We start from the raw sequence: 144,179 nt of genomic DNA on the forward strand, positions 1-144,179 counted from the left end.
TACAAATAGTGGAAAAAACACTTAAGAAGAAGAAAAAAAAGAGACGTTTGGACATGTAAGAAACCACACATTTTAACTTACTGCCAAACTACTCATCTATTAGAGGGTTTCATTTACTCTGACAATTAAAGCAATGTAAGTGCTACATCAACACCCGTTCTCTTTCTAACACACACAGGCCATGTGGTGATAAACATTAGTGAGCTTGAGGAAAACCGACCCTATGTAGATTTGTTTTGATGTTTTACAGTTTTTTTCGATTGCTCAACGACAGTGGGCACAACTGGAGTCACATGTGCAAAACTCAAACTACAGTCTGCACTACCTACAGTCACCTGAGCTAAACAGTTCACATCACCTGCAAAACTCATTCAAAGCAACACAACTCTTAACACACGTCTCAAACACTATGCACAGGCCTCACTGAGATAACACACACTGTCACTCAGAACACACTGAGGGTAAAAACACTAGCATCAAACACCAATACAGAAATTACAAACTTTCTCATCTTTACAGTATGAACAATTTGAGTGACTTGACACTACTCAACAGTTTATTTAAGGAAAATATATAGATTGTATAGCATACCAATTTTTACATAAGGTAAACAAGTAGGAATGAAAATCAGCAGTTTTCTTCAATAAAGTATTTTGTCTCTAGTAATTTATGGAATTACTGGGAAAAAAACAAACTAAAGGTACATAACAGTACCAACGAATAGTGTGACTAATCCTGCCTCTCTCCAGCATCATGTGGCAGGTTTTCTTCATCACATTGGATGTCTGCATCATCTCTAAATACTAATGAATGTGGTGTTTCTATTGCTTTCACCTCCATTACTTTCTGAAAAACAGTATGAATGCAGTTTTACTATTGTAAAGATATAGTGTTTTTCACTTTTTTTTTTTATAGCTGTGTACATAACCTCAGACATCTTACCTGGACATGTTGGTATCTTTGCTCTTTTACCCGTTTCTCTCAAACAGTACAGTGTAGAATTGTTTCATTCTTATTTGGTGTTTGTATAAAAAAGACTTTGAGCTTTCTCTGTATAAATACCATATATGTTCTAACTAGTCTAAAATAAGACACTTGCTTAGGCTTTCAGCTAAAATTGCAATCAGCAGTGTTTGATAGGCATCAGACTGAAATCTATTCTGTTTTGAATGTGTGGTTTACAGTTTTGACAGCAGTGTGTTAGCATTTGAACAAAGTGCTGTAAATCTCCAGTGTTGTGCACGTTGTGGTTAAAGTCATGGGATAAGTGTGTAGAGTTTTGAAAACTGTGTTCAAGCAATGAAAAATGAACTAGAGTTTGGTCCACATGAACTGCTGCTGTGGAGACTGGAGTTAGAGTTTTGCACATGTGACTCCAGTTGTGCCCACTGTCGTTTAGCAATCGAAAAAAAACTGTAAGAAGACACTGTGAGCTTAACTTAACTTTACACATTAATGGTAATTTTAAGTCGATAACTGCAATAAGTAGTTGTCACACAGACAGTCCGTGAAATGCTGTACGGAGCAACTGCTCTTTATCTCAGATTTACAAGTCATGTTTCCTAACTGCTACTTAAATGTATCACACACACTCGCTTTCCTTTTCATATGTGATATTTTTTATTCCTCTACTGCTTTTTAAAACCCCAAAACACAAGAGCAAAATTGTAACGAACGGATTCAACAATGTGTTCTCCTCTAACGTAAGCTGCATGTTAGCATGTGCAGCTAACTGACCCACTACTTACAGTTGTAACGCTAACATAGTGGTATTTCCAAAGCCAAGGAGAGCATCATTAGCAGATATGTCCTGTTCTTTACTGATTTTGGGGAAGTTCATACTCAAGCAGCCCCAACATGTGACTATTAGCCAAAATAACATTTCACCATCACCTCAAATCTTTTTCTATTGTAAAAGTAAAAAACAATGAAGCATAAATCTTTTTCTTTAGTAAGCTAAGAAATTGTGTGTTGTGTGAAATTATGTTTTTCTAACTGAATTATATTGTTTCAAAGATATATCAATGTTCCATGAACTGATCAGTCTTAGAAATCTGAGTGATCCCACTCAAGGGTCTCCACTCCAAGGTTTAGGACTCATACTGTCTAATCATTTCAACTATACAATCAAATAACATACTGTTATAACATGCACTTTATATATTACAGTATATTAGGATAATATTACAGTAGATTAGTGAATTCTGGATGTGTCTGTTTGCAGGAGGATGCAAAATCGGAAACATGAAATCAGGAAATCGTGATACGCGTGCACATCTGCTGTTAGTTCATGCTTTCCGTTGAATCGAATGAGTAAATAATCCTGTTTTACTTTGTGTTTGTGTGAGTGGGCGGATGAGTGTACCTTTGTGTGGGAACGAGAGAGAAGAAGAAAGCATGTGTGTATGCTTTCAGTGTTTTGTCTGTGGTTTGAGTGCCCAGACTATTCTCTCATCCTGTCTTTGTGCGTGTGCGTGTGTGTGTGTGTGTGTGTGTGTGTGTGTGTGTGTGTGTGTGTGTGTGTGTGTGTGTGTGTGTGTGTGCGTATGTGTCAGCGTAATACCTCAGAGAGTGTCTGTGTATGAACTGAATAATGCATCAGGAGATTCCCTTCCCCTCTCTCTTATCTCATTTCGTATCCAAGTCTCCTTCCCTCATCTTCACTTCCAATCCCCCAATCATTTGCTTGTTTTTCTAATATTCACCTAGTTAACATGACCTTTGTTCTGCGTCTCATCCACCGCCATCAATCTACATCATCCCCCTCTGCCACTCTATCACTCAGCCCCTCCCAAGCCTACTCATGCGTAAGGTAGTGGGGTGAAAATGCTATGCTCTCATTGCAGCCTCTGCACGCAATAGTGCAGGGATCGTGTGAGAAGGCCGGCAGACATGATGCATCCCCACACGGCTGTGGCATGGAGCCACGGAAGAGAGGATTGGTGCACAGGGGAGGGGTGTAAAAATCCCCGCTGTCCCTGTTAGCCACGACAAGGGGTCTCAGCTCGGCCGAAACCATGGCAACGTTTCACACTGATGAGGGACTTTTTTTTTTTTTTTTCACTGCCATCGTCAGGGTCAATCAGGCAGGTCAAGGTGGAATGGCTGCCACTCACGCAATGCCACTCTTAAAGGTGTGGGAGGAGGGGGATGGAAAGCCGAGTGACAGAACGCACCACGAAAAGCAAACAAAGCTGGGCGACTTTCCATTCATTTAGGAGGGCTCCTAATGAAATCTGTAGCGCAGAAATCCCTAGGTAATATTTCTTTTAAACACATGGATTTAAGTGGTGATTACTGCCAAGGCTGAGGGAGGAGGAGTGGGTTCAAATCACAGCCATCACTCATTCTCTTTTGATTTTCAGGCCTCAGTCCTCAAAGGCCGGCCAGCCGGCTTCCCCCTTTCCCCTCGGGTCCCCCCGCAGCCGCGCTCTCTACACACCTCTGCCGACGCTGGTCTCATTTCAGGGGCAGGTCATAATGAAGCCCTCGCCCTCTGATGTATGTTCCTCCGGGGCAGCCGGCCGTGTGGGCCAGGCCGCTGAGCAAGCGAAGGCCTCTCCATTACAGACAGGTTAACGTCTTGTGTCAAGCTCTGGCCGCCATGGCTGCAGTTGTGATAACAACGTAATGACTTTTTACCTCTGATTACCAAAGAGTCAGAAACATGCAGGATCAAAGAAAATAAAACAGAGTAGCACCTTCGGCTAGAATAATAAACCCCCTCAGAAGTGGTGCATGCTGGGAGGATTACTCATATTTTTTCATCTAATTAGGACAATACATCATTTACATTTCACATGGTGGAATGGGGCCAAATGGAGAGGCCCAGGTTACTCAACATGGGGCAAGGTAAAGCTCATTAGGAGCCAAAGAAAATGAATCAAATACATGAAATATACAGAGTATGTTCAATTATTTTAACAAAAACATGGCCATTTTTCCATTAATGGATGTAATTCTAGTTGTGGCTTACATCTTGAGTATTATAAGACAGGAAACCAGTCAAGATCTATTGCAGTTTCTTCTTTAAATAGACAACTGAATAGGGAGTGTGTCATTCTGTTCGGGTATAGGGTTCTATATGTGTGTGTGTGTGTGTGTGTGTGTGTGTGTGTGTCTCTCTCTCTCTCTGAGGGTGCAGGTGTCTGTGTGTGTGTGGTCTTATAGCGGAGGTGCTGGCGGTATGGGGGGGGCAGGGGGGTGCTTTGAGTGTGGAGGCCTCTTGGAGAACCATCACTCGCAGGGTTAATATCTGTTTCCCATCTTATCCAAGGGCCTCTTGAGGAACTGCGGGTTTCCCCCATTACATTTTCAAAAAGGGGGAAAAGAGGAAAAGAAAGCCCACTCTTATGAAATTAGAAGTACTTGAAAAGATCTAATGTGGTCTTAATTGTCTCGCTACATTTGACAATGGTTGTGGAGGGAAGCCATGGGGTTGTGGGGGGGGGGGGGGGGGGGGGTCTCAAGTATGTTTCAAATTACAATAGGGAGTTCTACAGAAAATGGGCTTGGCTGCGTTGTGTGGCTTTGTTGTCTTGAACAGGATAAGGAGGTGCAAGGCTGGAGTGAGGCGCTTTTTTTTTTCAGAAAAGAAATGCCTTGAATGACAAGCTTGAATCTGGAGTCGAATTTGGGCTGATCACACAGTGTCACTCTGCAAGTGTGATGAGTGAAAGGATATTTTCCTGCTGCACAGGCTGAAAACATCTGAGGTTGTCTGCACAAGAAAATCGAACACTTGTCTTTTAAAGGCCTATTTGATAACACTATACTATTTATATATATATAATATATATATATATATATATATATATATATATATATATATATATATATCTCGGCATCTGGATTGACGAAAAGCTCTCATTCAAATTTCACACTGATAATCTTGTGTGCCGACTCAGGCAAAAAGTTGGCTATTTTTACTGAAATAAAAAACACATTTCCCATGTTTTGTAGGAAAAGGGTTGATGAGGCAGTTTCCATAGCAGGTCTGGACCATGGTGATGTGATTTACAGACACGCATCCTCTTCAACTCTAAAATCTCTAGACTTGGTCTATCACCCTGCCTTGAGATTTATAACCGGTATGTGACGGTCTTTAGTACACATCGTTGTATTTAACATAACAGGGTTGGATGGTCTTCTCTCCAAAAAAGACGTGATACTCACTAGTACCTTTTTATCTATAATGCCTTTGTTAGTAAACTGCCATCTTACCTTGCAGAACTACTTTGTCACTCAGAAGGACATTGTCAAACTTGCTCAGCTGACGGGCTTTTACTTCATGTTCCACAAGCTCGGTCTGAACTTGGAAAAACTGCTTTTAGTTTTAGTGCGCCTGACTCATGGAACAAAATATAACGCTTTCTTAAAATCCATTCACTTGTGCCTTTTGGTCATTTTAGAAATCTGATTTTGGACCCCCGAGACTTTTACTAGAAATTGCTTTACGTATTTTCTTTGCATCGTGGATGTCCTGATCTGTTTATCAAATACTTTTTCCATTTCAGAAAGTTTTGGTGTCCTTCTATGTTCTTTAGATGATGTTGCTTCCTATTCTGTGTTTTCTTTGTAACTCAATGTCATGTCTTAAATGAGTATAAATAAAAGGTTGAATAATTATGGAGCTAAATCGGGGCCAAATGTTTTGTTCATTCGAAAAAAAATATATATAGTTGAAAAAATAAAGCTTGAAATTGAAAATTTAAGTTTTGGTCAAAACTTGGAAAAAATAAAACCATGTATTTGAACTAAAAATAAGTGTACCAATTTTTCTTTCAGTTTGAATAAAATATAGATTCAATTCTGGAATTATTTTGAATAAATTATAAATTTTCATTTTTCACTTTTATATTTGTTTTCAGTTCCACATTTCATGTTTTCAGATTCAAAAGTTATTTTTTTTATGGCTTCAAATCTTTTTTTCACGGCTTCAAATCTTTTTTTTTCAGTTTCAGATCTGTTTTTCACTTTCAGATATTTTTTTTTCGGTTTGAGACTTTTGGTCCTGATTTGGCGTGGGGGGCGTGGCTTCAACTCAGAGGGGCGTGGCATTATGAGTGACAGCCTATCAAAGAAGGCAGAAGACTCCTCTGTCATGTTGACTTCAGGAAATGGTGTTACTGTGAGAACTATGACTGAATGCTTTCTATCCACATATACATGTGATTTTTACTTAAACTGATGCCAGTGACAAAGTTCCATTTAAAAAAATGTTTTGGACAACAAATGGTACCAATTACATTATAAGAGCAATAAACTGTGCCAGATTGTGCAGCTCAGCAGGAACAATGACTTCTCCCACTTCCATGTATGACTTATAGCACCACAGTATTCACTGGCACCAGCCCACAGGTAGGACATGTGAAAGATATTAGCATTTTTGAATAGATACTTAGCGACGTTATCCCCTCAGTGGCATTTTTTTTGTGATTAACACATAAAAGGAAAATAGGTGGACAGCTGGACAAAGCTGGCAATCAAGCATCGCTAGCACTAAAGTTAGCATTAACTAACGTTAGCTTCACACTAGCTGGTGTTTTTACACTAATTTCAGTGTCCAGCTCAAGTTTTTTTTAATTAGCGTGTATTGGTCTTTGTTAACCTCGGTTTGTCAGAATGACCATAACTTGACACTGGCTGCAGTGAAGAAGGTCTCCTTTTATAGAGTAGACAAATATGACTTTACATTAATGCTCTGGCCTGATAAATTACGTTTTACACTATAACGTTACATGTAACAGCATGACAGTTATGCCTTACAAAATATGCCAAGTGGGCAAACTTTGAAGGCTTCTACCACAGCCTAACTTAAGTATCAGAATACACTAACTTGTCTTTTTGTATTTGTATGTCTTACTGTCTGTTTTCTGGACCGTGTGTGTCCGTAATAAAAGCTTTGATTGATTGATTGATTAACAAAGCGGACCAGGACAAGTTATGTTGTTTAAACTAACCATGAAAAGGTAACACTAGCAATGTTAGTTATCTATAATGTTTTACATTTATAAGGCTGTACGGCTGCAGGCAGCCACTGTCGAGTTATGGTCATTCTGACAAACAGAGGTTAACAAAGACCACTACACGTTAAAGTAAAAAAAACTTGAGCTGGACACTAAAATTGGTGTAAAAACACCAGCTAGTGTGAAGCTAACGTTAGTTAATGCTAACTTTTGTGCTAGCGATGCTTCATTTCCAGCTGTCCACCTATTTTCCCTTTATGTGTTAATGACAAAAAAAATGCCACTGCGGGGATAATGTCCCAAAGTATCTATTCAAAAAGGCTAATATCTTTCACATGTCTTACCTGTGGGCTGCGCCAGCAGGTTGCCTTGGCGGAGCGGACGCTATGCTGACTGCCGAGTGAATACTGTGGTGCTACATTCAATGTCATACATGGAAGTGGGAGAAGTCATTGTTCCTGCCGAACTGCACAATCAGTTTATTGCTCTTATAGTGTAATTGGTACCATGTGTTGTCCAATACAATTTTTTAAATGGAACTTTGTCACTTGCATCAGTTTATTAAGTAAACATCACATGTATATAGTGGATAGAAAGCATTCAGTCATAGTTCTCACAGTAACACCATTTCCTGAAGTCAACATGACAGAGGAGTCTTCTGCCTTCGTTGTTAGGCTGTCACTCATAATACCACGCCCCTCTGAGTTGAAGCCACGCCCCCCACGCAAAATCAGGGCCAAAAGTCTGAAACCGAAAAAAATTATCTGAAAGTGAAAACAGATCTGAAAACGAAAAAAAAAAAAGATTTGAAACCGAAAAAAAAAAAGATTTGAAGGCGTAAAAAAATAAGTTTTGAATCTGAAAACATGAAATGTGGAACTGAAAACAAATATTAAAGTGAAAAATGAAAATTTATAATTTATTCAAAATAATTCCAGAATTTAATCTATATTTTATTCAAACTGAAAGAAAAATTGGTACACTTATTTTAAGTTTGAATACATGGTTTTATTTTTTCCAAGTTTTGACCAAAACTTAAATTTTCAATTTCAAGCTTTATTTTTTCAACTATATATATTTTTTTCAAATGAACAAAACATTTGGCCCTGATTTAGCTCCATAAATAATGACGTATGTTACAAAATCGCATAGGGAGAAGGTCCGCGTAAATGTATGGGTCAAAAAAAAGTGTGTGACGTCGACATAAGATAGCATGGTTTTTGTCAAACAGTCAACGCTGGTTTCTTTTAACCATGACTATTATCTTTCCCTAACCTAAATCAAGTGGTCAAACCATGCCAAATTAAATATCTAATCATGGGCTTAAGTTGGCACAAAAACATGTATCGATCAGATCCACTTGAGCCTGTATGTGGGATTTGAGGAGCTTGTGGTTTTCGATTTTAACCAAACATCCTGCAGTTTACGACTTCCCAACTATTTTGGCAAGTGACACCTTAAAAGAACCCTATGTCCATTTGGTTGTGACCCTGGGTCACATGTTGCATTATGTTCATAACCTGTGAGCAGCTCTTCCTTTCTCACACTGTTGAATTTGAATAAATCTTAGTGTCTTAAAAAGGTAATCCCATCCAAAGGTAAAGATATTGAGGAACAAATTAAAAAGAGACCGTGACTAGAAAAATAGTAGTCTGACAAAATTAATAATTTAGAAGAATTTTTTTTTTTTTTTTCCTTCCTTACCTTACAACCCCTCCTGTGACCCCTCAGGGCTTCCATCTGGCTGGGAACCATTACCCAAACTGTCAACATTTGAGGTCTTTCAAAAGACTTTTTTGTAGAATTGTAGATTAATATTGCATATCTGTGTCAAATATGTTTGATTGCCTAACATTAGGCACAAATGAAAATGTAAAAATGAACCAATAGAATCTAAATTGTTTTACGGCTGGTAATCTCTAGGAAAAAAAAGAACAAACTCTTCTTTCCGAAAACGTGCAGATGTTGATATCCTGCACCTCAAACGCCAACAAGTGATTTTTCTCTAGGCGAGCTCGTGGAACCCACAGAAACCAAAACCGAGCCGATCCCTTAAACTGCTGTATGGCCACCCCTGCTGCCAGATTTGTCCTTTGCCAGCTGCTGTAGCCTAATTAGCCATTTCAAGAATCCCCACGCCAGAGGAGATGAGTTTCCATGTACGTGAATTTCCCTCACCAGTCGTTCACTCCAACATGTTTCCCACCCTCCACGACTACAAATCTGCATATGGCGCACATCTGGGTCTTCATTCATGAACATTCAGGGTACCGAGGCGGTTATCTGATGAGAGGAACACGCAAGGAAATCTGGCAGGCCTTTTTGCTTACTGTGTGACCGACTGGATGTTGACAGAGAGACAGTTTGACAAATAAATGTGTCTCAGACCCCACAGGGTTCAAACAGGTTGGTTTACAGTACACGAGTGCTTTCCTGTTTAACTGTGAAAGGTGACTCTATTGCATCTTCTCGCACAAGCTGAAACAATGAGAACAGCTTGATTGTTTTAAAATAAAGTCAAATAACTGCCTTTGGTTAACAAGGGATTTACAGCTCACAAAAATAAAAAGACAGATGCACGCACGCACACACACACACACACACACACACGCACACACACGCAAACAAAATCATCTCTTAATTGGATTAAGGCAGCTCTTTGGGCTGATTCACTGACCATGGAGGCCTTGTCCTCTGATAAGTAGGGATCTAACCAGCGCTGGTTGTCTGTGTACTGACCTCTACAGTCGCTGAGTGTCCACTGACACCTGACACAGCCAGCTTATTCTCCTCACTGGAGCCTAATGTCTGCTGATGGCGGAGACCACCATCCCCTCTTTAGTTTGGGTGCAGTGGGCCGCGTACACATAGGCCAAGCAAGTCTGTCACCCGCCATCCACCCAACTCTCATTAGGACGAGACAACCTGTGTCCGTGCAAATGACTCCTGCTGTATTCTATGCGGGTGGTGGCTCAGGGGTTTCCCACTCACTGTGTCTCCCTGGATGATAGATAATAATTAGGCCCAGGGCTGTGCTAAAATACCCTCAGAGTCTGGTTCGGATTGGATTTATACAAGCATTTAACATTATGTGGCTTTGAGAACAATTTAGAAAAATTATACCCCACTGTTAGTGGTCTTAAGTTGTGGTTTTCCCCATTACGTAGAGCATGTGCACGGCCAGAGCATGTAGCAGCATGAAACCTGCGTGATATTAATAGTATGCACGGCAGCAAATTTGGCAGGGAGGTGGTTAACTCAGAGACCCCACCAACAGCGCTGCAGTTTCCCCATGCTTTATACAGTATACACTCTATAGCCTATAACTGATTTAGTATTAGGGTTTGAACCTGGGTTAACTACAATATGTGTGATTAATTAATTGCTCTTTTTCTTTTAGGGGCTCAGTTGGTTATTTGAGAGAATGGAACAACTATTAGTTGACCGATGAGGCGCCAAAGCTTTCTTGGTTATACAAATGTGAGGACCTTTTTTGTGATGTAATGCATAACAGTGGAACACAATTTATTTCAGTGAACACTAATTGCATTATCTTAAATGTGATTAGATTTTTTGCTGGAGAGCACCGTCTTGTATGTTGCTCCAAAATCTCCCATAGGCGTTCAGCTGATGAGATATGGTGACTGCGAAGGCCACAGCATATCACTCACATCATTTTCATACTCACCATCATTCAGTAACTCCTTGGGCCCTACAGTATATGAAGGTAATCTGCATTTTCGTAATGTTTCTCATCTCATTTACGCAGATTATTTTTTAGCCAGTCTACAGCCAGTGACACGACTGGAGGGCTGGTAATGTTGGTCAGTCCAACACACACACACACACACACACACACACACACACACACACACACACACACACACACACACACACACACACACACACACACACACACACACACACACACACACACACACACAAGTTGGAATTGCTTTTAGATGTATATTTTATGAGGCTTAATGGTTCAATGTCATGACTAGAAATATGAAAACAAATAGGAAATGAATGTTGCGGAGTACAAAGTTAACCAGCAGTAATGTTTATCAGCTGCCTGGTGTTTACCTCACGAGTTGGTACAAATAAAAATTCATCAAATGTAATCAAGTGCAACAAGTTGATAGTATAAAATGCAATGAAAAGTAATCGATTGCAGCTTTGCAAAAGTGTATGGCAGTACAGCACGCCACATTCAAAGCCAGGAACAGGACATCGTCAGCTGGATCAGTGGAAACAAACAACAAATAATGTGGATGCTCAGGCCTACATGTCAACAACCCAACGTCAACTGTATAGAGTAGTTTGTTGTTAGAAAAGGATATTAATCATTTCACCCTTTCTTACTCACACATAGTTCACCAACAAAATGTTAAATGTGATCAATCTCTCGTGTTTTTGCAAATCAAATGCATTTGACAGTCCCATCCAATTATGGTTAGAAAAAGTGGGGGATGATGCTCATTACGATGGGTGGAAAAGCTATCTCCATTCCTCTCCACTTTTTGACAGATGCTATAATTCATAATGTGAGCGGAAGATTGGTGCGTGTTAAATACCAAGCATAGCCTACACTCTCATTCGACTTAGCTGGTGGTCCGTCTGAATTATGGTTAAGGAAACGTTTTGTGCATGTGTGTGTTTTTAACTTTTAAAAGGACAAAAAAGAACCACTTTCGACAAATCTATCCTAAAAGCATCCATTATGTCTTGCCTCATGTGCTGTCTATGAACACCACATGTTGCTGGTCAACAGCAAGAAAATTACGACTTTCTAAATCATTTGTGGCAGGTTTACAGTACACTTCCCTCGCTGCGTGTCTGTCTTGCTCTCTCTGTGTCTGGTCTTGCACAAACACACACAAAAACACACATACAGTACATATGCAGTGGCCAATATGAGACACCATTATTCAAGTATCCAAGGAGATAAAGTGACTGTAGACAGCAGGGGATAACAATGTTGTCTATTTTCTGTGTGATTGGAATCATAAAAGTGATCACAGGCACGCACACACAACTTAAACTGTCCTTACGTCATATTTAAAGCTGACATCTGTCAACAGTGAAATGAACAGCACATTTCTATCACCATTGTGCTCTATAAATTGTTTTCACACTGCATTTCACTACTCTGCAAGTACTATCAAGACTGAAAAACTAAAAAATGGCCGAAAGTAAGAAGTACTCCTAGCCTTTAGAGAAAGGATTTTTTTTTCAAACATATTTCTTATAGTCAACAACATGAAAAACCAACAAGTATTGTCTGAGTAGCCAAAGCCTGATATTCCTCTGTCATAAAGCTCCATTGTTATTCAAACACACTATTAAAAACACACCAAGGCGCTACACAGTCAGTTCCTACATTATGATGAAATATGGGCACTGTAGTTCATTTTGAGTCAATCCCACGTTCACGGACCTGCTGCTGTAAAAACTTACTAAAGCGCAACAAATTCGCGGCTGAAAATAGTCCCCAAAAAGTACACTTACTCATGTTTGAGTAATGTTTTCTTAAAAAAAAAAAAGAAATACAGTGCCCAGTTTTAGAAACCTCTTACAAAAATGATGGTATATATTCTGACCTATTTTTAAAGGGCTTGGGGATGAGTGACACAGACAGGGTAGGGAAGTTGGAAAGCACTAAAAGAGGAACCATCACATTGTAGGTTTTGGTCTTTTAATGAGATTTGTTGACAATAAGAAAAATGTAGAATTCCATCCTCATCTATCAAGTAAGTATGAATACAACAATATTTAAATCCTCCAATACAAGAAAAACTACTGGATTCAAATATGCACTTCAACCTGCAATAACCAATTTTTAAAACACAATGTGAACTCAAAATCGTCAATTTAAAAAGTTGATATGGTGAACTTGTAAGCAAATAGTTTCCCTTTTACACATCCACAGACAAAGAGCAACGTTAGCATTCACATGGAGTTGTGTCCTACTCCTTTTAGCTCTGTTTTGTCCTCCACCAACTCCTGAAGGAAATATGTGGCTCTTTAGCAGCTAAATGCTCCCTTCACTAAGTTTGTCTGCTGAGCGGGCAGTGTACAGTGGTATCAACCAAAACAATGACCAGATTATAGATTAAAATGAAGTGATGTCTTGCTTTTTCCCCCATTTGTGTTGCTTTCTGTGCAAACTAAGGAAATGTACACACCAATGTGCATTACATTGTCCTATTGATGTGGATTTGCTAAAACACAAACTTCAATCAATCAATCAATCTTATTCTTATAGTAACGTATATTGAGTTATAGTTGCAGCTTCCATGATTCCTCCAGCTAAGAGCTTTAGCTGGCTTCACTGATCTTCCCAGAAAAAAAAAAAATCTCTCTTCCTTACAGAATAAGTCAAAATTGTTGTTATGTATGTGACCTCAAAAATGGGAGCCAGCCCTGCTCATTAAAGAAAAGAATAAAAGTTCAGTAAAAAATAACAATTGTTTAGTATATTTTTCCATCTAAACAATGTTTTGAATCAATCATATCAAACACAATATGTAGTAAAAAATCTGTTGGATTGGTCCCAGGTTGACAGAGTCTAAGTCCACTGCTGCCACAGACCAACATGGGATTTAAAACTCTGTGGCCATGTGTTGAAACACTCCCATCAAGAAAATGGACCCAGAAAAGCCAGGCATCTTTGAATCCGGGACAACACTAGTTTACATCAAGAGTTCTGTCTCCAACCAGAGTTTTGTCTGTCGCCAATCATTTTGGACTCTGTTGGTGTTTCTGCCTGGTGCCGTGCTTAGACCCACTCACTGTAGACAAGTCATTTATAATGTAAGAAAAACAAAACAACCTCAGAGCATGCAGGGCCTAGGGTTACAGAAACAAATACTGTCTAAAATCCAAAGCTTATCTAATGCACTGTAAGTTTACAAACTGAACTTGAGACGGGTAATTTACCCCAAAACCGCTGCTGCAGTGCCTCATTATTAATTATTAAAATGGTTGATTTTAGCGGATAATATGCAATATTATTTGCTGGAATGCTGCTTAAATAATACCATATATGCACGAAAGTTAAATTCAAATTTGGGATCATTTCATTGTTGATATTTCATTTAATATGTACAGCAATGGGTAGCAGAAACTGACGACTTGAATTATGACTGAATTAATTGCGTTTTTTAGTCCACATGGGGGTAACAAGCTGTAAACAACACTAATGGGAACAGTACAGTAAGAAGGAACCAAAACAGCAAAAGTCACGTGCCCTAAAACCAAAACAATGAGCGTAAAGACACTAAAACAGTGTGTAAAGTTGAGGGTCCTGCAGTCGAGGGAGGGTTTTCTGTGGGATCATTGCTACGATCAACCCCTTTCACATTACAGATAATCAACCATTGTAATATGGGATTATTAGATTATTATTAGAGCAGCTTCAAGTTTACACTGGTCATTGGGCACTCATTGACACATATCTTAGTCACTGATGGATTACTGATAACAATTAGTCATTAAAAGTAATCATACACATACAGTACAGTAGTCCCACCACACACACGCCTTGCTCAGTGACACTTGCCAATGACCATGAGGAAACCTGCAGTTACTAGCTCACAGCTGAAGTGCACCAGGTTTGACTGATCAGTAAAACAGCTCTAGAAAAAAAGTATTCCCTAGCACAGGGGTCTTCAGCGTTTTTTTAACCAAGCCCCACTTTACTGAAAGAGAGACGAACAGGGACCCCCAACTACATATATTGTATGAAAAAGGTGCATAATAAACTGGGCCTACAATAACGTGTAGAACAGCCTAAAGCCTTTATACATACCTTTTTTTGCCTATAATACCAAGCTTTTAAAATAGCCTAATAATTCTTGGTATGATTTTATAATCACATTTTAATGTTAAACATACATGTGGCACAGTGAATTGTTAGGATTAACTTTATCTGTGGATTGGCTTAGTGACCACCTTACCTATAGGCAAATAAGCAGTGGGGATTTATATTTGCTAATAATATGTTGGATTCATGTTAAGACTTTTTAATTTAGGAAAAAAAAAAAACTTTAATTTTCCTGTTGTTGATCTCTGCCCTAGCAGAATCTAATTAGCAAATTATTCTAATACACAGTTTGACATCACTGCAATAATTTTCCTTGAGCCCAGAAACCGGGCACTAGAGTTTTTTTCTGAGAAAAGATAAACCTCCAAGACTTTTATTATGAAGTACTGACAACTTGGTCAAAATATGTCATACTATGATAACAAATCAATCAGGTTATGAAACAAAGACTAAGTACTGTACATTTTATTATAGGTATGGATGGAGACAAAATGTGCTCATACCAGAAACAATTAATATTTCCATTGCACATGAACTGGAAAATAAAACGAAAGGAAAGAGACAATGTATCCCAGCTGAGTAATGTAAGTGGCAGATGAATTGAAAACAATATCCCATCTACTAGGCTTGCCAAATTCAGTTACGGATTTCAGCTTTAACCTATTGGAACCCTGAAGCTGTTTTGAAGGGAGTGAGCAGGAAAGCAAACAGTATTAATCCTCAAAAAGTTCAAAATATCTTCCTGTCATAACAAAGGATCGAGCCCTTGTTCTGCGTAAAGTCTGCAAAATAATATTAAGTGCAGATGTGAAGGAAGATGGAGGAATAAACACTGGGCCCTGTCTTTTCTAAATGTTTAAAAATGAGCCCTAATGCAGAAGGGCTGTGGGTATTTGCCCAGCTGTTGGATAAATAAGCAGAAAGAATTCAAAGGCTGGATAACCTCCGCCAATGCCCATCAAACCAAACAGATGAGAGAGCAAAGTAATCGGCTCCATTCTCAAATGGGACAACACTGACTCCAATTAGCCCTCAGTCCCAGATCCACAGGGGGAAGCGGGTGGAGAAGTGAAAAAGAAAGGCTTACTTTTTACTGAATGCATTCAAAAGATAAGCAACAGCAACCCGATTTTCCTTTAGGTGGATGTTTTGTTAAAAGTACTAACATTCCTAGCCTTCACGCGGTCATGCGGGAACCTCATAAAGCTTAACTGCACTATCTTGCAATGTAATGCAAGGCTTTCTAACTCTCCACGCAATTAGATCAGTTAATCAAAGTGGGTCAGCTGTTTTCTTTTCAAACACTGATGTCACATCCATCCAATTCAGCTTGCTGCACCATGGAGCACAGCAATAGCACACTCTCCTCGGCTGGCTCTTGGTTAGCAGATGTGCAGAAATAATTGGCAGCAGGTTCCCTCTGGAAACATATAGGACATCTTTCAAGAGATTCGAGAAATGTTTTCACTACTGTTGAGCTCACTGGCGCTCGTTCCGTGCTAGATTGGAGGGGACGGAGTACACAGAGCAGTAATTAAAGCAAGGTGGAAGAAGTGAGCTGACATTCATCAGGGCTGAGGGGGGGAAAGCTGATGCTGAGCTCTGCGCCAAACCATTGCTCTAATTCCTCATCTCTAGTTATTTTCTTGGCCTTTCCTCCCTCTGAAGTTTGTTTTGTCATGGTACGGCCAATTATTTTTTTTTTTGCCCAATCTCATACTTCCACATTTAATCCACACTATTGATTGTACAAATACAATTTTCAAAGTTATTATGTAATTAAATGTATGTTTTGCTGCTGGAAACTTCAAAAGTCCGGCTGTTTCTGAAGACATTGCTTGCCGCTGATGTAATAATTTCCCTGGGATATTTAAAATAAACACATTAGGCCGTAAAGAATTCTAAACTTGTCTCGGACTATCATGCCTGGCCTTTTGATTGGCATGAGGCGTGGAATGCCACTTTTCAGTGGAAACCAATGGTCGCCTTTAACAGCCTGCGTTTCCAAGCTCCCATGCAGTGTAAATTATAGGATAATAGGGTGCAGGCGATTGCAGACTCTGTTTATTCAATCCATTTCTTCACACAAGTTCCCATTGCTTTTTTTTCCCCTTTTCTCTGCCGTGTGTGTGGTGGTCCTCTGATCCTGCTGACCCTCGCCATGTGTTTTCACTTTCAGGCTCTGATCTCAGCTCTGCGACCAGCGGGGAACCAAATACAAATTGAACAGTAACCATTCACAGGCCACTCTTTTTCATACACCGTTAAACCTGCTTTGTCTTCCCCAGGAGGAGCTCAGGGGATAGATGTCCCCGGTTTCGTCCCGGGCCTCCAGTCTTTTCCCCTCGCAGCCAGGTTTTGTTGTAGACATCCAACAACAATGCGGTTTACTACACTTCATAGCACATTTGAAATCTTCTAAAATCACATTATTCCCCTAAAAGAATCAACAGGCCACACAACACAAGCTACAAATGAAAGTCTTGAAATGTGCATTGACTTTTTTTTCGAAGCATCTAGAATGACGAGCCAAGGCCCAGAGAAAGCATTACACAGAGGAACAAATCGGCAGTGTTTGGGTGGTGTGCTTTTTATTATTTCAGTTAAGGTGAAGTTTTCATTAGTCCCATAAGCCCCCCACCCCTTTTGAAAGCGAGCCCTTTTTCTGTGAAACTCGCTGGACAGCAGCCGCTCGCAAGTGGCAGGGTATGTTTGTTCAGCTTTTATTGGGAGATGTGGTTTGAAGAAGTTAAAAAGAACCCTTTTGTTGATCTTGGGGTTCATATTTTCTCTGGAGTTGCTCCACGCGCAGTGTTTGTTCCCCTGACTGAAAATGAAAAAGGGTAAAACCTGAATGTAATAACTCACTTAAAGTGAAGACAAACTCTCACAAGACTCCACGGATAATCTCTCAGATAAGACATAAATCAAGCAGGGTAAAAACGACGAGCTACAGGTTCTCAATGAAGGGGATTGCCAAAATTGGTGTTTAGACAGTTTAACTTCACGCCTGGCTAAGACTTAGCGAACAATTTAGTGAACTAACATAATGTAAGCCCAGGCTTATACCAAAGCCATGATGTTTGATCAAATGCGGTACCGATAACATCTACGGGATATTGCTCCATCGTGGACATACTAATATACTGCAACCACGTGCACTAAACATCCCTACATATGGGTTTGTAATGTGAATTTAAATCATCTTTTCTTCACCAGGATTCTCCCTCGGAGCCTCTTTATTAGAGTTAAAAACACATTCATCACCTGTTTCACATTAAAGTTTCACGCATGCAGCACCAACCCCTTGTATCTTGTAAACTCTGCTTCGTTTACTTAGCCTGGATTTCATTGTGGCCATTTTGCACGGTTTACCTTTGTTTAGTTTATTAACCCAGGGGGTTACTTAACCTAAACATCGCAGCTGAGTGCTTCGGCTTTGGGTTTCAACATTTTTAACACAAGTCTTTTTTATTTTTTTTAAAACACGGTTGAAAGTGACAGCGGGCGGGGATGATGGGGTTTATGATCCACACTGACAAATAGTTATAGCAGGAAAGTGATTAGCGGATTACTTATTTAAGGTTCTTGAAATGTTGCTTTTATTTGAAATCAAACGGCATCAGTACGAGCAAATTTGAGATCAAAGGTATCAGATGTGAAGCACAGATTTCATTTTTAGAACCGGTTTGATTTGACCCTTAATGTCAAATGTCTTGGATACAATTCTACTTATTAAAACTAATTAAAAAACCAATTGTCTCCGTTAACTTGGTCATCAATCCTTGTCTCAGGACTGACAAAACTCTAAAATAATAATCTCCCCATCCCAGGCTGCATCAGTTTCAACAGCACGTCTGAAACTCCCAGAGGACGTTTCTTAAACAAATAAAGGCTCACAGCAGCATTACAGAGAAGGAAAGCTCCCCCCCCAAAAGAAAATCTGTGCAAGCACCGAAAGTTGGGTGAGACTATCCTCATTTGCTAAACCAAAAATATCCCCAGTTTTAGGACCAGCTCCGTGGCTGATGGCTGGCGCTCAGTTCCCATGCTCCAACCTTGTGTCTCTTCCAGCTGCAGCCAGGGAAAATGGGGGAGGCACACTCATGGGTGGTCCGCCCCACATGGTCTCACACTGTGCGGTTTGTGCCCTACATCTGATAGCAGTGGCTCTCAGCTGGGGTGCGCACAGCTCACATTCTCCGTGTGCCATTTTACTGCAACAATCTCGAGCTCCAGGAGGAGGCTGGAACTGTTTACCGTGCAATATCTTCATCAGAGCGGCACACGGCACAGCTGGACTCCCATACACCAACACTCACTTTTCTTCACCAAAGGATGTTGTACAATTCTTCTATGAGTTCGTAAAGGACTTTTTACCATTATTTAGACAGATAATGGTTCTTAGTGATTATCTTTTTATCCACTTAGCCTGCATGCATGCCTTTCAAATATTACTTTTAGTAATTGACACTTTTATCTACTTTTATCATGCTCAGTTAAGTGAGCATTAACTACTTGTGCTGCACCAATAACCATTACTCTGTGCACATTTGGCTTAAAGAGACTCTCACACGCCCTTGCTATGGGGGTAAAATCGATCATTTCTCAGCCAGAAGGTTTTGCAATGTTCACACGCCACACAGTTAAGTTAGTAAGTGAGGGGGCTGTTAGATCAGTTATGTTGAAGTGGATTTATCCTCAAGCCCACAAATACCACATTTTATTGACTTTCATATGCTGGCAATCTGATCTGAAGTACAGGAGCACAATTAGCTTCATAATAACATTTTATGGAAATAATCGATATGGAGCAGAGCAGATGGTTGGGGCTTAGAGTGTGGTCCTCCATGCCCTTCAGACAGCCTACGGTTCTCAACAAAGTTCTCATGAGCAGAGAAGCCAACATGTTGCAATCATCTAACCAAACCACACACACGTGAAGATGGATGTCACAAATTTATAGAAATTGTTGCTTAAGATGGCAGTGAGTATAGGTGACATGTCTTCAGCTATCAATATGACACATTGCCCGACTAAAAGCTCTGTTGTTGCAGTAGGACCCATTTCATCAATTGAGTTCTGGTAAAACACTGACGACCTTAGTTTTATACATTGTAACGACATTTTAATGTTCAGTTTGGATGCAATAATGTGTTGTAAAATGTCAGTGCTGAGTTTATATAGGCCACAATCATGTTAAACTTTTGACACTGATATTTCAAAGTGTTTCTAAATGTATGTTGGTGTGTTATTTTCCAGGTATAAATATGTTATTGATGAATGTGTTGTGTAGTGGGTTAAATCCTGGTCAACTAACATCAAAGTAGGTGCCTAAAAGCTCAGACTAATATTCTCTCATGGGAGAATATGATCTATAGCTATGCTGAAGGGGCTGTAATGCAAAACAATTGAGAAAATCCAGATGCAACTGTGATTTGGCCAAGTGTTTTCCCGTTGAGAGAGAGTGAGCGAGCGAGAGAGAGAGAGAGAGAGAGAGAGAGAGAGTGTGAAGCGGATGGGTGGTTTAAATTCTTCTACTTCAGAAGCTGGTTTTCGAATGTTTTATGCACAACATGTTTGTGAGAGCTCAACAATGAGCTCCAGAAGTGAAAGAGTGATATCATTCATTCTGTACTGCGACAGTAAAGTAGAGAAAGATGTTTCAGAGCCAAAAGGTGACACTGTTGATTATGTTTCCAATGTGTTTGCAACAAGACACACGACTTGTGATTGAGGCCTTGGACAGCTAAAGAGACAACCTATCCTCATGCAGTTTGTCATCACTTAAGGTGAGTTTTTGCATTTGCATGAAGTCTTACAAAAGGTTATGTGCAATTTGTGTGTCATCCTACGAATGTCCAGCAACACAAGCGATCAGTGCGCCTGTTTAAGCCTCTGCACTGCAGAACCTGTTGAGGCTGCACTCGATATTCAGAAGAAAAAAGTAGTCTAGGATTGCCGCCACGTGGCAATCACGGTATGTATACATAGCAAATAGTTGTTCACTGCTATATTAATGTTCTGAATATCACATACAGCCCAAATAGACTGATTAGGGTTAAAATAAGTATGTTTGTAACGTTACTTACATATGTGACGTTAGTCAAGTGCACGTTATGCAACAAAGGTCAGTTAAAATAAGTCTACGTTGACTTTTGCTTTCACACGGGACACCAACAGCGTGTTTGATCCATCCACGTCGACCACTAACTTTGTTTCTCTTTATACCTCATCACCTGACTTCCTCCTGGAGGCGTAAAGAGAGAGAGAGACAGCTCTGCAGATCCTGGCTCTTGTGTGGGTTATATAAAAATTCAAAAGTGCATTACTTTTCATACTGTAGGTACAAGTGCAAAAAGTGAATGACAGACAGATACTGTGTGAATCCGCGGGTCCAAACCCTCTCATGTCTTCAGCTGTCCTATAAAACTAAAGGCCTAAAATGCCCAAAAAATCAAATAAATAAATAACCAATGTGGATGGGGGCTTTAATAACCTGTTGTGCAACAAGTTGTACCAATACCTTGAGCCCAACAGCAGCTGCTGTTTTAAAAAAAAAAAAAAAACTTCAAGCGGGACCATCAAGAATCCAGTGAACCAACAGAAACCAGAGACATGTGTTGTCAAGCAACACAACAGGGCTACATGTCTCCCCATGAGGACAATGAAAGCATCATCACGATTGGTAATTGAATCAGCAGACACCATTCATTCTGATGTAAAGGCTAATTGTAAAAAGCAGCAGTAATCCCAGCCTTACACAAACATATGAAATACACACAAATGTGAAGCATTATGTTAAGAACCAGGGTAATATCAATTGGTCAGAAGAGTCAAACAAAATACCAAGTTCTTAATATTTTTACCAGAGTCTGTCACTGTTTTGACAAGAATATACCATGTAGTTCAATAAGGTCTGCAACATAAGGATGTAATTGTTCCATATAATAAAAGCATCCACACATATGCACATGGTGAATCATGGTGCTAGAACAATATGTACAGTCTGAAATAAATCAAGGGATTTTATTAATGGTTAACATTTTGTAAACCCATTGCTATTCCTCCTACAGCTTCATCTGTAGTGTAACTCTGAACCGATCACTACAAAGAAAACCATAAATTAAAAAGGGATATGTTGAAAGTACTTCTTAAACGAGTCAATAATAAGGCAGCAGTGAAAGAAGGCCACACACTTGCTGACAGCATAGAAATATCTTCAGCCGTGAAAGACGAAATGTTGGCATTGATAGGGGCAGATTTCCTACAATACTGCTGGGATTAAATTTCACTGCCTCCACCTCAACTCATCACTGGTAGTGCAATACAATAAAACACAAACTCCTAGACTCATTGTCATAGTAACATTTGTAAAATTTTGGTTCAAAAAGGGCCCCTTTGCGCTTTTATTATTGTATTGTAGTATTGGTTGACAATGTGTTAAAACTTAAGACTGCAGCTTCTACACCTGATAATGATCAGCATTCTTCCAAAAATTGCTATTCAGCATTTGGGAATAGAACTCTTCATTTCCTTGTGCTGTCTGGACACCATGAGATCTCTGAAGAGTATCAGTTTCCTTTGTATTTTTCATGTCTTATCATAATTGAACTCTCAGCAGTGATTTCTACGACAGACTAAGTCATTTTAAGTCAAACTGTAAGATGTTGCAGCTTTCGAAGGGAAAGTGGCAACTAGCTCCTCTTTCATCCTGAAAGATTCCTGCACTTATCACTTAAATCTGTCTTTAATTCACTGCCAAAAGCACACAAGATCTTCACATGTGGGTTCAGTGGGTTTATGACATGGTCAGAGTCTATCACAGTGTAAGTTCACCTTGTGAACTCTTGATTTTCCAGTTCAATTTCCATTGTTTCTTTCAATTTTGAAAAAAAATGACACTTTATAGCAACATCACACGTGCAGCATATTCTATGCCTGCTATTCCCAAACTCTGTGACCAAGGGATGAGGACTGCTGTAGACAATTTCAGACATTTTACCCATGCAATACGAAGGGATCTGATTTCCAAATTATGAATAACAATATTTATTTACTGACAAACGCAACCACTAATATTACTAAAAACAGAGAATGGAAACAATTCCCTATTGGTGAAAGTAAGATTGTGTAAATTAAGGCCAGGGGGAACTACAATCAAACATAATAGAAAGGACACTGGGTGAAATAAAAGCTGCTAGTCAGGCAGGAGGGTCGCTGACTACCAAGCTGGGGAAATTTAGTGGAAGATCCACTCTGGGCTAATGCAAAAGGTAGTTTAAATTACACACAAAATTAAAAAATAAAAGTGCAAGGTGCAAACAAAGCAAACAATACTTAACCATGCAATAAAAGGAGTAGTCACTCTACCTATTAGGCTCCAGCATAAACAGGCTTCCGACCCCCCCTTATTTGTAAAAGTTCCAGCCTAAAACACGGATGGGTAGATGGGAGATTGGACACTAAGTACTAAAAGACCCTCTGGTAAACTAACACAGAATTAAAATACATAAAAATGACACCTAGGCAAAACAGTAGTATTGGCATTTTAAACTTTGGTTTATTTATGAGGACTATGGTTAATCTTTTGACAGATATCTGCAGGGTAAATCCAGACAGCTAGCTAGACTATCTGTCCGATCGGAGTTTTCTGTTGCAGGACTAAAACAACCTTTGAACATATGTTCCACCAAAACAAGACCCTCCTCCGCAGCGCTGTGGAGGAAGGTCTGGCAATGCGAGACTAAGCTTACACTAATAGACAAAATAATGGCATTGAACTCCTGGTCAGTCACCACAACCCAGGGATTGTGCTGGCAGTCGAGAAAAGAAAATCGGTCCTAAAAGATCAACACAATCACTAAAACCTCTCCATGTGCAAAAGAAGAAAAAAAACAGCTTGAATAAATTCTTCCAATGAACTCACCACATTGCCTTTGCAACCTGAGGGTTCTTCTTCTTCTTTACTTTTATTGGCAGCTGCAAAACAACGTTTAACATGCATGCCGCCACCTACTGTAACAGTGAGTAATATCATGCCTTTAAACAACCATCACACAGAAAGAAAAAACAGGATAAGAAATTATATTGGATATGAAACCTGTTTCATTTAAATAATAAAAAAACTATGTTTAACCTGTACTTGTTTATCCCCTGTGTCTAACAGTTCGTTGATGCCCTTTCCATACCTACCACCCTGTCCTTTAATCTTTTTCTTCCTACAATAAACTTCCTATAACATATTAGCACATGATCAACAGTTTCCCTACAATTACAAATCTCACATGCATCTGTCTACCTGAGGGATTGCCTGGCCTATTATAGGAGGAGCATGGATGAGCTACACCTGGTGCCCATTGGAACCTGATCAGGCTTACTTAAGGTGGACCAACCTTTAAGGTGCACCAGCTAACCCTATTGCACTACATTACAGACAATGAACGAAAAACCCAAGATGACATGCATTATGTTATCGTATTTTTTACTGTGATGTTGGTAAACCAGAAAAAAATGTGCCAAAAGTCTGTCACATCAGTAGCTGCAAATTTGGAAAGATAAATTTAGATTTGACAATGCAGAGTTTTTAGTTAATACAACTACACTAAGAGTTTGCCGCTCTCTGAAGCTGTACTTAGTAAACAGCGGTGCTTTGAGATAAATGCTAAAGTCAGCATGATACATGCAACATGCTCACAATGACAATGCTAACATGCTGATCTTTAACAGGTATGATATTTACCATGTTCATCATTTTAGATTTAGAGTGTTGCCATGCTTACATTTGCTAAGTAGCGCTAAACACAAAGTACAGCTGAAGAGAGAAGGTCAGTTTTGCAGGTATTTGATCAGAGGATCACCAACGTTTTAGAAAACACCCTGAGGGGGGAGACCAATCTCTGTACCAAATTTCATGGCAATTCATCCAATAGCTGACGAGACATTTCACTCAAAACCACAAATGTGAACCTTATGGTGTCACTAAAAGTAAGGGACTCACATTATTAGGATTAATCTGGAAACCATAAATGTCTGTTCAAAATTTCATGGCAATCCATCTGGTAGTTGTTGAGATATTTGAGTCTGACCAACAGCCTGATAGGCCAACAAGCCCTGTTGGCAAGAAGGGCCAAAAAGTGACTAAAAATAAACTCTAGAAAATGAAAAAAAACAAAACATGAATTAATGTCTCTAATATCTGCTGTGTCAACATGTATCTAAGCATATGTGCATGTATATTTGTGTAAATGTGTATGTATGTATGCATGTATGTATGTATGTATGTATGTATGAATGTGTGTTAGGTGGTTGGGGCAGATGTCAGTTATGTGTGTTTGTCAGAGAAAGCTTTGTTTCTGGGCGTGTGTTTGATTTCAAAGCACTGCAAATGAAACCTAAAACTCTGAAAAAGCTGACAAAACATAGCGATCCCAGGTGGTTAATGGGCTGGGAGAAATGACCAGTTGACCAGCATCATAGGCGACCCCATTCGTATGTGTGCCCTCTCCGCCAGCCGACCCCCATCTGCTAGATATTACGCATGGAAACTCTTCTGTTCTGTTTGTCCAACATATTTAACAGGTGGGTGGTCTTGTGATAACTCAGAACGGGGCCTGCCGTGTCGCTGAATAACATCTTACCTCGTGTTTTCTCTTCCTCACCATTACAACAAGTCTTAAAGATGGGGAGGCTTACCATCAAGTGTGGCAAGTATGATGTCAGGCAGGAGATGACAACCTGCTCCTTACTTCATGATGACACTTTGATGCCAGTCGCTGGAAGGATCTTTTTATCTTCTTTCAAACTTCCACTGCGACTCTTTAATCACCCCGTCTTGCCCTGGAAGACACAAAAAGAAGAGCATGTCTGATTGAGAAAGAAATCTGCGCTCAGTGAGCCGACGTGAGAAAGTTCCAGGTGTCAGGGGTGAGAGGTTGAAGGTCCCGGTAGTGTGGGTGGTTCTGATGAAGCCCTGTTGGCAGTTAATGGGGGCTGAACAGACACACTGATCACCCCTTGTAATTTGCAGGGGGCTAATCGCTGAATATTCCCTTTGACAAGAGAGATTACACGCAGAGCCTGAGGTTGGACAATGGAGATTTGCCATGTAATGTCTCCACTATAGACTCAGCACACAAAAAAAGGGTGGATCAGACCATAGGAGAGAGGATTTAGAGGAGGGGAAAGCAGGAGGGGGGGGGACACACCAACCAAGAGGTACCACCTTTGTGACAATGTGAAGACGGGAAGGGGGTGGGGCAGGGAGACATAGCAGCACAAAGCTCAGCATCACATGGGTCTGCACCATGAGTGCGGGATATTATCATTGGCTCAATTGAAATACGAATGCTCCGTTTACTTTTAGTTCCACAGGGAATTATCACCCACCTCTGTAGCTCATAGCTCTACAGACACTATTTTAAATTGTTGTTTTTCCCGGCCCACAACTTGTTGTTTTGCTCCGTTCACACCGCTCACATCAGCATCGTCAGGCAGCTGTTTTCAGCAGAAAAGCTCAAAAAAGCCCACGTGTTACTGGAGACCAAAAACAGAGGTAAAAGGTGTGTGAATATTTGACTTACATTCACTAGATTGCCACAAACACAACTCCAAATGAATGCTAATGTTACTTCCAATATGCTGGGTGTGTAAATAGGCAGCTGATTGCTAACATGTAGCAACTTAATAGGGTGATATGTCGGAGTTTTGTTTATGGCTTCTTCGGGTTTTTTCTGCCCCAAGTGCCCAAAAAAATCTGTCAATACAGCTTTAAGATTAAAAGAATGAAGCTTTTCAGGATTTTTCACATTTTCACAAAATAATCTGTTGCTTTTTAAGTGTCTATCAAACATTTGCTCCACAAATGTCATTTTGGCTCTGTAAGGAAAATCCTGAGGGGAGGATTGAGGTCTCAATGCATCAAGCACATGGAGGCAGAACTCGCTTTATTGGTTTTCAGTGACATAGATGACTTTTACAGAGGCAAAATGATTCCACACAAAAGAAGCATACTCTGTGAATGTACCATATACTTACTTCGGTGGTCCATGTAATGTACATTACATTAGTCTATATATTATAATGTGACCAAATGTAGTATGAGATTTGGGAATGTCATGATGATCAGCTTTAGATTCAGCCGTTAAATCACATATGACCTAACACTGCTGTCTTTCTTGTATTCCTAAGAAAGGCTCATTGATTTGAACATTTTATATATTTGCCATATTGAGATAGCAGAAAATGTTCTTATTAGTAGGCTACTGTGATGATTTCAACCATATTGTGCACATTAAGGCCAGGTCACACCAGAAAGACACACAGCAAAATGTATTTTTGCAAGTTTTTGCTTTATCGCCTTGCTAGAGGCTTGGTGATGTAGTGAGTACTTACAGGTAGGCTATGTTTAGTGAAGTACTGTAGCTAGTGAGCTAATGGCTAACACGCTAGCATTTTTCTATTTTCTCTTTAGGCTACTGTGCCATTTTATTCCCCCCGGCATTTCTTTTTCAGAATTGTACGTCATTTTACTCAATAAAGACGAAGAGGATAACACTAGCGGACATGCTAACTGTCAGTTAGCAAGCTAATTAGCTCAGTCATTTATGAGACAATAAATTCACACAATTTATTAAATTATGGGACATATTTATACCATTGACTTTGGTCTAAATACCTTGTCTCTTTTATAGTGCAGGTTGTACTATAACAGAGGTGGGTTAAATAAAAGTGCATGTGCTAACATGTTACGATAGCTTCCTACATTTTTGATTCCCTGCCTCTCCATTCCTAAAAGGCCAGCCCTCTCAAGACGGCATGCTATTATGGTGCAAAGTTAATCTTGACGCAAAGAATGTGTATGGATGAGAGAATTTCATTGAAATTTCACCACAAAATGTAGCTGTTTTAAATGCTGGTTGGATCAGGCCTTGAAGATGTATGAACAGTCTCAGCAGGGAGCATTTTCCAGGAAAGACATGTAACAGGTCAGGTTGAAGGAGGTTAAGCCAGACTCCATATCCTTATGAATCAGAGGAAATGGAAATGCAAACCACTAACTTTAGTTGTCTCTTGTTCTGTGTTCTTTTATTTACCGTTACTTGTTGTCTAATCTTTTGTTTTCTTCTTCCTCTTCACTTCCCTCGTGTCAGTCACATTTGAGGCGTGTGGCTTCTTGTTTTGCCAAAACATCCTTTGGCTTCGGCATGGATGTTGAAACCAAAGGATGCATGCAACATGTTGTTCAAGTCTGCGAAAACGGACAGGGATTTTTCTTTCTCTTTTTTCCCCCCCTTTGCCGTCCTCTGGAAGCCTGCGAGGACCACCAAAGATGTTGTGCTTCAAACTCAAAATAATTACAATCTCGAGGATGATCCAATCCATCTCGCACCGACTGCGTGTTTCTGTTCCTCCATTCACGTGTGTGTGCACTTCCTCTCAAGCACTATTTCACATATCTTCACATGCGTTTAAAAAAGAGCTTGAATCCCAAAGGCTCAGTGACAGTCATGGGAATCTGAGGCTGCACATCGAACGTAAACTCCCAGTGGCAGTCTGGTGAGAGTCCTCCGGCTGTGAACATGTACGGTATAATTTGTAAAGTTGTGGGCCGTGTCAATTCAGAGGAAATGTTCTCACGCACAGTTTCAGGGTAGAAACAGGTACCCTGAAACATGAGGTGCTGGGATGCAGAAGAGGGGGTACATATACTAAAGACATAAGGTGAAGATCCTGAGCCTTGATTTAACAGCTGAAGTTTTGAAAGCCCAGCGCATATAAAAGCCTGCCATCAACACATATAATCTCTTAGCTGAGCCCATTGAAAGCTGGGTCCCAGGGGTTAATTCTCCCATCACTCCATGTTTGAATCAACTCCTGACTCGCATTGAGATGAAAGCCACAGAGTCCCAGGACCGAGCCTGGACTCCGAAGGCCCGCTGATTCTGGACGACTGGAGCGGATTATTGCATGTTCGTCTCGACGGACCTCCATCGGGACAGGGAAACTGAAAAGAAAAACAATAATTAGAGATAATTGCTTGTGTCCAAACACGGGCGTTAAAGCCCTCCTGCCTCCCATCCCCTTTCGTAGTATGTGAGGTGGAATGAAAGGGACACCCCCCTGTTTTGACAGCTGGGCAGGCGAACATAATTTGTGACAGCTGAACTGAAACGTCTTTAACCGCAGGGACGGACACAGAGAGAGAGAGAGAGAGAGAGAGAGAGAGAGAGAGAGAGAGAGAGAGAGAGAGAGAGCAAGATTTGGGCTGACTGAGAGAGAAATGGTGAGAGAAAGGAAAGGAAGATCAGAAGGATAGGTCCTGCCAAAATGAAAGGAAGAAGATGTCAAAGAAAAAGAGACAGAGGAGAATTGGGCGAAAGTGATTGCCATGTTGACGGGTGGGATTTCAGCATAAAGGGACAAGGGAGGTTTAAAGGGGGGAAATTAGTCACACACCATAAATTTTGAAGAGAGGTAGAATTTAAAATAACCCACGAAAACGACTGGACAAGAGACAGCTTAACATGAAATGCATGCAAGTGGAAATGAGGAGAATATTTAAACAACAGAGCTCGGCTGAACATGGTGTCATGCCAGGTTTGACACATTGGGTTAATTTGCTGCTCCCTGCAGGTGACCCTTGAACTTTGGGGACACGGGGTCAAATTGAACTCAAAGTGAGACAGCCAAAATCATGTTAGTCTGAGGAGCGGGGTCATGGGTCAGCTCTGAGATTCTCAGTATATAGGCCAAAACAAGGACCATATGTGGACGGAAACACATTTGAAACAAAAATAAGTCATGATTTTCCGCCGTCCTCACTTTTCTTCTTTTTTTTCTCCCTCTAGTCGCCTCTCCTCTCGCCCCGATACATTTCGACCCACCGCAGACTTTCTGCCCTAATTCAATAAAGTCGCAAATACTACCGTTAACAGCAAATTGACATAATGTTGGCCGCATGCCCTTTAAATTGTCAGTGACAGAAGTATTCCCAGAGGTGAAATATTAATACAAACACAGGATTTCTTTTCCCAAAATACCCAGCTCCCAAATTCTCCCGTGTTTACTTTTCTCCATGCTCCTAATTTCTGGGAGTGTGAAATGTTATACTTACTGTTGCATTCACCGACAGCGGAGGAATGGAAACCTGGGAGCTGGGAAGGTAATCCTTATGGGGCATCGCTCAGCCATATAAGTAAGTCTCTGTCCTTTCAGTTTCACTTCATAGAAGCCGGAAAGCTCCTTTAACCATCTGGGGAGTTTGAGTAAATCACTGATTAATCACCACTCAGACAGTAAATAAACCGACCATTAATAATTGCTCACTATTTGCTCTGTATTGCCGTTTCTTTCACTGCAGCATCAAATAGAAATGACTGAGATGTGATTTTTTTCCCCAAAAAAAATACATTCAAATATATTCAATATCACATTATTATATTAAAACAATCTTTGCAGTGTGTCAGGCTGAGAACAAGGGTACCCACTCAGTAATTAGTGAGAAAACATGAGCACAAGGTTCATGTAAGAAGGAGGTCGTGAGGATTAATGCTGTCCATTTTGTAATTTGGTCCGCAGGTTCAACATTTTAAGTCTTATTACATTTGATACAACACATTTGTTTCTTATAAATGGGTCTGCTATGAATTGTTTTATTGTGATGTTTATTTCAATATTTATATTATTAATGTATCTATTGCAATATAAGTTCAAATAAGACTTTAATTGATCCCTGGGGGGAATTCAATTGTTACAACAACATACAGTAGTGACAAGCTAAGAGACAATACATAATAAAAGAAAATATAATAAAGGAAAGATTACATAAAAAAAAAAGATGTACCTATAAATATTGACATTGCTATAGTTTTGACTATAAAAGTGGTAGCCTAGTTTTTCCATTTGAAAAACAGGGCTGAAAAGCAGGGCTGGCCCTAGACTTTTGGCGGCCCTAAGCAGGATTTGGTTTGGGGACTCTCCACATTGTAACATGTTGCCACTGCACTTGGCACTAAACCAGCTTGTGTATTGTAAATATTAATTTAAGCACTCATAATGTACACATACGCATGTAAAGACTAGTGTGAGACCTATAGCAGCAACGCTATCTTTAAATAGACCGGCTGTGTTATGAGCTCTATTGTAGGACATTTCAAGCGCTCTTGGGGGCCGTCTGGTAGCAACAGGGCCCCAAGCAGCCGCTTATGGCGCTTTTCCATTACATGGTACCTACTCGCCTCGCCTCGACTCTACTCGCCTTTTTTGGTTTTCCATTACGAAAAAAAGTACCTGGTACCTGCTAACCGGTACTTTTTTTAGTACCTGCTCAGTCGAGGTTCCAAGCGAGCTGAGGCGAGCCGAGAAGGTGACGTGAAACCCTGCAGGCTGCTGATTGGTCGGAAAGAAGCGTCACTGATCACTGCATTGCTAGCGAGAGACTGCATTTTTAAATAGTTTAGCCAGCGGTGTTTTTTTGCTGCCGGAGGCTCCACGCAGAGCTTTCTCCGTAGCATACAAGTGGCCTGATGGTTATACTGGTGCGCTGGTGTGTGCATGTGTGATGTGTGTGTGTCGAGTCGCCGTATGTGTGTGTGTGGGGAGCTAGTGAGCGAGGGAGAAGTGAGAGAGTGACGGCGATTATCTCCCAGCTTAGTAGCGACTCTAGAGTCATATATATGTGAGAGAAACAAAGCGAGTAGCGACTCTAGAGTCATATATATGTGACCACGTTGGGAAATCTGGAGCAGTAAACGTTAACTATCTCTTTGATATCATGTTGTTTACGGAGACGGAGAACCAGGAAATGCGTCGGGGATATGTCAATGGGAAAGCAAGCTACTAAGCCACGCCCACGGCAGTCGCTATGACGACCAGCCACGCTGAGGCGATACTAAAATCTGCAATGGAAAACGGACGCACAGCGAGTCGAGGCGAGTAGAGTCGAGTAGAGTCGAGGCGAGTCGAGCAGGTACCATGTAATGGAAAATTTGTTCGCTTATGGGTCGGGCCGGCTCTGCGTGAAAGCTCACTGTGTGATTCAAACATATTTTTGACACACGAGAACTTGTGTCTGCAATGAATCTACTATATGATATCCCACATTTTAAGCCTTGTTCTTGTTAAAGTAATATAACATTCTGATGAGAACTAAAGCCCCTTATCATATACAAAATGAAACTCTTTTTCCACATTACACGTCCTCCTGCGGTGTGACAAAGCACTGACCCTTACAGAAGACACATGTCATTGCACTCAGAATACAGTTAAATCCACTGTGGTTGCCCTCATAACACACAGGCCCACTATGTGGTTATTTCCAATAACGCGGCAGATGAAGCTGACCTTGCTGTGCTCTCCATGAATGAGCTGAACACCTGCTCCTTGAGGGGCAGCCTGAGGTGAGATACGGGGGTGGCCGGGTTAGCTCTGTTGGTAGAGCAGGCGCACATACAGTATATAGAGGTGTATGCCTCGACGCAGAAGGTCCAGGTAAGGGTTTGAGTCCGACCTGTGACAATTTCCTGCATGCCTTTCCCCTCTCTCTTCCCCTTTCATGTCTACCTGTCCTATCCATTAAAGGCGGAAATGCCCAAAAAAAATATGTACGGGTAAAGTTATCAGAGAGGGGAGGGATGACTTTATTATACAGTTGTTGGCTTACAGTCAATATAAAGAAAATAAGTTAATTGTAGCTGATAGCCACATTAGCTCTGGAAAACAGGGAGAGTCATCTCAGCCTCTATCTGAAACAGTGTGTGAGCGTGTGAGTGTGAGAGACTGTGTGTTTGGGTGTTTTCCACGCAAGTGAGCGGATATTTGCATATGTGAGCTGTCTCCAAGTAACTACACATACCTGTGAGTTTGCTTGTGCATATGGTGTGTGTTAGAGAGAAGTGGAATTGTGTTTTTCCGTGTGTGTGTGTGTGTGTGTGTGTGTGAAGTGTTCCATGTGAGGATGAGTATGTAAATGGGTTATTATGCTAAGGAGGTCTGCAAATCATTTCCTGTGGGCTGACTATTTATCCGATCCCCTTGAGGTTTAGACATTGCAAACTTGTCTGCTTGTGTGTGTGTGTGTGTGTGTGTGTGTGTGTGTGTGTGTGTGTGTGTGTGTGTGTGTGTGTGTGTGTGTGTGTGTGTGTAAGCTAGAAGAAGGGAGACAAAAAGGCAAAATTGAACCTGCATTTTAAGCATACAAAAGCTGACAATTTGCATTTTTCACCGCAAGAAGTTGCACAATAACAAAATGTGAGGACTTTAATCTGAAAGTGACCAGTCCAATCAATTTCAAAGTGTCTGTACAAAAACAGTGAAAACACTGAATGCGTGTGTGTGTGTGTGTGTGTGTGTGTGTGTGTGTGTGTGTGTGTGTGCAGTGTGAGTGCGTTCTGGGTGCATGTGAGTTCACACTCCATGCGCGTCTGCGACCAGTAAACTATACCTTTCATGCACCGGGCTCGCTGGGTGGTGACACTGCTGGCGAGCGAACTAAAAACTGCAAACGACAAAAGCTGGAACAACAGGAAGATAATTCAGATTTGATTGGTTTCACGTGTTCTTCATAAACAACAAAGTTTCCCTGCGCCTCCAGCGTGTTTTCCTGCAAACATGGAATCCATTTGTCCCCCGTCTTCATGCCCTGTAGTTGCACAGGCGCTTACGTCGCAACGCACGCACGCACACACACACACACACACACACACACACACACACACACACACACACACACACACACACACACACACAGTGAAATGAAAGCAGGCACACAGAGCGAGCCCACCACTGTGGCACTGGGATCTTTTGATATACGGTCAGGAACATATTTTCAGCTGCTAAAAATAATCCCGAGGGACTCGGAGAGGGATATGTGAATGAGGCTCGCCAGGTCTGCCTCTCCCGTCAAAATAATGTCCTGACAGAAGCCTGCGTCCTTCGATGTCATTTCAGTGGAGAGTTTTCCTCAGCTACTGCCAATTCCACGCGTGCATGTGACATTTAAAGGGTTGATCCACTCAAATACAAGAAAACACGTTCTTTTCTATAGCTTTTTTAGATATTTGTCTCTGAGAGTAAATTAAGCCTTGTTTGTGGTACTATCATTCATAAAAAAGAAGAATTTTAAACAAAAAAAATGTTTAGAGCAGTTTTTTTGGGGGGGAGTAATACACAGTTTGTCAAGTTTTCCACAGAGACGTTTTCCTTTAAGAAGTGGTTGTCAACCATGGGGTGGGGACCCCTACGAAGGGTCACGAGATGTGATCATACCAGCTACAACATAAAAAAAAAGTTTATTTTCCATACTTTTCTGCAGTCTTTGCTTCTTCTTTTTTTTTTTAAGTTTTACCTCTTTAATCCTCTTACAAATCTTCAAAAAAAAAAAAATCTGAAAAGAGATATTGATTTAGACAGAACTGCTCACAAATAAAGACTATACATGCCACCTGTGACAAGATGTCACATGCACTTTTTTAGTATGATGGGGTCTAAAGTAAAACCTGGTTGGGAACCACTGCCTGAGTGAGTAGTGAGTAAAAACATGTCTTTTTGTAATTAAGGTAAACTAACCATTTAGCGTAAGCTTACATAATGCAACATTTAAAAAAACAAAATGCATAGCTTGGTGCTGATAATTGACTAAATAAAGCAGTAGGTTCATTAGCAATTATAAAAGTTTAAAACTCTCCTGTTCAGCTTCTTAACAGAGAACAGGACACATAACTAAACAGAAGCCTGCTAGTGGAGCAGTCATTTAAAACTAATGCTCTGCAGCCAAACATGGAACAAACTTTTCTTTCATTTTTAGCTGAGAAAGTTTCAAGATTTTGTGGAAATGTGAATAACAGATTTGCATACAATATTTTTCTTATTTCTTTTTCTTTTTGTTGTTGTTGTGTTTTGTTTATTTTCTTTATTATTATTATTATTATTATTATTATTATTATTATTATTATTATTATTATTATTATTATTATTGCAGTTCAACATGGACATGACAGGTTGTTCATTTCAAGGAGACGTTCTTACAATGGACATATTGACACCACTAACAAACACTGACACAAGAAAAAAAAAAAAGGATAACGATGATTAAAAAAAAAGACAAATATACAAAAATCACACACAAAGGGGAAGGGAAGGGAGTGACCACTGTCTACAGAACCATCACTGCAGTATGGTTAACACTACTGCCTCATACATAACGGAACTTCCATACATATCCACAAATGAAGGGGAAAAATATATATATATATATTTATATATATATATATATATATATATATATATATATATATATATATATATATATATATATATATATAAAGCATGTCTCTGCTCATTCTACTGGGAGCCAGGCAATGTGATTTGTTCCCTTACATGATCTAAGAAAGGTCCCCATGCATTTCTCTTCAAAGCAACAGTGCAGGCATAAAGAATCATGGAGTATTTGGAATTTCCCTCAGTGTGAAGAAGATGATCAGTCAGACAGCGTGACATAAATGAGACGATTTGATGCACCTTGAAGCCAAGTGAGATGGAACCAAAGGTGAAAGAGTGCATGTTAAAAGGTTAAATGAATACTTCTGTGTGTGTTAATTAAAAGGGTGGACTGCTGCTGCTGCTGCAACAAAACTGACTCTAAAACCTTTTTCTTTGTCAGTTTTTCTACACTGTCATAACGTGTTGTATCTTTGTGTCATGTCCAAACAAAGCCCTTTGTTGAGTGCAGTGTTACAACAGAATATCCTGACACAATGAGCTCAAGTTGCAGTTTAAACACCAACTTCAGCTGTCTGTGAGTTGTAGGCTATAGAGAGCAAGCCTTTTCGGTCTTATTAGCATGCAGCATATGGGAGGAAGGTGGTGTAACAATGCAAACGCAGTAGGCTCGGTCCACTCACTGCCAGCACAAGGTCAGCGCTAATTACTCTATAGTCTAATCGTGATTTCCAGGGATTATCTGACCCCTTTGGTATTTTTGATTTCAAAAGGAAAATGCCATCTCAGATGTAAAGTAGTTTCCAAATCCGTCCACAAATGTTTAGCTGGGAGCACATGTGGTTCAGTGAGAGGGCCCCCACCTCAGGCCCTCCTGCACAATCAAACCACTTTAGTGGCCTCACAATGCACGCTCATCGTGGAAAAACACGTGACAAAAAAAACACAGACTGAGAGAGAAAGACTCGGTCCAGTCCAGCAGAGATGCAGAAAGATAGAAGGAACACCTGTTGCCCTCACAGAGAGCTTTAATATATTAATATAAATAGAGTCAACTTTATGAACTCTGTTTTTCATTTGCAGTATAGGCCTAAAGAGTTTATTATAGAACGCAGCATCATGTATCAGGATATATTGTAGGCTTCCAAATATAATTTCAACATTTCTTTTGTACATAATTGTAAATAATGCATTGTTGTTGTTTTTCTTTAAAGGATCTCCAGCTGGAAATAATAACGTTTTTTTTCCCCCCTATTATTATTAACCGCATAATTACTGCTAATAACCTATCTTCATAACCTTAAAACTCATATCAGGACTCACGTTCTCGTGGGACTTTGTGGGCAACTAGTTCCACTTTTTCTCCCGCTCTCTTTTTATTTCGGAGTTGTTATCGTTCAACATGTTCCGTAATACTTTCATAAATCGTCTCCAATGCTCCAGAATGGGGAAATAATGGGCCCTGCTGTCGGCCACCCGCATTTTACTGTGCTGTAAAAATAATGAAAGTCATATTGCGCTGCGGTTTCAGATCTGCAGTCTAACGGAGCAAGTTTGAAGGAGGTCCTGAGATGTTTTCTAAATTGCTATGGATTTTCAATTTTTGGAAAGTTGTTTGGGAGTGCGCATGCTTTTTGGAGCAAAGCCGGCAGTTAATTTAGGGGGATTTGAGCAAGTGTTGGGGGGAAAAATATAGGCTATATATTCATATATATATATATATATATATATATATATTTAAAGTTATGGAGCTGTGTACAGTGACATGTCTCTCCAAATAAAAAATAAGTTCATTAACTCGGTTAAAACATGTTTTCCTGCTGTTGATGTGCAGTTTTTTATTCGGGAAGCACCGATTTTTTTTTATTTTTTATACAAAATATCAAATGTCAAATGTCAAAGATATATTCGCGTCTGTTGTAAATATTTGTTGTTCTACATCAATGCCCGTTTTTTCATGTTTTTTATTTATTTAATGTATGTAGAGAAACATTTGACACCAAACATTTTGTTTTTCGCTTCACCCCCCCCCCCCCACCCCACCCTCCACATACTTCCTTTGCAAATAATAATTATATAGGAAAAAGAGAAGAACATTTATTTATTTTTTGCCACTAGAAAAAGTTTTAACCAAATAAATAAACTCCCAAAAAAAAAAAAAGCTCCTGATTCGATCACAATTAAATCAGCAAACAATTTTAATTTAACAAAAAATCAAAAAGTTGTGATTGTGTTTCAGGGTTATTATTTGTGTTCGTGTGTTGTCTGTTAATCGTCATTCGGCGTTGAACACCAAAGCTGCATGCAGACGAAACGAAGACTTTTGAATTAGTTCATTCATTATTAACAAAGTTAGTTAACAAAGAGTTTATTCGTGTGGCAACTTTTTAACAAAAAAGAGTCCATTTATATTTGTTCTGTGAGACAAAAGACATATAAATAGGATTATAAAAAGTAAAAAAAAAATTCAAAGAAAAGTAGTAAGATAAAGTTGATTAAACTGGGGGAATAAAAGTTACGAAGTTACGAATGATCAATGCCAAATGTAACGTAATAACCGGCAGTGATGAACAGGAGAGTTTTAAACCCTGATTTAAAAGAATTTAAAAGAATTTAAAAGAAAACTGCTTTATTCATTGTAAACGACACATATTTTGTAAATATTATAATCACTATTGTTCTTCTTATTATTATTATTATTATGCATTTTTATCCCGTACCTGACCTGACCCTGAGAGAAGGTGTGTTGATTTCCTCAGTGTTTCTGCCCCCGTGTGGTGCAGTGACACTTGTGTTTGTCCTGCAAACACAACCGACAGTAAACGCCTCACTAAACTATTAGAGTTGAAGGATCCTGCAGGGAAAAGGGGGAATAAACACGACATTCTTCTTAATCCGAGTGGATTACTGGCCCAATTATGACCAGTGACCTGTTGTTATTAGCATCACCATTAATAGTAAAGATATATAATGTAATAATGACATATTGCGATTGGTTTATGCTGTTTAGGCGGTCATCCTTTGACGTTTAATGTCGCTTTTAACGCCACACACACAAATGTGAGAAAAGCTGCCAACATGCTAACAATTAGCCTACAATTAAATGATTTTTAAAGTTAATGTTTCTCCTTTTCTTAAAGTATCTCTTCTAAAGTGTCCCCCATGTTTGTTTCAGGCTGTCCACATTCCCTCTGCTAACATTTAATTGGCATGTACTGTAGAGTGGTTTCTGCAGCTGAGAGACAACAAGCACTGGATGTGTGTGTGTGTGTGTGTGTGTGTGTGTGTGTGTGTGTGTGTGTGTGTGTGTGTGTGTGTGTGTGTGTGTGTGTGTGGTGGGGGGGGGGGTAATGCTGAGAATATAAATGTGTTATATCTCTAAGTTTCCAGAACCTTAGAGCCCTCAGATAGAGCCGAGTTTGTCCATAAATCTCCATTTAAAATGAGGTTTTCTTCCAAGGGAGCCTCATTTTTAGTGGATTTTATGACTTCATACATAATTATGATGGTAACTGTACATGATAACAGCTGTGAGAGGAAAGTCAAAACTACAAGCGAAGTTTGCTGCGGGAATGAAACGCACGGGGGAAATGGAAGTTGTTGTTCCGCAGGACCATTTTTATCGTTTAACATTTTAGCAAGATAAGAGGAAGAGTTAGAGGAGGAGGAGGAGGAGCTCAGAAAGACACGACATTCTGAGAGCTAAGTGTCAGATTGTGTTATTGTGCTAAATGAAGGGTGGATGTCTCCACATGCAGGTGGAGGTGAACAGGTAGCATCGGCCTTGTCATCCTCTGTCTCCTCTGTCGCTTATATATGAGGAATTAATGAACATATCTCAGGCAGGCTGGATGCAACCCAGCTAACGATGTATGGTTCCCAGAACGTTCTGGGAACGTTAGTTGTTAGTTGATTTGGTTGCGGGAAAGTTCCCTGAAGAGAAGAGCTATAATGGCTCGTATCCATGTGTTTACAGGCCCAATTGGTTATGCTTAAAAAGCGCACGTTAGGAAGCCGATTGCCCTTAAAAAGAAAACAACGAGGCTGAGCAATTTCTCCCTTGATCGTTCCTGTATTTGGCATTAACCCGTGGAAACAGACTGAAACAGGTCAGAAGTTGTGACAACATAAGTGAGAGCTGGTGAGCGGAGCATATTGTTCATATGACCAGGGCAGCAGTTTATAGTTATCCTAGGTTAAACTGTATTATTCCTGCTGTCTGCTTTTATTAAAGTGAAATATTTTCCTAGAAACGTGCTGGGAGTAATCGTCTCGAAACAATAAAAGAAAGTGAAAACTTGTAACTTTCCACTAATGGGATGCAGCTTTGGGTTTAGCAGAAACCTTGTCTGTCCAAGGATATTTGATTGGATTTATATATATTTTTTTTATAAATTGGATCGTGCAATTAGTGGAAATAAACCTTTCTTTTGCGATAATACACAATGTTATGTTTCCCCCTCCAAACTTGGTTTAAGAACAGGTGTGAAAATATGATACTAAAAAAAAATCACGCTTTTTCTTCTGCATAGCATATATACACTGTCAAATGTTATGTATGACGTCATACCGTTGATTCAGCACAGCGCAGGCCACATGTTGAATATACCCCTGAGCTAGAAAGACTGCAGTGAATGTCAACACAGCTAAGGGGGATTAAATGAGAAGTTGGGAAGTTATTTTGGTCTCAGTTGTTCTCATTTTATTGACAAAAGGCTAATTTGATTTTATGAAAAGCCTATGAGAGTGTTACACTGATTATCTCTTGTCAACATTCCCCCCTTTACAGTAACTAAAAAGTTTTAGTTTGTTACTTTTTCAAAGTGACCAGAACTAATACGGTTTGTGACACATTGTAAAGTTTTAGTCATTTACCTGAATCGATATCAGCGTGTTGACTGTTACAGAGAGATTCATTGCTCCATAATTGGCTAAGAGAGTATTGAGCCAAGCAGAAAATGATCTTGTGGCTAATAAGAAATTAACTCTGGCCCACTCTAATGAGCACTGTGAGAAGCTGTGAGTTTTAAACGCAGTTAAATCTGACTGAAGATTGAAGATTAACCCTCTACCTCTGCTCATGTGTCGGCATGTTGCATGAAGACCTGTGCATGTGCCGGTCCTGTCAAACCACAAGTTCATCAGCAACAACAGCACCGAGGACCCCAGCAGGAATAAGTTTAGTTTCTTAAAGGTTTGTGCTTCCTTCAAAGTTGAAGCAATGCCTGTCATGCAAGCACTGTTCTCTACCTGCTTCTTCTGTGGTGTGCTTCTGTAGATTTCTTTATTTTTATTTTTTAGATTTCTTTATTTAAAAGGGACAACGCACATTAAGCAACATGAGCACAGTGATGTGCTCATGTGATGTGATGGACAATGAGTCCAACATGTAAATGTGCCAGATTTAGCCATGCAGGCATCTGCAGTCCATAGCAGGTGAACAGCTTAAAACAACAGATAGGCTACACTGTATGTGTATTTGTATGTGTATGTGTATTTGTTGTATTGCTGTAGCGGTTACAGCAATACAACAAATACACATAAAAGAAGAAAGACATAGGCATAGACAAGTAAAATGACACAACCACTATTCCAGATTATGACAACTGGCAGGTTGATGGCATGAGAAAAACATAACCCAAGTATCATACACAGTAGACACAGGTAAAAGTGCATAGACACACATTTGAATGCATCAACAACACATAAGCACACACAGAGACACTACTGTAGCGATAAGGACAAACACATTATTCTGGATTATGGCAGCATATTTGATTAGTCAATAACCAATGTTTTATGGATTTAGAGAAGGCTGGAACTCAATGGCATGGCGTACGTCCTGGGTTATGAGGTTATATTGCGGTGGAATAAATAGCATTGCTGTGGCATTATGTACCACGACTGGTTGATTTATGCCGCTTAACGTAAAAGAATGTCCCATTGAGGTGTGCTCCATCACATGCACTTCCCCCTCCCACCGTTGGCAGGTCCAGCAGGAGATGATCCCAAACTTACAGACACTGGTGAGCATGAAAGAGCCTCTGACGGAGATCATGATGGGGCCCAGCATTTGGGTGCAATCAAAGTTGGTGGTGGCTTGGTAGTGATGCCGGCCCATGATTGTGAAAGTGACCCACACACGGGTTAGGAACACTCCTGAGAACAGCAGGACGGCTCCAGTCTTCTCACCGTCCAGCAATCTGTGTGATTGACATGGGACGTGGGGTCGGGTCATCAGGTGGCCCGCTCAGGGCTGCTGTAGGATTTCTGTTGGTGTCCCTTACAGGTCTTTGCACCACCAGGTCAGCCCAGAATCCTTGGTCCATGAGTCCCATGGGTGTCAAATTCCAAATGAGCCTCTCACAGTGAAGTCGAATCAACACTCAGTAACTTGGACGCCCAGGTAGCTGCACGTCATTCCCCCCTCTCTCCCCTTTAATTACTTCAGTTGTCCTAAAAATGACCAAATAATAATCTTAAAAAAACAAAAAAAACATTCAGTAACTATAAAGACACTTACCGGCCAGGAGGACATCTTGTTAACCTATCTATCTATCTATCAGTTAACCTGACTGCACTTGAATTATGTCGGCAGGGGATAAGAACATTGTGAACCTGAAACCAATAAAAAATAATTGAATGATAAGAACATTGTGTACCAGTATCATTCTCCATTTTCAAATGGCAACTCTTTTTTTTTAGCATGTTTGCATGAACTCATGTGGACAACTGTTGAATAATGGCTGCATGCACAAAGGAGTGTGGGTTGGTGAATTATCGCAGAAAGGCTTGTTTGAACAAATTATGGAACAATAGTAATGTAATTAACATACGCCTACACAATAAAACATAAGAATGCCGTCAAATGATGGCACTATACAATAAACTCCCCATACGGTTCATATTTGAGATAGGTATGAGACATGTCAGCAGTCCCCAGTGAACACAATGTGAGTATTAACACCATGAGAGAAGATTTGGTAGAGGCAGAAAAATAAAAAGAAAGGGAGATTCCTGCACGCATGGAACGTGATCCGAAATCCACCTTGTCACATGTCATTTCACACACACGTCACCCATCTGCGCTGCTATGCATAACTTATCAGCGACAGCTCATGCTGCGATAGCTGAACAGATCAGTCTAGCATGTTAAGTGGAGGGGCTTAAAAACACATCACGCTATACGTGTTACAGTCAGAGGCTAAACGAGCTGCACACAAGGTGAAACCCACACGTAACACGCAGCTGAAAGAGCCTTTTATTTCACACAGGGTGTCTGCTAAAGCTGCCTGTTCTTTCAGTGTATGGCAAGCCATTCTCTGTATTAGTTTAACTCTCCTTTTATGGTTGTGTGACAAAGCTGAATTTCTATTAGACTTGCTAATCTAATATTCTCATGTATTAGTAGCCTACTTAGTGTGTCTCCTGCATAGGCCGCAGCAGAGCAAACAGCTAGACATGTGTGTGCGCTACAGTAAAAAAAAAAAAAAAAAAAAAAACTATGTTCATGAATTATTAATTCCGAATGCAAACACTGTGACATGCAAACATGTTTTCAGTTGAATTTCATAGCAGTCTGCTCTTCTCCCAGCGGACAGCTTGCATTTGCCTACATAAAAGCACATCCGCACTGTATTGCGTGTAACAAGCATGCCAATGCGGAAAGCAGCATCATATGCCGCTTATGGCAAAGCAAAACAAAAGGTCTTCAGAGGGAAACAAGCGAGTATCAAACACACAACGCCAGTGGCTGATCAAACCTAACCTGTGTTTCTGTGTCTTTGAATGTATGTGTGTGTGTGTGTGTGTGTGTGTGTGTGTGTGTGTGTGTGTGTGTGTGCGCGTGTGTGTGTGTGTCTGTATGTCTGTCTGTATGGCTGTCTGTCTGTCTGTCTGTCTGTCTTTATGTTTACCATAGCCTCAGCTCATTTCACTTGGCACTAATGAACAAAGGGACAGATAACTATACAAAGAATCCATACAAGTGCAGTGTTTAAAGAATCCCCCAGAATTTTAGCTGCACAGATTCTTTCAATTAGCCAACTCCAAATATTTACGGACTGAACATTTCCTCTCTGGAAAGAAGGAAAGTTCTGTTTGTGTGTGTGTGTTCTTGTTTAACTATATTTGTGGGGTCCAAAGACCGGGAGTCCAATATACTTGTGGGGTCCCGACAGCTTTGTGGGGCCAAAATGCTGGACCCCACGAGTTTAAAGGGCTGTTTGAGGGTTAAGACTTGGTTTTAAGATTAGGGTTAGAATTAGGTTATGGTTAGGGTGAGGGTAAGGGTTAAGGTTAGGCATTTAGTTGTGATGGTTAAGGTTAGGGTAAGGGGCTAGGGAATGCATTATATCAATGACGGGTCCCCACAAAGATAGTGAAACACCACTATGTGTGTGTGTGTGTGTGTGTGTGTGTCTCTCCTGTTGACACACACTGGGGTGTATTGATCCCCTGGGCTTATGCTTGTTTCACTTCTCTGCCACCACCGTTTAACCCTTGTGTTGTCTTCCCGTCAACCTTGAAACGACGTTTGTTTTTGCTTTTTCCAACATTTTAAATTGTTAAATTTTTCTTCCACACATTTTCAGCGCTTATATATACGTCCCATATTTTATGATATACAACAAAAATTGAAAACGGGTCAATGTGACCCGAAGTCAACACAAGGGTTAATAGCACATCTGTCCAACATCTATACAGCCTACAGTCGCTTCACAGATGTCACCCTTTAAAGGATGTGATTTGGAGAATCCTAACTCCTAACACATCCCTCCATATCCTTCATGCACCAAAGCTGCACATTGGGCCACCCTTCTTTTCACCTGGTGGTGCTTGAAGATCGACTGTTGGCGACAGAGCTGGACACACCACAAAAACCACGGCGACGGACACTCACCGCCAACGGTCTCCCTGGTGTGTCAGGGCCTTTAGGTGTGTAGAAACCAAGGCTTGTCTTCTCTCTCCCTCCCTCTGTATGAATAAGAGATAAAGGGCACTGTTCACCCCATTCCCTCTGTATAAATGGTGCCCTTGACTCTTCTCCTTCTGTGTGAACGGTGTCCTGGTCATTTCACCATCTGTTTAAAAAGCGTCCTTGTCTCTTTTCCCTTTGTTTAAATGTTGTTCTTGTCTCTCTCCTTCTGTTTGAACCAGTGTTGTATTCAAGGCCACCTAAACCGAGACCAAGTCATCACCAAGACCAATGTGTATCGAGACCGAGACAAGACCAAGACTTTTTTGGGGTTGAGACCGAGTCAAGACCAAGACCCAACCATTGCGTTAGAGTCCCACGCTGCATGACACGATAAAATGTGGAAAATGCTAAACATAGGCCCATTAAAAAAAACGTCAACAGAAAACAACTTAAGATTTTTCCTCATTCACCTCTTTGATTGCCATTTGTGTATCATGAGAAATGCCTCTTTGTCTGAGACCGAGTAAAAATGCCGTAGATTCCGAGACTAGACCAGGACCTTGACAAAGTGGTCTCGAGAGTTGAAATGTTGTCCTCGTCTCTCTCCTTTTGTGTGAACACTGTCAGTCTCGTTCTGTTAATTTAATCAATTTAATCATTCTGATTTCCCTCTATCATTATTTGCTGAGAAGCATTACAGTTGCAATTGCAATAAAGGAGGGCCAAAGGATCACTGTAGGAATTAGGATGTGACCATTTCTCAGTGATCCCCTCCCCCACACACAAACACACACACACACACACACATGCTTACCATGACAAATAGCCTGTGACGTGCCTCTGTGAACATGGCACGAAAGGGTCCACTCCCTCTCCCCAGGGCTGAAAATGCAGTGGGGTCTGCCAGCTGATGGGACTGTGAATGTCTCCTCACTGGATCTGAATTTCACTTCCAGTGAATCCTTTCACCTTTCTAGCAGTGGTCAGGAAACATTGAAATCACAACAGTTGTATTTCTGTCCATGTCTGTTTGCAGTTGCCGTGTATCAGCAGTACAATTATTGCAGTTCACCATCTTTACCTAACCCCAGGCTTTACAGTACATCTCAGCTGACTCAGTGTCTTGAATGTGCAAAAGAAGCAGAGGGGTGAAGGTATATACAACTGGTAGCTGTGAAACCAACCAAACAGAATGTACGGTTTAATTATTTCCAGATACAAGTGAAGTCCGGGTCATGTAGACAGTGATGAAAACAGGAAGACCCTCTATTTAAAGGATGGAGACAGAGATAGAGACAGAGACATTTCTTGCTCCAGGGGACACTGAAAGACTAAATTCAGGCATTTTCCACAAACCTAGGCTAGATTACTGTAAATGTGCTTTCTGGTTTATCAACTAATACAGTAAGTCAGTGAAAATGTATCACACCAGCCGTAGTCTCGCTTTGCCAGACCATCCACACGCTGTGGAGCGGAGGAGGGTCTGGCTAGTCCACGCAGCATTCCGGGATGGGAGAAAAACGTGCTCTGGTTTATTGGCATTTCTTTAAACCAATCACAATCGTCATGGCCCGCGCTGAGATCTGCACGGAGCCGCTGTAAAATAGTGTTTATAGGTGTTTTTTTGCCCCCAATGGCATTAGGATTAGGCACTGGTTAGGTTTGGGTTAGGGTTAGGTGCCTTGAAGTCAACGGTCGCAGCACTGCCTTGACGTCAATTAGGCAATGGTTATGGTTATGGTTAGGGTTAGGGTTAGGGTTAGGTGCCTTGAAGGCAGCGGTCGCAGCGCTGCCTGGAAGGAGCCGTTGGGGGCAAAAAACACCATTGAGCCAAAATAGTCGTGAGAGAGAAAACTCAGATTGGACAGATAGTCTAGCTAGCTGTCTGGATTTAACCTGCAGAGCAGTTAACCATAGTCCTCATAAATCCACCGGCAAAAATACATGCATCCAGCGGAATTTCCTGCGGAATGAAAGTGGAACACCAGCTGCAACACCAAATCGGGCTAGAGGTGTTAAGTGGGAGGGGGGATGGGGGGTTAGGGTTAATGGTTCATTTTGATCTCATCTACACACCTGTAAAGTTTCCTGACTGCATCTTGCTACCGCGGTAACAAAACTGTTCACAGACAGACAGAAATATAACTACCTGGCAAAGTAGGCTACTCAAAACTGTCACTGTGGTAGTTTCCGCTACAGTATTTTCTTCTATACAATAGCTCACTTGTATTTCATTAAGATTTATTTAGATTGCTAGATTAATTAGATTGCTTAGATTTATTCTCAGATTGGCCCTTCAGATATGTTCAGGATATATTTCATAGATAAAAGCCAAGATGTCGACCACAAATGGTCTTCTCCTTAGGCTGAGGGTAAAGGTAGGAAACACACCTACCTATATAAACGAGAAAACAGTGTGCAAGTTATTATTATTTTTCAACATTGTGCAAGTGTTTTTGACCAGATTATTGTTACCCAGCATCTGTTTCCATGTCTATACTCTACTATCACGATCAAATAAAGGCAAAAATCCCCCAAAATGAATCTGTTAAAACACATAGGTTTTGTAGGCTGTATGATTGATTGATTGATTGATTGTAAAACTGGCTGAAGTCCTTCTGTCGTGATAAATTCTCTGTCAGGTTTGTGAATTGTGTTCATGTATTATTGCCAGAAGGAAACAGTTGACAGAGTTCTGCTTGCTGAGTGGAAAATGTGACAGATGCGTTTGGATGTGAGTCTGACATGTTCCGTGTTTGAGTTATTCTAAAGAGGTCGTCTCGGTTGTGGAGTGAGCAGGAGTATCGGGGGAAAAGAATCCATATTAATGCAATAAACTTACACCATCCATGTTTGTTCAGATGGTTTTCCTCGTGGTGAAGAGGGAGATCAAATGGGCACATCAATTGTAAATTGTCCATAAATGTTACTGATGTGGGGCTCGCTCTCTGTATTGTAGAATAACTCAACTCTATGGCTCCAGTGAGCCTTTGGACAAACATCACTGTGATGGTGGACAACAAAGACTAAATGCTCCCTCTGCTCCGACTGTTTCACGGAGTTGATTCTGACGTTCAGACTCTCTCAATCGATACCAGACACAGGTGGCTCGGCCATCCCAGAACCCAGAATTCCCAGTTTTTAAATAATAGTTTGACATTTTGGAAAACACTCTTATTTGCTTTCTTGTCAAGAGTTAGCTTAGCATGAAGACTAGAAACAAGGGGAAACTGCTAGCCTGTCCAAAGGTAACAAAGTCTGCCTACCAGCACCTCTAAAGCTGACTGATTACCACAGTATATTGTGTTTGTACAAAAACAACACTTTGGTTTTTGGACAGATTAAACAAATGAGAAATAACGTGTTAATTAGGTGCTGATAGATGGATTTTGTTACCACTGGACAGGCTAACTTTTTCCTCCAGTTTTTATGGTAAGCTAATCTAACCGGCTGCTAGCCGTTGTTTCATGTTCAGCATACAAATATAAGAGTGGTATCAATCTTCAAATTAAACTCCCAAAATGTTAATATTTTTAAAACTTATAAGGGAAATCTGGATTTACTGTGAGGTTGCCAGCCAACCAGTTGAGACACGCTGCACCCAGCCAAAACATAGTCCCACCCATAGGCTAACCCCATGTAAAATCATGTCATTTTTACACTAAAAATGTTCCTATAAAACGGGTTATAATGTGTAAATTAGTTAGCTTTAGTGGTGCTGGTAGGCAGATTTAATGGTCAGAGCCAGGCTAACATAAGATGTTTTCCACTGTCTCCAGTCTTTGCTAAGCTAAGCTAACCAGCTGCTGGCTGTATAGTTACCGTACAAACATGAGGCCGATATCAATCTTGTTATCTAACTCTCGACAAAAAAGCGAATAAGCGTATTTACAGTACAATAGGTCTGTTACATAACCCCTCGTAAGACAGAGACTTGTTCATACACTTCGATTTTTGTATGAAACACTGTTCATTGGTGAGATTTAGAGGTGGCGGTAAGCAGATAACCTAAGAATTGAGCCAGGCCAGCTTAGCTCTATCGAAATTTGAGAGTGGTATCAATCTTCTCATCTAACTCTTGGCAAGAAAGCCAATAATGTCAAAGTATTCATTTATATTCCCTTAATCTCATTTCTCTTTATTAGCCGGCTACCTGTACAACTCACACACTCAAATTCACAGATCCTGTCAAGTTGTATAAAATGCCTGGCCACACACAAGAGTCTGCATATGGACTAACAGTTTTTGGATATGACTTCAGCTCACATATCTCACTTTGGCCTGTCAGAGAATAACATCATACCCAGGAGACCTTAAGATCTCTTTGTCTTCTTCTGACTCCGGCGGACGGAGAAAAGTGATGGCTCCCACATGTGGCTGTGAAAAGGCAGCTCTGACGGTGTATTTCAAACAGCATGGAGGAGGTCTTCAGGCAGAGGGACACAAGGCATGACTGAGTGTGTAAACAAGGCGTTGATGTAGTGCGTACATCCTCCTAAGCAAAGCACTGTACGAGGCTCTCCCAGTGCAAACAGCACATTAGTAACGTGTGTGGTGGTGTCTACAAGCTTTGTTCCCATGCCCTATCCTCCTGCATATGGACCATGGTCATTTAAAAAAATAAATAAAAAAATCTCTTTTGTACTCTTGCAACTTCTGACTTTTCAGCCTACAATATTTTATCATAAAATCTGTATGTTTTGGTGCTATTTAGATGCCCCCCTCCCCCATCTATCACTGAGTGCTACGTATATCTGTCAATTCAGGTCAATTCAGTGTGGTTCAAATGTTTAAATCTTTCCACTGAATTTCTACTAAAGAACACCAGCCACATGAAAGAGTGTTCACACAAGCTTTGTAGATTAAAGTGAGGGGTCGTTTTTTGTACTGTTGAGTCTTTAAAATGACATTTCAGTTGCTTTGAGATACACTGTACTGTAGTGAACTCAATACAATCATTAATACAGTCATCACCATGATGACCCGAAAATGCAGAGAAGAAACTCAGGTGGACATCGTGGCCTCTGCAAGAGTAAAACTGCTCTCCTATTTTCAGATTCACGATTCTAAGCTCAAGCATCGGCATTTTTGCTCATTTTAAAAACAGCTTTCCCTTTCTTAAATTCTCTTTAACTCATGCTCTAGCAGTATGCGGCATTGCTACCTTCTTTGTATCTACTCAACAACACTAACGTCACAGTTAAAAGTTTAGCAGTTTTAATGTTAACCACGTTCACCATCGTAGTTTAGCGCGTTAGCATGCTAACATTAGCTAATTAGCACCTCAGATGAGATATCCACGACGTCCCACTTCCGGGATTGCTCCGGTGCCGCAGGAAATTCCGCCGGCTGCATGTCTTTTCGGCAGATGTCGGTTTCCATCTGCTTTCTTTGTGTTGGAATTTTAAACTCCGGTGGATTCATGAGGACTATGGTTAACCTTTTCTCAGATCTCTGCAGGGTAAATCCAGACAGCTAGCTAGACTATCTGTCCAATCGGAGTTTTATCTCGCAAGACTAAAACAACTTTTGAACGTACACACATTCCACCAAAACAAGTTCCTTCTGAAGCTATTTTGCAGCGGCCCCGTGGCTCTGTGCGGAGCTTAGTGCCGCCCATGACGATTGCGATGGGTTTAAAGAAATGCCAATAAACCAGAACACGTTTTTCTCCCATCCCGGAATGCTTTGTGGACTAGCCAGACCCTCCTCCGCAGCGCTGTAGAGGAAGGTCTGGCAAAGCGAGACTAGATGAGATACAACTGAGGCCCATGGGAATGTCATCAGTTTTGAAGGTATTTGGTCATAAAATTTTAACTATAAAATTATTGGACAAAATTTTGAACTGCTGGTGGTGTTAGATAAAAAGCTAAGATATCCCTAAAGTCATCTGGGTACAATGACTTGGAACCATGAATGTCTGTACAAAAATGTGGGCTGATCGAAACACGTTGGTAGCTGAGCACATGCCACATCATCGCAACCTCACTAGTTCGACACCAACCTACGACTTTGTAGTCTACCGCCCCCGTCTACCTCTTAACTGTCAAAAATAAAGAAAACTGTCAAACAAAGGCAGAAATACCCAAAAAATAATCTTGATGGAAGCTCTTACTATATCTGCATGATGAGGCTAAAAGAAACTACACAGAACACTCTTAGTCTTTTTTAATATATTTGTATATATTCATATATTACACATTTAATACAGGCACAATGAGAAATCATAAAAGTCGAGACACAAAGTGGCTGAGATATTGGTAAAAATGTACAATTTATGAGAATCATTTACACAATTTTTCTCTCTTTAAACTCTGTTCAATACAACATACTGTATAAAGAAAGATGGCATGGGTGAAAGTGACGAAAAAAAGGAGCCTTGTAAGTTTATTTTGTACGTTTTGTTGGGACAGCAAGAACCAGCTTGCTAATACTGAACACAATTACAGAATGTGTGTTCTTGCTTTTTTAATGCATTTGGCTCATCGGACCAAAACCGCTGATATAATTAAGAAAAAACACAGAGCGACATGTTCTCACTGTACAAATTTCTGGTGCTACAATCTGAGGATTTTATGTAAACTCATTCATTTAAAACATTTGGCTGATTAAAGTCCAGAGTGAGATACAAAATTTAAGTTCAACAGACACAATTTAAATGTATATTGCATCATCCATTTAAGATGAATGTCTGCCTCTAGATTATTATCAAAGGCTTACAAAACATTAAAAATGTTTTTAAAAAAAATGGTGATAATCACCCTGGCCAGATATGATGAAATCAAATAAATGATCAAGTGAGACATCGGATGAATCAAGTATGGATATGAGTTTAAATCTCCTACAAACCAGTCAGTTAAAAAGCAGAGAGTAAAAAATAAGCCTGGTGTTTAAAGATATTTCCTAAAATCTTATCTAAGAGGTCAGTTGGCCACATGATGCACAGTGTATGAAACCCCTGCCCTAAAAAGTTTCATCAATTTTCAATCACAGCTTCCAGGCAACTAACTAATCGCGTCTCCACACGTCACATACCAGCACATTTACCAATTTTAGGATCATTACATGGTTGAGGTCAATGTAAAACATAGAAATACTCCATTAAGGAGCACAACAGCCTCTACAGCAGCAGCCTTCATTAGTAAAAGAGTGAAGAATGAAGCACCAAGAGGACATTTTCCATCCATCCATCCATCCGTCCGTCCATTTTCCATACCCACTTGTGCTGTTTATAGTTGCAAAAGTTTTATCCCAGCATGCACTGGGTGAGAGGCAGGACAGGCCAGTAATGTTTCAAAGGGCAATGGCAGTACTGTGCCACAATATCTAACCCCAATTAACAACACTGGATTATTGAGTGTCGAGTAGTTGTGAGAAGGCATTACGATCATTAATTTGGCCTTATTGTGCTAATGCTACTCACTTACATCATCTACTGCACAGTGATTGTGTGAGGGGCTAAGTTCAACTGACGAGCGTTAGAAACTATTAGAAAAAGGCAAGATATAAAAGGGCTTGATGATTAAACTCAATCACAGAAGGCAAACATGACCCCTTTGTTTTTGGAAGACAGTCGGGTTGTAAAAAGAGGAGACATTTTCCCTTCAACATCCAAATAAAAGGAGTAAAAATAAAAAAACAACTGGCACAATGTTGGTGCTATTCTCATTGACTGTGCTGTAATATACAAAAAAGATTAGAGAAAATTTCGATTCAGGCACATTTCTCCATTTATGGGGCACAGAAGTGTGATAAAAAAAGCCAGTTTAAAAAACAAGGCTGCAAGTGAAATTTGGGGCAATGTCCCTTGATTCTTTGTTTTTAAAGCATCTACCATTTATGTTTTACAGTCAAGATTGCTGAGAATTGTTTCATAAAGTATATATCTTTTTTAAATACAAGCCATGACTGGAAGGGGAATTTACAAGGGAAAAAAAGTTCAATTCTAAAAAAAAGACCACACTGATCACAGACCCCATTAGTGATTGTTTAAAAAAAAATCTCCATGCATTTTATCACAGAGAAATGTAGCTTAAATCTGGAAACCCAAATTTGGGTAAAACATTGACACACTTCTGATGCCTGTTGATCTGCAGTATAAGAGGAGGCACTGAGGTCAGATTCTTTTTTGCATTAGTTTGAAAGCACTTCAATGTTAGTTTAAGAGATCAAGCTTGTGCATTAGTGCGTGAGTACTGTTTAAGACAGATTCGACCTTCATTGATTCAATGCACGTGACGAAAAGAAGACAAATCATGAGGAGGAAAAGTAGAAAGATCAGTAAACAAAGCTGATTTGAGCGTTGAGTCAGAGCTGGTCGAGCAGAATAATCCGTGTTAATATTTACAGTTCAGAGGCCAAGAGGGAGAAACCTTTTCTTCTCTTCCACGCAGACATGGTTTTGTTTTATATTCCTTATAGGCTCTTGGAAAAAATGAATATAAGAGGAAGAAGAGCATCTGATAAATTGTTAGTGCACCTTTTTTATGATTTAAAATACAATATAGATTTATATCTAATCCATAAATTGTTTCTGACTATACAAAAGTGAATTGATCAGAAAGCATCATTAGACTTCATATCTACACATTTCCTGAAAGCTCATCTTAGTCTTCTTTAATTCTTTTTTTTTTTTTTTTTTTTTTTTTTTTTTTAGTTTTTTTTAAACAGTGTTCAATACTCAGTGCTGTTTTTTTTTTTATTGTAGTGAGATTCTCGCCTCCCGGGCAAAAGCTCAGATGGATTCAGAGGTTCAGGAAGCCTCGCAAAGTTGCCAACTTTTGTGTCAAACAAGATTTTATTTCATCAGAACCAGAGTGGCGGGTCACCTCAGCAATCTGCCATATAACGTCCTACAGAAAAAGAAAGAAAGGTGAGCCGTTTGAGTCACTGATGCATTAAATATACCAGCATCAGGTACGTATGGCTAATCCCCATGCACAGCATACCTGTGGCAAATCTCTTCTTGTTGAGGGAAAGTCTGTATCCAGACCCCTGCAGCTCCATGTCCACTCCTGACAGGGTGCTCCCCTCACTCATAAACTGCACTGCCAGAGTGGAGGGGTTCGATGGCCCATCTGACAGTTCAAACTTGGCCCTCAGGGACCCGGCGCCTGGGAGTCAAACACAAAGAAATACGCTCACTTTCCAGCAAATGGTCCAGTTCTCTTCCTATCCGGACACATCCTCTACAGGTGGGATTTTGTACAAGCTGCCTCTAAAGCGGGATTTATGCTTCTGCGTTGAATCTACGCCGTGGCTACGTACGTAGGTACGTGGAGACACGGACCCTACGCTGGACCCTATGCCGGAGCCTGACGTGCACCTCTCAAAAAATGTAACTACACGTCGCGGCGACGCACGCCGCTTGGCCGTGGCTTGGTAGCGTTGCCGTTCCCCTGACTCATTTCCTGGTTCTCCTTCTCCATAAACAACGTGAAATCAAGGAGAGGGTTAACTTTTCCTGCTACAGATCTCCCACCGTAGTCAGAAAACACAGGGGAGACACTTTGTTTCTCTCACTATGACTCTAGAGTCGGTACTCGCGCCGAAGCTAATCACCATCACTCTCTCACTCTCTCTACCACACACACACACACATGCTGGCCCTGCTGTTCTCTTAAAGAGATTGACGCACACACCAATGCACAAGTATAAACTTCAGGTCACTTAAATAGCAGGGTTATTATAAGGTTTAGGTGCAGCACCTTAGCCGTTTTGGGCACCACCTAACTGAATGAATACCACTAAAAGAGTTTTCTCAGATCTAATGACTGTAGTTGGACTTCTTTAGCAAGTTTTGTCTTTAAGCCTTTTGAGTGTTATTTATTTAGGATCTGCTCTAGCTTTTCCAACTCTACTGTAAGTCTTCCAAAAAGCGAGGGAAAACACTGCATAGGCTACGGTGAAAGTTCTGCGTGGAGCCTCCGCAGAACCATAAATCACACTTAATTCCAAACAAAGAAAAAGACGATTTACCTTCATTTTCAGACTTTTCTGAGATTTCACTGAGCTTCCATAGACACTTATTCTGCTCTGGATTCCTACAATAAGAGAAAGAAATGAGCTGTTTCTGTTTGACTAAGATAGAATATGTTTTCAGCATTTTACATGCACCACTTCTTACCAGATGGAGTTAGGCAGAGAATGCATGTTGGTGACTCCTCCGTCAACAGGCACTAAGATCTGTACGTTGGAGAGTGGACCGGGGGAGGCCATGGACTCCGGGTTGTAGCGGTAGTCTACCCGCAGGTCTGATGTACTCGGTGTACACTTCCAGTATATGGCCAGGTTGAGAGGAGTGGAATGGATCCCATCAGACTGCACCTGAACACAGCAGGTATGAACAAAGCTGCTTTAAGTTCAAGGCAATTAGAGTGATGTTCCCATTACATCAGCTGCACTGAGACTACATGAAACCACGTTTGAAGTCTGAATCTCAACTTAGAAGGTCAATTTCAACGTTAAAGTTCTGACACAAACACATGTAGCTGGTTTGGTGTGCTGAAAGTCCAAATGTATGCTAAAAACAAAACTAATGTTCCTCCAAAGCTTCCAGAAACCAGGACAAAGACAAATTCTTCTATCAGAAATCAGTGTTAAGCTGACTGAGCCAATTCATGGATTGTTTGTTTTACACCTAGATGAGCTTATATTTCATTATATTCTTAGATTTCTTTATGACCCACTACGCTAAACTCCAAAAAAAAAAAAAAAAAAAGCGGGGCCTGATTATGGGGTGGCAGGATGGCCTCCAACTGGAGGGCCAAAGCTCGATGACAGTGTGGCCAAACCAGCTGAAGAATCACTTAACTAAATATTGAAATCCTACCTGCTCGAGGGCTAGAGGCATTTGTTGACCGAAAAATGACAAATTTCAGATTATGGATCAATCATAAATAAATATCATCAATCAGTTTTTGATCTTCTGATAAAATATATACTGATATAAAGATATACTGATTAAATAGTAGAACATTACTAGAATCGCAATTTCAAAAACAGTTCTTGCAACAAAAAGGTCTTAGTGACAGGATAAAAAACTCCTGACTGAGGCAAAAAAAAAAAAAACAACCTGCACACTGTACTCACTTAATTAACGTTTGGCTTCCTCAGGCAAAGTTCACACAGGCAAACAGCACCATACAAATCTAGATTCTAGCCTCTCAGCTGGGAAAAACTTTCCAATTAGAGGACACCAGGAATACTTTCCAGTATGCATACAACTTAAGGGAAAATTAGCTCTTCAATAATAAAAACAAACTTCCAATTGTAAACAGTAAATTAGCCAATATTATAGAAAATAGGTTAACATCACAATAAGGCCCCATATTACACAATGTAGCCAACAGTAGAAAGGAAGAGGAAAAAACACGAGGCAATCTTATAGTTACAGTGCTTCAAAATCACGAGTTTGGAGTATTGTGATTATTATGTTTTTTTCCCATACATTATATGTATGGTGCTGACAACTTGGATTTTATAGGTTAAGCTTTTACAATACCATCTTTTATGTCCAAGGACATAACATATAAACTAATATTATAATGTAAAGCCAGTTTGAACATGTCTATTTAAAGATGATGTCATCCAGCGGTGGCATTGCGCGTGTGAGGCTACAGGATTTTAGGACCAGGCCTACAGTATATGGCTGAGGTTTACACCAGACTATATAACACGGTTTTAGAGGAGTGCATTTAATTATGAAGCCAGTAAGTGACCACAAATGAATTCAATTCCTATAAGTGGTCCAGAAAAACTATGAGGTTAAAACTATTTTAATATTCTAAGAATATTATAGACTAGAGCTGCCTATGGCAGGAAGATCAAATAGACAGCCCTGTGATAATACTGTGAGATCATTTCTCTTTAACTTTGGAACATGGCTTCCAAAATATTTCACATTAAAAAATTAATTCTGCACTGTCTGTATTTCCGCCCTGCTCCCTCCTCTAACCTCATCTAGTTTTGTTGCTTCTTTCTCAGACATGTTTAGAGGGCGAAGCACTTAGGGAAATATGTTTTTACAGGGCATTCTTAACTACAATTATTTTATCTGGATCATGTTTAAGGCTCAGCGTTGGCAGACTGACCTGGTATTTTAGGATGTCCACATTATAGTAGGAAGCTGTAGGGTTTTGCTCTGAGGCTTTTCTGAGGTAGGACGTCAGCGCTTGCATGTTGAACCAGAAGTCCCTGGAATTTGAGTCACTTTGGGAAGGATCACTAGATAAAAAGACAAACAGTCAGAAATATATGTACACACAGACACACACACTGATGCACAAGGAATAATCGGAGGCTCAATTATTCATTGCTCTTCCTGGCTTTGTGTGCAAAGCTCTAATAGCTTGGAAAAAGTGACCCTGTTATATCCAAGCAGCTACTAAATCATGAATTCCATCGGATTCAATTACTCCAACCATTAGGTCTTGGGATAACTGAGAGGGAGAAGAAGTGCGAAAAGCATTAAATGTTGTCATGATGTCATTTCCATTTACTTTTTAAGAAAGGATATGAACTTCACGTCACATAACATTTGTTTTAAAAAAAGTGCAATTTTAAAAATGGAACCAAAAACAAATTGCGGCATACTGAAACGTGCACTGCGTGTGAGGCGAAACATACGTTAAACACCTTTGACGGAGACTAAAGAGGTGAGAGGTAAAATAGTGTATGATAAATGAAGCAGCTGTTCTATGAAGTTTGCTGTTCTTTGCCATTTCAGGCTGTGAAGTATTTCAGAAGAGACATGGGCTGTTGAGAACCTGGCTGTTAAAGTCTGGTGGAAAATACTTCCCCGACAGCTTAATGATAGGTTCATGTCAGATTACTAATTGAATTTCCTCTCACTGACGCAGACTACATTTCCTCGATTCTCACTCGAATCATCGCGTCCAAATCCCCTCTTTCACTTAACCACGACTCTGACAAGTTAGCAACCCGTCGGCTCTCCAAAACTCTTCACTTGCCACACCGGCCCCTTTGGGTGTAACTCTTCTGGACGGCTCACCTGTATAGTAGCTGCTGGTTGGGTAGGATCTGCTCCAACCTGCTGGTGTTCTTCAGTTTGAAGGTGAGCACGGCCGGGGAGGGGTTGGTGGTGAACACCTTGATGATGCCCATGGGGAACGACAAAGTCATGTCTCCTGTGATCTTCACAATGCACCTGTGGGATGTAGCCACGCCAATATGAATTATGTCATACATGGTATCTGTGGGTTTTTTTCTTTCAATGAACTGATAATTGTTTAGGTTATCGAATATCAGAAAGATTTCACAATTTCCCAGCGTGCCTAAGTTGACACCTTTTAACTTGTTAGGTCTGACCAACAGTCTAAAACCCAAATATATTCTTTTTTATTCAATAGGTAATGATAAACAATAGAGGAAAGTATAAAATAATTGAATAATTTGAGAAGCTGGAATTAGAGGATGTTTGGCATTTTTGCTTGAAAAATATCTGAAACTATTTAATTCTAAATTATGGATCGTACTTTAGCCTATAAATCCGCTTAAAAAAAAAAAAAAAAATATATATATATATATATCTATATATAAAGATCTAACAAAGGCCCATTTTAAAAGTGGACATTGAACACATTGGCTTTAGGTCACAGGTGTAACACATCTCCACTTTTCTTAGAACACTTCTGCATGCATCTATAGTCTAATATAAATCCAGTTTCTTCCTTCCGTTGGGGCTAGGCTGGGGTGGAATCGGCCCACAGCGAGTCTCAACCTCGCACCGTGTCTCCGCTGCATTGCTTATGAAATGTTCCATTCACTAATCCCTGCAAAAATAAGCCTTTTGCACAGCAGCAATTTAACAGCAGTTAACCAATAAATGGCTGTATGTTTTCACTGCCCCAGACTATAATCTGCCTCATGTAGGTTATCCACTCTGAAAGAATGGTGTCAGACTAATGCAAAACATTCCACACATGCAGAGCGAGAGGGAGCTACACACACAACCAAAGATCTGAGTGTAGTTTGGGCTAGGGACCAGGCAGTACATCACTGTACTGTAGAACGCATAACATCATATGTGTTGGAGTTCAAGTTCTAATATGGACAAAAATGGGTATGCGTGCAGGTCCATGTCGGGGCCTTTGAGCGGCGGGAGGTCATGTGAGACTCACTTAGTGGGATCAGCTCCTTTGAAGTAAGCATTAACCGATTCTGTGAAGGCCACGGCAATGGGCAAAGCATCTTGGGATGCCAGGGTCACAGGGCTGGGACCGCGAGACGTCCCTGAGAATGAGAAAGGCACAGAGTTTGAGGTCTGTTGACTCAGCTGCAGATCAGACTTTTACAACAGCGGGGTCCAAAGCTCACATCGGAATTAGGAAGGCTTGATCGTGCAAAGATGCATTATATAATTTAGAATATTTGTTTTATTGCATTTCATGAAGTCAGTCAGTCATTCATGCATTGCAAATCAGTACATTGTTATTTTTCAAATAAAGAAAAATAAGGTACATTTTTAGAGTAGATCGTGCTCCAGCTGCTTTAGTTCATAGAATTCAGACACGATTACATTAGACAGCATATTAAACTAAAGTCAACAAAAGATGTACCAGTCAATCATTCATTACTTCATTATTTTAACAATCAAATCTTTATAATGTTAGGAGCAGATGCTGTTGCCAGAAAGACAAATGTGAGAAATGGGCTGAAAAGAGGAATCTGGAGAGCACACAAGACAGAAATGCAATCATTGCAAAGCAAGTAGACAATATCCAGTTGTCCATCCAGCCTATCAAACAGACTGGTGTTAGTTTTAGTTAAATACAGAAGAGTCTTCTTGTATGAACCATACCTGCTGGTGTTTCACACCGCTTCTCAAAGGTAGGCAGCTTCGCTATGAACACATCGTCCTCTTTACGCCAAATTAAAAGGCATAAAAGAGAAAGGAAGGAGATAAACAAACCCAAAAGCACAAATGCTGAAAATGATGAGAAGAGATGATGCTGAGCACAGTTGTAAGTCCTGAATGTGTGATTGTGGCAGGTGAGCCCTAAGCTGACGGATATGATCATTGCACAGAGATGAACAAAGAGCTAACAGGCCCTAATGATGACAGTATTAGCATCAGTGAAATGTATGCAGAGTAGAGTAAATGATGATTGTAGCCACTACGGAAAGGAGTGTCTCTTAGGGAGACAGAAGTTTGGAAAGGCAGACTCACTTTGGCTTTGGACAAAGAAAGGAGCGGGGGAGAGCAGCTCTGGCTCTGGGGAGGAGAGGGGCAGAGCAAAGGTGTGCTCGGCTCCTGTAAGGAGAGGAGTCAAGGAAGGAGGAGTGAGAGAAGAGGACAACAGCGCATTGTGTTGCAGAGACAAAAGGTATGTGGCAGGTTGGCGAGGAGCTGAAGAAAAGGAGAAGAAATAGTTCCAAGGAAAAGTAGATTCTCTATACACTGAGGAGGCTTACCAACAGTGGGGGTGTTGGCGGCGCTGAGTGAGGCATTTGAGGACAAGGAGGAGGAGCTCTCTGCCCGGGCGAGTGGTGCAGCAGGAGGAGGGCTGGCGTTCGATGTCTTGTGTGGGCTGAACGGCCGTACCTGAGTGAAGGGAGTCCATCAATTAGAATGGTAGTACAATGTCAGACTGTCATTTTAACAGCAATCAATGTTGTGTTGCACGTATAATCTAGGGATGTTGGGGTTACTCACAATCTCGTTGATTCCTGTGAGTTTTCCTGTGGGGAGTTTGGGCCTGGAGGAGGGTCGTGGTGGGGGTACCAGGGCTCCGGCGGTCAGCGGGGTCGTTGGCCGGTTTGGTACTGGCACTACACCGAGAAACACATGGAAGTTTGACTGGTTAGGGGCAGTTACACAGCAAAGGGCTTCGGGTACAAACAGACAACAATGTATACACTGTGCTTCATTCACGTAGACGCAAAACCATCATGCAACAAGACTTCTAGTTAAAAAAAATAAAAATAAAAAAAGAACATAATAGCAACCATAATGAAAAGCATAACAGGTAACAACATAGAAGTAAAACACATTCCAAAATGAATGAAAAAGAACCTCAAAGACAAACATGTTGCAAACCAGTCAGTGAGTTAGATAAGCATATCTCTGAAACATAAATAAATAAATAATAATAAAAAATAATGCAAATTGTCAACTTCAAATATAAAAGAAATGCACAGTATGAAAACATACAGTTAAAATAAAAAAATGCAAAACTAAAACTCCAAACCTCAGGCATTAGACACGTCTCTAGCATCAGCAATAATGTTACCAGTGAATGTTTTGCCTGATGGAGCTGCTGCCATCGCCCTATCTGTAATCCCAGAGAAGACATCAGAGAAACCGGGGTTGCCGTCTTCTCCGCTGCCCGCCGCTTTGCAGTAGGCGTCAGCAGAGTCATCGGAGAGGAAGCGACTTGACCTGCCAGAGCCGGAGCCGGCCTGAGGCCTCTGGAGCTCCTTCACAGACGACCCCGAGCCCTGACGGCGAGCTGGAGTGAAATTATCACTGAAGGCGATCCACTGGCTCTGGGACCACGACACGGAGGAGAAGGCGTCAACGCTCTTCGGAGGGCTGGCCGCAGCCGGGCTTTTGATGGGGTCAATTGGCTCGGTGGGCAGGGTGATGGGGGCGCTCTGGGCCCTCGCTGGTATGGGCTTGAGTGCTTGGAAAGGGTTTTCTGGCGAGTCCCAGGGAGAGGATGTGGATGAGGAGAAAGAGGAGACATCTTTGGATTGTTGGCTCTCTGCCAGGGGAGGGGAGCACTCCCGCTGTGTCACCGCCTCAGCTGGAGGGGGGCGATGTGATTGACAGAGGCGATAAACATGACAAATGCAAAGCAAAGAGATACTGTATATAGAGGGTAAACCAACCAGACATTTAGTAACACCAGCTAATTACAAAAGTGACTCCTCAGCAGTTAGCAGCACCAGAATAGCAAACACGTGAGCTTTATTGCGATTACCTCGAACTAGGGCTGAACGATTAATCGTTTTCAAATCAAAATCGAGATTTGAAAGAATGCGATTAGCTAATCGAATGAGCAATATTCAGTTGAATGTTTGGTTTAACATATTGTATTCCTCTTTTCATTATTATATGTACTGTTTTTTCATAAATGCTGGAATGATGTTACATATCACATATTGTTTACAGAAATGTCCTATTTTCAGTGGATTTTTCATTTATTTTTCATTACGTTATTCAACATGATCGTAGAAGGTGCAATATGTAGATGCCGCTATTGAACTGAGGCATTTTTTATTGTAATTGTTTTTTGTTATTATAACTTTAGCTTTTGTGATAAATGTTCTGTGTTTGACTGTTCAATGTCCCATGCTTATTAAAAGAAAAAACACTTATCTCTGGCAATTCATATCAATGGGCCTCATTCACCAACCGTTCTTACAAAGAAATGTGTTCTTAAACCCTTCTTACGAACTTTTTACGAAGATTCTGGCATTCACTAATGTTTTCTTAACTTGGATTTGTTCTTAGCTAAGAACAAAATCTACCAACACTGAAAAGCACTCTTACGCACATTTGAGTGATGGCAGCGCGACTCGATAGACTCTACTATCGATTTACGCTACGGTAGCATTTTTCGACAAGGCAGCATAGATCGTCAGAACACCGGCTCCGGTGCGCCAGAGCCCGGGCGCAGCGCCACTGACCCTCGGTAATACAGCCTCCGGTAAAAGTGAAAATGAAAACATTTGTTTTTATTATTCCCGTTTTTAAATCATAGTTGCTATATCTATTTCTCTCCACAGCATCGTTTACTCCTCCGCCAGGCTGCGTAAGACGCGTTCATATCTTATTTATTTGGCTGGACTCTTCACATCTCCCCATTTGCGCTGCTTCACACACTTTATTTGCTTACTTGCATGGTTAAAGAAAATATAACGGTCTTAAAATACATCCATGAATAAAACCAACCGCATTCCGATTCTAACAACACATTTCCGTTTTATGCTGGTTACGATAGGAACTTTAAAAAAAAAAGCCAGGCCTTGTTTGTGGTAGTGGACACCTTATACTTTTACTAAAGTAAATATGTCTCTTGTTATTTGTACTTTTATTTAAGTACTGAGATTCAGTACTTCCTCAACCAAGGCTCCGACAATCTCCGAAAACCTGTCTCCCAGGAGGTGCACAGGAAGTGTCATGTCCTTATATGGGAATTTGCGGGGCGTTTTTTTATGCTAATTAGGAACAACTGGCACGCGCTTTCAGTTACGAAGACGTGGGATTCATCAATCCTAAGAACACAGATGCGAACAAATCTGGTGTTTAAGAACACGTCATGAATCCGGCGTAAACTTTTCTTAGAAACCTTCTTAAGAACATATTTAAGAGAAAACTTAGGAAGATATTGGTGAATGAGGCCCAATGTTCCCATTCTTACATAAGAATATAGAGCAGTTTTGATGGTGTCTCATGTTATATTGGTCCATGACATGTTTTATCTGTTACACAGTGAATATTGAACTTTAGCTAAACTTTTAAGAAAACAAAATCGCAAATCAAATCGTAATCACAATATCTGGCAGAAAAAAATCCACCCCCCCCTCCAAATCGTTCAGCCCTACCTCGAACATGAAAACATGCTTTTCTACCAGTATTTGTTTGATAGAAATTGTAGAATTGTATGGTCTTGTCTGTTGCTGGCATTCAACTAAATATGAAACACCTCCGTGGTACTGAGTAATGGTAGTGTTTATGTCTTTTCTAGGCGTTTACATTATGTTGTTTTTTCCCTTTAATTGTGTCACACAGTATACAAATATGGACTTTGGACTACTTTACTGCTACTACTTTGGCAAAGTTAAACCTATATACACATTATTAAATCTTTAGTCAGCGGCTGTTCATTTTCTACAATTACTACATATTTTTCTTGTAACATGAAAATAGACTCATGGAGTATGTGTATCCACTGTAGCTCAAAATGGGCTTATAACACATGCAAATGCTTTGAAACCATAGTTTTGGTATCATATCTTATAAGAAATATGATGCATATCTTAAACCAAAATCTATCCTCCTATCAGCCATAAATGTGCAAAGCGATGACCCTTGTTTTAGACACACGTCCTGATAATTATCAGTTTGACTCTCACACATGTTCACACGCATTTGAAGTAAAGAATACTTAAAGGTTTACATAAAGAGAAACAAAAATTGAACATAAATACTATGCATAACAGTCATTGATGATAGCTTGATCAAACAAGTTTTCGTTTAGATCACTGTCTGATAAACGGGGCACACACATTTTACCTGAGGCCTCTGGCAGAAAGACGTCTGAGTCATTCATCAGAAAAGATGGAGATGGAGGGATTGAAAGGAAGATAGAGGCAAGGTCTAACAAGAAAAGTTCATAAATAAATAAATAAAACCAATAAAACATCAAGTAATTTGAACTCAATTACATTGTAATCAAAACAAAATGCAAAGTAAAAAAAAAATATATATGTAAAACAGATGGAAATGTACAATCATATCAATAAACACAACATATGACAATACATTTTTTTTTTTTTTTTTTTTACAATCTCTTCCTTATTCAGTGAAAGTTTAATGTGTCATGTGTGCATTTGGAGTGGGTAACAATGCTACACTGTACACAGAGAGAATTAACAGGCTGTAAGCGGGGACTTAATTCCCATCACTGAATCTTAATCAGGGCACTCTACGATGCTCTTTTGACTTCTAAGCCGAGACCTTTGACAGTAACGAGACAATGTTTGACAACATACGTGCCAGTGGGCTTTATAGCCAACCCTCTGACCTCAACTAGGTGCCAATTAACTGTGGATTACGCTTAGCCTAGGCAATGGGTCAGCGCTAATGTCACTTTGTTTAAACACTGGTGTCATGCACGTAAAGCGACGAGAATCCCTCCATCAACACTCAAAAGTAAAGTAAAACTAACATTCAAATGTCTATCGTAAAAGTATTAATGTAGAGACTTTAAGAAGATTTAGACGAAACAGGAGGAGAACAAAGATGATGTGAAATGATTGAAAAGACAAACTGCAGACTGGGATAAAAAAAACAAAAAAAAACTGCCGTTTTAAGTTGAATAATCTGTTGACCTCAGAGGTCAGTTCCTCCATGTGGGACTGCCCTGAGAGGAGACACTTCCAACGGAGTAGCTCAGAAAAAGAAAAAGAGGGAAGCGGACACTACATAGTGCATAGAGAGAAGATGAGATCAAAAACAGAAAGGGCAAAAGGACTGGATCAAACGAGACCGAATGCTAGTGTGGTTGCTCCTTAAAGTTACAACAGGAAATCAAACCCCATTTTTGATACTATCTACAGTCTGCATTGTTTCCGTAATAGCCATTCAATGCATTTAGATTCTATAATTACATAATTACCTCTCTATAATGTTGTTTTTTTATTGGTACTGGCAGAGTCTGCCATTCCCGCACTCAATTCAGACAGACCTAACAACGAGATTGACAGAAAATGATGCATACATGTAATCTAGTGCATTTTTATCTCATGAATATCAGCCTCACTGTTTACTGTTCACTGCCGTTACACTGTGTCAGAGCCATTTTAAGTTACTGCTAATGCAAAGCCAACATTGTTCTTCACTTCTCAGCAAGATAACCAACTCCTTCTCTACTTAGTGAGAAATTCTTGCACCGTGTGCAGCATGAAATCAGATCACCGTTGCAGTTATTATTGACTGACTTCTTTATTAAATAATAAGTTGGTTTTGCTGCACTGTAAACGGTTACAGCAGTTCTGCTGTATTTCTGACATTATACCTAATGATCATATATGACACTACTGTTTCCTTATTATTGGCCATCTTGGCCATTTAGCGGTTCTAATCTATTGACGAACATATGCATGTGTTGTTGTTGTTTTTGTTTTTTGTATTTTTTTGCTTTTTGTATGTACGTTGTCATATTGCTAATTGTATTTTTCATTTTCTGTCACTCCTCTGTTGTCATGTAATGATTTTGTTTTATGTTGGGACCCCCTCGAAAATGAGATGATACATCTCAAGGGGTTTATCCTAATAAACTAATTTGAATATATATGCTGTTACCACCTGTAACCACGGTTGTCGCCAAATCAACCAGGACTAAAATGGTTTTTCAAGATTCTTTTTTTTGTTATTTTTAGGCCTTTATTTTGAAAGGACAGCATACACATGAAAGGGGGGAGAGAGAGGGGGAATGACATGCAGCAAAGGGCCGCAGGATTACAACTTTAAAGGAATTACAGTAACCCTTACATTGTTGCTACGCACCGTCGAGGGTTACTGTAGATAACGGTAAAATCTGATGTTGTGGAGAAATATATGCGCGCACAGAGGCTTTGGGATTACCTGTTGATGAGGACACCGAGGAAGAGGAGCCTGCTGCCAGAGTTGGGCCGAACGGGTCCAGAGACAGAAGGTCGTTGTGCGTCAGTCTGCCGGAGGAGAGACAGACAGACAGACAGACAGACAGAGAGAGAGAGAGAGAGAGAGAGAATAAAGCAATTTGAATTGCATTTAACTGAAATTGAAATTGAGAGAGGGGGTCAAGTCAAACCTACAGTAAGATTTCAAGCAATTTGCTTCCGAGAAAAATCATGCACACAACGCATACAAAACAAGATACTGTGAACATGATGAAAATGGTGGCAGTCATGAGCACTTTCATACATACTCATATGGTGTTGGCACTCTGGGTTTTGCCAGCTCATCACCTGCAGAGAGAGAAAAACAAACAGAAAATTAAGACCCACAGACCTGCAGAGCGATGACAGCAAATTCACTTTCACAGCGACTAAAAAATAAAAACCCAACACAGGAGGTTTTCACCGGAGACTATTCAAAGACATTTGCCATGTTTAAACTACATCCCACCTTAGACCAGAAATATAAACTGAGGTTCTGACTGAACAAATGAGAACCACCATCTGCTATGAAAAGGCATGAAAGTATATTTGCAGTAAGATTTAGGTTGGATACGATATTCTTCTTATTTCTGCTTTGCACAGTAAAACCTTAAAATCTTACCCAAATACTGCAAATTGTTAACTTAAAATGTGTTTTTTTTTAATTTGATGGTAACACTTTACAATAGGGGATGAAGTGATTTGGCAACTAAATATAAAACCAGGCATTGCTTTGTTAATTATGTGCCCCTTTCCAAAGTGTTACAATGCATTGAAAAGATCCATATAAGCAACCTGAAGCAGCACATAAGCACCAGAGGTAAGAGGAGACAATTGAGAGAACCCAAATATAAAACCATACGGGTATGTCAATTCTTAAAAATAAAGTGAAGCTTTGCAGTGAGAGAACACAGTGTCAGTGGTGTTAGCTTGTGTCAGCTGGCTGCAGGGGACAGAGATAAGGGGTGTGCTATTTTGAGGGGAGTGGGAGGCTAACTACTGTAGTGAAAACATACTCACCACGGCCCTGAGCAATAGCGCTTAATGTCGATACTCCTGTGATCAATGAGCGTATGTATAGTACATCTATCAATGCAATACCTTGTGTAAATTGATCTCTATCACTGTTTCAGCTGCAGAATGGGAATATTATTACCATATAGTTATGTACAAACACAGTGTGTGAAAGCACCTTTTGAAATGAAGATGAACTTTAACTTTTAACTCATAAAAAAAAAGACCTTCTGGATTCATATTCAATGCTTTCTCAAACCTGCATCAAAACCTCATGGAGGAGGATAGATGACATATTGGTGGATATATTCTTAAAGGTCCCATGGCATGAAAATGTCACTTTATGAGGTTTTTTAACATTAATATGAGTTCCCCCAGCCTGCCTATGGTCCCCTAGTGGCTAGAAATGGTGATAGGTGTAAACCGAGCCCTGGGTATCCTGCTCTGCCTTTGAGAAAATGAAAGCTCAGATGGGCCGATCTGGAATCTTCTCCTTATGAGGTCATAAGGAGCAAGGTTACCTCCCCTTTCTCTGCTTTACCTGCCCAGAGAATTCGGCCGGAGAGACCATGAGAAAGAGAGACATCATGGCTTTCAAACGAGCAAAGTGGCAGTTGGTCAAGGCCACACCCCCCCCATCCCTCATCTTCTCCTCAATAGCTACAGACACAGAAATGGCACATACTAAGGAAAGCTCATTGTGGGACTGGCTCTAGTGGCTGTAATTCTGCACCAAGGCTGAATTTGGGGAAAGAGACTTCAGATACAGTATTAGGGGACCACTAAGGTCTATATAAAAGCATCCAAAGAGAACCATGTCATGGGACCTTTAAAGCATTACTCAAGCACTTGGGGAAGACATGAAACACACAAACCTTCTCCAAACTGCGCCAGCTTGCAGAATGGAACAGATCATTTCTGACATGTCAAAATATAAACAGCTAATAAGCAATTTATCTTATTTGTACCATGGGGGGGAAATATCCCTCAAGCTCACATTTACAGAAAAGAACACTTATTTACTTTTTCTCGGGATATGTTGGTTTTGGCTAAAGTTTCTGGATTTTCCTTTTTAAAAGACAACCTCTTTAAAAACAACTCGTGCCAAGAAAAATGTAGTTGAGAAGTCGTACAGTCGACCCCCTTCACAGTCACCCAGCAACACGCAGATACAGAGAGGTCAGACAAAGAAAATACTTACTAGACTGGTTCCTCCGCATCTGTCCCTGAAAACAAAAACAGACATTAATTAACCGAAGACGCATGCGACCCACCACGAATTTGCAACCGTTACCTGCCAGAAGTTTGTTAGAAATAAAATCCCAAGTAAGACAAAACTGACACGACAGAAATGATCGCTCTCCATACAGGAGACATAAAACAGATCAACATGCTTTATACAAAGTAAAACGACGTGTTTTAAGGGTCATCGTGTTTTTCTCTGCTTCGTTACAACACGTGCAACTTAAGAAGCTCAAACCAATACATGCCTTTTTATTATGTCAAATAGTGTGGAACCATAAGCCTTTGACAGTGTTTGTGTAACGATATATACGTTTTCAAAAATATATATAAAACATGATGAAAAAAGTGAAAACGCTTTTAAGTTTTTTTTTTCCACTACAGAGTTTAAGACAGTAAATCACAGGGCTACTCTCCACTCACACATACCAGACGTTAAACCTAGGGTGAAATATTCAGCAGCACAAAACCATGCATCTAAGCCCATACAACGATCAGGGACAACAGAGAGCGTGGCCCCCCCCTCCCCGACACGTCACCAACTTCCTTTACGGAGCTTTTTTTCTGGACATAAATCTGCCGTGTCATGCTGCGTAAAACAAGATATGCAAGATTTGTTCTTGAGGGTCACCAAACCAATGGAAACTTAGAGCATCAATTTCAATAAAGAATTTATTCGCACAAGGAGAAAGGTGGTGGTGGTGGTGGTGGGGGGTTGTCAAGGGAGGAGAGGAGAAAAAGAAACAAAATGGGTTTAAGGAACATAGCAAAAGCGTTTAACCACCGTAGAGCTGTGAGGCCAGGGTTTAGTCCCACAGGCGCTAAGCGGCAAATGGGTTCAATTACGGCTCTTGCTGGCCACACACACACATGACTTCCATTGCTATTTCAATAAAGGGAACACCGCAGAGGGGGAACCAAACAGGAGGAGAAATGAAAAAGACAGAAAAAATGAGCACTGAGGGGGAAAAAAAGAAAAGAAAATCTCTCAATAATTCACACCAGATGATGCAACGTTCGTCATCACCTTGAATGTATGTTTCAACTTTAATCTAGAACGGAGCGGTAAATGCAAAGTAGGAAAAGGGTGTGAAACTGAAACCTAAACAGACAGAGAGTAAGGCAAACATAATCAAATGACTATTCTGATATTTAAATGCAAATCAGAGTCAACGCACACAAACAGCGGCCTGTTTTTTTTTTTTGTACTTTCAGGATGAGAAAGTAATTGTGGGTTTAAGTCTCGACAACAACCGAAACTAAACTGCAATGAACAAAGTCAAAAGGTTTTAAAGAGACCATCTTTCCTCCTGAATCTTGTTACATTAACTAGAAAATATATCCTCTATAAACTTTATCATTAATTCCTAGTGTGGAAAAAACAAACAAAAAAACATTTGTACAAACTACGCAACTAACCCCATAAAGTATTCATAAATAACCACAACAGAGTCCTGTCTAGAAGAAGTGGGCTCCAGTAAAACCAAAAGAGTGAAAGCAAACAAAGAAAGGAGGAAAAAAAGAGTGAGGTGCAACACAAGCAGGGAGGAGAAACAGTGGTCAAAGCAGAGGGAGTGTCTGAGGGAGAGAGCCAGAGCCGTGAAGAAGATGTCCCGACGTTCGTTTAATGTGCAGCCGGGGAGTGCAGCGGCTGGAACCCACTAGACCCCCTTTGCGCCACTGAGCGTGCCCTTTTCAGACTCTCCACAACAACATTAACAACAACAACAACAGCCCAGTGCACACACCGTGCAAGTTTGCACACAAGCAGTAGTGGTTTTAAATTTTAATGACAGCGGCTATTTTCACAGAGCAGCGGAGAGGGAGTCAGAGATTGAGGGGAGGTGAGGGACAAGGAGCTGAATGAAGGGCTCTGTGTGTGTGTGTGTGTGTGTGTGTGTGTGTGTGTGTGTGTGTGTGTGTGTGTGTGTGTGTGTCGCAAAGCATTCCTACAAGGACGGCAGTGTGCATGTGTGTGACTCTGCAGTAAAATCCAACCACATCAGAACTCAGATATGATTGTTTCTGAGTTGTGTGTATATATATTTTTTTTTTTTTTGTTGAAAAAAAGAAATATGCCAAGGTTGTTTGATATGAAACTGAATTCAAAGTAAAGAAAAATAATAAAATGTGTGCAAACTGGAACCTCACTGAATCAGAGGCCAATCCGGCAAATACACGTTTTAAATGTAATACGGATGCATTTACAATTTAAATGAAAATAAGTTTCAAGAAAGAGCGACTAACGGCATGTACAAGAAGGATGGGACGGTTCCCATCAACCCAGACAGAGGTTACATATTCTCCTGTTGCCCTCTAGTGTTGCAGAGGCAGAGCAGGACAGCAGCAGGTTTGTTTTGGGGGATTTCTAGTATTTGGTGTGGTTTTGGTGCGTCATGAAGCCATACCGAGGTCGAGGGTGACAGGATGATGTTTCCAATGGAGGCTTTAAGCTCGTCGATGGTGGCTCGGTTCTGATGCGGGCCGTTGTTTGGCTGAACGGGCTTGATTTCTACGTGGAACTTCCTGGGTTCATCTTCATCCTCTGAGTCACTGGACGAATAGAAGGAATTCTCTTTGGCATGTGAGCAAAGAAAAAAGTTAAGGAGACGACAACAGGCACAGAAGAGAATAAAAGAGAGAGAGAGAGAGAGAGAGAGAGAGAGAGAGAGAGAGAGAGAGAGAGAGAGAGAGAGAGAGAGAGAGAGAGAGAGATCATCTACAGTTTTTTATCCAGCCCTGGCCTCAGGCTGCAGGCGTGTGTGAACAGAAAAACAAATAGTCACAGATCCTTAATGTCTAATCAGCTGGACTGAGCTTTAGAGTGTGAACAGCATCAAGACAAATAAAAAGGATATCGTTTTCATTTCCTTCCGGTCTGATACAGAAGCCCTCTTCATCAACTTGGGGAATATTCTACACAATAAAAATCGAAAAAAAAAAGTCAAGTAAAAAAACTCTTCAATTAAGACAAACCAAAAATAAATGCGTTGTATGTGTATTGTCAAATAACATTGAAATTTACATTTTCAATCAAATAGGAAATCAATTCTTTAAATAAGCCGGTACATGTAATGTATGTATACCACTCGACCTAGGACAAACAATGAACTGTTGAATAGTACCTGTTCATTGTTTGTTTTTTGCATATTCATCTCTCTCTACACTAAATCTTAACTCAAGTCAAAACTTTAAAACTTTAAGTTTTTATTTTTATTTTGATCTAAATTTCAAGTGTAAATGATGTAGTTTATTAATAGATGGAAAGTTCATCTTTCATTAATGGCATTCTGTTTCTAAGGCAAATGTAATATACATAGTAATACAGGACAGTGAAAATAAGAAAATAATAAAGTACCCCTGTTTTAAAATATGTATTATGAAATGTATTCAGTTCTTGTGATTTACCAAAAAACAAAACAGAAGGTCTGGATAGAAGATTTACTCTGTGTGTGTGTGTGTGTGTGTGTGTGTGTGTGTGTGTGTGTGTGTGTGTGTGTGTGTGTGTGTGTGTGTGTGTGTGTGTGTGTGTGTGTGTGTGTGCGTATTAGCTTGCTTACAGCATTCTGGATGTCTATGGCCCCATAGTATCCAGGGGGCGCGCCATTGGCAGTGTTCTACATGCACAAACAGAGAAATGAATGAATGAATGTATGAATGAGCAAATCTACAAAAACAAACAGGAGGGAGGGAACAGAGAGAGTGAGAGAGAATAAAATGAACAAGGATCTTTTCCACCTCCTCCTGTTGCTGCTGAAATATCCACTGTAGTATCAACTCTAAGAATAAATGGTTGTTTTGGTTAAAATCATACTCACAGCAGCTTCGACTTCTGTAGACTCCCTGAAAGACAAAATCACATCATGATGAGAAAGTCGTAAAATTTTTACCCAAGGGAAAGAAAAAAGAAAAATAGTCGTTGGACTAAATATGCACAAGTCTTCACTCACGTGGAATCTGTGTCCTTGTCTTTCCTACGACCGGGGATGCCAAATGGCTTCCTCTTTCTGGGTTTGGCACCTTAACACATAAACAAAGCATTTTTCAAACATATATTTAAAAAAATGACATTAAATCTGCTCTGCTTTAAACATGCAATGCTTCAGTGAAACACAACTTGCAGTTGTTTGTTGAAATCTTCCTTACCTTTAATTTTGTTATTAGACATACCTTCAGTTGCAATACTGGCATTGCACTCCTCAAACTCAATGGGTCCTAATGAGACAAAAAAAAAATCTTTTGGGTTCATTTGGCACGGAAAGGGTCAGTGACCCACTGCTGTGAATGCTGTGAATGTACATCACGCAATAATCTCACTCACACACAGACACACACACAGACACACACACACAGAGAGAATCTGGCGTGCCATACAGAGTGTGTATACAAACAGGGCTGGTCTGGTCCCAGAGAACAGACAGGGTCAATAGCAAAGTCAACTGTGTGTCTGGTGGACCTCACAGAGATGTGACACTCCCTCTTGGGGATGCTAAGCACTACTCTACAGCAAAGAGTCTTCCTCACATGGACTTAAAAAAAAAAAATTTAAAAAAATCACACAATCATAAACCAATTCCATATACCACAGGAGCCTTGGTGCTCACAGCAAACAGCAGGTATGATGACTAGGGCTGGGTAACATTAAAACAAATATGTCGATACCGGTACCGATATCAATACCGTGACTTTGATACTGGTTCCTAAACTATACAAATTTTATTAAAAAAATATATTTAAACATCACAGGTTACAGCACAAATCTTTTCATTTATTTTTTAGCTCCTGCGTAACATTGAGGTTTTCCTGCGTGTCTCCACGACCTGTAACATTAGACAGCCAATCACAAACATTATTAGATCTTGGTTGAAGCATGCTGCATGCTTATTGGCTCACTGACGCTGATGAGATTTATTCCTTCAGTATTGAAATTGGGTATTTAATGAGGAGGCATTTTTCAATACTCAATACTTTAAAAAGTCAATTCAGGTCAGACACCCAAAGTCACTAACCCTATTACAATAAGACAAACAACTCCGAGATTATATGCAGTGAAGTGTTTAAAACCACACGGACAAATCTGCTCTCGGGCTTAAGAGATGCCCTTCTCTCCTTCTCTCTCTGGCATGCAAGAAATGGCCAGAAAAAAAAAAAAGAACAGACGATATGAAGCAAACGTAATCAAGCACACCCAAACATTCTAAGCCACTGAAATAATCATGGCAACCCTGATAAATAGATTGAACTAACAAATTGTCGTATCTATTCCAGCCAGCAGCCATAATATCACTTGGAGCACAACCAGCCGTGGATTAATCTTAAGAAAAAATAACATTGCTTTTGGTCATTCAGATGATCATTCAAATGATGAGAAAACAGCGAGGAACAACAAAGTTCACACTTAATTTGATGCTCATCAATTATACACATTTGCCTCCGAGGCCCGGCACTTGGACTGTCACGCTTTAAGTGTGCCTCCAGAAACATTTATGGAGGCTTTTCCAAAGGGAAGGCACTTTAACATACACATGCGTGCGCACACACACACACACACACACACACACACACACACACACACACACACACACACACACACACACACACACACACACACACACACACACACACACACACACACACACACACACACACACACACACACACACACACACACACACACACACACACACACACACACTCTCTCTCTAACAGCAGTAGGAAAACCAGATGCAGGGCAGGCAATGAGTTTGCATGTCAATCAGGGAAATCCGGGAGGTTGGGCTGTTATTGTGTGATGTTATCACCTATTAAAAAGACACCTTAAATACACAACAAAACAAACTGAAATAATTTACATTAGTCTGATATCTGCATAAGCCTACGTAATCCATGTTTAACTATGAATTTAAACACACCTTACAGTGCATTTGATTGTTACACTCGCTTGTAGTTGTGTGACTTGAACTGGCTGCTTAACAGAAAACAACACATCTGTGCACAAATGCCATCTTAAGTATTTTAAAGTATTTTTGTCTTAAAGTGCATGACCTGGAAGACATCCAGTCTGTGTTTGCTATTAGACCAGATAGACAGAGAGAGAGTGAGAGAGAGAGATGGGCCAGGACCCTCTGGCAATACTTCCGATACACTAACATGCCTTGACCTGAAAACAACAAAGCTAATGATATTTTAACTCAAAATGTATACAGTAGCAGCAGTCCAACGCGCTCTCCCCAGAGGATGCCAGTCACGAGCAGAATTGACGCATTGTTTGGCGTGTGCAAGGCTGAGTGAAGCGCAGGGAAGCAGCGAGTCACGAGAGGCACGCATCACGCCAAGTGAAGTGGATAAAGTACACCAATGACCGATCTACTCTACTGTGCAATATCAGGCCTCTTCACCGCCGGCAAATACACATTGACAGCACGAACGACTGTTTTTGTGTGCGAGCGAGTTTCATGCCAATCCAAACTAAATTGGCATGCTCATTCAAGAACTTTCTCTCAAGGGAGGAAATGAGAGAGATGGTATTGCCATCGTCCTCCATTCGGTCACTGCTCTGACATAAAACAGGTGAGAATATTTTAACTCAGGAGGTGTACCTTATCCTGGAGAGGAAGCTCATACTCATTAACTCATTTGACATCATCTTTCATTAAATGCATCAGTTGAAGCAATCGTCAAACAAAAGAAATAAAAAAGGACCCAGAAAGGGGGAAATTACTGGTACACATTGCGTTCTTAATTCGAGTTTTGGGATGCTAAACAAATGCTGATGAGCTACGTAAGGCCCAGGCAGAGCAGGAACTCTTTGCCGCTAGCATCCTGCGATTGCATCTGACAATATTTATGCACACCAACTGCAGGAAAAGTCTAAACACCAGACACATGAATATTACCTAAATCTGGGCAGACATTAGGAACTGTTTAAACATCTCCTAAACAGACAGACGACTTTGTTTATACAGGGGAAGATGTTTCTTTTCTTTCTACTCTCTGTGAGGGAAGCATGCAGTCACGCATGAGCGGAGAATGGTTTTTTTAAATTGCATATGCTTCACATGGCACTGGGAGTGGTAGAGGGGTGGAGGGGGTTTGCGTGTCTGGCCCACCGCCAGTTGACAGCTCAGCTGGATATCGTTGAACACTCCGAACCCCCCTGCCTCGCAGCGTGTCACTTTGGGATTGTTTCCGCAATAGAAAGTTTATTCAACCTCTCTCTCTCTAAAGGCACTGGACCGGCCATCCGTTCAGCTATTTAATCAGGGGACGGACAGGTTATTTTTCTGACAGGGCCGGGGCTGCTGCGCAATCCCTAATGAACAGCTTGATACAAGAGGAATTTTCTGACCGTTTTTTTAGCCTCAATTAATTCTGCTGTCCAAACAAATGAAGGCCACCCCTCCTTGGACCAACGTCTGGACACAGGGGTCACCATTTGTGTACACACAAACACAGCAGAGGTGAACCCTTTGTGTCTGCGACCTGACGTAATGTAGTACGGGACAGGGACTAGTGAAGTAATTGAATACTTATGACAGGGATTTAAACTGTTTACATGCAGATTCAGTTTTACACACTGATTAATATCAGTAAAACTAAAATAGTTGGGGAAAAAAAAACCAACAACATTAATCTATCACTATCAATGAATAAGCTGTGAGCTGTGTGTGTGTGTGTGTGTGTGTGTGTGTGTGTGTGTGTGTGTGTATGCGCGTGTGCGTGTGAAAAAGAGGGAGGAGAGTGGGTAGAGCCAAAGGAGTCTGAGGAGTATTCCCTTGATTATTGTGGCATGGCAAAGTTTACACAAGAGTCATTGTTGAGCTCTGACCTCCTGAAAAGGTTGGTTCTGCCTGCTTAGTCTGCAAGCACAGCAAAGCCCCTGTGTGTCACATGCTTACTGGAATGCCAAGCCTGCCTACCTTTACAGCAGATTACTATGATTGACTCTGATGGCCTTCTCTTACTTCTAATTGCCCCTCTCTATACACCCCTACGCTCCCCAAAACGCAGGAACAGACAGAAGTCCCGTTCCCCCTGAACACTCATTGATGTACGCGCAACACAGACACTGACAAACATTTATAATTTGAATAAAACATACAGGACTCTGGTGGCTTACCTGGTCGCTCCTTGCCCGTTCCTTTGCTCTCCGCCAGTTTTTGTATTAAGCTCTCCTCTGAGGTGTTCTCAATGTTCCTCACAAATTCATTTTGGACCTACAAGACCCAAAACAATAAATCATATTTACTGACAGTTGCCTTCACTTGGTATTTAAGAGGCTTTTTCAAGAAAGCACATTGGGAAACATGTCCAACTGTAGCTGAATCTGGTGAATTTTTGATTTCATTTGGTGATGGAGTTAAGAATATACACAGTGAATTGTTTGTTTTATTCATCATCTATATTCACTGCAATTAATTAATGAAAAAGTGTATTTTGGGCCATTTACTGGGGTTTTTTAATCTCTTACAGAAAAATGGAATGATTGCTAGTACTCAACACTTGACAGAGGTGTTTAACCAAGTGAGATTAACTACATATCCCAGTACTGGCAGCACAGCCACTTTCAAACTCATCAGCAGAGATGGAACAACACATAGTAAATATTGTACTGCAGTTTGCCGAGACGTTTTCATTTGTTAGTGAGTTGGAGCCATGTTGGTGAGGTTTCAAAACTGCGATATAATGTGTTTATGGACAATTTAAAGCTGCACTAAGTGAATCCGGTAATCCTGTACACACCAATTGATTTGTTTTTTTTGGTGAACTAGTGAACACTTTCTCTTCGTAACTGATATATAAGTATATCAATTATATAAAATCCCAACACCAGCTGGTGGAATTGTAGTTCAGTGTTCAGTAAGCCGACATTAAACTTATTGTTCGGTTATCGTTGTTGACTTTTATGTTTTCAGTCATGTCGTACTGTTTGGTGTGACTTGTTTTATGATATAGATGAAGGGGGACAAATGCCGTCTGTCGCTGTTAGTTCTCCCTGTAACTCACGCTACTTTGATTGTAGTTGATGTTCATAACATTTATTTTGTAATGGCCTGTGGAGACAAACTGTAAGTTACTGTGATTCTATTGTGTCAGGTTGAATCATTGTTGTTGGCACTGTGGTCTGTTGATGCCCTTTGGGCAATATCAGAGGAAGGATAGTGTTTGTTTGCTTGTTTGTTTTTGGATGTGCATGTGTGCTTGTGTGTTTACTGAGGGGGAAGTGAAAGCGATGTATATGGGGATGAAGAACAGCGGCTGACTGAGCCACCTCAACAAACCATTTAGATGTGCGTGATACTGTAAGCACAGAGTGGCTCCACTATCAAACAAACACACACGCAAACACACACATATGTGTCTGCCCCCCAGGCCCCTGTGGCGAGGTGGAGTGCATTAGCCTTCTGTGCCCTGGCAGGAGAGGATGTAGGGGGGGGGAGGGAGGGAGGTTGCCGTGGTGAGGAAGTATGCTCAGTGCAGCACACGCGATCTGTCAGGTGCTGCTGCCATGGCAGAGGGCTGTAATGTCATCAACCTGCGTGCCCTGCTCGCCCTAACACACACACACACACACACACACACACACACACACACACACACACACACACACACACACACACACACACACACACACACACACACACACACACACACACACACACACACACACACACACACACACACACACACACACACACAACTTGCCCCACAGAGACTTTTGACCACATGCTTGGAACATGGGTCTGCCTTCAAGGGATCCCCACACACCTATACTCACTTACAAATACAAACACAGCACGCAAACCTAACACACACACACACACACACACACACACACACACACACACACACACACACACACACACACACACACACACACACACACACACACACACACACACCTGCCCTATGTAAGTTTAAAGCTCTCTGAACTACACTCTGCACTTCTTTCCACTCATATTTGTACTTAATATATCTATATATGGTGTTTTTCCTTTCTTTACACTGCTCACTTTCTCCCTTGCATCCTTTCTAACCCTCTTATCCTTCATGCCCACTGAGCTGATACAGGATGAGCCTTGTCTGAAAATACCTGTAAGGTTGACATGATTACTTCTTGATTTTAGTGACACCTTCAGTCTCATGCACTGCAATCACTTGTCTCTGGTAGTTTAATACCCCTGGACTGACAGCAGCCCCAACACCGGTCCCTACTATTTGGAAAGCAATTCCCTTGTACAACAGTCAAAGTCACTACTAACTCCACTGTTGACCTGGTGGGAGTGTAGACGGCTATGTCTCCTCTGATAAAGTGATCCACGTGGAGTCCTCAACTGTTACTATCCGCCTGCCAGCGAGGAGCTTCACTAGGGGGGGTAACACACACAGCGCTTCATGCTATCCCAGCCCAGATGTGCAGGCCCCTTTGCAGGCGCTATGACCATCCTTTAAAAGTTGCTAATGCAGCTACAGTACAAGGACTTTTTCACATATGCAGCAGTACATCACAAGACCTGTAAACAGACCTTGACCGACTGTAAATAAAAGTGGAGTTTCCCTTTAAGTGCTATCAAGGCTACCGGTTATTTTTTTCCAGGATCTTACAGTAAGTCATTACTGGCAAGAATAAATAATATAATTTTGTATATTCATTTTGTGAATTTGTTGGAACATTTGGGATTAAGCTTAATTAAATCACTCAAGCCAGTGCATATTGCAATGTCAAGAGTGTGATAATAGTTCAGTGACCTCCTTTGATAAAAAAAAATTGTAATGTACTTGTTTACTTTCAGCTTATCTGCACTCCCTTAGCACACATATCGTATACAAACATTGAAAGCCTCATAAGGGTAGTAAATTGTATTTTGAAGATTAATATTGACACTGTAACTTGCTCAAGAAATAAAGGCTTAAATAAAAAGGTAGCACAAACGTTAATAAACTGACTCCAAACCACACAGCAGAAGGGCTGTATGTCATCAGTGTGTGTGCACGTGTCTAGCTAAAAAAAAAAACAGCACTCACAATATTCCATATTTTAAATGCAAGTATGTGCAAATAAATGATTCTGTCTGTGTGTTTGCTTGTCAGCACGAATGCCTGTGGCTTCAGTGACTAAGCACAATGTTGCAGAGATGGTCCCAACCTCCTTCGCCCTGCTCTCTCCCTCCTCCCTCCTGCCTCAGCCTTGTGTGATATTAAAATTCCTAAGGTCCCTCACAACCTGGTTTGAAGAGCATGTATCACCAAATCACTATTTTCTTAGTCTACTCTGGTTTTTCTTGTCTGGAAAGACTGACCACTTAAGGCAGTATTTTAACTTGGCTCAGCAACAGGCAGCAGCACTGCCCATCTCCTGCTAAGGAGCAGGAACTGTGGGGCTGAATAACCTGCGGTAGCCTGTCGCTCCACGTTCTTTCCAACTTGCTGCACAAGCTGGACTGGGATACTCTTGGTGGAGCTGTGTCGCCCTCTATAGGCAATAAGACAACCGCAGCAGCATCGGTACAGAGCAGCTTCAGATTAATGAGAACAGAGCAGCAGATTGTAGTTAGTCATGAGTTATGCTGTGTGGAGCTGGTAAGTATGATTGCTGAATAAATAAATGAAAAGAAATCTCCGGTTAACATTAAATACTGATTAATATAATTGTGAACAATGTTTGAAAGCCTTCACAATTGGATTTGATCGAACTTGATGCCATTTTCTCAAACCTAAACACACTCTTCCAGGAACAAACAAGACTGTGTAGCACTTCTAACTATCAGACACGGTATTTGGCAAATGTTTGGACTTCTGGAGGTGTTTTAGATAGGCTGAGAGGGAGTTTTGATCAGTTTTTAATTGCTTGGCATAAAAGGCTGAATGGACCATTTCCTGGTTCTCAGTTAAACGATTAGCGAGATCAAAGACGACACTAATTGACATGACACACAGTGAACCCAGTGAGCAGAGCTTCAGGTCAACAAGACACCTACTCCACCCAAAGGAATTTTTGAGAGTATGTACGTGTGTGTGTGTTTATGCGTACACACTCACCTCTCCTATTTGAATGTGTGTTTCGTCGACAGACTGCGAGTATGACCGAATGATCTCCTTCAAGTGGAGAATGTGGTTTTCTTCAATGTCTTGGAATTTCTGTAACAGAGGGCGAGGGTAGTTATGGCACAGCGATGCAACAAATCACTTGAGATTAACTGCATGCAAATACAAATCTGCGTCGTGGAGACAGTATCATTAAACAGACATGAAAACAAAAATAAGTTAAAAAGGACAAAATGTAGCCTAGGAAACTCCACTTCCTTATTCTGCCCCAGCCACTTCCTGTGTGTCTGTTTGGGTGATCTATGGCTCTGGCACGCACACGCACACACAAGTGGTGTAGATCACATCTTTAAATGCTAGTATTTACTTCCATTTAAGTCTGACTCTGGGCTTCTGGGGTTAACCAAGGAGAATGGGTATAAATAATCATGAACTGTAAAATCAAAGTGAGGATGCAGAGGAAGATCTAACCACAAACACACAGATAAAAGAGCCACTCACTCCTGCATCTACACTACAGAGACATGGACACAAATAAGACTGTACTTTTGTCATTCACCACGATAACGGCTAGCATATGCTCACACACAGACACACCCACCCACCCACAGACACACTCGGACAAAGAGAACACACATGTAGGAGCCCCAATGATGTCAGAGAGCACATGTGTTCAGTGTTTATAACTCATGTCCACATGTGCTGCGTTTGAGATGAGCCGTAGACTGTGATCCCGGGGAAGCAGGGCTGCACCTCTGCTTTTTCTAGGGGGAAAACAAAAACGCTAGGCTAACTGGAACCATTTCTGGTGGCGGAGCTGCTGTGGTGCAGGAGGAAAAGGAGGCCAAGTTCTGTTGATCTGATTTTAATTTGGAGTTTATCTAATCAGTCCTTCAGATGGATCCAATCAGGGCTTTCCACAACGATTCCGTTACAGAGGAAAAAACACAATCTGGAGATGATACAGAGCTAGAAACGTGGAACGAACACACACACACACACACACACACACACACACACACACACACACACACACACACACACACACACACACACACACACACACGGGACTAACAGATTACACAATGAAAGTGTTGCATAACACAGAGACAGACACTAGACAGAGTCTGTGAGCACATATTTCATTAAAGCACATCCACACAGAAGAGAGAAAGAGTTATTACAGAGTTATTAAAAATACCTGTGCAGTTTCTGTCATCTTCTGTTCAAACTCTGACTTAGCTGCGGCATATTTCTCCACATATGACTTGTAGGTCTCTGTGGCTTTTTTGGCTTTCACTCCAGCCTGCAAAAATATAAACAGACAGATACATTGCTATCATCAGTTTATGTGCTATACACAATTGGCCTCTGTTTTCTCAGACCAATTGACAAATCAGCATGGAAACCGAGCTCCACTTAACATCTGAAGCCAAGAAGCTTTTGGGGTTAACGTTTCTGTATAGACAGCAGTGTTAAGGCACTTCATCATGCCTTATTACCATACCATGACTATGTGGGTGTGCGTATGTGCGAATGTGACCTCCCACCTTGTCCACATCTCTCTGGGTGGCCCCCTCTTTGCGGAGGCGCTCCTGCTCCACAGTTTTGGCATTGTAGATCTCCTTGGACTTCTGCAGAGCCTGAGAGGTGGTCTGGATGTTCTGTACGGCCTCCAGGGTGGACGCCACCTCTTCTTTTGTCTAACAACACACAAATTACTGGTAAAGTAACGCAGCTAACAACTGGCGGAATAATTTGTCCAAGTGTCACCCATTGCTCTAATATTTAACTATGGAGTTGATTCTGGTATAGATAAAAACTGACATAATACACAGTCAACACTTGTCTTGGGATCCCCTTGTTTATTATGACTTAATGATGAAATAACAGACATAATTTCCATGTAGACAAAGTTCCTTTATTGCTCTAGTAAAACTCTATTGCAGTCCATCAGTTTCATTCTCCAGCATGTGACACAGAACTGTTGCACAGTACAGCAGGGAGCAGTTTAAGCTATACAGTGGCTGTTAAACATGTATAAGGCTCTGCATTGGTTCTTAATAGACCACATTTGTTCCATCTGTATAGCTCTCCACATTAACTTAATTGAAGTACATAAAAAAAAGAAATATAATTTAGGGGTAATGAAAGTGGCCACACAGTAAGCTGAGCGTTTGTTTTACTCGTCATCATCACTGAACCTGAACTTTGTTACTCATTGTTGACACATTTATGGTATACTGTAAACATCAGTGGAGTAAGCAAAAGAAATTAAGTACACATTCTGAGCACCCACTCAAAGACGGGTGTTTATTTTGGGTTATTCACACCGCTTAACTACAGTATGCATTGTATCTGCAAGTAAGCCAAGAAACACAAAGCAGAGAGAAACGGGGAGTGCAGGGAAGTGACCGAGAGAAACTGTGACAGCCTTTTTGTCATGCTGAAAGCACAAACACAGCTCCACTGATTCTGACCTCCTATTTTACTTTGGGTTCCGTGGCTTCATGCATGAGATATGAGCTGATGGTGTGTCTCAGCAGAGGAGAGATAGAGGAGTGAGGTGTAAAAATAAATGCTTCATAGAATAACACTGCACGCTACATTTTCTCAGGATGGGATCAACTATTAAACTATTTCCTTTTCTTGTGGAGGGTTGACTTCAAGTCCATACAATCAACTTATTTTACTCTAGGGACAATAACTACATTGTAAAACAACTCTTAACAGGAAAAAATAGAAGAATAGGTATTTATTTAAACTGTATATTATCTTCAATAAAGATAAACTTGTGGCAAAACTGGAGCAAGGAGTTTAAGAAAAAACGTTCAAGGGAAGGCATGACAGACAGAGTAGGGCTGCGCGATATGATGATATGTGCCGTCAAAAGGATACAAAAATGTCTGTTGTATGTATTTTTCTATATTAATACTATTGTGATGGTAAAAAAACAGTAGCCGAACTGTGTTGAGGCAATATTTATGTCATTTGGATGATGCTTTACGTTCTGATCCTTGCACGTTATGTTCATTTTCCACTGAAGTTCTTAATAAAATTAGAAAATACTCCGTACCTTTCATTTGTCAAGTATTTATTTCACACGAGTAAAAAAACTAGGCTTTAGCATATGGTTGTCTCATATAGAGTATGTATTTCTTGAATGACCAGATATCAGGTTATATCGTGATATATCGTTATTGACATATAAAAATGCCCAATATTGGGATCGAAGATTTTGACCATATCACCCAGCCCTAACTCAGAGTATACGTTTTTTGGTATCTGACAGCAATGTGTGTTGAGCACAAAATACGAAAACTGGCGTAAATCCTTGAAAAATGTTTGCGCGGCTGATTTTGTTGAGACAAGATTTAACATTTGAGAACTTGAATGTTACAATTTCCTTATTTTCCATCTCCATACCTTTTTGTGTGCTTTGGCCTGCTCTTCCACATACTTCTGAACATCTTTTATAAGTTCCTGTAGTTTCCTCACTAGCTCCATGTGACAGCTGGCAAGCTTTTCAGTTGAGGTCTTGAACACATCCCAAACTGGAGCAAAAGTCCTGGGATAAAAGATGACACTTTAGAGCCTAGAACACAGGAAGACCCTCTTACATTCATTCATACTGGTCTTTACTGCAGAGAACTTAGAAAGCGGTTTACACTCACCCAAGCTGAGAAAAGTTGCCAGCTGACTTGGCAAGTTTGGTCATAGACCTGGCATAGGCCTCTTCAATAGTACTCCTAGGACACAGCAAAAATATACACACAGAGATTACTTGTTAAATCATTATAAATGATCACAAATAGTTTCAATTAACCCCAAGTTAACAGTATCATATGTCAATAATCTCAAGGTTACAATTTTACCTTTAAACCCATTTTAATGTATAGTATCACAAAGTTTTTTCAAAGTATTTGCAACTAGGTTATGGCTCATGTCACTAAACGTAAAGTGAAGAGCCCCACCAAAAACACCCACTTAGAACTTGCAACATAAATGTTTGACCACATGCGCTATGTGTGGGCAAATAAGTGTGGTTTGGCCTGTGATGTTTTCATAAACCTCACGTCGAAGCTGACAGAGTATGAAAGCTAGTGTTTGAATTCACTGCTTCTCTTAAATTCCCTTTTTATTCATTCATTCTGCAGCAAAGTGACAGGAGTACAAAAAAGATTAAAGAAAGAAGAAACCGCTGCAGTGTTATAGTGAAAGCCTGAATTATGCAGGTCTCATTTAGCCAGCTTCTCTCTGCAGTCACGTTACAGGAGAAGGTCGGCCAGGGGGAAACAGGACACACACACACACACACACACACACACACACACACACACACACACACACGTTATGACGATAACAGCTGCTGAATGTCGATACATTTTCAATTAATCGTCCAGCCCTACACACATCCATCATAAACACACACAGGTACACACAGGCAAACAGTGCACAACAACACAGAGGATGGGACAAGCTAAAAATGCATTCAAGGCTACATTCCCTTTTCCACATATCTGTGTGAGCCCAGAATGGAAGTTATACATTAGCATGTTATAAATACTGACAAATGGCAGAAGAAACCTCTGCATTTCAATAGAACCATACAAAAACGTCTTACTGTTGATACTTCTAGACTAGAACTTAAGAAAGAAGAAGTTTAAATTGTGCGTTGTGCACTACAGAGGTATACATATTTTACTGAGAAGTTTATTGTTCTTCTATATTAGTCACACAAACCTTTTAACCTCACATTCAGACATGCACTTCTCACAGTGAACTTTGACTTGCTCCTTGATTCCAGTTTCATGTGTTGGAGGTTGTATTTTATGTTAGTTGCCACATACTGTTCGGGCCTGAATACCGTTACCCCAATGTGACTTAAGGCAGAGAGGATCTAAAGGCCTTTTTATGGTTCTGCGGAGGCTCCACGCAGAGCTTTCGCCATAGCCTACGTAAGTGGCCTGATGTTTATACTTGTGCACTGGTGTGTGGGTTGAGCCGGCATGTGTGTGTGGGGAGTGGGTGATAGAGCGAGGAGAAGTGAGAGAGTGACGGCGATTAGCTTTGGAGCGAGTCCCGACTCTACAGTCATAGTAAGAGAAACAAAGTGTCTCCTCTGTGTTTTCTGACCACGGTGGGAAATCTGTAGCAGGAAAAGTTATGTGGGCTGTTGTCTCCCACAATGCAATGCACAAAAGAAATAGAAAGTATGTGTGCTAGTATGTGAACCTTGAGTTTTTCAACTGGAGTAGGTCATATGTGGCTGAAACATCCATTCACTCACGTCCACCTAGAACACATTGCCAAATTCGGCCCCTCGCAGATTTTGATCCGGCCCGCATATCAATTTAGGTTCACAATAAATTTCTGCACACCTAGTTTTTGTCACTTTTGCCGCTTTTTTTGTTGCTTTTTTCGGCCTTTTTTCTATGATGGCTAAGGAACTTTTTTTTTAGGGCTTTATGTCGACCAAACTGTAAGGGAGAAGACTTTATAAGACATGCAATAACACAGTCTAAAACTCTAAATGTTTGGCCCTTGATGGGATTCTTACTTTCCAACGTGGCCCTTAGTCAAACTGTGTTTGAGACTACTGACCTAGAATAAAAGAAGAACTGAGACAGCAGAGTGCTGGTATTTTTCCATCTCTCAGTGCAGATAACTGTGACAAGTATTTTTCAGAGGCCCTGCTTGACAGAATTCTGTGGGAACATATTAGCACATAGCACAGAGCTTCTTTCTCCACCAGAGGGAGCCACAGTGCAGTTTTTCTGAAGTAAAAAAAACAAAAAAAACATGATACATCAGTCTGAACTGAAAAACCTGAGCCATCCTGGAAACTTGCAAGGTGTGATGAGAGTTACTGTACTCCTGAGCACGGTTCAAAATTTACTTTCTCGTCCACCAGCCAAATGGCTAGTGGATGTTCAAATTTCACCAGCCACTCAAAAGATAACCATTGTTTTTTTGGCTGGTGAGTGAAGCAAATCTACCAGCCACTTGCATATTTTACAAGCGTTTGGCTGGTGAATGGAGGTCATTTTGTACCCCGCTCCTGAGCAATATAAGCCATTATGGTACAACACAATAAATTAATCTCTACCTGAACTTCTGTCTCCTTCGTGAATAATGTATTAATTAATTTGTATAGTATCAACAACATTTGCAGACTACAAAGAGTGTTAATATTTAAGCAAAGGGCTTAAATATTAATAAATCAGCTTATAGATGATTTATTACAACAAAATGAGTCTGAATGGTTTACACAGTGACGGTAAGAAATCATAAGAATCATTTAGCAACAGAAGTCCTTCAGAAAGTAGATGGTTTTCCTTTGGATCACCCTGCCACTATACTAACAACTGTAGATGGGCTAAAGAAGCGGATTTTACTTTGAATCGTGCCATAATGTCAATGTAAAATAACCTTTGAAATATCATCATTCATTATTATTAAGATTTTCCAAACATCGTCCACTAAAACACAGTTAATCAAGCATATCAAATCCTACACCAAGTGCACAAATACATTTAAAAAAAGCGCTATTCTACTGCACGGAAAGCCCAGTTTTATGAAAAGTTTCCAGCGGTAAAATACTGAGTGCAGTGGAATCCACTGCTGAATTCCAGCGGTAGACCATCTATCATGTGGCAGGTAATAAACACGCATCTCTGACACATCTTCATGGAGGTGGTAACATTTTGAAAATAAGCTATTATTATGGTATTATCAAGCTGCAGACACTGAAGGTGTGTAACATAATGCTAGGTTACAGGTGGGCTAAGATTTAAGCTTCTTTCACAAAGAGGTTAAGTTTGCATAACATTCACACTTATCAACATCTACCTTTAGTCACAATGTCGCACTCATTGACTACATGTACTGTTTATTTTCCTAATACATATGAAGAATCTCCATTAGAGAGATTCATCTTTATGGCGGAATTGGAGGTTAAATAATTAGCCAATTCACTGATTGGTTAATCGACAATAAAACACATTATGTAGTTTCAGGTTCTCAAATGCGAGGATAAGCTGCTTTTCTTTGTCATATGTCACAGTGATACACAGCATTTTGGACTTTAAACATGAATCGATTAATTGAAAATTTTAGTTGCAGCCGTAGTCAGAACAAACCCATATTGGTGCGAGATAATGTATATGTGGCAATCAGCGGTCTCAGTTAAGTACAGCGTCAATACAAGCACAGTACAAGGAACTGGAACTGCCAGTGCAAAGTTGGAAGTACCTTTAAATACCAAGAATACCACAAAACAGGTAGAACCGGACACAACAACAACTGGTTAATGAGTAATGTGTTGTATGTACTAGATAACAGGCTGTAAACTATGCAGAAATGGCCACCTCCTCAAACTAACTGATGTGTATCAGACTATGGTGTCTTACCTTTCTCTGATGAAGTCTGTCAACTCCTTGGAGGAAATTTGGCCATGCTTCATGTTATGGTAGAGCACATCAAAGCCATTGTTTTTGTCACCCTGCATTTTAGAGAAAAAAAAAAAAAAGGAATGCAGACAGATCAGTCACCGGAACAAGCACCAAGTCTAACAAACAACAACACCTCGGGTGACCTTACCCTGATGGCTTTCTGTACAAGCAGCTTTCTCATTGTCTGCATAGCATCCAGCTGCGTTTGCAGCAGCCTCTGGTCAACCATACTCATCTTTGCCATGTTTGAGAGTAATGGATGTTCAAATAAAAATCTGCAGCTCGAGCAAATAATGTAAGACATAGCCAGATAACGGTCGGTCGGTCTGGCTGGCTGTCTGTGTTGCCGTAACCATGCGACTTGGTAACTGGTGTCCAGTTGCATGATGCTTTAAAAAATGCAGGCACCTCTGAATAATTCATATGAATGAAAAATGTTGGGTTTACATTAAAGGAAATGTTTAATAAACATGAATGACCATATCCTTATAGTACTGATATAGTGAGTGACACTCTACTACTACTACTACTACTACTACTGATAATAACAATAATAATGAAGATTTTTATACTGCTTTGGCATATTTATATACTCAACGATGTCTTACATGGTAAACAGAACACAGAAAAATAAATATGACAATGAACCAAACATAAATTGAATTGCAGTTTACGGCAAGTAAACCAATCTCAATGAATTGAAAGTAGAGATGCACTGATTACAACTTTCTAGGCCGATTCCGATTTCCAATTTTCATTGAGTTAGGCCAGCCAATACCGATTTTAGCCGATTCCGATTAAATTTTTTCTAACCACTTTACAGCACACACAAATATTTATTTTCTATCTTTTCTTTAATAGAACATTTTGCACAGAACATAGACATTTTTTTTAACAGACAATGGATCACTATAAATATAACTATATAAATTACTCCTGGTGTGGGAAATTCACACACATTTAAAGGGCAATGTTAGAACAATTTCCTTCTTCTTCGCGGAAAAGTTGAGAGAAAGGGAAAAAGAGACTGTGCTGTCGCGTCTGTGCGTGCGTGCGTCCTTGAGAACTGTAACTCGTATAACTTATGTTGTCAGTTAATTGTAGCGTTGACCGGCATGAAATCAGCATATGTCAGACTGGCCTGCCGGTCGCCGGTCATGGCCAAGCACGTGAAAACCGGCCAATTCCAGTCACCGGCCGGTCTATCGGTGCATCTCTAATTGAAAGTGCAAAATTGCTCGTAGGTTTTAAGTGAGCTGTGTGTAGGTGTATGTTACGTATGTCTAGAATGTATGCCTGGGCTTTACATACATTTGCATCCATTATAGTGACTTTATATGTGGGCTCTTAGTGGGTCTGTCATATTATTATGTATATCATACTAGTCTCGCTAGTCCACACAGCATGCCGGGATTGGAGAAAAATATGCTCTGATTTATTGACCTTTCTTTAGCCAATCACAATAGTCATGGGTAGCGCTAAGCTCAGAACACAGAGCCACGGTGCCGCTGCAAAATAGCCTCGGGAAGGAACTTGTTTTGGTGGAACATGTGTACGAATGTCTAGTCTAGCTAGCTGTCTGGATTTACCTTGCGGCGACCTGAGGAGCAGTTAACCATAATCCTCATAAATCCACCGGAGTTCATAATACCAACACAAAGAAAGTGGATGGTACCGAAAATCTGGCCGAAAAGAGTGAAATCTGGTGGAATTTCCGGCGGTAACGTAGCAATCCTGGAAGTATATAGACAATTGACTTACTGACCAGTCCTTTATACATATAGTGTTTTGTTTTATTGCTTTTATTCAATGCTGTATTGCTGATTGCATGTCTACATCTCTTCGGCTCAAACATTAATAAAAATTTGCTCACAAAAAAAAAGATGAACATTTTCTTAAATTATCTTAATCTATCACTAAACTACCGCCTATATTAGAGTGTGACCAATCACTCAGCCAGGCCTGACAGTCAATATTAGCTTATTGCAGACATGAGTAACAAGAAATTACAGAAAATTGAGTTGGAGGTAATAAAACACCATTATATATCTATCCAGCAGAAGAAGCACTGAGAAGTTGATATCTGTTTAATGTTCCGCAGATTATATATTATATTCATTATATATATATATATATATATCCCCATCCATCAATCCATCTTCGTCCGCTTATCCGGTATCGGGTCGTGGGGGGGGAGCAGCTCCAGCAGCCCCAAACTTCCCTTTCCCGAGCAACATTAACCAGCTCCGACTGGGGGATCCCAAGGCGTTCCCAGGCCAGGTTGGAGATATAATCCCTCCACCTAGTCCTGGGTCTTCCCCGAGGCCTCCTCCCAGCTGAACGTGCCTGGAACCCAGGGGGCATCCTTACCAGATGCCCGAAACACCTCAACTGGCTCCTTTCGACGCGAAGGAGCAGTGGCTCTACTCCGAGCTCCTCACGGATGACTGAGCTTCTCACCCTATCTCTAAGGGAGACGCCAGCCACCCTCCTGAGGAAACCCATTTCGGCCGCTTGTACCCTGGATCTCGTTCTTTCAGTCATGACCCAGCCTTCATGACCATAGGTGAGGGAAGGAAAGAAAACTGACCGGTAGATCGAGAGCTTTGCCTTCTGGCTCAGCTCTCTTTTCGTCACAACGGTGCGATAGATTGAATGTAATACCGCACCCGCTGCGCCGATTCTCCGACCGATCTCCCGCTCCATTGTCCCCTCACTCGCGAACAAAACCCCAAGGTACTTGAACTCCTTCACTTGGGGTAAGGACTCATTCCCTACCTGGAGTAGGCACTCCATCGGTTTCCTGCCGAGAACAATGGTCTCAGATTTAGAGGTGCTGAGTTTTCCCCCCCACAACCCGCAGGCATAGGGAGGCGACCCTCGCGTCCACCGGGGTAAACTCCAACTCCAACGTAGCGGCGCTCAGCCGGGGACTTGTAAGTATCCTCACACCCGCCCGGCGTCTCACACCCTGGGCAACTCCGGAGAAGAAAAGAGTCCAACCCCTATCCAGGAGTATGGTTCCAGAACCGAGACTGTGCGTAGAGGTAAGCCCCACCAGATCTAACCGGTAGCGCTCCACCTCCCGCACCAGTTCCGGCTCCTTCCCCCACAGAGAGGTAACGTTCCACGTCCCCAGAGCCAGCGTCTGCTGCCCGGGTCTGGTCCGTTGAGGCCCCTGACCTTCACTGCCACCCGTGTAGCAGCGCACCCGACCCCAGCGGTTCCTCCCACAGGTGGAGGGCCCATGGGATAGAGAGGGAGTTGCCACGTTGCTTCTTTGGGCTGTGCCCGACCGGGCTCCGTGGCAAACCCGGCCACCAGGCGCTCGCTGACGAGCCCGCCATCTGGGCCTGGCTCCAGACGGGGGCCCCAGGCTTCCTCCGGGCAGGGTAACTTCACTTCTTCTACGTTGGCTCACAGGGTTTTTGAACCATTCTTTGTCTGGCCCCTCACCTGAGACCACTTTGCCTTGGGAGACCCTACCAGGAGCACAGCTCCAGACAACACAGCCCTCAGGTTCATAGGGACACACAAACCTCTCCACCACGATAAGGTAATGGTTCCCGGAGATAGATAGATAGATAGAGAGATATATATATATATATATATATATATATATATATATATATATATATATTTATTATTACTGTAGTCCGATTTTTTTTTTTAAACTCCAGTATCGGCCGGGCTGTCTCCTGTATAATAAAAAGACTCATATCAAATGCTAGGACTGATAAGATAATTGGCCCATGTACACTGTAGGCAGCATCATCATATAATAAAATTAATTAATGAACTAACTTTACTATTAGATAAGACTTCTCGGTTTGGTGCTGTGTTTGTAGTCCACACAAGAGCTGCATTGGTTTGGAAATCAATTATGGTCCTGACCCTACCTAGGCATGGGCAGATATAAGATTCTGACAGTATAACCTTCAAAATAAATATCACAGTTTCACAGTATTGCAGTATGTATATTTCAGCTTTAAAATGTATTTTTTTTTTTTTAAATGTCTGGGTAAAAAAAAAAAAAACTTTTTTCCATTGTCCACATTGTATTTTATTTTTAAACACACTGCACACTGGCAGGGAGAGGGATTTCTAAACTGTACTTTCTGTCCTTGACCTCTCATAAAATAGGCCCATGCCTAACCCTACCTCAGTGTCTGTCTACAACAGTACGGCTGACAGGTCGGTCATCAGAGCAACACTATTTTAAGCAGGGGCCACTTATTCTTAACACACCTTCAACTCAAACGCCTTTGTGTCACTTCTAAGAGGAGAAGAAGAATCAGTTTACTTCCTCATCGGCCTACATTAGGCTGTTTCTTCAATGGGGGAGGAAACAGCCAAATCATGGCTGAGAGCACAGATAGACAGCAACATGACACAACTACTCACCAAGAGATTACAAGAATAGCCACTGAATTAATGGTTATGATTGTAATGGTTTGGGACATCTTGTTAGGAAAATGGTAAATGGTAAAATATATTACATTCTGCTCATCAGCATGTAGAGGAAGCACTTGCTATAGCCAAATGAAGACAAATAAGGAAACTCGTACTTTACTAAAACATGAAGTCAACATGATGACACCGCTGTTCACAGCAGCTCATCCTCATTCTTGTCTAAATCTGCGAGCCAACTTTGTTTCACCCCAACCCGAGACTGTCACTGACATATACTTGGTTCCTGGAGCAATCCACTGTCAGCACTTTGGTACACAGTATCAGCTGATATTTCAAAGGTTATTTTACATTGGCATTATGGCACAATTCAAAGTAAAATCAACTCTAACAAACCCTTGTTTTCCTACATTGACAGAGATGAAAGGTCAGGACGTTTGTGTCAAAATGAACCTCAGGGGTAGCTCTGTATTGACAGAGCAAATAGACATTAAAATGGAAAGCATCCCTCTCTAGGCAACAGCTCACTGGCCTACATTCTAACCGTAGACTGTGAAAATAAGTGCTTCCTGTTGGAACAAGATAACTATAAGAAAAGTACAAGTTTAGCAGTTACCCTGCCTGCAGCATGACATGCAAACTACTGCACGCAATGGATGTCAAGACAGGAAGACACAGACCATAATAATTAACCTTACATAACACCTATACTAGGCAGTAGCTCAGTCTGTAGGGAGTTGGGTTGGGAACCGCAGGTGGACTGGTAGCTGAAGAGGTGCCAGTTCACCTCCTGGGCACTGCCAAGGTGCTCTTGAGCAAGGCACCGAACCACCAACTGCTCGGGGCGCCTGTCCATCGACAGTTGCGGCCCCCTCACTCTGACATCTCTCCATTAGTGCACGTATAGGTACTGAGCATGTGCGTGTATTTCAATCCGGCTTTGTATTACAGGCCTGTGTGTGATGTGTATTCTAACAACAGAGTGAAAAAACATTGTAATTTCCCTTGCGGGATTAATAAAGTATAAATTATTATTATTATTATTATTATTATTATTATTATACTATGCTGCCTAAACCAGTGGTGGATTAAGTATTCAGATTCTTTACTTAAGTAAAAGTACTAATACCAAATACCGTATATAAATATACTCTGTTAAAAGTAAAAGTCCTGCATTGTAACTTAAGAAAAAGGTATGAGCAGGAAAATGTATTAAAAGTAAAAGTACTCAATGCAGAAAAATCCTCAGATTTTAGAAGCTGTAAATGATCAAAACAGTTCTATCAACGTGTTAAATCGGCTCATCGTTTCAGCTGGACTTGTAGGCCTATATATTGTTGTGTACAATATTTCCCTCTGAAATGTAGTGGAGTAGAAGTAGAAAGTGGCCTGAAAAGAAAAGACTCAAGTAAAGTACCTCAAATTTGTACAATACTTGAGTAAATGTACTTAGTTACATTCCACCACTGGCCTAAACTGAAAGAAACACAAAGTGAGACACACATTGACAATTGGCCAATCGGTCGACAAAACTGGGAAGTGACAAAAGTGAGCAAAAACACGCGGCTGCAAACAGAGCAGAACAGGAAGTGAGTCCATTCTGTGCACAAACTGTGCTCATGTGGAGTGGGATATCAATGAATACAAAATAAAAAAAAAAATAGAAACAAACACAGGAAACAGCTCTGGGCGTTTTGGACTTTTCAGCAGGTTACAATACTGGAATTCTGCAAAACATAATGCTACGGCCCAGTAGGCAAGAATATAAAGACATCGCCTTAGCTAGTTTAGGATTGTACAAGTACATCATGAGCAGCAGCAGGGAGAAGTGATACTGGAGTGACGCACAGTTTCTCAATGTCCTCCTCTGGACACTCATTGATGAAAGCCCTGTACTGGGTGTTTAATATTCTAACCACACATGGATGTGACATTCAGAAGTACTCATTATGCTTGGATTTAGATGGAGAGTTTTTTAACTCCCCGTCCCACCCAATAGGGAGGAGAACATGCTGAGAGGGTTAGCAAACATGTCAATCAAGGTTTTTTTGGAAAAAAAAGAAGCACAGTTTGCAGCTGAGACAGCTTCATGAAAAAAGGAAGAGAGTGAACAGTGCCAGTTGTCCGATATTCAGTCTGTGTCAATAGTATACAATCACTGACAGAATCCCTCAATAAGCACAGAGAAGATGAGCTTTGATGGAAAAAGCAGCAACCTCACTAAATGCAGAATTTAATATACAGTAATATATACAGTACAGGCCAAAAGTTTGGACACACCTTCTCATTCAATGCGTTTCCTTTTTATTTTCATGACTATTTACATTGTAGATTCTCACTGAAGGCATCAGAACTATGAATGAACACATATGGAATTATGTACTTAACAAAAAAGTGTAAAATAACTGAAAAGATGTCTTATATTTTAGATTCTTCAAAGTAGCCACCGTTTGCTTTTTTATAAATAAGGGGGGAAATTCCAGTAATTAACCCTAACAAGGCACACCTGTGAAGTGAAAACCATTTCAGGTGACTACCTCATGAAGCTCATTGAGAGAACACCAAGGGTTTGGCGCTATCAAAAAAAAAGCTAGTCTCAACGACTACTCAAAGCGCTTTAACATTGTACAGGAACCATTCACCATTCACACACATTCATACACTGTGGCCAAGGTGCCATCAGATAATCAGTCACACACATTTACACTCCGATGCGCAACATCGGGGGCAACTCGGGGTTCAGTGTCTTGCCCAAGGACACTTCGACATGGGACTGCAGGGCCAAGGATCAAACCACCAACCTTCCGATTGGCAGGCAACCGCTCTACCACTGAGCCACAGCCGTACAATACTATACTATACATATACATATATATATATATATATACATATATATTATATTATATTATATTATATAGGCCCCTGATTTGAATTGAATCGACATCGTATCGTAGCAGACTGTGATATCAGTAAATATTGTATCGTTGTCCAAAGAATCAATATAATACTGTATCATGATAAAACGTGTGATTTACACCCCTAGTAATATACTACTATGACTTCAGGTTATACTGTGGTATTTAGACTCAAACTGGTTGGTTCTTTTCCAGGAAAAGAAAAGCTACGACTGAGAGCTGCTAAGGGTTAATGGAACTCTTAACTGAAGTTATCAAGCAAACAAAAGCTTTGACTCTCAATTCTGCCATCTTTTTCCTGAAGACAATTGTATCCTTTGATTTCTAATTATTCCTGTTCACTTTCATGGGCAATATTAACACGTCTAGATTGGTATGACTACTGGAGAGTATTATCTAAAAGGTCCTGACACACCAACCCGATAATCGGCTGGCGAGGTCAGTGACTCGAGACTGTTCGGTGTGTTCCGTGCCGTCGTCCGTCGGCCTTCATTTTGGCTGACCTGACTTGCTAGGTTGGAGGGCGGGCAGTTGGACTCAATGACCAATCTGACTGGTGGAGTGCTAGCCCTTGACTAGCGAATCAGTGCACTTATGTTAGCGTGACGAATAGCCTCTCAAAATCTGACGAAAATCTTTCAAACTTTGTCGATCTGAAATGAAGAGAGATTCAGCAACTGCATGGCCTATTTCTCGCTTAAAATGTTTTCAGAAACAAGTTTCGGTGAACTATCTTTGTAAAATATGAGATCGTATTCTGAATGAGCCGCCATTGTACCATTGTACGCGGTTGTTAAATCCGGGAGTAGCCAGACCCGCGTGACACGTTCGTCCAATCAGCCACCGGTTTCTCATTTTTTGGGCGACAATACAGATTAGCGCCACCTGCTGTTATGGAGACGTATAACGTCTCGCGCAGAACGTACGCTCAAGTCGGCGTCGCTCCGGTGTGTTCCGAGGCACTTTCTTGACCAACTCGGGGAGACTGATCAGTCCGACCGCCTTTCCTCCTGACGGTCAGCTGTCGGGTTGGTGTGTCAGGGCCTTAACATAATCTTAACTTGGTGTCTAAAATTAGACTACACACACACACACACACACACACACACACACACACACACACACACACACACACGTTAGGCATTTGAGCTGCAATGATTAGTAGATTAATAGATAAATCGCTTGACAAAAAAATTCTATCAAACAATTCATCATTTAAGTCTTTTTTCAAGCAAACCCACCAAACATTCCCTTGTTCTAGCTTCTCAAATAACTGTCACATAAGACATCTTTTCTTTGTCTCCAGTGACGGTAAACCTTAACATCTTTGGGTTTTCACACGGCTGGTCACACAAAACAAGTAATTGAAGGAGTCAACTTGGGCTATGGGAAGTTATATGGGCATTTTTCACTAGTTTCTGACATTTGAAGGATCAAACAATTAATTGACAATCAAAGTAGGCTAATCGTAACTTTCAGCCCTATTTAACATGTTCATCTTTTGTCTTGTCTTTGTCCACATGCCAATACACATAATAATATATATATATATATATATATATATATATATATATATATATATATATATATATATATATATATATATATAAATAAAAAAGTATACACTACCAGTCTAAAGTTTGGGGTCACTTAGACATTTTCATTCCACTCCATTATAGACAGAATACCAGCTGAGATCAGTTGCATAGAGTAGAAGAAAAAAAGGCTTCTTGACTGTTGTAAAAAGAAGTGGCTAATCTTTATTGCAATATCTACATTGCCCATTATGAGCAACCATTAATCCAATGTTCCAATGGCACATTTTGTTTACTAATCTGATATCATTTTAAAGGGCTAACTGAGAAAACATTGAAGAACCCTTTTGCAATTATGTAAGCACATAATGTAATCTGAAAACTGTTGCCCTGTTTAAAAGAACAATGCAACTGATCTCAGCTGGTATTCTGTCTATAATGGAGTGGAATGGAAATGTCTAAGTGACCCCAAACACATATACACATATATATATATATATATATATATATATATATATATATATATATATATATATATATATATATATATATATATATATATATATATATTGCCCAGTAAGTTATTTTAATGACCTGATGTAAACATGAGAGGCAGGAAGTGGTATAATGAAATAGCCCAGTTCAAGTCTGTGTACCATGGAGCCATGGCCAGAAAACAAACCACAGACTGCTTTCAAAATACACACTGCATTGTGTTTTCACAACAATAACATCAGTGTAATAATTACAGAGTAAAACGAACACAAAAAGAAACGGTTACACGGCTACCATCTTGAATCTGAAAAGCCACCTTAAAGGACAGATAAACAAAACCACAGTGCTGCAGTTTATCATGTAACATCTGCCGGGCAGAGGAGGCCAGGAATTCACTTTCTTTCTGTTAGAGTGTAATACCAGGCATTTCAACATCCTGTGCGTGTAGGGAATCAAGTGTTTATTGCCTGACAGGCAGTAACGCAACCCATGACACGGAGAGAGCTCTGGTTATCTTTCCATAAATATACTGCCTTCTTCTCTGAACAATAAAAGATAAACTAACTTTGAGGGTCTCTCAAAAATTCCACAAATTTTAGTATGTTGATATATTGTCTTATTCACAAAGTAGTCTGCATCGAGGGCTGCAACTAACCAGTATTTTCATAATCTTCCCAATTCTTTTCCCAAATAGTCAAGTAATCATTTAAAATATTGAAAATTCCCATCACAATTTCTTAAAGTCCAAGGTGATGTCTTCAAATGGCTTGTTTTCTCCATCAACAGTCCAAATCCTTAAAATACTGAGTTCACTGCAAAGAAAAGCCGCATGTCCTCTCAATTGAGAAGCTGGAACTGAAATGACCAAACAATTATTAAAAACGGTTGCCAATTATTTTCTGTCAGTCGACTAATCAATTGACCATTTCTCCCTGCATCCATTCAGAGATAGTTTTTCAGTAAATAACACTGACTGCCAAGTAACATACATGCTTTACACGACATGTGTATAAGACATTACGCAGAATAGGATCCAGTAAATAAGATTTGCAGAAAATAAAATATTACACATACATCTTAAAAGAATAAGAGCTACGTCACTGTTAAACAAAATATATTTCTATGCAGGCCGCAAAGTGGAACTACTTTACAAACCAACCTATTGCTCTTAACTTATAAAGAGAACTAACAAAAAAATACTTTGTCATGGCGGTTGAAGTCACTGCTGTAGTGTATAGAGGATGTGCATTCATCACATAATGGTGCAAAAATGTATCATTGGTAGCCGAGGTGTGCTGTACGAAGTCTTGGTCATATATTTTCCACTAGCAGCTAGTAAACAGGAAACAAGCAGGTGTGTCCCAGCTGCCATGACTCCTGTATGCTCAGGGAAAAGCAGTGGAAAGAAGTATGACTGCACACTTTCACTGAGGAATTTAAGAATAGCTAAACCAGACTCCCTCGCTCCAGACAAGACAGACTGTAAACGATAGCCTGGTGTAGCTGCAGACCCCAGACCCCAGAGCACAGAGCGGGTAGACAGCAGGGTGACATCAGAGTCTGTCACAGCGTATTAAGTATGTGGTAAGCACACACAGGCCAAGCTTTGTTGGTCGCAAAAAGTTATTATGTAGAAGAACGTCACCACTACTTACAGTTAGGGATGTGACATCAAGTGTCTGGCTACTGACTACATCCCAGAACAGGTCGGTTTATCAATACTTTTGGCCCACTTAAGCACCACTAAACCCAGCTTACAATAGGAGTTCATGAGACACAAGGCAGTCAAATCAATAGGGAAGGATTTCTGTTTCAAGCTAAAACAAAAGTCAATGTTGACCAAAACCTGTTCTCCCTAGAGGGACCGTAACCTCGCAACTCAATCCCACTGCAAAACTCAGCAGGGCCTTCCTCTAAAGACAAAAATTAAGCGAGCAATTTGGTCATTTGTGCAAATTGAAAGAAAATGTATCACCATCGTGCATCTCTTCTTACTTCAGTCACCACCTATCGCAACAGATCACATCAGACCATAACTTGTGGGGGTGTTACTGTGAAACCTGCATACAGTGTGAGAACCTATTAGACCACACACACCCAGCCACACACCCACCCACACACCCACACACACACCCACACCCACACAATACAGACACCAGGGAGAAGAAGGCCATCCCGGCCGGGGCTGTTGGCTGTATCAACACTGTTTGTTTATCACATTGCCATCTGATTTTCCCATGCCATGCTGGAGGCTAACAGACTCCACATTAAACATAAGCTCATCATAGATGTAGGACAAAAAACTAGAGCGTTAGGCCAACTACCTGCTGCCTTGTTTTTACTTGACATAGCCTATACTAATCCACTGCCATTTTAAGCACATGTGGGGATAGTCACACATTCAAACTTTCATCAACAAGCCACAGTGAACTAGCTTACTCATGCACATTCCAGACAGAGAAAAAAAAAGGGAAATGGACATTTAAGACTTGCACATAAATCTATTGAGCGGAAACATTGCAGCCAGTGACAAATCAGGTGCTGCAACTTTGACAGATACGACATGGCAGTACCATGTCTGGCTCCTAATTCCTAAAGAACTAGTTTATTAGTTTATTCAGCTGAGGGGAGATCCATGCCAAGATTACATACAATGCCACTAATAAACAAAAATGCCTCTTTGTAGAGTACAGAGTGAAAGAGCGTAGCGTGGGGACAGGTGTATACTCCGGCATGCCGTGCAAAAGTGAAGCCCGATGTGTGTGTGTGTGGGTGTCTGCTTGTGGTGATGATTTGTAGTCAAGTCAAAGAGAAATGGATGCATCCCCTAATGCCAAGTGTGTGTGTGTGTGTGTGTGTGTGTGTGTGTGTGTGTGTGTGTGTGTGTGTGTGTGTGTGTGTGTGTGTCCTGCATGTTAAACACACAGCTGATCTTTGCCATCACTGGATTCTCTTGTGTCCCACAGTGCAGGGCACAAAGGGCAGATTGAAGAATCAAGAGTGTCTAGGGCTCGAGGCTCTCCTCTTTTCCATTTAGTTAATGATGAAGTCTCCTTTAGAAAAAGGCTTTGGAGGTTGACAGCACTGTACTTTTCTAAATTACTTTGCTTAATATAATTTTCAGTAACAAAGTTAATTTCATCAGCTATGTAAGCAGGATATTCTTTCCAGCTTTTACCACCTGGAAATGAGGTCAACTGAGGTTAAAAGCCAGAGCTGTTTCAGACCTTAGGGAAGACAGGGATGCATTATGAATGGTGGCTATGACAGTACTTTCATACAATTGCAACAGCCTACAAAATAGACATGCATGAACTTCTCATTCAACATATCATCACTAAATCTATACTATATGTAAAATATATATGTTTTGACAGCATGAAATGTAATCTTAGCACTGCATTTCCAAGAGCTGTAATTGCACCTCATTATAGATAGTTAACGGAGCAAAGCAATAACACATGTATAAGCGTATATCTCCCATATTCAGTCTCCCCATTTACTTATGGCTATTGTCCATAACCCCTTGTATTGGGGTGGTTAACCAATGGACCACAACATTTATAAAAGTGACACAATATATGATTAAAAATCCAAATTATGACCCATACTTGCAGCAGTGGTAATAGTGCAATACATGACCTTATCTTTTAGAGTTTAGAGTTTAGAGAGAGAGAGCAGCCCTAATGAAGCTGGCGTTGTTTTCACCTTTGGTAACACTGCCTTTATGGCTTTAGTGGTTTTGGGAAGAAAAAGCAATACAAGAAAGAAAAAAAAGACAGATAGGTTGGTGGTGGATGAAATTAATATCAGCAAGACGGGCATTTACTTCTCAACCTGCAATAACATACCGCGGCCACGTCAAATCGGAAACGAAATGACCTTTCGGAAGTACATTAGACAACACTGTACACAGCGTAATAGTAATACATGCACTACAGCAGTGGCCATAGAAATATATAAGCTAAATGTCCAATACAATATGAGAGAGCGTTCGCGTTTTTAAAGCCGTTCTCTAACTTACTAAACATCTGGCCTCTCACCGAAACTTTATTACGGAAGAAAATGACGCGAACGGCCAAGGGCTATGACTGACAGCCGAAACGTCCAATGACATTCATGGCACTGACCATAAACATTCCAAGCAAGCCGGAGAGAGCCAATTAACGGGAGCAAGGGTGTTTTCGTAGAGGTTTCATGTTAGATAGGTTTACAGAGGCCCAAACCCCGGGGTGGCAAAATAATAATCGCCGAGGAAAATTATCGATAGCCGGGGGGGGGGCTGCTGACCAGTAGCCTAGTCTGGCGGCACCGGACACCGCCGGTTCAGCGGCAGCAAGCTTCACGCCTCTATAACGTGAATGGTACTTGATTCCTGGCTGACATGATAGGGAGGGAACACAGCAAGAGAATAATAAGGAATAACACCGGTGTAAACACCGTGAGTAAAAACACCACTTACCCAGAAATTCTCTAGGAAATAGGGCGTTATCATCTTGTTATATTCCTCTTCACCGCAACTCTGGAATTTGTTGTAATGCAACTTTTAAAGCGTAAATCATCCAGCGTCCTCCCCCAGTTTCTTTTCTGTCTGCCTTTCCCCGTTTTCCTTCTCTCCCCTTTCTTCTCCCTCCCCACCTACAGACTCCACCTCCACCACTCTGCTGTATTGCGTCTCTCCCCTATGGTTTCTTCCCGTAGAAATGTAGACTTTTTGGTGGACGAAACAGCGCTACCGATGGCGGTAAATGCAAACGACTGGCCGTCGCTGTGTAAAGTGCTGCCTTCAAGTGATCCGCGTCAACTTCTGCACTCGTGTAGACTGAATATGTTGCAGCGGCACATTGAGGAGGATAAGCTGCGAATTAGGCGAAACATAATTACTCTTTCAATTCTTTAAAAACAGAAAACGCGAAAACAAACATACGCCGGACTACAGAAATACACACAATACCCATAATGCTAAATGAAATCATATAATATTATGTTCCAACCCAGCTGTGAACACAACTTCGCATCTATTCAGGCTTATTTTATGCAGGTGCGCATTACATTGGCCGCCAAAAAATGATAGTTTGACCGAGAGGGATCTTAGCCAAACATAGATTCATAGATAGATATAACGAGTTAAAATAGTAGCCTATAACAAGTAGCCAATCGTTTTTCTAGGTGCTATGTATATAAAGTTATTATTATTACTAGCCAAACAACTAGAATAAACTTCAGCGTGATACGATGCATTTGTGATGCTGTATTGTCATATTGGTACAGCCTCCATTACATTTGCGTATTGCATCTGCACACCTTTAATGTGACCAATCTTAAGATAAATGAGTGTGCATTTGGTGACCAGAGTTGTTCTGACAAATGTTCTAGCTTCATGCATGTATGACACCTATATATGGTGAAATTATGTAGATCTGTTGTTGAATACAGTTAAGTACAGTACAGTAAATTGCTATCTAATTGTGTTGTTTGCATGAATGATAACTGTCATCTATCTCAAGAAATATGAGGGGGAAAACACATTTTTAAATAAAGCTACCTTTATCCTGCTAAAACATATTTTATGTGGGGGAGGACTATTGCCTCAGGCTCTTCCTGCAATGGTTACAGGAAGAACTTGATACGTGATAGTGTTTAAAGACCTATGATGGAAAGTTTAATTGTAATCACACACTACACCCACATTGTGGAACCTGTATGCAAAGTCAAATGCAGCACTAAAATTAAGCTGGAACCTGAAAAACCCTCAGCAGATAAGACAGGACAAGCCACTGAGACAGCAGTTAGATACTCAACATGTGAGTTTCTACCTCCTCCATGTTTCCTTGCATGCTAATATTGTGCAGCTGCAGCAGGAAAAGTGCTCTACAAAATTAGAGAACATACAAGACAAAATGCCCAAAAATAATGTAAACAATTTATTGGAACAATGTACAGATTCAAGCAATGGTAACCAGTCACATCCACTATATCATCTTACAAATATTACAAAATTACTACAGTACAATATAGATTTTTTGCATGATCCAAAATATTTGGTGGCCCCAAAAGTATTATTTTTTTTTTCCTTAATTCAGCAGCTTATTAAAAAAAAAAATTCAAATCAGGTCTATCAAAATGATGTTTTTACTTTTATTAGCAAAAAAGATGAAGGCAGATAGTCAATCAAGTTTGAAGGCTAAATGAGAATACAGGAGTTTTTAGACATTCCTTAATATTGGTGGGTGCTTTATAAAATACACATTTTCAGTAAAGCTTCATAGAAGGTCAAACTTATATTTGCAAATTAGGTTTATAATATCTTTATGAGTTGTCAACCTACTTCTTTGCTTTTAAATTAGGTGTTACCGGTTTCTTTAGATTCAGTAAACCGTATATCTATTGCAAAACACCAACAGAACCTCAAAGTATTTGCTCTCAAGGCATTGTGTACACATTACACTAAATGTTTACCATCATCTGATAACAATCACTTTTGACAAAAAGTCCATTAAGTATGTGCAAGTTACCATTTTATTTGTCCCCCCTGCCTTGCAATTGTAATCACATTTGACAGCTAGCAGTGTTGCACACATATCAACATTAATGTCAATTAACACCCAGATACCCATTTTTAAGATGAAGTTTTACTAATCTTTAGTTGTTGAGAGGAGATGCATGAAAGCGTACACATTGGGGAAATGATAACAAATAACACTGAACACACACAACCTGAGGTTAACACATAGAAAACACGTATTCAAGTAGTGAAACACAACTACAATGTATAGCAGCAGTCAAGTCAGAAATACAGCACAGTAATGATGGGGATTGTTTTGCATGTGTTTTGTAGACCTACACACACACACACACACACACACACACACACACACACACACACACACACACACACACACACACACACACACACACACACACAGAGACACACACCCCATCAAGCCATGATTACTCCATTTTTTTTGCATGCCAAAGAGCTGGAATGTGACAGACAAAATCACTTCAAAACACAAAACGATGTGGCACATACAAGTATTTGCCTCTGTATTCCATGATGCATTATATCCCGTATTTACTGTTTGCCTCATTAATGTTAAATCTAAAGGATCAGTTATATATTTCGTATTGTGAAAGTTTATCTAAGACACTTTCACAAACTAATAACCCCATTGCATCGAGATACTTAGTTAATACATTTTAGCAGCAATACTGGATTTATGATCCGTTAACACTAAGGTCATATTCTGAAGGGTTTGCCTACATCATTATCATCATATTTCAAGCACTTGCAATTTAAATGTTAAGTGCATGTTATGTGAATCACAAAGGGTTAAAATACTGCAGTTATTACTCTGGCCAGCAGAGGAACAAAGACTGGCAGGGCGTTAAAAAAAATAAAAATAAAAAAAACTTCTTATCTCTCCAACCCATCATGGAATACATTAAGGCTATCTGTAACTTAAACACGTACACATTTTATAAAATATAACAGCGCAAAAACAACCAGAGACAATAACATTGGTGTAGTTTCACAGTATTTAAAAACTATACATCCAGCTATGGGGTAAAAGTTTAGGGAGAACACTCCAGCAAGATTTATGTGAAGTTATAAAAGTCCCAGTGTTGCAATACATAAATGGTTACCATGTACTTTTTAACCTTTAATTGAAGCTCCCATCCCTCCCGTAATCCCCTTCCCACTATATGTTGGGCTGTGAGGGGCCACCAACATGCAAGAGATGAAAGTACCCCACAAAACACAACCACCCAAAACATTATACAGTCATCCTCGAGATCATGCTTTTAGCACAAGAAGCCAAACAACCAAGAAGAAAACTTCAGCACATTGAGAAATTAACATATTTAACATTCATTTGATGGACTGCATGGTTCTGAGCGCCAGAGTCACAAAAATCACTAAGACGGGATTTGGGTCGTCGAGTTGTCTCCTACGACTTTCTCCTTCATGAGACTCTAGACAATATAAAGGATTGTAAGCATCTGAAGCTCGCTGATGAACGTCCACGTCACATTCACGCCACGAGACCAGACCGAGAGATTCCCTCCGACGTTACACCACAGCCAAGATTTTAAACATTTCCGGAATTCGGTGTGTAAACCCAGTCATGCTACGTTACAGCCGTTTGCCGTAATTCTCTGGTAGAGGAAACAAAAACAAAAAAACCCCCAAAAAAGGTACTGTAAATTGATAAATTACAAGGTCAAGGAAGAACCTTATCACAGGGCAATGACAGCTGTCAAACGCAACACACACCACTAATGTTCCACAGCTTTTCACGATGATACAAGCATGCTACCTATTCCCAGAAAAGCTGCTCTTAAAAGTGCTCTCCAGTGACATAATAAACAGAGTTTGCCCAGATAAAGAATAGAAACACTGAAAAAAAAAATGTGACAACTATATAGGTGATAACTTATTCTTGGTGATATGCAGCATTATAAAATTGTATTCTCCACAGTCGGAGCCACTATGATGCTTTCTTAGCATCAGCTGTTATTTCTTAGATTTAAGATATCCTTGTATTTAGAGAAAATACCTCTTCAAGAACCTTTAACTTAACTCAATAAAAAAAAATACTCCACTGGTAGAATTCAGTCGTTCTGAGAACTACCACATGCCTTTGACCTGGCTGACATGATAATGAATGCCTATCTGCTCTGAAGACCATTTCCTGCACCTTGCAATGTGCAAACTCTTCATCTAACCAAAATCAAAGAGCATATGCTTCACAGAGTTTTGCAAAAAAAAATAAAAAATTGAGTTCCGCTTACATTTCTTTTCAGTCGTTCGTGTAACAGAAAATATGATGTTTGGGGAATAAATGGCAAGAAAAAAAAAAGGTGATAGATTTCATTATTTCTGATTGAGATGTGATAACGTGAATTTTCCTCCCATGATAAGGTTGTTCTGCCACTCCCTTCCCCCCTTGCCCGTGCAATGGGGGCACTGAGCACTGCAGCTACCACCTCCCTCCCACCCCGTCCTTCAGGTCAGGGAGGGGTCCGCACCCCCTTCCCTCCCCTCAGCAGGCAGACCCTTCCCCCCAGTAAAGGGTAACATGTTCCCTGGGTAAAAGAGGTTCCCAATATTGTCTCCCATAGTATATGACCTGTGTGGAGAAAGGAGGCCTCATTAGAATGCAACACAATCCTACAGCAACATTTCTTTTGTATTTCTTTTTTTTTTTTACTGAAATCACAAGGTTTTTCAATTTTCTTTTTCAACGATAGCAAATGATATCAGAGGACGAACACCGACCCCAGTGATGAGGCACACTGCTGCGGAAACAGTTACACCCCGTAAAATGTCGCCAGCCGTTCCTTCAGTGGCATGGGGAACTGGTCTGAGAAGCGCCTCCAGTTGTCCTCTCCCACCTGGTTCTTAAACCCGTGGAGGATCTGAAATCAAACACCCGGAGAAGTTCACACCAAGTCGTAATGGAGCGCTGCCTTTTTCAAAATAGATCTTGTGCATGACAGTTATTGCCAGTGTCAAGTGTAGACACCATGCCATTCCTTCCTTTGGCCACTGGGGGGGGCAGAGTTTCAAGATTCAAGATTTTTATTTGCCATTTGGGCATACACCAAACAGTCCAGGCACATAGGAATTCCTGTGGAGGCTCTGTGAGTCAAGTAAGAAGGGCAAAGCCAACTAAAGTAGAAAAAGATTATACAAGGTACATAAATTAAAATGAAATAAGACAAAAAAAACTTAGATACTGTACAAAAGACTGCAAAAAATATAACAATTTATGAATACTGTAACAGGAGGATACAACTAAGTCCCTCCAGAAAAACGCGATTATGCGATCGCATAGTTCAATGCATAATCAGCCAAAGTCTGCATATTTATGCGGGGGGCCGCATTTTTTTTTTTTGAAATACACCGCACTTTCGCCGCGTAAATTGCCATTTTCCGCGCAAAATATGCGGTGCTTACATAATTTCACAATCCCCGCATTTTCGTTGCAAAAAAAGTATATATCTTAGCAGAAAGTTGAAAAATGTTGCGTTTACTTCACACAAGAGCAGCCATTTTCCCCTGTTGCCATGGGAACGTTATGAAGTGACGTAATTACGCGACGTGAACATCATCGAAAAGCAAGGGGCGGGGGGAATCACTTTTTTTTCTCTTTTTCATCAAACCGCAGTTTTTGCAAGTTCCCGCAATTTTTCAAGTTCTCGCAATTTCATCGCATAAAATTGCATAAATATCCCACATATTCCATCGCATTTTTTAAGAAAACGTGCCGCATAATCGAGGATTTTTGCCCGCAAGAATCACAAAAAAACTCTATATTGCACAGTAGTTCGGTGAAGTGGTGAGGATTATTGCACAGGGAGTGACTGAGTGAGCGAGTGATCATATAAATGCATCGGTCAATCTTTTATTTGTGCAGAAATTGTACTCAATTAGATCAGTAGTTTGAGTTGCGATTTAATTCAGTACATGTTTTTTGTGTTGGGGAAAAAAAAGGGAGTCTTTTCAGCTCTTACCTTGTAGAACATGTCTCTGAGGTCGTCCTTTGGGTTTACCCAGGAGGCCACTGCGTCACAGAAGAATATAAAATCCTGTTCCAGAGAAGAGAGGTGAGGCAACATTTCGACTTGCGGAGCAAACTGACAACAAAGTGACCACGCTAACCATCATCATGTCGCTGGACCTCACCTGCACTACGCCTCCCGGATTCACACTGATCATAGTGCAAATTCCTCTGAACGCAGAGTCTTTCTCCTCATTGTCTCTTATATTTCGTAGAGAGGTGCACCTGACAACAGGGACGACCAAATTTAACATCAGACATATCAAAAAAATAAAACAAAAAACTATTTTAGAAACTTGTATCAATCTACTAACAACTGCCACTATGAATGACTACTGCAAATACCTAATATGAATTCACTAACATTCTTATTTGTGAGAAATCAACAAATATAGCCTATTTCTATCCTTAATACAAATGTAATGTTTAGGTGTTTTCTTATCATCATTAAGACTTGTGGTCCTTATCAGCAGAAACATATTAGACTCTATGTATACATCCATGTGAGGAGAAAATTGTGTCTACAATGATCTGAGAGATAACCACAACAAGTCAAGCATGCACACAAAACAGATTCAAATTAAAGTTGTTTTTCGTTTGTTTTACTTTTAACAAAACTACATTGAGTTCTCATAACTTCACTATTGTCTATGAGCAGTGTGTTCAGCAAAACCCCATCTATAGCACCTTGAAAATAACATTACGTTTTAAAAAAGATTGACTAGAGAAGGTTTTGGGGTCTTTTTTTGTTGTTGTTGGGACAGGCACATGCAGCTGGGTGACTACTATATGAGAAAGGGATTTAGGAAATGCTATTTTGCATCCTTTCTCTGTTGAACCAGCAGGCATGTGACAAATCTGATCCCATGCATCTTTTAGGTTAGCGACAGTTAACAATGACAAAAAAACAACTAGAAATTAAACAAAGTAATGTATAATACATGAAGGTGCTACTAAGGCGAAAAAAAAGAAAAAGAATCACAAGTAGGACCTAAAAGAGGACAGGGTTAGTCACATGGTTGGCAATGATTACAAACTGATAAGAAGAAAAAAAAAAAAGAAAGAAAAAACAACTGAAAAGACTTCTTTTGAGAAGGAAAGTGAGGAGAGGAGAGCAACAGGGCAGAACAGGAGACAGACGAGAAGATAGGAAGAAAGCAGAGAGGAGATGAATTAAATAAAAGATTGTATAATACACACCAGGGTCTTATAAACTGCTGTAGCATGGGTGCCACCTCTTGAGGACAAACGTAACCAAGACGACCAATTGTTATTGCTAAGGTAACGCAATCACGGTTACACACCACCAAACGCCAACCAAGACATGAGCAATGAGGAGGGGAGGAGAAAAATAAAGAAAAAACAAACAACTCAGAGACATAAAATCAACAGAATCTGTGTATGAGAGTAAACAGAAGATTTCACTAGTGTTGATCATTACTGCCCCTTCAATCACGGGGGAGGAATGTAAAATATGACACTCTTAAAAAAAACATACAACACGTTTAAGGGAGAACACATTGACAACTTTGACAGGACATTCATAGAAAAAGGCAAACAATGGCATCTGCTTTCACAAATCATAGGGATCGAAAAGCTATTCAGATCTACTGGTAGTGGAACTAATTCAGATCCATTAGCTTGATTTCAAATGTTGGTCTCAATGTGTAAAGACACAGGCTTGCTAAGGTGTAGCATGGGTATGTGACTGGCCTAAACAAGAGCAGTTCACTTGGGCTTTCAGAGATTTCTCCCTTAAACTCACAAATGTTAATTTTTCATAACAAACAGAAAAGTTATTATTATTTTTTGCTCTTTTGAAAAGAAATGACAAATTACTCCAAGCCAACTACATGGAGGGAGACTAGTATCCAGCACAGCAGGTTCTTATGAGGCAGAGAGGAGGGAGGACCTAAGTTTAAGAGACACAAAACTATGCAACATTCTCATTAACAAACAGGCATTTATGAACAGTCCAATGACACATGCAGAAAGCAGATGGTATGCTCATTAGAATAAAGTTCAGTGCAGGATAAGCTGATCAGAGACAAAGTTACGACAACTGACTGCCACAGCCGCCGTTATCTGACCGTGGTGTTACGTGGCTGTCTTATTTAAATTGAGTTCATTTGGCCAATGAAGTCTTTTTGTAGCTGTTGGTTCGTGTTTTTTTTCAATTCACACATTGAAAACATGCAACAAATTTAGAAAAAAAGTTCAAACATGAATGAACTGTTAGGAAAACTCAAACTGGCGTGACACGGTTATAATGATCATGTATCCTGCATCAAACATTGGCCATTCTTAACAACATTTAACATCTATTGGCAGATATGCATCCACATTTAAAGAACAGTAAAGAAAAGCAACAAATAAACTGACAGCAAACAAACAGGAACACATCTACAGAGTCCCTAGATTTTCTTTAATTTAGGCATGTTACACTTCACCCTGGAATGCACCTTTTGGTTAAGATGGTCTCTTTGACTCATCAAGTCATAATTTCCATTATTATTATTCAATTGGTAAAAACAAGAGCACGGTGTAACCTTCTGTTTTTTTTTTAAATGCTCTAGGCTAGGTGCCCTACATTTAGTCAGTTTAGGTGTTCTCTCAATCATTTATGAGTAGTTATTGTTTAAGTGTTCCCGAAAATGTCAGTCTAACGGTTAACTATGTGAGGCTGTTGTTGTTCTGCTTCAGTATTCTACTTCACCTGATGATGCACAGTCAGTCCACATTAGTAAATTCCCAGACTGGGCACTTACATGGCTCGCTCGATCCAAGAGTCTCAACAATTTCACACCAGGGCTTGCCCACGGTATGTTTTTCTTTTATCTCCATGTACAGGCCACACTGCCAGGTTACAAATCATTAGCTGAAATAGTTTGCATACTTTGGTGAAACCAGCCAAACCTGTAAGGCCCATGGCTTGGGAAGTTGTTTTTTTGGATAGAGCTTAAAGGGCAGGACAGGCACCCTAGTGAGTGTGGTGAATCCTGGCTGAATGGACCTGAGTGTATGAGCACCTCCCTGTGTGTGGTCGACCTGGCTGGCTGGATCAGCACTGCCACCGAGTGGTACCTGTGTTCTCCAGTAGAGTCTTTGGGGTATTGGGCCTGTTAATGATCTCCACCAGCTGGTGCAGCACCATGGCAATGTACGGCTGCATTTCAGACCCTAAAGGGTGTAGGAACAGTAGAAAAGCATGGAAAGAAATCTGTTGACTGCTCACTCTGGTGACTCATCATTTTTCATAACAAAATATACGGTGTGAATGGTGACATGTAGCGGCATTTTGTTGAAATCGAGGCACTCACCCATTTGTATAGATATCTCTCCAATTGCCCATGTTGCATTGTTGCACACTGATATTAGTTCTGGGTTTAAATTAGTACCCAGTATGGGCATAAAATCAGCTGGAAGAAGGAGAAGTGAGCCAATTTAGCAACACACCAACAACTTATGGCCAAACAGTGTTTCAGAGTGACCGGCACAGAACATACGTACCGATGCATGGTTTGACGTGTTGGAAACAAGCCTTGGTTAAATCCCCAAGCAGAGCAAAAGAACTCTGACGCACTTCTGGCATTTTGTCCTGAACAGTTGAAAAGAACAACAAAGGTGAACAATACGAGTGAGATTAACAGCTTATCAGATAAGCGGGCATTCTAGTCGCTTTCTTTACCTGCATCAGTGGTGGAAGAAGTATTCAGATCCTTTACTTAAGTAAACGTACTAATACCACACTGTAAAAATACTCTGTTACAAGTAAAAGTCCTGCATTGAAAATGTTACGTAAGTAAAAGTATGTGAGTATCATCAGGAAAATGTACTTTTAAGTATTGAAAGCAAAAGTACTCAATGCAAACTGAAAACCATCAAAACAGTTCTGTGTTTAATCGGCTAATCATTTCAGCTGTACCCGCTGGCCTGTATATTGTTGGGTAGTTTAATTTATAAGAAACATTGTATTTTATAAACTGCATGTGTTTTGTGTGCAAATATATATCAACTCCTGCCCTCCGGGAGGCGCTACAGGGTCCCAGACTGCAGAAAGAACAAATATAAATGTGTTCCTCTGTCAATATCTCTGCTGAATCAACACAGGAGGGCAAAGAAGTGATAGTTCCCCTCCACTTTCACTTTCATCTATATATTTATGGCTATTTAAGACCACTCTTGCAGGGCAGGGCCCCCCTCATATTAATTAATTATCTATTTATGTTTTTATTGATGCTTCTATGTTTTTAGCTCTTTGATTTTAGGTTGTTGTGTTGTAATTGTTGGAGCTTGTATTGCAAGACAAATTTCTGTGTACACGGACAATAAAGTGCTATCTATCTATCTATCTATCTATCTATCTATCTATCTATCTATCTATCTATCTATCTATCTATCTAATTTGTAAAGTAACTAGTAACTAAAGCTGCCAGATTAATGTAGTGGAGCAACAAGTACATTATGTCTCTCATAAATGTAGCGGAGTAGAAAGTAGAAAGTGGCATGAAAAGAAAAGACTCATGTAAAAAATTTGTACTTAAGTACAGTACTTGAGTTAATGTACTTAGTAACATTGCACCACTGACCTGCATGCACTGGTACATGAGGGTGAGGATATTGCTACGAGCAACCAGCTCCTCAATGGTGCCTCCCAAACCCTCAGCCAGTCCACTGAGAAGATCCAAAGCCACGATCATGAAGTCTTTGTCAGGGGCCTCATACTGGTCTGGCTGGGACTGATAAAGCTGGAAGAAACGAGGACAAGAGTGGAATTTAATTAACATAAATAACTACTGGATAATCCAATTACAATTACTTATTACACCTTAGTTATTAAGTCAAGTTCTCTAGGTATGAAGTCAGTTAAATAATGAGCTGAAAGATCATTTAAAGTGCTCATATTATGTTTTTTGCCCTTTTCCCTTTCCTTTCCTGTGTTATATATCGTTTTGTGCATGTTATAGGTTTACAAAGTGAAAAAGCCCAAAGTCCACCCCAAAGGGACTTACCATCTCCAACAGAAAACACTGTTCACCAACTGCTCCAAACAGCTCTATTGTAGTCCAGCCTTTACTTCAGAGACAAACATGCGTCACTTTGTAACACATTTTTTATACATTTTATAACACTTTGTTATAATGCTCGCCTAGCTGCTAGCGTCACACGCCCTCATACTCTGCTTCTGACTGGCTAGTAGTGCTTATCTAGCTACTGCGCATGTGCGACTCCCAACAAAGATAGAACAGAAGTGAGATGTCTCATTCTGTAGCTAAAACAGAGAGCTCAACACACAGGGTGAAAAGAGGAGCTGCAGCAATGTGCAGTACAACAAAATGATGGTGTTTTTTGATAATTAAACCACATAAACCAATTCTGGTACGACCTCTTAATACAATTATGAACCTGAATAGGAGCATAATATGAGCACTTTAAAAGCTCCATAGAGCAATTAGAGTTGGGTGACAGTTATCTGTGGCTTTGTCACTATGAGCAAATCCTTTCATCTAACACTATTGATTTGATTCATTGTTAATACAAACATATTGATTAAAGCAGCTTTAAGTTTAGCCTGGCTGTACAGGAAGAAGGTGTAGTAGAGGTCCAGCAGCATCAAATGTGCTCGTTTTCCAATCCAATCCAAATGCATTCATAAAGCACATTTAAAAACAACAACAGTTGACCAAAGTGCTGTACAATCAGAGAGAACAAAACCTAAATAAGAACACAGTGAACACAAAAAGACAACAGTTTAACAGCAAAATGACAATAATATAGAAAGGCAACTATTGAAAAAGCCTGGGAATAAAAATATGTTTTAAGAGGGGATTTGAAAACAGGCAGTGTAGGGGCCAGCCTAATATGTAGATTAAAGGAAAATAGTAAAAGTGTAGTGACAGAGAGAGAGAGAGAGAGAGAGAGAGAGAGAGAGAGAGAGAGAGAGAGAGGTGTGCGTACACAGTTGAGGGTCCTACACACTCACCATGGCTTGAGCGAGGGTCTTCTGCACCAGGTTGACACAGCGTTGGTACACAGGCTCACAGTAGGGCAGGAAGCCACTCTGCAGGGCTGTGGCTACGGACGACAGACACTGAGGAAGGGGGGGGGGGGTAGATACAGTCAGTTGCCTGTTCACACTCGGTTATCATCACAGGAACTGGGACTGACACAACGGACTCACTATCAACTAAATGGTTTGGGGCAGGCAGTAACTTTGCATCAGAGACTCACTTCTAATAATGGGAAGAGATCTTTGTCTTCATCTTTCAGCTGGTTCCATTTCTGGATCAGTGGAGGCATCAACATCTGGATGTACTCCTAACAAATAACACAGATTAAATTAGTCTCTACACAAACACAGTATGCAACTAATGAGTGGGAAGGATAATTACAGACTTTAACGCATTCGCCCATACAATCAAACAAATCTAGGAAGCATGGGGGATTTGTTAATGCGTGTTTACAGTCTGGGCGTATCTGTGAGTACACTACTAGCACTACAAAAGTGAAATGGGGAAGAAGGAGTTAAAAGTATGTGCTAAGCAAATATTCCCATGTAAATGTGAAGTGAAACCGAGTCAATTTTTCCGTTCCGCGTACCGGTTTATTGAGATGGTGCCCCACTGAGTCTGCCAGTGTTCCTATGGCGTCGTAAAGAATCAGCAGATTTTTGTGCTGGTACTTGCTGAAAGCGAACACCAGCGTGTCCAGGATGAACGCAAGGTAGGGAACCAGCTCTGTACACGCCTCCTCCTCCAAAGTGGCAAAGGCACTAAAAAGAGGAGAGAGAAGAAAACATCATACATCAAGCAATGTGTGGCTATTACCAGTCTCAATAAAGTGCACGGTTCCTAAAGGCTCCGACACATCAACCCGACGGCTGACCGTCGGCAGGAAAGCCAGTCGGACTGATCGGTCGGCTCCCCGAGGTCCAAAAAGTGCCTCGGAACACACCGAAGCGGCGCCGTCTTGAGCCTACGTTCTGCATGTGCGCGAGACGTAATACAAAAAAAAAAAAAACGGAAATGACGAACGCGCCACGTGGGTCTGGCTTCTCCAGCTGACCAATAATGCCGGCTTGTTTGAAATACGATCTCGTGTTTTACGAAAATAGTTCAGGAAACGTGTTTCTGAAAACATTTTAAGCGAAAAATAGGCCATGCAGTTGCTTAATCTGTCTTCATTTCAGATCGACAAAGGTCACTCATCCCGCTCGCCGTTTCTGGGTTAGCACTCCACCAATCAGATTGGTCATTGAGTCCGACTGCCCGCCCTCCGACCCAGCAAGTCAGGTCGGCCAAAATGAAGACCGGCGGCCCCTCCGACGGACGACGGCACGGAACACACCGAACAGACTCGAGTCACTGACCTCGCCAGATCGGGTTGGTGTGTCAGGGCCTTAATAGGGGTGGGGGGGGAATGGAAATCGTATGTATTGTGATTTCTTTTGCGACGATTATAAAAATGTATTCTTTTCCCTAGAAATTATTTTGTATTCATTTTTTTAACCAGTGAGTCACCTAAATATTTCCTGTTTATACGATACCGCTGCTGGCGACTACATCGTATATGTTTCCAGCTAGACAGAGCGGAAGCAGAAAAAGCTGGAAATCCATGTTATGTACTTCCTTAAAAATTAAATAAATGTCAGACTGACATGCAATATGCATTCTTCTTAGAAAACAAATATATATATATATTTTTTTATAAATGTCTCATGATATATTGTCTCTAGAAGTGTTTTATTCAACTTTTGTTTTTTGTTAAAGAAGAAAAAGAAAATCACAATACTCAATACTATCAAATCGCAATACTTCCAGAATCGCAATACAAATCAAATCGGCGCCCACGCATCGTGAAAGTATCAACTCAGGACAAAAGCATATGGTCCCAGTCCTAGTTTAAAAATGATGCTGTAAAATGACATGGCTTTATCAGGACGTCTTGCTCACCTGCAGGCAGCCTCTTGCACACGCTTGTTGCTATCCAGAATACGTTTGAGCAGCTCTGTCATTAGAGGCTTCAGGTAAGTATCCGGGGGCTGGCTGACAACCCAGTGGGCATAGCGGCTGAGTGTCCAGCAGGTGATGGAACGCACCAGGGCCTTCTTGTCAGACAAACACTGCACGAGATGGGGAATGAGCTCGGGCAGGTATGGGATCATGCCCTGCATGCAGCCTGGAGACAGGGTTAAGAACAGCGTCATTTCTTCGGAGTACATATTGTGGGGAAGACCGTACTCCCTATGTTTTGTCCCCACTTCTTCCTCTTTCCCTTCTTACCTTCAGCTATAGCCCCCAGCACTAGGATACCGGACTCTTTAACTACCCACTCTGGATGGAAGAGCAGCTCTTTGAGTAGGGGCAGAATGTGCAGCAACAGATCGTCCCTGAACACGTTGGCCAACACGTCCAACGCTGCAGCTGAACACTTACCTAATGTTTGGTGAAAAGCAGTGAGACATACATACAGACATAGAAGTGTGCGGACGAACATCATACAGACATCACGAGGTACAGTACAGACACAAAGACAAGACAAAGTGATCAATACACTGTATGTTTCCCAGCTCTTAGCATAGAGAGCGGGAGAGATGAACGTTGGAGGGAGATCTAGACAGCTCCATTTAAACTCACGCAGGTTCCAATCAGAGATAGTATCATCGTCATCATCCAGTTCATCATCGTCGTCTTCGTCGTCCTCGATCCCGTCGCCCTCATGCTGCTGGGCAACTGTGCGGGAGCGATGGAAGCGCGGCCTGATGTCTTGCTCGTTGTCCGGAATGGCCTCGTCTTCCTCTATGTCCCCCTGATGCCGAATGTTCGGAGATGAAAGAAAAGTCATGTATGTTGCTGCTACATATCTCTAATTAATCGGGACATCTCTGTATGTACTCCATGTGTCTGTCTTTGAAATATCTCATGAACCGTTCATCCAATCTACTTCACACCTGGTTTCCTGGGTAACCGATGAACTTGGGGTTAGGACTTTGGAGCAGTTTGGACCGCGGCTGGATATTGGATATTAATAAACTGTGAATTAAACTAAACAACCGAACAACAAAGGTTGTGGAATTTTTTTTTGAAAAAAAGCACTGCCGCAACGCTGGCTCCTCTGTGTCTACCCTTCACAATAAAAGCCCAGCTTGAATTCACAGAGCATTTTGCTAAGAGGAAAATCAATAAAAAGGCATTTCTATCCTTAACAATATGTCTGTGTTTACTCCACATTTTAACTGTTCTGAATCTGAATCTACATCGTTTTCTGTCAGGTACATGTAGTACAATGTTTTCCTCTGAATTAGAAGTACACAGTAGGTCAGTAGTAGGCTATAGAGTGTGGTTGCTTATTAGGTGCTTTGGGGTCCTTCTGTAAGTCATTTTGGGGTAAAATGGTTCAGGAGAAAGCTACAAGCAGCAATACCACAGGCCAAGCAACCGCGCCGTTCCAAACAGGCACATTTTAAACGGGCACTGTATTAGTTATTCTTTAACAAACAAATATACAACTCAGTATACAACTCACATGTATTTGTACACCACACAGTCACCCAAACCGCTTAATTGAACTGCATGTCATCCTGGGTCATGGGGCAATTCATCCTCCTACCTACACCTATTAGGCTATATAAACTGACCTTGAGCAGGATGATGTCAATCTCAGAGTACTTCATCCCGTTGACAAGCACTGGAGTGAGCCTGGAGCAGAAGCCAAAGGAAGAAAATGATGAGAACAAAGGGCAAGGATAGGTCGGAGCCTACAAGCAATCACTCCCATGTGATTCCTGCTGTGGGCGCAGTTTAATGTGACACTGTGTGTGACTGATGTTACAGCTGAGGTCAACAGTCAGGGTTCTTAATAAGCCATCTTGAGGTGAGGAAGAGGAATATCATCCTAGTACAAGGTCTTCACTGATTTACTGGTCAAGGTTTATATATATAAATCAACAGCTCTCAATATTACCACTGGAGAGTCAGTCTGTGGATTGTATGTACATTTGTGTGTGTGTGTGTGTGTGTGTGTGTGTGTGTGTGTGTGTGTGTGTGTGTGTGTGTGTGTGTGTGTGTGTGTGTGTGTGTGTGTGTCATTATTCTTACTGGGAGAGGTGTCCACAGAGCACTTCCTTACACACAGGCTGCTCAGCCAGAGTAAGCCAGAACTCACAGGCTTCCAAGGCGACATTTTCATCTTGGTCTTGAGTCCTCTGTAGCATGTACTGAGATGAAATAATAGGGAACTTTAGTCTTCGAAACGTAATATTTCATTTAAAATAAAAAATAAAAAAGCCAATGCAACTACATCTGCAGGCGAACACAAGCACATCTGTCCACGGGGCGTCATTGGGAGCATATCGTTAAAGAATGAGAGTGGTGATATTCTATCTTTGTTAATGTCAACACATCCCATGAAAAGACAAGTATGTATGACAGCCTAGTGTTTATGGGATGGAGTCAAATTAAAGTACAGTGTCTATGTTTATCATACGGAACATCCAGTGCAACGGTGTGGCTCACTGATTTGTTTCAAATAGTTTCTGAACAACGATGGTCTAAAGGCACAGAGTAATAAGCTAGACAGACGACACTGGTTTTCATGTTTTATGGGAAAATAATAAAATATTCAAATATTGTAAATAAATATAGAAAATCACCAGACCTATTCTAGATATATATATATATATATATATATATATATATATATATATATATATATATATATATATATATATCTGTTATTAATAAGTATTTAACTAAGCCATCTTCTTCCTCTCTCACTTTCTCAGTCTTTGTCTATGAGCCCCTCTGGCAATGGGGGACTAATAACCCCCCAAACTCACTCACCTCTATGATGTTGTGCATGTGTGGCAGGAGACGGTCCAGGCGAACCTCCAGCAGCATGACTAGAGCTCTGCACACGTTCTTCCTCACTTCTGGTTCCTCATCCGTCGCCAGAGCAAACAAGTTCTACATAGGATAGGAAGGCACCAGTGTCAAATGTCTTCTTTGCACCGTGGGAAACGACAACTACTACAAACAATAATAATAATAATAATAATAATAATAATAATTGTATAGAATGTAAAATAAAAAGTGCGGCCCAGAACAAATATGACAGGGGTGGGAAAAAGTCAATACAGTATTATATCACATGACGTTTTCTTGTGACAGAATTACAATGGTACCAATCTTGGGCCAACATTTCATTGAGTGTATTTTGCTATGTTTTGTAGCAATGCAACATATATCCAAGTTTCCATATGGCATTACAGCAGTCATGTTATCTCTGTAACTGTTCTGCTATTTTGTACGTCAGCCTCTTGCCCCTTTACTACTGCTTGACATTTTAAGGACGGTACATGTTGCTATTTAAAGCGCCAAGACGCTAGGTATTTTGTTACAATGTTATATACAAATGTTACCCTGGGCATCATATTGGGCTAGCATTTTATTTCAAGTGAATGATCTCTATCTCTCCTCCCAAAGATCTAAATATAAATAGCACATTCAGCAATAAAATCAATAATTTAAGAATCGTAAAACCAATTTAAAAGGCCTGAAAAAGGACTAAATCCAACCATGACTTGAACCTGTTCACATGGGCTTTTAAAAAAAACATGAATTTAAAGGTGCAGTAGGTAAGACTTATAAAAGTCTAACTGTGTGTCAATCACTGCTCATGCACACGCATTCATTCTCCCTTGTGGGGGAGGGGCTTAGGAGACCTTTTTGGGCTTTAGAGGAAAGGGGGGAGGGACTGAGAAGTTGTCGATGTTCACATTTTTTGGCTAAGTCCTGGATCTTCAAAATCCTACCTACGGCACCTTTAAAGAAGGGATTTAAAACAAAGGCTGGACAAAGCAACAATCGGAGTTGTAAAGCACAGACAGACTCTTAGTGCAATAGATAGCATTTAGTGCAGTGAGAGATAGTGACCTGAGGGAGGGAGGGAGGTAATTCTCATTGGGGCTAGACTGTCTGCCTTCCAGACAGTATATGTGTGTGTTCACTTTTGTGTCTAAACACACAAAGGCACACAAAGACAAAGTGTAAAGATGCATTCCGGTCAGACTTGCCTCAATGAAAGGGTCGATGTGCAGCATGAGAGCCTGAGTCCTGCTGATGATGAACTGATTAACGCACGCAATGGCATGAGACCTGCAACACAATAACAACCACTTAAGAACCACACAAACACGTTTTGCTCACATGTCGCACACTATGAATGCAGCCCCTGTCTTCTTCTCTGCTCCGAAGGCCACCTCCAAATAGGAAGATTTATTTTCTTCTGTCTACAGGCCTGTTGCATTACGACACGCTGAGGCTTTAAAATGATATAGACCTTTAGTCCGTCTTGTAAATATACAGTACGTGTGGTGAAATGTATTTGCATCATAAAACACAGCGGATGATTGATGATTTATAGGTTTAGATATGTACCAGATAGAAATGCTCTGAATCTTAAGAAAGGTGGAAAATATAAATGATGGCCTATTTTTCCACTTAAGATTTGAAATAGTCACAATTATATGCAACAAAGTCAGAAAAATCTGTACAATAAACTAATGACCATCGTCAATATGTAAGTATAACGGAATTCATGAATGCTTTAATTGCAATGCTATAGATCTTCCAAACCAATGATGTCGTCACGTTTTAATCTCGCGAGATCTCGTACAGCGAGATCTCGTCACACCCCTTCTGAGAAGCAATTCATTCCGAGTCCAAATTTACCACTTTATTCTCAGAGAACATCAGAGTTCTTTTTCCGTAAATTTACGACTTTAATCTTAGAGAACATCAGTTCTTTTTTCGTAAATTTACGACTTTAATATTAGAACGTTTTTTCTCGGAATATTACCCCTCTCTCCCGGGTCCGTAACATTATTATTTTTCCTACGATAGCCTTAGAACGCTGTCGTAGCAGAAGCAACTTGCGTTTGCCAACAGCAAGCAGACAAGTAACTCTGTGGCAGATAAAGTTTCTGATCTTTGTGAGTGGTTTACTGGTCTGGCCCACTTGAGATCAAATTAGATTGGCCCACAAACTAAAATGAGTTTCACACCCCTGTTAGAGTCAATACAAATAGAAAGCTTAGGAAGAAAACTTGATACCTAATCTTAGGACTGCTGTGCTTAAAAAACTGCAAGAACTTGGGGATCATGATGTTCAGAGGACGATCCAGTATGTCACTGTCCAGGATCTCAGCAGAGTCCTCACAGATCTTCTGCAGGGCTCCAAAAGCTCCCTGGGGGATGAAACAAAAAGGAAAAAAACAACAGCGAATGTTATGAAAAGTCCACTAAGACACCCGACCTCAAGGCAAGTTACACTGCAGCTGGAGACAAGGGTCTGTGGAACTAGAATGGACTTAGGTTTCTGTTTACCTTCTTTTGATTTTTTGACATCATATTTTTGTGATACATTCTCGACATATTGTTAATATACAGTATGTTTGTATTTTATTGGCTCTGCACTGAACAAATGTTATATCAAATGTGTTGACATAAGGACGGTTCATAGAGGAGGACCTTCTTCCAGTGTTTTGCACAGTGCGAGTGCTCAAAAATGCATTCAAACTTCTCATCTATAATCTTCAATAGGATTCATCCCCTTCTGCTCTAATAACCTTCAAACTGTTGGCAAGCAGTCTCTCACACACACACACACACACACACACACACACACACACACACACACACACACACACACACACACACACACACACACACACACACCTCTCTTTCGCATCTCTTTCTTTAGGCTAGCTGCTTGACTGATGGTTAGTATGCATGTTTACAATATGCTGCAGACTTCAGTGTCTCTCACAAAAATGCAGCCTGAGAAGCAGATACAAGAAACAGCACAGCGCTGACACTGACGGTGTCTGAAATGTGTTTCCATGGAAACCATTCCCATGTCGGCATTCCTTTCAGATGACAGTTACAGAAGTCTCCAAAAATGTGGAGTGCAACCAAGGGGAACACAGTCATTTTACTAATTAGTATACAGATGACTGAATTTCACCTTGCAGGGTAGTGAAAAATGAATAGGACTGCATTTTTATTTTTTTTGGATGACATCAAAAATGTTATGCATGCCGGCTATGAAAATGAAACCACCAGATTTAGACATGATACAAGATTTAATGTTCTCATGGAAACGAATGATGCCAGATTGTTGTTGAAAAACATATGTTGTGGAAATTGAGCTGAAATGATTAATCCTGTTGATAGAAAATGAATCAGCAACTATTTCAATAGTTGATTAAGTCGTTTCTCAAGCAAAAATGCCACAAAAAAAGGTTACCTTGTTCCAGCTACTAAAATGTGAACATTTGCTGCTTTTATCTATTTTATATCACTGCATACTGAATATCCTGGACTGTTGGTCAAACTAAATATAATACCTGAAGAAGTCACACTGCTTTCTGGGAATAGAACCGCATTTTCACTATTTTCTGACATTTCATAGACAAATCGAAAAACATAATCATCACATAATGTAGCTTCTTTAAATTTTCCAGTCTATACAACAACAAAAAAAGCAGAACGATATACAGTAGGTATGCCTTGTTTCGTCAAATGAGTGTGATTAAGAGATTCATGCATCAGATATGGGCTCAGAAAGCACTTTAAAGACTGAAATGTAGCTCCATTATAACTCATCCCATGTGAAAATGTGTGGAACCGGACACGAGACCGCGCCCAATGACATCTAACCTTAATGCAGATGTTTTGTGTGTCAACAGAGAAGGGCAAAGAAATAGGGCGTGGCCTTCAAGCATTCCAGTGACGCTGAAACATCGAAAAAATGTAATCCTCCCTTCAAGTCCTGCTACGGAAGGCAATAACCACGAGAATGTAAGTCGTTGCAGATGAAAGCGAGCCAGGGAAAAGAGAGCTATGCTTTTAGTCAAAGTAATGGCTCCTTCTCTTCCTGCTCCGGACATATAAAGAATGTCCCGGTGCAAACGAGCACTGAGGGGACAAAGCATTTTCATATATGGTCGCTTCCTCCCCCTCAACTTGATCCTCACAACCGACTTCCAACTGCCATTAATCACAACAGTAAAACAGCTGTCAGGCCTAAACCTATATAAAGCCATCCACCAACATTACACTCGGCACCCAACACACCTGCTCCTGTCTTTTTATAGAGCATGTAGAGAGGGGTACAGCGTGCCGGCCCAGGGGGCTCTTCCTACAACTGCCGCTCTGAAACCACAGAAAAAGACAAGACCTATGGTACAGCTGCAACTGCTGATGTTACCAAGGCCATGAGCTGGTGCTGATTTTCTTTTCCATATTATAGAAACTAGTGCAGTGCCCGTGCAAAATCGCTTTTTGTGTGCGTTTTTAGTAATTGCTGGTTTGGTGTGTTTACAATTACACAGCAGCAAGTTCATTTTTATTCATTTTATTCTGTGCTCACTCAGTGCTGGGCAGTGTGAGAGGGGGAGTGGCCAGCGGCTAGAGCCAATGTGTGCTTCTTTTACCGATATATATTTAACGATATCTTTTGCATTTCTGATCCAAACAACGTCAAAATTGGCACTGCACTTACTCGTGCCCGTAGCAAGACACCTGTCAAGTTTGAAATCCATCGGACTAACGGTTCGAGAGATATGCGCATAACAGACACACGGATAGAATAGACAGAAAGACAGACGTTCCTGTAATTCATAGATAGATAGATGCATGTACTTGGTTTGCTGCATATACAAAATATTTCACACTATTTTATAAAGCAGACAATGCAATACCCCAACTCAAGATAAAACACATTACTCAAAGTAAACAGCTACACGCCCCAATTAGATCATGTATCCAACAGACCCTCTCTATCCTCGCAACATCAGCAGACATCAGCTCAGTGTGGGACAGTACTGACTGCACTCAGTAAGAGGAGAATTCAGTAACAGAGTGATCTTGTGCATACATACAGTACATACACACATACATACACATACAGTAAATACACAACACAGAGGACGTGAAGACTGATCAAATGGGCCAGTGGCCAACGCGTATCCACACGTTTCTCGTTGCTTAGATTACCAAGTGCACGCTGCTCTGAAACCGCACGCTGGCAGCCACCACACATATTCCCAAAATAGATATCAAAGTGCGGGTGGCAGTAATGGTGGGGTATTTAGGGTTCTCTATAGCAACATTCAACACCTTAAAAAATGAGTTTGGCACGCCATCGATATTTGCTGTCTCTGGTACTTTTACCAGGTGTGCTGTAGAGTCGACAGCATTTATTCTGGTTTTTGCACATCTGCATCTACATCTGTAGACACACATTTAAACTTTTCTGAAATATCTTTAAGCAAGAAGCACAAACCATTCATTATTTTTCAACAATTTACAATTGGCATAAAGTGTAGTAAACTTTCAATGTAATGCATTACATTTCTTCACTTTGCTTTTGTCCAAAGTACAAATGAGGTACAGTATAAGCCACAGTAGATCAAGGAGAAGCACTCCATGTTCCATCTGACACAAAGGCCACAAGGCTGCAGGTACAGTGTAGTGAAACACATATGAAAGAGCTTTTCTTGTTAAAAAAATAAATAATAATAATATATGACCTTAAATGATAGAGCTGGCCAATATATCGATATTATATCGATATTGTGATATGACACTAGATATTGTCTTAGATTTGGGATATCGTAGTATGGCATAAGTGTTGTCTTTTCTTGGTTTTAAAGGCTGCGTAACAGTAAAGTGATGTCATTTTCTGAACTTACCAGACTGTTGTAACTGTTCTATTATTTGCCTTTACCCACTTAGTCATTATATCCACATTACTGATGATTATTTATCAAAAATCTCATTGTGTAAATATTTTGTAAAAGCATCAATAGTCAACACTACAATATCGTTGCGGTATCGATATCTAGGTATTTGGCCACAAATATTGTGATATTTGATTGAAGTGATATGATAGGGCCTCCATATATTGTAAGTATTGTCCAATTCCTACATCATAAAACAGGCTTCACAAATGACCTGTCTGGTTGTGGCAATATGTGATATATATTTATTGCCCCTTTAAATCTAAAACCTCACATCTTGTAATAGTTCAAATCCATTTAAATATCATTACTGTCATTAACATTACAGGAAACATTTACTACATCCATAACCCCAGTATATAGCCACACCGGACTGTTAAAGTATTTATAACACTTACTGTAAAAGAAACAGCAAGAAAAGATCAATGGCAGTGCAAAATACCTTTGCTTCCCTACCACGACGATACTGGACGTAAACATGCTGAACTACAAACTTTATAATAAATAGTTAAAAAACACTGACAGCTTTGAAACATATATTTTGCACCTGTTATTACAAGATAATAAAAGGACATCCAGAACCAACTTAACCATCTTCAACATCGGACGCTAAGAAGCTTTCCAGCCTCCAAGCTGCTTTTCAAAATCATAGTGAGCCTTATGAGGAGTTGCTACACTTGGTCGCCGTTCAGTGTTAAGCCTTGTACACACATACACTTCAAGATCCTCTGCAGTAAATAGCTGACCTAAATCTCGGCTTCTGATTGAGCTTCTGATTGAGGCCGGCTGTGGTGCTACAAGGAGAGACATTTTTCTGTCACGCCTCTCCCTTAATTGTCGGATAGTGCAGTCAACTGTATGGACATTCAGCAAGAACGTAAGGGGTGGTGAGTAAGCCGGGATACATTTCAAATGCCCTTCGACACAGCTGCATTTACATAGACTGTTTAACTCATAGCCTAACGTGTGCGTGTTCTCCTAAGTAATAAATCACCTTCCCTATAACGGCTGATGTCAGAGGCACATGCAGCTGGCGGCATATTAACGACCAGGGAGTTTATGCGAGTATGGGTGCCGCACATTCACACAGATCCTACATCCACCACAAGCTACTGTATTGCAACCTCAGTGGTCGTTGCGATGGAGCATTTATCCACCATTTCAAAGTAGTAACTGTAGAAGCACTGATATGATCGAGAACACAGTGCATAAAGCACTTCTACTTAATGCAATCGAGAGCTGATAATAAGTATCATACTTCAAAGCAACGAGAGGAGTTAGAGGTTCAATACATAGGATAATGACGGACTTAAGAGGGAAAATACAAGACAAATCAACACTGTGTTGTGTTAGCTGATATGACATTATAAATGCTATTCTAGGGGATGATGTGCGTCAAGTCAGAAAATGGGGTCATTATCGTTTTAAGGATAGAAAAAAAAACAATGAATGATTCCATCCACGTTGAATAATCTGCAGTTGTGGCTGCCTTTCCAGCTGTGAGACTGCCTTTAGCTCATCTAGCCAGCAGGATGCTATCCAGATGCTGCTTTATAGCTGACCCAGCTCTCTTCCCTTTCCACGATAAATTAATAAACAAATAAACAGACAGGCAGCGCTGGGTGCCCAGACATGCCTACTTATAGCACAAGTGTGCTGTAAAACAGGATCACAAATGTGCATTACACTCTCAGTCTTATCTCTCACACACACTCACACAGCAAAAGAAGAACCAAGTGATATTGGAGAAACCAAATTTAACGCCCATAATAGAACAATTACATTACCATCAAATCCAAACAAGGCCAAGTGTAATCTCTAAAATATACTGCCATGTAGATACTGGTTTTGACAGACCCACTGTATTTCATGCTTGGGACTAATGCCTACAGATTAAACTGGTTGGGGGGTGGGGAGGGTCCATCATAGTATGTCAAACATGTTTGAATTTAGGGATTTAAATGTGGACAAATCCTGACAGTTCCCTGTAGAGTGAGAAATGGAATAACTGTGGCAGCAGTCAGTCTTCAATTTTGTTGAGTTTTCAATGTTTGATTGTAACTTTGTTTGTTTTGTTTATTCAGATGTCATCTAACATCTCTGACTTACGCAAAACAAGATGGACATACGCAAACACGTTCTCTCATTTTCATTGTGCTTTTATGACAGAAATGTAGATTTTTACATGCTGCCGCATTTATCAAATCCAGTGATTTCTTGATTATATATCCGCCTGCTTTGCATGTAAACTTGTAGTACGATTTTTAAGGTCTTCCATGCAATAGTAGCCTGGTTGACACCAGACCCTTCTCAGTTGTAACTGAGAGTGGGTCTGGGGAACGTTCATTCACAGCCCATTTCCAAAGGGGCGTCACCAATGGATGCCGCTCAAATGCCTCTGGGCGCAATTGGATAGTCCTTCAACCAATCAGACCAACGATCCGGGTGACGTAGCAGCGACAGCGGCATCAACGGGTTGCTGCACTTCGGTGGCCGTCATGTTGAATGTAAACAAAAAGCTGCTCGCCGTCGCTGCGCTATCGTCATTCGTGTAAAGACCGCCTCGTCGGTTGTGAATGGTGCCTCCATTTGGAAAAATTGGAAATGGGCTTGAATGGGCTCTTGGCCAGACTGACTAGCAGAGCAGGGTTTTCTGAGGCTAATGCCATAGACTAGTACTAATGTCTATATGGCGACATCTTTTCTGTCATCATTAGTACAGTTTAATGTCTAAAAGATGCGCCCACATACTATAGGCCCCGACTGACAAGCAGGAAATCCCACAATCACGGGATCCCACCTACAACTCCCACGTTAATCCTCACCTCACATGTGTTGTAGTCCTCGGAATCTAACAGCAGGCAGAGTTTAGGCAGAAGCTCCGGCCAGTTTTGTAGCTCTCCCTTGGAGGCGATGGTGGTGATGAGGATACCTGTTACGGGAAAGATTAACTATTAAACTGACAAAACTACTAACAATGCACAGACACTGCTTATTTTAGTGGTTAAAACCAATACAAGGAAACACAAACAAACGCGAGCGTTTTTTCACAACCCAGAATGATAAGCTGGTGTAGCCAGACCATACTCCAGCGCTGACGCAGTACTGTGGAGATAAAAGGTATGGCTATGCAAGACTAGATGATTACTGATGTAATCATTTGGAGGTTCAAAGTGACAGTATGTGCTGTGTGCAGATTTAAAAAAAATAAATAATAATAATCAACACCACCAGAGAACTACACGGGGACAAATAATGCCTTTTTGTAGATATGAACACGCAAGTTATGATGTGTGATCATTTCATGTAGCATCTCTAAAGCAAGCCATCACGTTGAGTAGACCCAGAGGATGTAACTTACCCACGGTGGCCCGGATGAGGGGCGAAGAGTCTCCGATGTTTTGGAGGCACTCGCTCTTGATGAAATCAGACACGCCATTAGGGAAGTTCTGATAGTGGGCTTTTACATTGTTCTTCAGTATCAGCCCACTTAGGGACCGTGTTGGTTCATCTTGAAAGGGGGTGGGGAGAAACATTTTTGTTGATCACAAGATCTTATTGCCTTCATTCAAACCAGCAAGCAGCAGAACATAAACGTAGTCTCGCTTTAACTGGGAAAACTGGATACTGAAATGATGTGTGGCAACAAGAACTATTAGTACAAAATACTTATTGTTCAAACAATGTATTTAAATGTATTTTCCTTGTAAATTGGTAACTAATATCTGGACTTATTATTCTCTTCAGTTCTAATTAATTGTGGCTTATCGCATTTGAAGTAAGAGCATCATAAAATGTCTTAACGCCACTTAACATTTCGATCATCTACTGTGCAGACAGCCAAGCCAAGAGTTGAGTGGTGCCAGGAATTAGGTTTAAAATTAGAGTGACCCATATTCCAAGTGCCACATCATCTGTGGCAGAGATGCCATCGGGTCACCAGAGTCATGTCCAAACAGACCTGTCACTGAGCAGTTACATAAAAATGACAAGTCTGCCGTTCACACTGTCCAGTACCATCAGATGATCTAGGAACACAGTACTGATACGGAAAAATGACACACTGAAACAGACAAGGCAGAGAACTTACCTTCTGATTTTAACTTTGTCAAAACAAATATCAAATAGTTGTTAAAGTCTGGATACTGATTCAGCTGCTCAAGTCTCTGGGAAAAGTGGTTGAGGAAGACAAGGTGCTAACTGTACGTATGGCATGTGAAAAGGTTGTTAGCACATCATCACCGCAGTGTGTTACATGGTAGTAATGGCAAAAACAGATTCTTTCATGTAAAGATATGTAGAAAGGACAAAGGTTCACGTGGTCATATGGTGGTGTAATGTAACAGTATAATGTTACATAACGTGTGTATGTGTGTATATGTCAGGGGAGTGGGTGTATAGGGGATCATGAATATGTCAGTTTATGTGACGGAATATTGTACAGCTATAATTACTTAGCCACACGTCTTCAGACAGCTTTAATGCCTGGTTTTGCCAATCCCACTATATTTTATGTCTAGGTCTAATGCTTGCTGATTAGGTAGATGGGGGGGGGGTTGAGTGTGAATGAATCCTAACAGTTGTATGTGGGATGAAATGGAGCAGATGTGGCGTTAAAAACTTAACCCTTGTGTTGTCTTCCCGTCAACCTTTTTCGACGCCTTTTTTTCACAGTTTGTTTTTGCTTTTTCCAACGTTTTAAATTGTTAAATTTTTCTTCTACACATTTTCAGCGCTTATTTCTACGTCCCATATTTTGTAATATATAAAACAAAAATTGAAAACGGGTCAATGTGACCCGAAGTCAACACAAGGGTTAAACAAATGAAGCATTATCCAGTTTATTTTTTTTTTTTTTTTAATGCTAATCAAGGTAGTTTTGTGAGAGGATTTACTTTATTCAGATTTCAATTGTAGCTAACATCTCTTTTTCATTGTCCTGTCACAAGAGAAATGTACATTTTTGGATGCTTGTGCATGCATCAAAACCAGTAATGTCATGCTTATACAGCATGTTCTTCCCACACACACAAGCTTTGTGTATACATTTTAGTGGCACACCCCCACATTACTTTTAGAGACGGATGTTTTTGTTTATAGTGTAAGATCATTTATGCTAATCAGCAGACACTAATTGGATGTACGGTGACACCTTTCTATCATCATTTCTGACATCTCACTGTACAATTATTCTCACGTGTAAAATGAATAACCTTTACGCTTACGGTATTAGGTAATGGATGATATAAGTGTTGCATGAAGCTGTTGACTTTTTTTTTCTTCTGCTGGAGCATAATGCAAAGTGAGGGTGTAGCTATATGGAGGCGATTAACTGCTGGATCAAGCCTACATGCGACGCTTGCTTGTAGCGACATTAACCCAGCACAATTCACCGAACTATAATGTTATAAATGGCCAGCCATGAGTAATTCAGCACGGCACGGCTCGGCTCGGCCTGCTTTGCGAGTAGCATGTTGAGCTTATCTGAGACAAAAAGCATCAACACCTGCGTACCTGCTTTCTTATAACAGTAACCACCCAGGCTAGTGTTAACGTTAGCTCTCGCTAGCCTGTTGAGTCTATCTGACATTTATTAAGCGCTAACAACTAACAAAACATGTGTTATAATCATAGAGGTTATTATAATCCATGTCTGGCTTAAGAAAGGATACTTGCTGGACGGATCTCTGTGTGGACGTATCTGGCGACTGAGACTCTTTCAACAGCTGTAAAATTTGTTGAAGTCCTTGCTCGTCTGGCTTCCACTCACACTCCATCTTGCTCCAACGTTACTGCTGCTGCGGATAAAGAAATAACAGTGGCTGACACGGAGGATTTGTTATCAAACGACTCACTAACGCGTAGCGTTACCCCTAAGAGACGAGAACACGTTATCGCTACATTATCTATGCACATAAAATCATTTTAGATACAGAAATGCTTTTACCTGTCTTGTCTTAGCAGACGTTCTCGAGTGAAGCTGACTTTCTGGTGAAATGTGACCGTCTGTCTGGGTTTTCAGACATGGGCCTGTTACAGCAGGCACATCCGTTGAAAAACCTGTGGCTATGGAAAGCCAGGAGGTTCAAAAATACGTTATTTCTAACATGTTATTAACTGTTAACGACACAACGCACAAACAGCATGTTGTCTATGTGTTTTTAATGTGTTATTAATGTGTTGTTTAAATGTTATTTTTTACATGTTAACAACATGTTGACAACGCGTCTTACGTTGCCAGACTTATCTCCACAGCCCTGTGGAGTAAAGTCTGGCTACACCACCTTCTAGGATAGGAGAAAAACAATTCTTGGTTGTTCTCTAAACCAATCACAAGTGTCTTGGGGGGGGGCTCTAACGGTGCATTCTATTATTTATCTGTGTCAGAGTTCCGGCTAGGAAAACAGACGTTGCCTAGCAACAAGCACCAACACGCCACCTTTCCTCAGATTTCCGAGTTCGGAACTCGGACAACCGTGAGGACACAGAGCAAGAATTCCGATATGGATTCCAAGATGGTAGCGCCCTGTGTGACTTGTAGTATGAATCGTTGTCATTGTTTTTGGACCGTTTTGGCTGTTTAAATTAAGATTTGAATCACTCGTATTACGGCAATACCTTACTGCGTCTGTTTCTCTTCCTGTTGGTATGGGAATCGGTCTTGTTGTGAGTGCATTATTGAATGAAGCCTTGTTTGCTAACGTGGCTAGCGTTACTACTCGGCCAGTGCTACCATAGCAACAGCTTTCCGGGTGGTGTCCATGTATTTTCTCCGACTCGGACGCGCAAAACATACCAGAACGCTTGAAGTGTGGAAATGACGTCATATCCGAGGTCCGAGTCGGTTCGTTGAGAATAATAGAACGCACCATAAGTTCTGGATGCAGCAACGGTGCCTCTGCAAAACTAGCCTGGATGCCAGCCGAACTTAGCCCCGCCCACAAAATTTGAGGTTGGGAAGTTCGGTCTGGAGTTGCTCCGTTGAGAGGCAATTATTGCCCGAACAGGATCTGTTCGGACCAATCAGATTGTCGGACAGATGATCAACAGTAACGGAATCAATCACGTCACCAAAGAACACTTGGGTTGAATTTGTTGAGATGTGTAGATTCCAACAGAAGATATCGACAGCGCATTCATTTTAAAATCCTCAGCGGAGGAGCCTCAACAACTGCCCGAAAGCAAGAGAGAGACTGAAGAGAAAGAGCGTTATATGGTGGAGAGAGATAGAGAGAGACTGAAGAGAGAGAGCGTTATATGGTGGAGAGACATAGAGAGAGACTTAAGAGAGGGACCGCCGGCGCTAAAACAAAGCCGTGAATCAGAGAAATAAAACGTGTTTTCGCCGATCCATCTCTAGAAATGCAACTGTAGCGAGCAAGTCACTATCATTAAGAGAGACCTGATCATTAACGTTATCCACATTTATATTTACAAGAAACAAATGATATATCCAGCTTCAAAAAAGTCTAAAAGTCGGAAGTTAGAATGAATGCACGCAAATGCATTGTGCAAAGAGTGGTTGCTATGGAGACGATACACAGTGTTGAGTTCCATTGCTCTGATTGGTTGGAGGTCTATCCAATGAATGCAGAGGCATTTTTTTTCCTGGTTCGGTTGGAACACGCCCCATAATCACAGCCCAATGGAGCGGTTTCAGACTCACATTCTGACTAGAATCTGAGTATGACCACGTCAGGCTACTGCAAAACAGTATCGAGAAGGAACCTGTTCTGGTGGAACATTTGCACCCCACAAAAGAATAGAAAAAACATGTTGACAACACACTGACAACACGTTAACAACACGTTGTTTGAACGTTGTCTATATGTTGTTAATGTGTTAGAAATTACATTGAACTGCTTGGCTTTCCATAGCCGACCATACCGATATAGACGGCTGAGTGGTCCTAGTGCTAGATAGATCACTCAAATGTTCACAAATCTCCATTAGGTTGGTTTATATCTAACAAAGGGTTTTTGACATATGCACATTATCAAAGCCCTTTATGTCAGAGACAGAACAGCTGTGAGGAAAAAGTCTAATACACAAATTATTATTATTATCAATTCTCTAAATATAACAATTTCCTTCTAAAGTTTTTTTTTCTTTTTTTTTACTACTAATAGAGCATTAGCTCATTTTTGAAATCTGGAAAATGGAATCTAATAACAACTAGTGAATACTATATATATATACACAACATTAGAACTATATATGCTATTCTTACACCATTATTACAGAAATATATTTAATATTATTTATATAAGTTATATTATGTTGTAATGTTTGTATTGTCCTCTATTGTATTACACACATTCAACAAGCCTAATGTAATGTATGAGCCTCATCAAAATGTTGGAGAGGATGTGGTGAAAACAATGATTTTGACTTTTGTTTTGGGTTTTGCCCAATAATTCAGATATTTTATTGTAAACATTAAGGATTTCTACTTTGAAATTATATTATTGTTGCAAAAAATATGCTCATGCATGCACTTGTGGATTTAAAACAGGAACATTTCAAACCAAATGGCATACATAAAGTGAAACGAAATAGCAGGTCAGTCTGATTATTAATTTAACTCCAGAAGATGGCAGTAGTGGAACTTTAAGGATGCAACCATAGGATGCAATCCAAAGAAGTCTTGTGTTGACCGTTTTGTTCCACTGGATGGCAGCCCACAACAGAACTGCTGGCTGCCTTGGACGCCCAATGAAGAAGTTAGCATTACATTCAGTACGCTGCTGCCTCTCAGCGTACAGAGCAGCATCCCGTGGACCGGCTTTTCTATAAATTTAATATATTTTCTTTCATACAAACGTGTAGATATTTTTTGTTAATTCTGCTACGGTTATAGTTATTTCGGATTTTTCACAAGGACATCATAAGTTAGCCCGAGAAGAACCGAGGACGTGTGAGACTTCATAGTTTTAACAAACACTGCAATCCCTTTGGTCTGCCTCCTTCACTCTGCTTGTTAGCTATTTGCCAAGAGAGTGATTTTCTACCGCCCAGGGAAACATGAGCTTCCTTTTGTGAGTAATAATTGTGTCATGAATGCTTATTTTGCATTGCCATGGGGATTTATCGGGAAATATCATTAGTATTAGTGCTATAGGGCTACATAATAGCGATAGCATAATACGGGCTAAGACTATTTGCTGGACTCACCTCTAAATGTCTGCGAATGATTCACATTGCTTTCTGTAGATTTTTACGAAAATTAGCTTCGGCATTGATAGTAGATTATTTGTACAGGTATTAGGTTGTGATTCAAAACTTAAAGCGTAATTGTACTGACCCCAGAGCAAATATTAACTGAGATGGGTTGTCAGTCTGGCCTGGATATTTCCTGGTGTGAACACTTTGTTGCCACGGGCTAATCTAGCCCCGGTGTGACAGAACGCACCAATCAATCTCTGACGCAAAAAGTCGACCATTTACCTGACGATAAAAGTAACAAGATTGTGTCTTTGATATTTAACGTTAGCAATCAGAGGTCGGAGGGTTGAATGCGCCCTCTGAGGATGAGGATGTATTTTTAGGTTAATGGAGGAAGAAGAGTCGAGTTATAAACCCAACTCTCAACAACCGAAAAGCATTTACAGAGTAGGTCACCACTTTTTACTTCTAGAACACCCAGTTTTAAACATTTGAAATGGATTAAAACTTATTTGACAGTGTAAAAGTGCCATCATAATTCAATTCAATTTTATTTAGAGAGTCAAATCACAAGTTATTTCAGTTAAGTTATCTCAGGACACAGAGTAGGCCTAGACCACATTTTCTCTTGCCCTATTAAAGTATATGTAATTTGGTATTTTTATAACAATGATCTAGAATGTCGACTTTGATGTAGATTAGTTTTAATAGATGGCAAAGCTCTGAATAAAGGAAAACCGTTTTAGTGTGACCTAGCATGTTGTGATGACTCACATTCTTGTTTAATGGGGCAGTGAGAGGGATTGATACACTACCTCTCCAAATGGCCTCATTATACACAGAGAGACATACTGTTCTGGTGGTCCCCCGCTCTGATTCTGCCAAACACTTCAAGTCAATGCAAGCTCAACTCTTTTGTCAGCTCTTAAGAAGATCCTGACTTTTTGTTTTTTTGTTGTTAGAAAAAGTCCCTCACCTAGGGGCACTGTGAACTCATGATTTGTCATCATATCTGACTGCCTCCTTATTGATCACACTATTTTCTCTTCCTCTTTTGAAATGTGACTCACAGTGGAAACCGGTCATCCAAGACGTTCAAGCCCAAGAAGAATATCCCGGAGGGTTCACATCAGTATGAGCTGTTGAAACATGCAGAAGCTACACTGGGAAGTGGAAACCTGCGCATGGCAGTCATGTTGCCTGAGGGTGAAGACTTAAATGAGTGGGTCGCAGTCAACAGTAAGCACCAATTTCACCCCCTCCCCTCTTCCTTGACACACCCTTTTTAGATTCAGGTTTCTGGAAGAGTCACTTCACCTTCACACACCTTTTTTTAATTTTACATCTGTCACTCACCTTTTAGTTCATACATTTGCATGTTTCCTTGTAGTCCTGTTCCTGAAGTCGCAATTAGTCCACATTTAATAATCAGTTGAGAGTGAACTATCAGGGGTTGGCATTCCCTTGCACATAGTTTTGGCATTGCCTCTAAAGTCCATGTGCATTCATGCTTGAAAAAACACTGAATGTTAAATAGACTTTGTCTGTGTTGCGAGAGCCATGTTTACTTTACTTTCGAGTTCGAGTGTCTTTAGGGTTTAAGATGTTCACTGTCTTAGCATGTTACCTGTTAGGTTAAGTTTCTGTTTAGCAATTTTACGACAGTATACGGTTAAGTGATTTGAATTTTGATTTGATCATTCTTTTTACACTGGTGTAATGCAGGTCACAAAATAAATGAGTGAATGCATCATTAAAATAGTTCTTTTGACTGACTTCTATACTGTCATTTGAGACTCTTGGACTGTATTGCATGGTTCTTTGAACATTTGGATGCATTTTAGAACCCTCTGTAGCCCAAAAAAACATGAACCCATCACCATAAATAAATGACATGGAACTTTCTGTTCCTGTTGATGTATTTGCACATTACCACTTCCCTCATTCCAACTAAACCAAAGTCTACGTATATCGGTTTATTAGTAACTGTATATATTTTATTTCATTTTATTTTTATTCTAATTTAAATATTTGTATATTCTATTTGTGTGTAGCGTGGAGGGTCTACAACTTGCATATCATTGCGTAACCCTATGTTGTAAAATGGCCAAAATATTAACCTTTTATCTAGTGTTTTTACACAATGTTAACAGAGAATTTAACGAATCGAGTTCACGCATTTTCTAGCTTCGTTAAGGGGTTAGTGGAAATGGATGGATGTTAGTCAGTGACAGACAAGCTTTTTTTAACTTGCACAATAAGGGGAAGTTGGAATAAAATTGCTGTAACAACTCCTCACCCTACCAAGTTTATGACTCTCCTCATGATCTCTGTACACAAGAAGCAGTTCACTTCATTTTTTTAAGATTCCTGTTTTTTGTATGGCATTTAGCTTGTAATGAATAGTGACAGTAGAGGAAGAGAGGGGCTTATGACATGCTGCAAGTGTCCCTGGCCAGAATCAAACCGGGAAGGTTACATTTTATGCATCTTAACCGTTTGGCCACCCGGGGTTTTCACTTTATTTTGATTGAACAACTCTTAGCAGTTTACCTGTATCACCTGAGCATCTCTGATGTTTTGTAGCCCTGCTGTCGTTTTGCATACACCTCTATGTTAGCGTAGGCCCTTGGAGAATCGGTCATGGTGGCGATGACTTTGGCACCTGTCATGGTGATCATGTCGACCAGTTGAGAGCATGGCAGAAGCAATAGACCTGATCTATTTATGTTTTTCCTGTTCTCGCAGCCAGGCGTTGTGTTTACGGACAATAACAATTTTAATAAGAAAGATTAGCAGGGTTTTGCCTTGAAATGTGCATTTTTCTGTAGTAAGAGTACCTCTAATTCTGCTCTCCCTCACTGGTCATGAGCAAGCATCACATCTAACTTCAACTACTTTAGTGGCATAAACACTTGTGAACCATCCGTTCATTCCATTATCTGTAACCGCTTACCTTGGATAAGCACTAAAATCAGCAGTGTCAAATATGTTTTTACGTCATTTTGAAGTTGTCATCGAGCCGTTTTGGGCAAAAATATGATTATTGAAGACTGTGTAAACCTAGTACTCAAACATAAAAAGAAACTGGTGTCTTCTAAAACGGGACGTCGCACATCAGCTGTCCAATATGTATTTTTTTTTCCTGTGAGATAAGCAAATGGAGCACCAACACTAACGCTGCCAACCCTTTTAAATGGATCCAACTAATGGAAAGCCAAAGTTGGTGGCACTATGCCCCTGGGAACGACCGATAACACCATTTGTTCCTGATAACTGGAGTGTGCACTGGCTTTACAGTTTGGCATTATGGCAGTTAAGTGGGGGTGGGTAAAGGGCTGTGGGGAAACTTGATGCCAGCTGTTTGCGTTGGCACACAAGGTATTTGTTCCCATGTACGTTTTTGATTTAAATAAGTTCCCTTTTTCTTTTCTTTTTTTTTCTTTTTTCAGCTGTGGATTTCTTCAACCAGATCAATATGCTGTATGGCACCATCACAGATTTTTGCACAGAGGAAAGCTGTCCAGTCATGTCTGCTGGTCCTAAGTAAGTTTATCATTGTTGGCCTGTTTGTAGTCTAATAAAACAAACCAACAAGCTCTGCTTCACTCCTTGTTCTGTCAAGGCTCAACAGGCCTTTGGGTAGGGGTGTTGTCATCGGGACAAAACAACTTTAAGTAGCATCAAATGTGACAATTGAAGTTATATTCAAATTCAAAATGCAGCAGGCTTGTTGTCGTCATTGTGTAAAACACCTAACATAGACCCCTTAGTTGTCTGGCCTCCTGTAGTCTATATCCTTGACGCTCCACTTTGGGGATTGCTCCGTTGCCGCCGGAAAATCCGCCGGATTTCACTCATTTAGGCCGGACATCTGTTGCCTTTGGCTTTCTTTGTGTTTGCATTTTAAACTCTGATCAATTTATACGGACTGTGGTTAACCTTTTCTCAGCTCTCTGCCAGGTAAATCCAGACAGCTCCCGAATCTGAGTTGTCTGTTGCACGACTAAAGCAACTTTTAAACGTACACGTGTTCCATCAAAACAAGTTCCTTCCGAGCCTATTTTGCAGCGGCACCGCGGCTTTTCTCCGGTGCTTAGCGTTGCCCAAGACGATTGTGATTGGTTTAAAGAAATGCCAGTAAACCAGAGCACACTTTCCTCCCATCCCCGAATGCTATGTGGAGAAGCCAGACTCTCCTCCAGTGCTTTGGCAAAGTAAGACTAGGCCTCCTGCTGCCAAGATCAGTAGACTCTCTCAGATGTTTTACATGCTAGTGTCTCATAGAGAAAACCCCTCACAAGATTTATGTTGACTTCTGCAAGGGTGAAAGATTCCTTATGAGAGTGATGTTTGGTGACTTGCATCAGACTGTTCAGGGTATTTCCTGGATCAGAATGGGTCTTTGAGGGGTGACTACACACGGCAATCAGTCTGTGTTACCTTATTTGACAGAAATCTATGCATTTACCTGTTACTTCTTACAATTTGGTAAACCAAAATGTATATTATGCTTGAGTAAAAAAAAGAGAGATTCTAAAATCTATTTTGTGATATAGATAAATCCCCAGGAGTCCGGACTGAGATTAGCTCTCATATTCAAGTTTATGTTCTGCTTGTTCAACGGTTGTTTAGTAAATTGCTTTGTAACACATTTAGAGAGGATTTGAATTACTATTTCTATTCTCAATTCTTGTCATTTCGGTGCTGGTGATTTTCCTTTGGAGCTGGCTCAAACCTCTTTGGGGAGGAGGGGCGCCAAAAAGCTTTTGTAAATTGGGCAGTGAAAATGAAAGCAGAAATACAATTTTGTTGTACATTCAATGACAATGTCAGCGGTGAACGAGTGTGAACTTAGATGGACTCCATAAAAATCTAATGATTGTCATCTACATTTCCTGTAGGTATGAGTACCATTGGGCGGATGGAACCAACATCAAGAAGCCCATAAAATGCTCTGCTCCCAAGTACATTGATTACCTCATGACCTGGGTGCAAGACCAACTTGATGATGAGACGCTTTTCCCTTCGAAGATTGGTATGCTGTGCTGTGTCCTTTTTTTCTCTCTATCCTGTCAAAGCCATCTTTTCTTCTTAGGGGAGATCATCTGAGTTGTCAGCACCAAAGCACACGTAAATAGAGTCCGTTTCCTTATTTACATATACAATAATTAGATATTTCACAAATCCCTCCAGATGAACATTGTGAACCAGAATTTTCTCTGGTTCACAATGTAGAAGGCCATTGAAAAGAACTGTATACCCGTTCTCAACCTCCCAACTAGCAGAGGCTTGTGCTGTCTAGGGTGGAGCCTTAATAGAGTTGGATGGCAGCCAGCACAAATGAATGTCTCCTCTATCTCTCCGTACATCTCAGTGGAAAGAACCAGTGACTAAAGGTGTGTAGAGTTTGCTTCCTTTTCCACAATCAGTAGATCTAACAACTGGTATCCATTTTGTACCAGGAGGACCTCAAAGCCTTGCACCATCTTAAAAAAAAACAAGACCCAACTCCTTGTCCTTTGCATTTGCATTGACAGGATTATTCCACCCTCTAACCTCTAAATTATTAATATTCCCGGAATAGTCCAGTCTGGTGACCAAATGAAAAAGTTAAGTACTTAGAAGAGTGGGCCGTGTGCATGTCCAGCCCTAGGTGCAAGCTTTTAATCAAGTACTCCTTGTCCTGTCGGTCACGAGCTTCTTTTTGAATAATTGATGTGGACCTGTACTGTAGCTCTGTCTAAACTGTAGGAAGAAGCTCTCCACCAGGCGTTTACTGTATCAACTGCACAGCACACCTTAGGTGTAGAGAGCTGTTGCTACATCAACATTTCCTAACTACAGATGAGCATGTTGTTACAGCGAGTGCGTTGCACTCATCATTGTTTGCACTTCCCTTAAATCGGGCTGTGTTAGAGAACATACTGCATCTGCCTTCATTGCTCTGAGCTTTTAGGACTTATCAAGATTTGTAGCAATAGGTAATCGGAAAAAGAAAAGTCATGCGCAGTTAGTGATTGATTGTTAACTTTTCAATCTTGTCAATCCTCCCAATGCTTTTTTTGTATTTAAGCTAGAGTATGCCTGATGAAACCAAGCACAGTTTGTAAAACATACATACTGAGCAAAGTTATAGACGCAACACTTTTGTTTTTGCCCCCGGTTTTTTTGTTTCCATCCACCTCACAGGTGTGGCATATCAAGATGCTGATTAGACAGCAGGATTATTGCACAGGTGTTCCTTAGGCTGGCCACAATAAAAGACTACTCTAAAATGTGCAGTTTTACTGTATTGGGGGGGGTCAGAAAACCAGTCAGTATCTGGGGTTAGGGTTCAACACCTCTCCAAAGTGCCAGACGCCATCGAATGTGAGCATTCGCACACTCAAGTCAGTTACGACGATGAATTGAATGTTTTGAGAGCGAGAGAGGGATGAGCCCTAACCCTAACCATAACACTAGATACTGACACACCCCTCCCCCAATACAGTAAAACTGCACATTTCAGAGTGGCCTTTTATTGTGGCCAGCCTAAGGCACACCTGTGCAATAATCCTGCTTTCTAATCAGCATCTTGATATACCACACCTGTGAGGTGGATGGATTATCTCAAAGGAGAAGTGCTCACCAACACAGATTTAGACAGATTTGTTAACAATATTTGAGAGAAATAATCCTTTTGTGTACATAGAAAAAGTCTTAGATCTTTGAGTTCAGCTCATGTAAAATGTGGGCAAAAACAAAAGTGTTGCATATAGAGTGTGTGTGTGTGTGTGTGTGTGTGTGAGATATTAGGGTATTTTGAAACTCCCAAAACATCTTAAGGATCCTTTTACCTGTGAGTGTTTCCATCAATTGACCACTGAACGTGTTGTCTATGTCTTAGGTTGTATGTTTTCAGAATCTTCAGGTTTCAGTGACAGAACTGACCAACCTGAATAACTGCTTTTCTTTCTTACCCTCTTGTTCCCAAGGTGTCCCCTTTAAGCGAAACTTTATGTCCGTGGCAAAGACTATTCTGAAGCGCCTGTTCAGGGTCTACGCTCATATCTACCACCAGCACTTTGATTCTGTGATGCAGCTGCAAGAGGAGGCGCACCTCAACACGTCGTTCAAACACTTCATCTTTTTTGTTCAGGTAAAGAATCTGACATGTGAATATTGACTTGTGTGTATGTGTGTGTATATATATATATATAATATACATACACACACACACACACACAATGTATTTTTTCACTTGAGTTGTACTGTATATTAGTGATAATATACAGCGGATATTCTGTTTATGTTTGCTCCCTTACCTTTTTGTCTTTCTCAGGAGTTCAACCTCATTGACAGGAAAGAGCTGGTCCCACTTCAGGAGCTGATTGAAAAACTGACAACCAAGGATAGATAAACAGCAATGTAATCCTTGTTTTATTGGTCTTCTAGTTTTTGCACAGATACCCACCCCACCCTGGCTGTATGTATGCAGTATAGACTATATTTCCATTTGGGGAAATGTTTTTAATAAGGCCAGGAAGAAGGAAGGGTCTTGATAGGTTTAAGGCACCAGGACTAATGCTATCAGGGATTACACACTTAAATGAAGAAACCACAGACTAACATATTGGAGAAAACGGTTTTAGCTGTATGGAAAGATCCCCAGTATTCAGTCATGGCTTACATTTGGGATGATATAGACATATGTTCATTAGTTTTCTATTTTACTGCACAGACATTTTTTTTCCACTTCGATTTACAGGAAAATGAGGCATTTCCATGCTCTTAGATTCCCATTTCTTGCCTGCAGGGAAGAATGGTGTGTAAGCAAAGTGCTGTATAATAATGGAAGGGCTTTGTTGGTGAAGAATTTAAGCCAAGCCTTTAAGCCAATGTCACTGCACGAGCTAGTTATTTATTTATTAATTGATTTAGAAGGATCTGGGTGGCTACCTTTCACATCTGTAAGAGCCCACATCTGTCAATACAAAATAATCCTAAGTGCCTAGCATGGCTCATAATTGCCCTATATCAACAGTGAGAGCTGTAAGAAGATAAAGGCCATAAATCACTGACTTGATTGACACAACATTGAATTTTCCACACCACCTCCCTTTTAAGTTTCTGTGGTTCCTAATTCCTTCTTGCGCCCCTTTTTTCTATTTGTACTGTAACTTGGTTCAAAAATGATTTTCTCTTAAAAATCATACTCCTCACCAACCTTATTCTTATTTAGTTAGAAAGTCGCTTTACCAAGTGTTCTGTGCAGGTTATGATAAATGAATGTGTTGAAGGACATAGAAGTGAGGCTAGAATATTGTCATATTATAGCAGGGACAGACTAAAAATGAACTAAACTTTGTGTTTTCTAGTCAAATGTTCCTGAATACTAGTTTTTTTTCCCTCAAAACTTGAAGTAGAATTTTTTTTTTTTAGGAAAAGTCTTCAAGGGATCTGAAACCTTAAATTGTATATAAATGTCCTCAAATAGTAGTAGAGACCTGTGTTTAAAGTCACAACCTCCACTGTTAAAAAAAGTACAAGCATTTTGAATTGGATTATGCTGCATCCCTTGTTATCTCACTAGCCATAAAGCACTTTGAACAATTTTCCTGACCTCTTTTGCCTGAATGTTTTATTCTGCATAGACTGTGCTTTGTGAGAAGCTGTATCATGTGACTGATCATAGTTGATTTCCTCTCTTATATTTCCCCAAATGAATGTTGAATTGCTTAACCTCTAAAATTGGCTCTAAGGCACAAGTGAGATTTCTTATGCTTTTGTATGGTCTGAGTTGTTTGTTGCCGTGCTTCAAACAGCAGATGCATGTACCCTTCCAAATCTCAAAGTGTAGTTTACTATGCAATAATTGACCCAACACTAAAAAAAAAGGGGTTACCAGTTGGCTCATTCATACTTTATCTAATATTAATTTTCCTTTTTATAGTGCTTTAAGTCTGGTGTATGCTAGAAATATATTTCTCTTTTAGGTTTGGTTTAAAGAACGGTGAGATGAACATTTTATATATCTTTATATATATATAATTTGTCAGAGCGGTGTAATACTTGCAATGCAAACATGTAAATACTGAGGGTTAGACCGGTCTTAACGCTAACTTTCAGCGAGCATGGAGTGGTAGCTTTTGGTTTAAAGAATGCATTGAGTCTTCAGAGGGTGCTTCCCCCCCCCCTCCCCCATTTGGATATTAAAATCTTGTTTGTTTTAATTGTTGAGTATCTTTTTTCCACTTCCTTAGCTAACTATTATGAATGTTACTGCTCACCAGATATCTAAAAATGTAATAGAAAATCAGTCATCCTTTATGAAATGCCCATAACATAGCCTATTGCCTACAGTTTCTCCTCCTTGACTGTAATAATTGATGACCTGTTTGTAAATAATTGCTTGGTAGAGGTTTTCAATGCTACTGAATTGATTTATGCTGTTTACAAGGCAAATAAAGGTGGTCTTGACTCTTTGAATGAATTGTATGTTTACCATGTGACTAAGATCGTTTACTGAAATACTATACTTGAGTACAATTTTGAGGAACTAGGTTTTTCTATTCTATACTACTTTACACAGCTTCTTCAATACGTTTCAGAGGGAAACATTGGATGTTTTGCTCCACTACATTACATTATCTTCACAGATAAAGATGCATCTCACATTAAGATATTACATAAAAAAAACACAGTTTATAAAATATAATGCAATGTTTTGTTGGCACTTGTATAATATAAAATATAAAAGCCTCTTCAACCAACAACAACATTAAAGTGCTGCTTAAATGTTTATAACTATCCAATAATATAAGTGACAGGGAGCATTCTGATTAATGAGTACTTTATTACTTACTTATTACTTATTACTTTATTCTACTTACAATACTTAAAGTATGTTTTGTTGCCAGTATTTGTGTACATTTCCTTTAAGTGACCTTTTTAATGCATGACTTTTAGAGTAATTCTAATTTATGGGATTGGTACCCCCCTCCCCCCCACACACACACACACACACACCAAGTAACTTAACACATTTACTCAAATAATGAGATTTTGAGGTACATCAGCACAGTTTTTATTTAATTCTTCTTTATACTTCTACTACTGCCTTTATTGACAGGACAGCTGAAGAAATGAGAGGGAGGAACGACATGCAGCAAAGGGCCGCAGGTCGGAGTCGAACCCGAGCCGCTGCGTCGAGGAGTACGCTACATTTTTTAATGCAGGGCGTTTACTTGTTGAGTTTTTTGTTTTTACAGTATAGTTTTAAGCAGAGCCGTCTTTCTCTATCATTCTGGTATTAAGTACTTCTTCCACTCCACCACTAGGTGCAACAACATCTAAACAGAGCAGCCTGGAGCTGGGGACACGTGGGGTGGCAAGCAGCCATGGGAGCAGCTGCTGCTTACTTCCTGGGCGGATACACGCCACTTCCTGACGTTTTTTGCCGCCAAACCTTTTTTAAATATTCGTTGAAAATGTCTTTAAGTTCAAAGAGGCCGTGTCCCGATTCAATGAACGACTCCATGAACGATTCAATGGAGAAGAGGATACATCGGATATCAATCGAGGGAAACATTGGTGAGTCCATCGATTGTGGTAAAAGCGGTAACGTTATTTCACACAACAGGCTAACGTTATCTTAACTTCAAGTGTACTTATGCCCTGTTGCTCTGTTACAAGTCTACTTATTATTCCCTGTCTTTTGTTGTCTGTCCTGTCCCTTGTCTGTCTGAAATGCCCTACTTAAAGTAGTAATTGCACTTTTATGTATAGCTAACTAGTCTATAATGTGTGTGCACTAAATTAGCCTGTCTCGAATGTCGTTTTTTATATAATATCGTTTTTATATATTTTAAATATGTAACACCACTTGATCCATGGTGAAACGTTGTTTCGTTTCACTATATACAGTGTATATGGTTGAAATTACAATAAAACCCACTTGACTTGTATGAAATAACCTTAACCGCAAGCTAACGTAGCTAGTTGGCATATGGTAGGTCTACGTTAGACAAAGTTAACTAACGTAGCTAGGGCTTTCAGACAGTGCTCACTTTTTTTTTCTTGGTAGTTTCTTTTAACATTAAAGTGTTGCCGCCATTTGACAGCCCAGTTACTGCCTCTACTAAACTAAACTACTAATGCGAACAGTAGCTAATATATCTGCATACTGTGTTGCTACGTGTCATACTCGATATGATTTTTTAAA

The 144,179-nt window shown here is 40.5% G+C and overlaps 4 protein-coding genes and 1 long non-coding RNA gene across 16 annotated transcripts in view; 2 read left to right on the forward strand and 3 right to left on the reverse strand.

Annotated features, from left to right (window-relative positions):
* Nucleotides 1-26,818: 26,818 nt before the first annotated feature.
* LOC114571353 (uncharacterized) lies at nucleotides 26,819-33,457 on the reverse strand. The gene is made up of 3 exons (XR_003694636.1): nucleotides 33,239-33,457; nucleotides 29,912-30,049; nucleotides 26,819-28,801 (listed from the first exon to the last, which is right to left on the reverse strand). It is a non-coding gene; the product is annotated as an uncharacterized LOC114571353 (long non-coding RNA).
* A 16,638-nt stretch (nucleotides 33,458-50,095) lies between these two features.
* On the reverse strand, nucleotides 50,096-101,209 carry fcho2 (FCH and mu domain containing endocytic adaptor 2). Of its 7 annotated transcripts, none has more exons than XM_028601262.1 (30): nucleotides 100,899-101,209; nucleotides 87,040-87,131; nucleotides 83,302-83,376; nucleotides 83,054-83,195; nucleotides 81,178-81,330; nucleotides 80,829-80,933; nucleotides 79,622-79,720; nucleotides 75,702-75,798; nucleotides 71,729-71,797; nucleotides 71,533-71,602; nucleotides 71,401-71,425; nucleotides 71,143-71,199; nucleotides 70,441-70,498; nucleotides 69,991-70,166; nucleotides 67,542-67,566; nucleotides 65,596-65,635; nucleotides 65,271-65,356; nucleotides 63,198-63,281; nucleotides 60,187-60,702; nucleotides 59,610-59,725; nucleotides 59,369-59,498; nucleotides 59,124-59,207; nucleotides 58,755-58,814; nucleotides 58,075-58,186; nucleotides 56,946-57,101; nucleotides 56,026-56,158; nucleotides 54,060-54,259; nucleotides 53,912-53,976; nucleotides 52,882-53,046; nucleotides 50,096-52,785 (listed from the first exon to the last, which is right to left on the reverse strand). In XM_028601262.1, the coding sequence occupies exons 1-30, from the start codon at nucleotides 100,929-100,931 to the stop codon at nucleotides 52,763-52,765; spliced, it is 3,246 nt and encodes a 1,081-aa protein (XP_028457063.1). In that variant the 5' UTR covers nucleotides 100,932-101,209; the 3' UTR covers nucleotides 50,096-52,762. The 7 variants fall into 7 exon arrangements, with proteins under 7 accessions (XP_028457063.1, XP_028457064.1, XP_028457066.1 ...); XM_028601263.1 differs by having other exon boundaries at nucleotides 71,753-71,797; nucleotides 100,899-101,208; XM_028601265.1 differs by lacking the exon at nucleotides 59,124-59,207 and having other exon boundaries at nucleotides 100,899-101,208.
* A 1,728-nt stretch (nucleotides 101,210-102,937) lies between these two features.
* tnpo1 (transportin 1) lies at nucleotides 102,938-133,157 on the reverse strand. Of its 4 annotated transcripts, none has more exons than XM_028602202.1 (26): nucleotides 133,113-133,156; nucleotides 129,756-129,874; nucleotides 129,481-129,603; nucleotides 127,899-127,974; nucleotides 127,170-127,319; nucleotides 126,634-126,740; nucleotides 120,117-120,250; nucleotides 119,078-119,159; nucleotides 117,846-117,968; nucleotides 117,102-117,220; nucleotides 116,642-116,702; nucleotides 115,641-115,812; nucleotides 115,287-115,439; nucleotides 114,957-115,182; nucleotides 113,605-113,776; nucleotides 113,236-113,322; nucleotides 112,988-113,095; nucleotides 111,594-111,752; nucleotides 110,515-110,602; nucleotides 110,325-110,423; nucleotides 110,089-110,184; nucleotides 108,205-108,280; nucleotides 107,130-107,229; nucleotides 106,958-107,032; nucleotides 105,720-105,859; nucleotides 102,938-105,570 (listed from the first exon to the last, which is right to left on the reverse strand). In XM_028602202.1, exons 3-25 carry the CDS (start codon nucleotides 129,583-129,585, stop codon nucleotides 105,752-105,754), a joined length of 2,676 nt encoding a protein of 891 aa, XP_028458003.1. In that variant the 5' UTR covers nucleotides 129,586-129,603; nucleotides 129,756-129,874; nucleotides 133,113-133,156; the 3' UTR covers nucleotides 102,938-105,570; nucleotides 105,720-105,751. The 4 variants fall into 4 exon arrangements, with proteins under 4 accessions (XP_028458003.1, XP_028458001.1, XP_028458004.1 ...); XM_028602200.1 differs by having other exon boundaries at nucleotides 129,481-129,606; nucleotides 133,113-133,155; XM_028602203.1 differs by having other exon boundaries at nucleotides 102,938-105,859; nucleotides 129,481-129,606; nucleotides 133,113-133,157.
* Nucleotides 127,826-142,444, forward strand: LOC114571313 (MOB kinase activator 1B). Of its 3 annotated transcripts, none has more exons than XM_028602207.1 (6): nucleotides 127,826-128,010; nucleotides 134,046-134,212; nucleotides 136,426-136,519; nucleotides 137,878-138,011; nucleotides 139,951-140,114; nucleotides 140,298-142,444. In XM_028602207.1, the coding sequence occupies exons 2-6, from the start codon at nucleotides 134,158-134,160 to the stop codon at nucleotides 140,373-140,375; spliced, it is 525 nt and encodes a 174-aa protein (XP_028458008.1). In that variant the 5' UTR covers nucleotides 127,826-128,010; nucleotides 134,046-134,157; the 3' UTR covers nucleotides 140,376-142,444. The 3 variants fall into 3 exon arrangements, with proteins under 3 accessions (XP_028458008.1, XP_028458005.1, XP_028458006.1); XM_028602204.1 differs by lacking the exon at nucleotides 127,826-128,010 and adding an exon at nucleotides 132,424-132,846; XM_028602205.1 differs by lacking the exon at nucleotides 127,826-128,010 and adding an exon at nucleotides 133,223-133,420.
* An 870-nt stretch (nucleotides 142,445-143,314) lies between these two features.
* The window catches only part of dck (deoxycytidine kinase), an 8,412-nt gene continuing 7,547 nt past the window's right edge, over nucleotides 143,315-144,179 (forward strand). Inside the window, exon 1 of the mRNA XM_028602633.1 lies at nucleotides 143,315-143,548. Coding sequence (XP_028458434.1) covers nucleotides 143,356-143,548 — 193 coding nt within the window. The 5' untranslated portion in view covers nucleotides 143,315-143,355. The remainder of the gene's footprint in view (nucleotides 143,549-144,179) is intronic.

This window comes from Perca flavescens, chromosome 16, assembly GCF_004354835.1.
Source record: "Perca flavescens isolate YP-PL-M2 chromosome 16, PFLA_1.0, whole genome shotgun sequence".
NCBI lineage: Eukaryota > Metazoa > Chordata > Actinopteri > Perciformes > Percidae > Perca > Perca flavescens.

Coding starts and splice junctions, on each gene's coding strand:
- fcho2 (XM_028601262.1), bottom strand. CDS start 100,931: ATGATAACGCCCTATTTCCTAGAGAATTTCTGG. Junction 70,499..71,142: donor CCATAGACATCCAGAATGCT/GTAAGCAAGCTA, acceptor TTTATTGTGTAG/AATATTCCCCAAGTTGATGA. Junction 59,499..59,609: donor TCACAGGAATCAACGAGATT/GTGAGTAACCCC, acceptor CCCTTCACTCAG/GTACGGCCGTTCAGCCCACA.
- LOC114571313 (XM_028602204.1), top strand. Junction 136,520..137,877: donor GTCATGTCTGCTGGTCCTAA/GTAAGTTTATCA, acceptor CATTTCCTGTAG/GTATGAGTACCATTGGGCGG. Junction 140,115..140,297: donor ACTTCATCTTTTTTGTTCAG/GTAAAGAATCTG, acceptor TGTCTTTCTCAG/GAGTTCAACCTCATTGACAG.
- tnpo1 (XM_028602203.1), bottom strand. CDS start 129,585: ATGGAGTGTGAGTGGAAGCCAGACGAGCAAGGACTTCAACAAATTTTA. Junction 120,251..126,633: donor AGGACTACAACACATGTGAG/GTGAGGATTAAC, acceptor TTCATCCCCCAG/GGAGCTTTTGGAGCCCTGCA. Junction 110,603..111,593: donor TCATGTACCAGTGCATGCAG/GTCAGTGGTGCA, acceptor TCAACTGTTCAG/GACAAAATGCCAGAAGTGCG.